The sequence below is a fragment of the Pecten maximus genome, chromosome 4 (assembly GCF_902652985.1).
Source record: "Pecten maximus chromosome 4, xPecMax1.1, whole genome shotgun sequence".
NCBI classification, from domain to species: domain Eukaryota; kingdom Metazoa; phylum Mollusca; class Bivalvia; order Pectinida; family Pectinidae; genus Pecten; species Pecten maximus.
The window spans coordinates 42,666,562-42,791,384 of NC_047018.1; the positions used below are offsets into that span (position 1 = coordinate 42,666,562).

The 124,823-nt window shown below is 36.2% G+C and overlaps 6 protein-coding genes and 2 long non-coding RNA genes across 9 annotated transcripts; 3 read left to right on the forward strand and 5 right to left on the reverse strand.

Annotated features, from left to right (window-relative positions):
* Nucleotides 1-1,832: 1,832 nt before the first annotated feature.
* On the reverse strand, nt 1,833-26,309 carry LOC117326142 (peptidylprolyl isomerase domain and WD repeat-containing protein 1-like). Its single transcript, XM_033882776.1, has 17 exons — nt 26,178-26,309; nt 24,826-24,928; nt 24,280-24,383; nt 23,773-23,868; nt 23,227-23,314; nt 22,446-22,551; nt 21,840-21,983; nt 21,101-21,175; nt 19,087-19,167; nt 17,224-17,317; nt 11,001-11,054; nt 7,469-7,712; nt 6,471-6,537; nt 6,226-6,308; nt 5,618-5,730; nt 4,369-4,520; nt 1,833-3,126 (listed from the first exon to the last, which is right to left on the reverse strand). The coding sequence occupies exons 1-17, from the start codon at nt 26,278-26,280 to the stop codon at nt 2,983-2,985; spliced, it is 1,851 nt and encodes a 616-aa protein (XP_033738667.1). The 5' UTR covers nt 26,281-26,309; the 3' UTR covers nt 1,833-2,982.
* Nucleotides 26,310-27,866: 1,557 nt separating this feature from the next.
* On the forward strand, nt 27,867-63,213 carry LOC117326559. The gene is made up of 26 exons (XM_033883316.1): nt 27,867-28,926; nt 29,462-29,545; nt 30,053-30,265; nt 30,625-30,811; nt 31,410-31,486; nt 32,224-32,505; nt 33,136-33,212; nt 33,621-33,740; nt 34,335-34,525; nt 38,986-39,014; nt 47,229-47,322; nt 47,802-47,875; nt 48,135-48,212; nt 48,778-48,874; nt 49,482-49,557; nt 52,966-53,016; nt 53,579-53,638; nt 54,405-54,529; nt 55,487-55,585; nt 56,370-56,462; nt 57,361-57,429; nt 58,776-58,841; nt 60,521-60,590; nt 61,293-61,388; nt 61,925-62,013; nt 62,661-63,213. Exons 1-26 carry the CDS (start codon nt 28,071-28,073, stop codon nt 62,845-62,847), a joined length of 3,540 nt encoding a protein of 1,179 aa, XP_033739207.1. The 5' UTR covers nt 27,867-28,070; the 3' UTR covers nt 62,848-63,213.
* LOC117326143 (39S ribosomal protein L15, mitochondrial-like) lies at nt 36,991-42,367 on the reverse strand. The gene is made up of 4 exons (XM_033882777.1): nt 42,236-42,367; nt 41,056-41,210; nt 38,405-38,570; nt 36,991-37,558 (listed from the first exon to the last, which is right to left on the reverse strand). The coding sequence occupies exons 1-4, from the start codon at nt 42,335-42,337 to the stop codon at nt 37,097-37,099; spliced, it is 885 nt and encodes a 294-aa protein (XP_033738668.1). The 5' UTR covers nt 42,338-42,367; the 3' UTR covers nt 36,991-37,096.
* A 7,875-nt stretch (nt 63,214-71,088) lies between the features above and the next one.
* Nucleotides 71,089-75,759, reverse strand: LOC117326144. The gene is made up of 2 exons (XR_004532429.1): nt 74,186-75,759; nt 71,089-74,141 (listed from the first exon to the last, which is right to left on the reverse strand). It is a non-coding gene; the product is annotated as an uncharacterized LOC117326144 (long non-coding RNA).
* Nucleotides 75,760-75,825: 66 nt separating this feature from the next.
* Nucleotides 75,826-86,459, reverse strand: LOC117326145 (kelch-like protein 21). Its single transcript, XM_033882778.1, has 2 exons — nt 86,339-86,459; nt 75,826-78,288 (listed from the first exon to the last, which is right to left on the reverse strand). The coding sequence occupies exon 2, from the start codon at nt 78,125-78,127 to the stop codon at nt 76,349-76,351; it is 1,779 nt and encodes a 592-aa protein (XP_033738669.1). The 5' UTR covers nt 78,128-78,288; nt 86,339-86,459; the 3' UTR covers nt 75,826-76,348.
* A 9,855-nt stretch (nt 86,460-96,314) lies between these two features.
* Nucleotides 96,315-102,783, reverse strand: LOC117326146 (geminin-like). The gene is made up of 6 exons (XM_033882779.1): nt 102,646-102,783; nt 100,630-100,725; nt 99,680-99,836; nt 99,076-99,158; nt 98,730-98,819; nt 96,315-97,983 (listed from the first exon to the last, which is right to left on the reverse strand). Exons 1-6 carry the CDS (start codon nt 102,736-102,738, stop codon nt 97,762-97,764), a joined length of 741 nt encoding a protein of 246 aa, XP_033738670.1. The 5' UTR covers nt 102,739-102,783; the 3' UTR covers nt 96,315-97,761.
* A 2,990-nt stretch (nt 102,784-105,773) lies between these two features.
* Nucleotides 105,774-110,909, forward strand: LOC117326147. Of its 2 annotated transcripts, XR_004532431.1 has the most exons (5): nt 105,774-105,953; nt 106,175-106,265; nt 106,492-106,576; nt 108,581-108,728; nt 109,730-110,909. It is a non-coding gene; the product is annotated as an uncharacterized LOC117326147 (long non-coding RNA). The 2 variants fall into 2 exon arrangements; XR_004532430.1 differs by having other exon boundaries at nt 106,175-106,576.
* A 6,169-nt stretch (nt 110,910-117,078) lies between these two features.
* On the forward strand, nt 117,079-118,764 carry LOC117326560. Its single transcript, XM_033883317.1, has one exon. It carries the CDS (start codon nt 117,079-117,081, stop codon nt 118,762-118,764), a length of 1,686 nt encoding a protein of 561 aa, XP_033739208.1.
* Nucleotides 118,765-124,823: the final 6,059 nt, after the last annotated feature.

The following is a 124,823-nucleotide window of genomic DNA, read 5'->3' on the forward strand; positions in this document are numbered from 1 at the left end:
CACTGCTGTAATGTAATAACGGCCATTTCCGACACGATCTGGAAGGCTGTGTCGTCAATTCAAAGTGATTAGAAACACCAATACATCTATTCGCATCTTCAAAATGTATACCACAACGAAGGTCTTTAATTTGTCGTCAAATCTTTCCTGGCGTTGATAGGAAGTGCACTACACTCCATCCATCACTAGCCAGACAGGTCGTTCCCGTCCATTCGATAGCATTGTGGGTATGATTACACAGGTCATATCCGGGTCAAGGTCGTCGTAAAATGAAAACCGCGGGAATATTTAAAAGCCATTTTCACTGCTAAAGCAAGATACCGTATTCGATCTTATAAGCGCACTGTAAGCTTACAAATACGCAAAGGGTTGCACTTAATAAAACCATGTATAGAGGAGAAAAAAATCTGTGGTTGCAAAAATTACCTCTCGTTTTCTTTTTCATACCTTTACCAGAAACATATATGTCTCTGCCTTTACATACCTTTATGCAGCGAAAACAATCTAGAAATCTTGGGTCTTTGAGCGTAAAAAAAGGTGAGTAAAACTGGTCTGATTTATTGGAGAGCATTGTTTACATGTTTCGGCTATAGGTAGCTTTCATCAGAACGCTCTACAATAAATCAGACAGCTACCCTATAGCCAAAACATGTAAACAACGCTCTCCAATTGCTCTACCTTCCGGGAGGTTGTTCCCACCTCCTGTATCCGATCAAGTCTTTGGTTTAACTTGAGACTTAATTCAGATTATATTGGCAGATCAGTGTGAAAGGGAACTTTTTATGTTTCAATTAGCACACCCATCCTCTTCTCCATCACCTGGCATCTATTATTAGCAGTTATAAAATAATTTTGTTTCTAGAAAACTTCATATCAACCAAAAATCACTGTTTAGTATTCTTAGTTTATTCCTGTTAGAATGTTGTTGTTGAAATTAACATTTTTGAGTCTGTATTGTGCACGAGGTTTCATATGGTATGTATTTCACTGCAACTTTCAACATCACGGATTGGTATTTTTTTTTTTTTTTCGACTGTGCAAAATTTCTTCCTTAGAAGAAAAGCTGCATTACATTTTCATTTGATGTGCAAGATTTGTGATCTCCAATGATCAGGATATTCATGAACTTAATTTTCATAGTCTTGACTCTGAATGCAATGTAAACATTAAAATCCAAACCAAACACATGAACAAGGCATGGCTAACATCATTTTTCTTTGAAGTAAAGTATAGTGAGTTACTGGAGAGTGTGCACATGTTTGCTGTTTGCATTATAAAATAAAATTTTATTTTTACCAAAGACCTTGCAAAATTATCAGTTTATTTGCATAGACTTGACAGTCCTCCGTATGAATAAGTTAAAGTCTAAATATCGCAAATACAAGCCTGATTGCTATAGAGACTGAATTTAAAGTGTTCAATTTTATTCCTTCAAACTTTATGTGTGTTATGGTCGTTTTAAGCCCTCAATCCCAGTCAAAGATTCAATATCTTGATTAGGAACTGTACAGGTTTAAACTTCAAAATATTTCAATGGTTAAATTTTGACCTTTGAAGTCAGTTTTGTTCTCCTCGACAACAGTGACTTAAGTACACACTAGCCAAATGTCGGACAAGGTGATTTATGTTGTCAAAATTAAATTGATAACTCTTTGGCCCACCAATACAGTGGCCAAATATCATTGTAGATGTCATTGTTCTGAAGAAGACAGATTAATTTGCATCCTTGTATATGTCATTGTTCTGAAGAAGACAGATTAATTTGCATCCTTCATTCTTTTGTTCATTTAGTACAGCAAACCTCTTCAGGTAGATACAAACACACACATATCTTTTTGATCCATACTCTGTGTTTTATTAAATACATTTGTACATTCTCATATTGTTACATATTCACATAATTTGTCTGTCGTACAACTTTCCTGACCAGGCCACACGGTACTCATATGGTATTAAAATATCATATATTTATTATTTCAAAATCTCCAATATATTCTGATATGATGCTCTAATTAAGAAAAAAATATTTGAGTTGCTCCCAAAATTTAATCAATATGAAAACAAGTAAAATTTACCTGCCACCTGAATTTCTCATGTACAGCTACCGGTAATTTTAACCCCCCCCCTCCCCGAAAAAAATGTTGTTTATTTTACAACAATCATGAAACAAGTTATACCAACTTATTTTAATCACTCTTCTTGGTCCAGATGGTCACTCTTCTTGGTCCAGATGGAAGCATGCAAGGTGTCTTAGTTTGGAAGGAAACTGAAGAACCTAGAGAAAACCCGCGTGGTCAGGCTGGCGGCCCCTTACCTTTTCATTGCTGGGAGTTGAACCCCGGCCGCCTAGGTGAAAGGCAAGTTTGTTAACCTGTGCCATCGGACCACCCAATGTCATTCATATATATGACAAACAATTCAAAATTGCTTGACATGGTTTATCAACTTTATAATATGACATGAAAATAGCCAACATAACCTCTGACCCAAAGTCAAGGGGTGGGCTTATTACAGGATAAATAATATTTTGTTGGTAAATCGACTGAATATCAAAAGAATGGGTGGGCTTATTATCAGTCATGAGTCTTCTATGAAAAGGTATGGGTACTCCGATTTCCTCCCACCCTAAGACCCCTGGGCTCTTCCAGCCAGGCCAAAAAGTGTGGTTAATATAAGTTTACATAACTTCTTTCACAATTGTTGTAAAATAAAAAAAAGTTTTATTTTTTTTTTATGTAATGCAACATGCCTGATGGGTATTGATACATCAATATGTAGAGAAGGCAAATTTGTAAAGTTATGTCTCTTATTCATATGAGTATGAGAAATAGAATCCTGTACTCTTGTACTAATAAAGTACACATAATTTGTCCATAATTTCTCATATAGCACTTGAAGGCTTTTCATACATTCTCTTGACAGAACATAATGCAAAATACAAGATTCTGGAACATTCAGCTTTTAAAAAAAATCTCCTTTATACTATTTAACAGCAAAACTGACGATTCGGATGTCGTCATGTGGTTTGTCAGTTTTTGGGTTCGTTTTCACATTGCCGATGTTCTGTACAACCTCCATGCCCTTCACAACTCGCCCAAATACTGTGTGTTTATTGTCCAGCCATGGCTACAAAAATATAAACAAATATATAATAAAAGTGAGAGTTACAAAGCACTCATGAATCATTTATGTTGATTATGGAAACAAATATGACGTACATAATCCCTTTGCAAATACAAGTCAACAAGTTCTGGCGAGTGTACTACATTATTTGTACATTATTAATTATGCTTCTCCTATTGAAATGATCATCAATGTTTGACTACACTGCATCTATTGTAAATTTGACTTTGACCTTCGACCTTTGACCTTTGCGTTGTAATCCTTAACGGTGAACTCATTCAAATAATTCTCATATATGACCTTACTGTGTTTTGCTCCTAAAGTGATAACACTAATTTTTCGTGGGATGCAACAGGACGGACAGACTTTATGCCGGGGCAAAGATGAGAAATAAGATGAGAGAAGGATTGGAATGAGAGAAGGGAAGGGAAAAAGAAAGTGGAAGGCTTGGAAAAGACGGGTCGGAAGGAAGGGGAGATAATGGTGAAAGGAGACATAGATGGAGGTGAGAAGGTGGAAGGAGGGTGGAAGGATGGAGAAACCTGATAAGATAGAGGAGATAACTGTTGTGATGGAAAGAACAGGACAAGAGAAAGTAGGAGGAGTGGAAGGAGGAAAGAGCGTGTGGAATTAATTGGAGTGGGAAGTAGGGAGGAGGTTGGAGTTTGAGAAGAAAGGAAGGAGTGAGAGGATAAGGAGGAGTTGGAGGAAAAGGAAGGAATGAGAGAATGGAAGGGCAGTGGAGGAAAAAAGGAGTGAAAGAATAGGGAGGAGTTGGAAGAAGGAGGGAATGAAAGAGAGTGCACTGGAGGGAAAATGAGAAGGTGAGCAAATAAGGAGGGGTTCAATGGAATAGAAGAGAGTGAGATATAGGTACATGATTGGAAGGAAAAGACTGAAGTGAGAGAAAAGTGAGGGAATGGAAGAAAAAGGAGAGGATGAAAGAATAGGGAGGCACTGGAGGGAAAAGGAGGGAGTAAGAGAATAGGGAGGGGCTAAAGGAAAAAGAAGAAAGAGATAGAGAGAATAGGTCCCTTATGGAGGAGAAAGAAAGGAGTGAGAGAATAAAGAGAGGATTGGGGAAGAAATGGAGATCATGAAAGGTTTGGAGGGTAAGGAGAGATAGAAGGATGGCAAGAGAGGGCAGTTCAGAGGACTACTTTGAAGAACACACTGATTTAAGTGTGATTTTTACCATGATTTTCCATGAATGTTTTATACCTACAACTGTTTTAGAATACTTACAGTAGGACAAACTGTGATGAAGAATTGTGAACCATTAGTGTTAGGTCCAGCATTGGCCATGCTCACTGTATAGGGTCTGTCATGTCGTAAGGAAGGGTGAAATTCATCCTCAAACTCACCACCCCATATCGACTCACCCCCGGTACCATTTCCTACAACAGAACAAAGCAAGCAAGTTGATGATCACAAATCTAAGGGAGAGGAAAGTAAGTGTTCAATTTTTTTCCACACTATTCAACACAAACCTTTTACGACAATATTTTCTATAATAAGGGGAAAGGCACAGGTAAAAAAATTAATTTAAATACACTGTAACAAGTTAAACTTTAGAAACATTCTTTCTCACAGATATACTTCATACTTTGACCATTTTTCATCTTCACATGTGACATGAAAGTCTCTTTCTACCACAATACCCTGTGTTATTCAACTCTCAGACCATCAGTTAATCATTACAGCTGTTGATTAACAATCTGTTTATACCACACGTGGTATAAACTCTGTACGCATTTTGATTGGCTAACACGGTGAACTTTGACCCAAGCTGCAATTGTTATTGACGTCATCAATAATCTAATGACGTCACATCACCGGGTCCCGGACGTCACTGGTACACTTTATTTGCATACGCGAAATTATACTTGGCCATGTTTCCCTTTGATTCAAGCCGATATTATTGTGGTAGAAACAGGTCACACGACTCGAAATTGTTGGATATGGAATTTATTTCACACTCGTAAGTTATTTTTTAAAAGTTGCAAAAGACACTCGCTAAAGCTCGTGTCTTTTGTAACTTTTAAAAAATAACTTACTCGTGTGAAATAAATTCCATATCCAACAACCACTCGTTGTGTAACCTCTATTTAAACCACCTTTAGGATGAAATATCCATTGTTTCATCAGATAATGATCCATAAAAGATTTCCTCAATTATTGTCTTTCTGATACAACACTACTTTGTTGGTAGAAGTTATCTATCATAATCTTGTAAATGTTTGTATCCAATACAATCAAGATCTTAAAAATGTTTGTATCAAATGCAATCATAACTTTACTAATAATAACTTAACTCATCATGTTCATATCAGGAATGATCAGTCTCATACCAGAGCTTGTAATAAACACAATCTATAGAACCATTTCATAATGAGAAAAAAGCAAGATAACATGTACTTTTTTCTTTATTTCTGAAACAAAACTTTTGAATTCAATTCAACTTTAATATAATTTAACATTAGTCATTACTTACCCTCTGGGTCACCTGTCTGTAACATGAAGCCTTTGATCACTCTGTGAAATATGTGACCATTGTAGTAACCATTTTTTCCATGAACACAAAAATTCTCCACTGTTTTTGGACACCTATGATAAAACAAAAGATATGTCAAATAATCATGTCCCACAACCAGGTAGAATATGTAGGCAAACTTCTTATTTCAAAGAGACATATTTTATTGATGAAACATCATTATATTTGTATACAAAATCTGGAAACTGTTATGGAGATATTTATACACCAAATCCGAACTTGCAGTGTCAGAGTATATATGTATATAAGACATGTTTCATCCAAAGTGACACATTGAAAAAAGGGCCATAACTCTGCTTATTGTGAATCATTACGCAACATTCTACCTACCAAAATGTACGAACATGCAGATTCATGCTGGGAAGTATCATATGTCCTGAACAATGAAGCACATGATGAAGAAAGGGTCAAAACATTCTTGACAGCCTAATTACTAATTAATTAATTAATTGAGAGCTCAATTACTCTTTCATGCTTTCTTTTTTGAGTTTTTTTTTCATGAATGCTCATCATTTTTTTTGGTAAGTTTCACTGAATCCTGTACTCACTCTTTTGCGAAAAGTTTGATGCTAATGTCGCCCATGGTAGTGTGGATGATACAATTCTCCGATACCCGTGTGTATGTCATGTCCTGTTGGAAGACAAACATGTAACAATCAGCGAGGTCTACAATCATGGTTGTGTCAAATAAATGAACAGATCTGCCGCTAGATGTTCAGAAATTCACGAGGGTTAGGTGGTCAATCACAGAACAACATCCGACAATCAGAAATTACAAGAGTTAACGCAATACCTGTGTCGCCGATACCATATCTTCCTTCGAAGGTTTCTCATTGAAAACATCTCTCTCTGTTTCTGAGCTGAAATAAAGAATTTAATTATCTTGATTCCAATCATTTTAAGTCATATTCCTCAATTGTTAGTGTCAAGAATAGATTCACAAAGAAATTCTGCATTTCATTGATCCTTCTTATAACACAATTTAAAAATAGTCTTGATTATATCATACAGAGCTATAATATGTACATATATGCTCTCACAGCTAGGACAGTATCAGTATTCTGTTGGTGGTCATGTCAACTTAAATATCACAGACAAATCGATCAAACATGCTTAGAAATTCAGTGTTTTTGAAACCCCTGGGGTGTTGTAAAGTAATTGCCTGAATCGAGTTCAGAAATGTTTGTTTTCAAATGATCAGAATTTTTTGAAAACTTTGTATCATTTAAACCATCTGAACAAAAGTTGATTGCAGTAATCTCTAGTTTGTATTTATGGTGTCTATTCAAATGTTGTACATTTAATTACCAGTAAATTCTTAGACTACAATACAGGTCAGGAAGGGTGATACAGGCCATAGGCTTTTTCAGGAAACCTGCCGAAAATTTTAACAAATTGTGGATGGACAGAGAGACATAGTTGGTATTCAGTAATGCATTCATCAATTATAGACACAGCTTCAGAGTTTAAGCAATCATAACTTTGTGCAGAACTTAGACCAGAAACTTTATCATCATTAAAATACACATACGGTATATATTAGACTAAGTACTGTATAGTCAGTAATATTTGTGAGGGATTTAATTTCGCTATATTCATGGTCTTTAAATATAGCACGAAAATAAACACACAGCGAATATTTATATATACTAACAAATGCATTTAAGTGTTCAATGCCAAATGCGCACAAGACATGACTATGCAAAATCTAATGCCCACGAAATAGGTCAGACAGGGAAGTATAAGCCCTGTGAAATATACAGTCGTACCACTATATATAGAAAACTTTACCTTTTAATATCATCTGGCTCTCTACGAGAAAAAAGGTAAAACCGGTTCTTTTTGAAGGCAGTACAGAACAGTATAGGGTCGAGGTTGACGGTCTGTAGAATTGGGTTTTCAGAAGCCGCCATTTCCACGTCCACTGCTGCCTTCCGCTTTTTTCCCGTACCTTGGAACATGCTGAGTGCCAGTAAGCGTGCATTCTCTTTCTTTCCCAACATCCGGACACATCTGTTTGTGTGCAGGTTTATCACTGAAATGTAACACCAGAAATGACATACTCCACTCAGATTTATAAGAAAACCCATTCTTTATAAATACACTGAATCCTATATGGTTCTAATGAGGGGCTGCAGTGACCGAGTGGTTAAGGTGTCTCGTCACTTTATCACTAGCCCTCCACCTCTGGGTTGCGAGTTTGAAACCTACGTGGGGCAGTTGCCAGGTACTGACCGTAGGCCGGTGATTTTTCCCCGGGTACTCTGACTTTCCTCCACTTCCAAAACCTGACATGTCCTTAAATGACCCTGGCTATTAATAGGGCATTAAACAAAAGAAACCAAATCTTATCTTCCTTCACTGTAACTCACAGACTTTAACATGTTACAAGCTATAAAACCGACATTCATGTAGAAGTTTTTATTACATTTTCTTGGAGATCATATTACAATGTTTTATCAAAGATGTGGTATTTATGGATCATCATATTTATAGAAATAAAGTGCTATGATTGTATACTACAGCACAGCTTTGTATTGTTAGTTTTGATAAACTACCAGGAATATTTGTGTTGCAAAATCTGTCGTCAAACTCTCTATTTTGAACCAAAAACATACCATATTTTCTACATAATACAACATGTTTGTGATATTTACAATTACTTGCATGAATCCAGTTCATGTTCAATAGCTCCAGAGCATCTGTCTCCATACATAACTAGAACTGTCGCCAGGATGGCTGACTGATACCCCCGCAATCTGCACGAGTCAATGGTGAATTGGAACTGTCAATTAGAGGCTAACTAAGATAACCCAGTAATATAGTGACCAGTTGCCATAGCAACCATAATTTTGAAAAAAAAAAGAAATTGGCATGCACATCTACACACGGTCCTCTATATTTGTGTGAAGTTTCATTGAAATCGGCCCTTCCGTTTAGGAGGAGTTGTCCGGACAAACTTAAAGTTATGGTTCTTATCAGAAAACTTGTTTATAGTGACCAGTTGCCATAGCAACCATAATTTTGAGAAAAAGAAAGTGGCATGCACATCTACACATGGTCCTCTATATTTGTGTGAAGTTTCATTGAAATCGGCCCTTCGGTTTAGGAGGAGTTGTCAGGACAAACTTAAAGTTATGGTTCTTATCGGAAAACCTGTTTATAGTGACCAGTTGCCATAGCAACCATAATTTTGAGAAAAATAAAGTGGCATGCATATCTACACATGGTCCTCTATATTTGTGTGAAGTTTCATTGAAATCGGCCCTTCGGTTTAGGAGGAGTTGTCAGGACAAACTTAAAGTTATGGTTCTTATCGGAAAACCTGTTTATAGTGACCAGTTGCCATAGCAACCATAATTTTGAGAAAAATAAAGTGGCATGCATATCTACACAGGGTCCTCTATATTTGTGTGAAGTTTCATTGAAATCGGCCCTTCGGTTTAGGAGGAGTTGTCCGGACAAACTTTAAAGTTATGGTTCTTATCAGAAAACCTGTTTATAGTGACTAGTTGCCATAGCAACCATAATTTTGAAAGAAAAGAAAATGGCATGCACATCTACACATGGTCCTCTATACTTGTGTTAAGTTTCATTGAAATTGGCCATTTAGTTTAGGAGGAATTGTCCGGACAAACTTAATGTTATGGTTCTTATCAGAAAACCTGTTTATAGTGACCAGTTGCCATAGAAACCATAATTTTGAGAAAAATAAAGTGGCATGCACATCTACATATGATCATTAAAATTTGTGTGAAGTTTCATCGGAATTGGCCCATCGGTTTAGGAGGAGTTGTCCGGACAAAATGCGTCTACAGACAGACGGACGGACGGACGGACGGACAGACAACCTGATTCCAGTATACCCCCCCTAACTTCGTTGCGGGGGTATAAATATTCACAACATCCGGTCCATCTACACACCCTCCTAGAACATCTACGATATTCTTATTGACAAGGTCAAAAAAATAGAATAGGTGTTGAGCGTAATTTACACTGGATCAAGTTATTGACTGATGTGTCATCACACTTTTTCTTGTGACATTACCAGTTTTACTTGAAGTCTACAACATAAGTACCATGGTACACGTACCACGTCTAGACGGCTTGCTAGGTAGGGCTATCTGTTTACAACATACTTACACTGTCTTACAGTGTGTTAAAGGTATACATTTATCTATCTATTTTTTATAGAAGGATCCATCCCAATTTTATACTTTATGTACATGTCTTTTACAGAAATGTGATTGTGATATTACATGTCACTCAAATAAAAATATTTGTATGTAATGTAAGACCTAGGCTTACATAGATATTATACAACGTAGGTGTCTCTGTCTGAAGTCTTAATATCATAATTTACCGGTAAAATACACTGAAATATATGACTTTTACCTGAGTTATAATTAAACAAAATCATAAATATAAAGCTAATTACCAGACATAGACCTATTACCAGACATGGGCTTATTAATAGACATTGGTTATTACCAGACATGGGCTTATTACCAGACATTGGTTATTACCAGACATGGGCTCATTACCAGACATGGACATATTACCAGACATGGGCTTATTACCAGACATGGACATATTACCAGACATGAACTTATTACCAGACAACGACTTATTATACCAGACACGGACTTATTACCAGACATTGGTTATTACCAGACATGGGCTCATTACCAGACATGGACTTATTACCAGACATGGACTTATTACCAGACATGGACTTATTACCAGGCATGGACTTATTACCAGACATGGACTTATTACCAGGCATGGGCTTATTACCAGGCATGGGCGTATTACCAGGCATGGGCTTATTACCAGATATGGGCTCATTACCAGACATGGACTTATTACCAGACATGAGCTTATTACCAGGCATGGACTTATTACCAGACATGGACTTATTACCAGACATGAGCTTATTACCAGACATGGGCTGGCTTATTACCAGACATGGGCTCATTACCAGACATGGACTTATTACCAGACAGGGACTTATTACCAGACATGGACTTATTACCAGACATGGACTTATTACCAGGCATGGGCGTATTACCAGGCATGGACTTATTACCAGGCATGGGCTTATTACCAGACATGGACTGGCTTATTACTAGACATAGGTTTATCACTAGACATAGGCTTATTACCAGATAAATGTATTTTTTCTATACAGAATTTACACAAGGTCCTCTTTTGAGTGTAGTGAAGGTAGTCTAATCCTTGTGGTCTAACAGGTACTTTTCCGAACTGCTGCCCTCATAGGGTACTATTGTAAAGGTTCGGCTTCACTCAACTGTATACATACCTTTGATTCCTAGCATGGTAGCATAAAGAACAAAATGTCCGCTCTCATCAAAAACTGAAATAGAAACAAGCAAAATTTCATATTTATCAAGAAAAAATATTGTGCCATCTAAAATATAAGTTATGATAGATATAAGAATGCTTAAAGATATAATTTTGTGTTAATTTTCTCAAATTCAATAATGAATGTTAAAAGCTAGATACCGCTCAGATCTACTCAGGACTCTTTAATCAAATAATGATACCAGGCATCTACATTATGACATTGAGGGGTACAGTGGTAACTCTCCTTTCACCTAGGCGGCTAGGGTTTGATTCCCCGATCGGACATGATGTTTTTTGTTTTGTTTTTTAGGGGTGTAACGTCCTCACAACAGACAGTGTTATACGAGGACGGGTGTCCAGGAGACACCAACAGCTAGGGTCATATGAGGATGGCATGTCCAGGATACACCAACAGCTAGGGTCATATGAGGATGGGTGTCCAGGAGACACTAACAGCTAGGGTCATATGAGGACGGGTGTCCAGGAGACACCAACAGCCAGGGTCATATGAGGACGGGTGTCGGGAAGACACCAACAGTTAGGGTCATATGAGGACGGGTGTCGGGGAGACACCAACAGTTAGGGTTATATGAGGACGGGTGTCCAGGAGACACCAACAGCCAGGGTCATATGAGGATGGGTGTGCAGGAGACACCAACAGCCAGGGTCATATGAGGATGGGTGTCCAGGAGACACCAACAGCCAGGGTCATATGAGGATGGGTGTGCAGGAGACACCAACAGCCAGGGTCATATGAGGACGGGTGTCGGGGAGACACCAACAGTTAGGGTTATATGAGGACGGGTGTCCAGGAGACACCAACAGCCAGGGTCATATGAGGATGGGTGTGCAGGAGACACCAACAGCCAGGGTCATATGAGGATGGGTGTCCAGGAGACACCAACAGCCAGGGTCATATGAGGATGGGTGTGCAGGAGACACCAACAGCCAGGGTCATATGAGGACGGGTGTCCAGGAGACACCAACAGCTAGGGTCATATGAGGGTGGTTGTCCAGGAGACACCAACAGCTAGGGTCATATGAGGACGGGTGTCCAGGAGACACCAACAGCCAGGGTCATATGAGGATGGGTGTGCAGGAGACACCAACAGCCAGGGTCATATGAGGATGGGTGTCCAGGAGACACCAATAGCCAGGGTCATATGAGGATGGGTGTGCAGGAGACACCAACAGCCAGGGTCATATGAGGACGGGTGTCCAGGAGACACCAACAGCTAGGGTCATATGAGGGTGGTTGTCCAGGAGACACCAACAGCTAGGGTCATATGAGGACGGGTGTCCAGGAGACACCAACAGCCAGGGTCATATGAGGATGGGTGTCCAGGAGACACCAACAGCTAGGGTCATATGAGGACGGGTGTCCAGGAGACACCAACAGCTAGGGTCATATGAGGATGGGTGTCCAGGAGACACCAACAGCTAGGGTCATATGAGGATGGGTGTCCAGGATACACCAACAGCTAGGGTCATATGAGGATGGGTGTCCAGGAGACACCAACAGCCAGGGTCATACGAGATGGGTGTCCAGGAGACACCAACAGCTAGGGTCATATTAGGATGGGTGTCCAGGAGACACCAACAGCCAGGGTCATATGAGGACGGGTGTCCAGGAGACACCAACAGCCAGGGTCATATGAGGACGGGTGTCCAGGAGACACCAACAGCCAGGGTCATATGAGGATGGGTGTCAAGGAGACACCAACAGCCAGGGTCATATGAGGATGGCATGTCCAGGATACACCAACAGCTAGGGTCATATGAGGATGGGTGTCCAGGAGACACCAACAGCCAGGGTCATATGAGGATGGGTGTCCAGGATACACCAACAGCTAGGGTCATATGAGGATGGATGTCCAGGATACACCAACAGCTAGGGTCATATGAGGATGGATGTCCAGGATACACCAACAGCCAGGGTCATACGAGATGGGTGTCCAGGAGACACCAACAGCTAGGGTCATATTAGGATGGGTGTCCAGGAGACACCATCAGCCAGGGTCATATGAGGACGGGTGTCCAGGAGACACCAACAGCTAGGGTCATATGAGGATGGGTGTCCAGGAGACACCAACAGCTAGGGTCATATGAGGATGGCATGTCCAGGATACACCAACAGCTAGGGTCATATGAGGATGGGTGTCCAGGAGACACCAACAGCTAGGGTCATATGAGGATGGCATGTCCAGGAGACACCAACAGCTAGGGTCATATGAGGATGGGTGTCCAGGAGACAACAACAGCCAGGGTCATATGAGGACGGGTGTCCAAAAGACACCAACAGCCAGGGTCATATGAGGACGGGTGTCCAGGAGACACCAACAGCCAGGGTCGTATGAGGACGGGTGTCCAGGAGACACCAACAGCTAGGGTCGTATGAGGATGGCATGTCCAGGAGACACCAACAGCTAGGGTCATATGAGGATGGTTGTCCAGGAGACACCAACAGCTAGGGTCATATGAGGACGGGTGTCCAGGAGACACCAACAGCTAGGGTCATATGAGGACAGGTGTCCAGGAGACACCAACAGCTAGGGTCATATGAGGACAGGTGTCCAGGAGACACCAACAGCTAGGGTCATATGAGGACGGGTGTCTAGGAGACACCAACAGCCAGGGTCATATGAGGACGGGTGTCCAGGAGACACAAACAGCCAGGGTCATATGAGGATGGGTGTCCAGGAGACACCAACAGCCAGGGTCATATGAGGATGGTTGTCCAGGAGACACAAACAGCTAGGGTCATATGAGGATGGGTGTCCAGGAGACACCAACAGCTAGGGTCATATGAGGATGGGTGTCCAGGAGACACCAACAGCTAGGGTCATATGAGGATGGCATGTCCAGGATACACCAACAGCTAGGGTCATATGAGGATGGGTGTCCAGGAGACACCAACAGCTAGGGTCATATGAGGATGGGTGTCCAGGAGACACCAACAGCTAGGGTCATATGAGGATGGCATGTCCAGGAGACACCAACAGCTAGGGTCATATGAGGATGGGTGTCCAGGAGACACCAACAGCTAGGGTCATATGAGGATGGGTGTCCAGGAGACACCATCAGCCAGGGTCATATGAGGACGGGTGTCCAGGAGACACCAACAGCCAGGGTCATATGAGGACGGGTGTCCAGGAGACACCAACAGCCAGGGTCATATGAGGACGGGTGTCCAGGAGACACCAACAGCTAGGGTCGTATGAGGACGGGTGTCCAGGAGACACCAACAGCTAGGGTCGTATGAGGACGGGTGTCCAGGAGACACCAACAGCTAGGGTCGTATGAGGACGGGTGTCCAGGAGACACCAACAGCTAGGGTCATATGAGGATGGTTGTCCAGGAGACACCAACAGCTAGGGTCATATGAGGACGGGTGTCCAGGAGACACCAACAGCTAGGGTCATATGAGGATGGGTGTCAAGGAGACATCAACAGCTAGGGTCATATGAGGATGGGTGTCCAGGATACACCAACAGCTAGGGTCATATGAGGATGGGTGTCCAGGAGACACCAACAGCCAGGGTCATATGAGGATGGCATGTCCAGGATACACCAACAGCCAGCGTCATATGAGGACGGGTGTCCAGGAGACACCAACAGCCAGGGTCATATGAGGATGGGTGTCCAGGAGACAACAACAGCCAGGATCATATGAGGACGGGTGTCCAGGATACACCAACAGCCAGGGTCATATGAGGATGGGTGTCAAGGAGACACCAACAGCCAGGGTCATATGAGGATGACATGTCCAGGATACACCAACAGCCAGGGTCATACGAGATGGGTGTCCAGGAGACACCAACAGCCAGGGTCATATGAGGACGGGTGTCCAGGAGACACCATCAGTTAGGGTCATATGAGGATGGGTGTCCAGGAGACACCAACAGCTAGGGTCATATGAGGATGGGTGTCCAGGATACACCAACAGCTAGGGTCATATGAGGATGGGTGTCAAGGAGACATCAACAGCTAGGGTCATATGAGGATGGGTGTCCAGGATACACCAACAGCTAGGGTCATATGAGGATGGGTGTCCAGGAGACACCAACAGCCAGGGTCATATGAGGATGGCATGTCCAGGATACACCAACAGCCAGCGTCATATGAGGACGGGTGTCCAGGAGACACCAACAGCCAGGGTCATATGAGGATGGGTGTCCAGGAGACAACAACAGCCAGGATCATATGAGGACGGGTGTCCAGGATACACCAACAGCCAGGGTCATATGAGGATGGGTGTCAAGGAGACACCAACAGCCAGGGTCATATGAGGATGACATGTCCAGGATACACCAACAGCCAGGGTCATACGAGATGGGTGTCCAGGAGACACCAACAGCCAGGGTCATATGAGGACAGGTGTCCAGGAGACACCATCAGTTAGGGTCATATGAGGATGGGTGTCCAGGAGACACCAACAGCTAGGGTCATATGAGGATGGGTGTCCAGGATACACCAACAGCTAGGGTCATATGAGGATGGGTGTCCAGGAGACACCAACAGCCAGGGTCATATGAGGATGGCATGTCCAGGATACACCAACAGCCAGCGTCATATGAGGACGGGTGTCCAGGAGACACCAACAGCCAGGGTCATATGAGGATGGGTGTCCAGGAGACAACAACAGCCAGGATCATATGAGGACGGGTGTCCAGGATACACCAACAGCCAGGGTCATATGAGGATGGGTGTCAAGGAGACACCAACAGCCAGGGTCATATGAGGATGACATGTCCAGGATACACCAACAGCCAGGGTCATACGAGATGGGTGTCCAGGAGACACCAACAGCCAGGGTCATATGAGGACGGGTGTCCAGGAGACACCATCAGTTAGGGTCATATGAGGATGGGTGTCCAGGAGACACCAACAGCTAGGGTCATATGAGGATGGGTGTCCAGGATACACCAACAGCTAGGGTCATATGAAGATGGGTGTCCAGGAGACACCAACAGCTAGGGTCATATGAGGATGGGTGTCCAGGATACACCAACAGCTAGGGTCATATGAGGATGGGTGTCCAGAAGACACCAACAGCCAGGGTCATACGAGATGGGTGTCCAGGAGACACCAACAGCTAGGGTCATATTAGGATGGGTGTCCAGGAGACACCATCAGCCAGGGTCATATGAGGACGGATGTCCAGGAGACACCAACAGTCGGGTCATATGAGGACAGGTGTCCAGGAGACACCAACAGCTAGGGTCATATTAGGATGGGTGTCCAGGAGACACCAACAGTCGGGTCATATGAGGACAGGTGTCCAGGAGACACCAACAGCTAGGGTCATATGAGGACGGGTATCAAGGTGACACCTAGAGTCAGGGTCATATGAGGACAGGTGTCCATGAGACACCAACAGCTAGGGTCGTATGAGGACGGGTATCAAGGTGACACCTAGAGTCAGGGTCATATGAGGACGGGTGTCCAGGAGACACCAACAGCCAGGGTCATATGAGGACGAGTGTCAAGGAGACACCAACAGCCAGGGTCATATAAGGATGGGTATCAAGGTGACACCTAGAGTCAGGGTCATATGAGGACGGGTGTCCAGGAGACACCTAGAGTAAGAAAACAAAGCCCAGAAAGACAGAGAAGTGTGGAAAGAAATAAAAGATTTAAGATTCCAAGTGTTGCAATGGCGGCAGATTTATTTTGGTCTCTTCAATGTCCCCTCTAAATAGAAGACATACAATCCCCAATTCTTCTGGGGGACAACTTTTAGTTGCATCTTAAGACATGCAGCGAGTTACGGCACAAACATCATTTCCCCACTCCTGTACGTACAGGCTTACCTACCCGACCACATGGGTTTTCTCTGGGTACTTCAGTTTCCCCTCACACTAAGACCCCTCACGAACTTCCACCCAGGCCAACAAACGCGATTAAAATAGGTTGATATGACTTATATCGCAATTGTTGTAAAATAAATATAGTTTATATTTGCATGTATGACCAACAAATGTGAAAATGGTTTAATTTTTTTGTCAGTTTAAAACATCTCCACAACAATTTGAACACTGGTAGAGTTAGTTTTTAAAGGTCAGCTGGGTAAATAATTTGGCAGGATGTAAAAATAAAGTTATGACGGAATGTCAATCAAGAGAAAATGAGGTCATGACCCTCATTTTCAATCATAGCTACGAAGACATAACACTCACTTATGCTACACTTATGGAAAGATTCTGTTTTCTCCAAGTCTCGCTCTACAGCTAAACGACGTCCAAATTCCATGTTAGGTAACTGTTGTTTCATCTGGAAATAGGGTAATAAAAAGTATGATAAAGTTCTGATTCATCCAACAAACAAACAACACAGCACAGATTCAATCACCAGAATTTTTATCATAGTCATGGGATCTGTGATATTTACATGAAAAAATATGTCAGGTTTTCAGTTAAATAGGTCTGGGGTTGAATAATACCTTACATTCGTTTGTTTTAAATGTCATAATCATAATTAGGGAGATATTGACAATGTCATAATCATAATTAAGGAGATATTGACAATGTCATAATTATAATTAAGGAGATATTGACTATGTCATAATCATGATTAAGGAGATATTGACTATGTCATAATTATGATTAAGGAGATATTGACGATGTCATAATCATAATTAAAGAGATATTGACGATGTCATAATCATAATTAAGGAGATATTGACGATGTCATAATCATTATTAAGGAGATATTGACGATGTCATAATCATTATTAAGGAGATATTGACGATGTCATAATCATAATTAAGGAGATGTTGACTATGTCATAATCATAATTAAGGAGATGTTGACTATGTCATAATCATAATTAAGGAGATGTTGACGATGTCATAATCATAATTAAGGAGATATTGACGATGTCATAATCATAATTAAGGAGATATTGACGATGTCATAATCACAATTAAGGAGATATTGACGATGTCATACTCATAATTAAGGAGATATTGACATTGTCATAATCATAATTAAGGCGATATTGACGATGTCATAATCATAATCAAGGAGATATTGACGATGTCATAATCATAATTAAGGAGATGTTGACTATGTCATACTCATAATTAAAGAGATATTGGCGATGTCATAATCATAATTAAGGAGATATTGACGATGTCATAATCATAATTAAGGATATATTGACGATGTCATAATCATAATTAAGGAGATATTGGCGATGTCATAATCATTATTAAGGATATATTGACGATGTCATAATCATTATTAAGGAGATATTGACGATGTCATTATCATAATTAAGGAGATATTGACGATGTCATAATCATAATTAAGGAGATATTGACGATGTCATAATCATAATTAAGGATATAACGATTGTTTTCTACAAACTCATTATCAATTTCTAATTGCAACAAAGGCCCCCTTTTCCCCAATTTCTCCAGTTAGGTTTTTGGGTTTATTTTGTTGAACATCCTGCCAACAACAATGGTCATTGATGGACGACATTAATCCTTGTATACATGTATGCCAAGTGAAAGTAAGTGTTCAATTTGTGTGTTTTGGGAGGCTGTGGTATGTTCGTGTTTGCCTCCCTGAGATAGCAAGAACTGATGCCGACTTTATAGTGCTACCTCACTGAAGCATTCAGCTGAAGACATCCAACAGGAAACCTCACCCGGTCACATTATACTGACAACAAGTGAGCCAGCTGTTATTTTCCCAAAATACTGAATGTAGAAACTACCTTGTTCAGATAAACTATCAGTTTGAAATTTGTGTCTGATAAAAGTATATGTTAAGTTGATCAGATTTTTAAAAGAAGTATTTAAATGTTACACTCTATTTCATAATCTAATATAGTTGGTCAATATAACTCATTTCGAGATTGTTGTAAAATAAATAAAGTTTACAATTAACAACCAAAAGTTTGATTTTCAACTTTTTACGAACATATTTTTGTTACCAAGCGAATCATATTGTTCCAGTGAATCTGGTTTAACTGTCCTAGGAATTTCGGAGTACAATGAGTGTATACAATTTGTAACCGACGAGACACTGACCTGCTGTAGTTCTGTAAACTGTTTCAGGGATTCGTCCAAAACTTTGGATAATTTTCCTGTTAAAAACTTGAAGATTCTAACCTGTGAAAAAGTAAAGAATATAAATTTCACACCTTCCTTCCATCTCTTCCTGTTCTGGAAGAAAACATCCTATATATCATAAAAAAAATTCTGATCATTCATTATTTTAAAATTCCAATGAAATCCCACAGAAAGAGCTGTTCAAGATACAGTATGTAGTGTTAAGCTTCCAAGTGTTCAATTCTTGGGGAACTTCACCCCACAAAAACTAGAACTGTCGCCAGGATGGCTGACTAATACCCCCGCAATCTGCACAAGTCAATGGTGAATTGGAGCTCTTAATTAGAGGCTAACTAAGATAACCCAGTAATATAGTGACTAGTTGCCATAGCAACCATAATTTTGAGAAAAAGAAAGTGGCATGTACATCAACACATGGTCCTCTATATTTGTGTGAAGTTTCATTGAAATCGGCCCTTCGGTTTAGGAGGAGTTGTCTGGACAACCTTAAAGTTATGGTTCTTATTGGAAAACCTGTATTTAGTGACCAGTTGCCATAGCAACCATAATTTTGAGAAAAAGAAAGTGGCATGCACATCTACACATGATCATTAATTGAAATCTGCCCTCCGGTTTAGGAGGAGTTGTATGGACAAACTTGAAGTTATGGTTCTTATCGGAAAACCTGTTTATAGTGACCAGTTGCCATAGCAACCATAATTTTGAGAAAAAGAAAGCTGCATGCACATCTACACATGGGCCTCTATATTTGTTTGAAGTTTCATTGAAATCGGCCCTTCGGTTTAGGAGGAGTTGTCTGGACAAACTTAAAGTTATGGTTCTTATCGGAAAACCTGTTTATAGTGACCAGTTGTCATAGCAACCATAATTTTGAGAAAAAGAAAGTGAGATGCACATCTACACATGTACATGGTCCTCTATATTTGTGTGAAGTTTCATTGAAATCGGCCCATCGGTTTAGGAGGAGTTGTCCGGACAAACTTTAAGTTATGGTTCTTATCAGAAAACCTGTTTATAGTGACCAGTTGCCATAGCAACCATAATTTTGAGAAAAAGAAAGTGGCATGCACATCTACACATGATCATTAATATGTGTGTGAAGTTTCATTGGAATCGGCCCATCGGTTTAGGAGGAGTTGTCCGGACAAAATGTGTCTACAGACAGACGGACGGACAGACGGCCAGACAACCTGATTCCAGTATACCCCCCTAACTTTGGTAGCACACCACAGTAAGACAGCCTGGCCATGGGCAATTTTTTTGTTAAGCAAATAACTCCTGTATTATGATATGCATAAAAAATGAAAAAATAAATGTACACTATAATTGGTATATTCAGTATGAAGTAGTACATACAGGCTTCACATTTATTAAAACAAAAATCAATAAATTGGTTGCGGATTTTAAATATCCGGATTTTCCGAACGTGTGTTTACACAGGAAATTTAGTTTCGCCTACAGCGCAAAATGGAAGCCCACAGAAAAGGTAAGATAGCGGAAAAACTTAATTTACAACATATGTCCAAACAAGATTAATTCTGTCTTTGGGATAGAGATATTTGATTTTAAACAGGTTTCAGAAAAAAAATTGTGTAGAGAATTGTGCCATTTTGGGTCAAATATCATAATATTTTGCAATTTTTGAGAATTTTTTAAGCTGTTACCATGGTATTCACAGCTCTAAAAATCACAGAAAATATCAGTTTACTTATCCTTCAGAGCTCTATCAAAATTGCAAATGTTGTACAGATTTCAAATATATATACTTTATTAGAGGTTATTTGTAAGGTTAACTGGCAATGTTTACATATCGAAAACATGTGCCATATTTTTCAGAATTTGGCATTTTTACTGTACACTGCTACCTTTGTTGCGGGGGTATAAAAACCCAACTAAATCTTGATGTTTTATAGCCTTAAACTCTCCTGAAACCACTATGAGCAAAATCAATAAAACATATAAACAGTCTCACCTTCCTGTCCTTTGCTATAGAAGCCATCAGTTTGCCATCTGGAGAAAAATTCACATCACTAGGAACGGTCTTGTTCTGAAACCAAGACAAATCATATGTAACTAGATGTATGAAAACTGAATTTTTTATTTGATTAAGGAAAGACAAACCTTTCCTTGGTTGCCTAATGACAACATTTAATAAGTTACCAGCACCACCAAAATCACTGCTGTACTGTTTCAAGGTTTGATTTAAATTTATTAGAATTTTTTAGTAAGAATTAATAAATTTTACATAATTCTCTCAATAATAAGATACGATTAAATAAAAAGAATTATGTGTTTTGCTTTAAACTTTTTGGACTTAAAAAGTCTCAAATGTAACTATGCCAGCTTACACATTATACTTATGAATAATGCTAAAACAGTTTGATGTGTAAAGATCTGTGTCAGGTTTTCTTGAGTTAAAATGTTAAATCTATTCATTATTTACCTGAGTCAAGATGTTAAAATCTCTTACAATAGTATTTACCCAAGTCAAGATCACTATTAGTATTTACCTAAGTCAAGATGTTAAAATCTGTTACCGTAGTATTTACCTAAGTCAAGATCACTATTAGTATTTACCCAAGTCAAGATGTTAAAATCTCTTACAATAGTATTTACCTAAGTCAAGATCACTGTTAGTATTTACCTGAGTCAAGATGTTAAAACCATTTATGATATTATTCACTTAAGTCAAGATCACTGTTAGTATTTACCTGAGCGAATGCATACAGGTCTGTATCTGTTTTGTACTCCCATTGTACATTTTTAGGGAACTTGTAGTCGTACTTAGGACCGGTCCAGTACTCCAGCATACCGTCCTTGTCAGCTGACACTGCTATTTCATACACAGGGTTATACTGCAGCAAAAATTGTAACAATCTTACAATATTCTTACAACTACCGTAAACGTGCTACTTATTTGACACAGTCAAAATTTAGTGCAAACCCGAAATAAAACAGGTTATCCCCAGGATGAATTGGTGCTATCACTATAATTGCCATAGAAAACAATATACAGAAACTAAAATTTAGTGGGACGGAAAAATCACTAAAATAAGATAACTATTGAAATATGAACATTATAATGCAGTATATTAACTTTTTGACAACAAATGAACACTAACTTTTATTTACTTAAGCAAGAGACTATCCATGTATCAAGGGGTTTTATTCAAGAATTTGGAGTACATGTACATTGCTCCTAAAAAGTAATTAGCTGATTTTCAAGATATTTACAGATTATCTCCCTTGTTTTGAGTTATAAAACTGTGAAATTTCATGTACGGATCCAAAAGTATTATTTTACCCTCAGTTCTTACCTTGATCAGCTTAACTGGTGAAGAATGCATGTTCGTGAGCGTGTGCAGTGACGTGCTTGTTCCTCGACCGTCATATATGTGTATGTTACCCGTGTCCTTCTCTGACCTGTAATTGAGGAGTCGCTTTTATCTCCCACACAAACAATGATGATGACAACAGTAATGTAGATGTCAAAGTACACTGACAATGATGACAAATACACATATAGTGATTACAAATACACAGATAGTGATTACAAATACACAGATAGCGATTACAAATACACAGATAGTGATTACAAATACACAATCTGTGGATTAATACACTGACAGTGAGTACTCTGTCAATAATGCTGACAAATTCTAATCAATCAATTGCATGATTGAGCATTTAATGAAAAGTACCCACAGATGACAAGTTCACATGTTTAACTCAAGCTAGGTCAGGGAGCTGATTTATAACAGGATAATGAAATATGTTTACTATTTGTTCCTAATTTTACTGAACAGCAATATATATATATGAGTGGGCTTATTACCAGGTACAGGCTTATTGATCATTGACATATAAGGCGCCTGCATGGCCACTAAAAATTGTGTAAACTTGCAATTTGGTTAATCTTCCAAAAGTTACTGATCTAAAGATTTTTTTTTTTTAATTCAAAGACTACAAGGCCAGGCGACTAACTTTTCCAATTAGCGCCTAGATTTAATGACTTGGTAGTCAAATAGGCCACCTGATAAAAATATCCACTTTGAGCCCTGTAAAGATAAAAACTGTATTTTATTTTATATAACTTACACAGCCAGGGCACAGACAGGATCCCCCGAGGCGTAGATCCAGCCACAAGTATGTGGGCTGTATTCTAGCTTCATCATGTTGATCATATCTATCAAACACAAATCAACACCATGTCTAGTTCACTTACACATAAATACCAGAGGACTTGAAAAGAAAACATTGCTACTTTTTTTTAAAATAAGCCAAGAGATCAAATGATATATTGTCACCAAATACATAGAAATATATCTATAGCAATCGAAGAATTTGAAAATCTGAAACTGTGAAATAAAACTGGTATCTGATGTTCAGTATCAATGGTTATCATTATCAAAATAGTAAAAATGTAATATATCTATAATATTAAATCTGCATATATCTATATTGAGTTCTAATTTTTTATTGAACTTCTGATTAATTATCATTTATTCAATAGATATTCAAATAAAAAAGTTAAACAAGTCTGAAATTCTTTGGAATATAAATTCTAAATAAATACATCTATATTGAGTTATAGATTATTAAAAATAATAGACCTCATGCCCTTGAAAATTCAATATGTCTTACCAAAATTAACAACATCAAATACTTTGGCTGATTTATCATCTGATATAGTACAGCAGAGATCCCCAGGACTGCTCACAGACATGTCCTCAATGGTTCCTAAAATACAAGATACAGACTATCATTTCATACAGAAAGTTATTCTGGAAGACCCAGGACACAGTGTCATGTTTTCATCGAAATACTGAAGATAGTACATACTCTTAATCTATACTCTAAATTTGACTTTAGATAAATTATCAATAAAACTTTTTCATTTTTTTTTTCATTATTTGAATATATCTGAAATTTAACTACAAGTATTTTTTTTAAAGGATGACTATAAATGAACTTTTCTGGGGACTTTAATTTGAACGGCATCTTTTTAAATGGTTTATATTATAATTACTTACAAATTGTAAATGAGGTTTAAGACATAAGTTCATCATCAGAGGCGTATTAATGTTATCTATTTGCACAATTTCCCTAGGAAAATTCTAAAGTGGCAAGTTTGTTAATCAATATTTTTACCTAAATGGCTCCTGAAATGTTTGACAAACTCAATGCCTGCATCTTCATTCTTAGTCCAGAATTTTACATGTCCATCACAGCTAGCGGTGATGATGAATCCGGTCCTGTAAACAGTTATAATAATAATTAGTTAGTTTTTTTTTTTAATACAGTGCAGCCTTCGTTCTGTAGTTTGTAGGTGGGAAAAAAGTTTTCCAAAACCTGATTCCATGTATTTATTATAGAAAATTTGATTTTTGTTCTCTCTGTTAATTGTTTCAATGTTTCAATAAGTACATTCTCTTCTGTTCTGGAGAGAAATTTAAATTCTAAGTCGTCCCTAGTGCCTATAGATGCCTTATAAAGGACATTAGTTAGGAAGGACTGAAGTCATTTCAGAAAATTCATTCAAACTTTACATAGGGACCAGGCATTTAATCTAGAAAGACTCCATTCATAAATTAACCATTGTAAACTCTGTAGGATCTGGAACAATAATCATAATAGATGAAGGAACAAAGCCTATGCTAAGATGTCATTGTGTTTGTATATTGGTGACACATATACCTTGCTACTGCCACATGTGTAACTACATCTCTGTGCATAAAACTCTTCTCATAAGATTCAGCATTTGGCATGTTGTCCAGGTAAACATGTTCAAACTCCAGCACTAAAAAGAAAAAATAATAAGCCATTTAATACATACATATGAACTGTTCATAAGAATTGAAAATTTATTTCATCAATACTCCAGGTATATCAAGCTACATTGACTAAAATGTTAATTCAGTATCTACAATGCAAGGAATGGGGATCTGCCAGTGTCGCTGCATAGGCTTTAGCACTACTCATATTTTGTCGCTGCATAGGCTTTAGCACTACTCATATTTATAGAAAGCGCAGCTCGAACAAGCAAAGCCCGTTCGCATAGCGAACTTAATGGTAGAGATGTCTCGGAAACCCCCCCTTTTCCCCCAATATACTTAGAGTTCAAAAACTTTCTCAGTAACCGGAAACAGGAAGTCACGACAAGATCCAGTGTTGCGCAAGACTGTATTCAAAGTCACATTCTCGGGAGATTACAAAATATCAAGATTTTAAAAATATGCAAATGTTTGACTTCACACTAGTTAGAATTTGTTAATAAAATTTATCACGAACAAGTTCTTAATTTTTTATATTCAAAACGTAACAGTATAATTTTCAACGAAAATATTTCCGGTGTTTTACGAGTGCAGCTCCGGTCCGTTCGAGTTGCATACAAGTTTACCAAATATAGCACATAAAATAAAGAGGACTTCCGAATTTTTTTGTTGTCGTCTGCTGCTCATCTGCGAGATCTGCTGTCCCGTCACCTTGTCATCGCTTAATCAGTCTATTTTAAGACTTATTCTACGATTAGTTTTTGTAGTAAGTTATCTAAATCATAATTCTTGTTGATATATACTTTATTACCAACCAGTGTATAGATCTGTTGGCAATATATTCATTTTGTAACGTGGGATTTACTATTCTAGTACACTAGATTATGTGTGCTTGTTTCTCGAATTCCATGGGCACCGGGATTGCTGCGCTCTCACATAGGCCATGCCTAAAATTATAACAATATAAAGTTAATTTGGGCAATATCTTGCCTTCAAAAATTCAGATATTTGAATCTTCAGCACTGCAATTTCAGACATGACAGTTAAAATTGTCCTTTCATGTGATATGGTAATTAACACCCAGAGTTAAAAGTCAACATCCATCACATGTAGTTTACATACCGTATATGTAGGCCTATAGCTAATGGTCACAGTTTAAATTTGGTCTCTGTGGTTTAAGAATCTCGATAAAATTTCGGCCCAAACCAGGCCATGACTATAAGGTTTTCGTAGGCTGGATCAGAAAAACTGTGTGATTTGAACATCAGGATTTACCCTTTCTCTTCTTTGTCTTGACAGCCTCTTCAGGCATTGGACCAACCCATTCATCGTCATCTTCTTCCACTTCGTCGATATCACGCTTGCCGCTTTCGGCCATTGTTGATTTTATAACGTCTGTAAAACGTTTGTAAGCAGGTGAAATTAAAATGACGCTGATTCACCTTTTTTTTTTACAATATTAGTGACGGAAGCCGCTTGGAAATATCCGGATCATTGACCACCACCCGGGGATATATATATATATAAATAACGTTTTTAAACATATTTTAGCATCTGTTTTTTTTTTTATTTTGAAATCAAGCTTCCAGAAACAACACACTGTCACCAAGCATACGGACTTGCTTCTACTAAACCACGATCAGTTGATCTTTACTTCCCTTTTTTTCATTTGTATAGATATTTTTGTATTCATTGTTCCATCCAACATTCGAGTTATCTACCATTCGACAATCTAAGCATGGACGATCGTCAGATAGTATCTATTGTCCGACAATATGAAAGTTATCTAGTTGACAGATAAAGAGAATGATCAGTAGTTATATTTGCATATACAATGGTATATCATAAATAATTATAACTTAGAGGCACATAGGGCCTGTGTCACTCACCTGGATATTTCAGTGATTATGACGAAACACGCTATATACAAACACGTTTTTCATTTTGGGATCTATACCTCCGTACCATGCATGTAACGCAGTCAACATTTTTCTCATTTAGCTTTATATGGTTCCAGAGAAGATTAAAGGAATAAACATTCAACACCAACAACAAATTCATCACCTTTATTGGGCCCTAGCTGTCTCTCTTCCTCTGGAGGAAAGGACAATCATGTATACGTACACCTGTATCATATTCAGTCTAAGTTGCGTTGCCCAATGATACTACTTAGCTGTTAATAAAGTTTGTTAAAGATAGTTCTTGCAGAAGAAAAAATATTTCAAAAGAAATTCCTCTTCTCTTATTTGGTCATGTCCTTGTACCCATTTAAAGGCTATGGACCCTCCGTTATTGTGCGAGTGTGTGCGCGACATATTTTCATGCATTTGACTTTGGTTAAACTGCACACCACGAAATTTCAATAATATCCTTTCAATTTGATAATCTAACAAGTTTGTGCGTTTCAATATAATCGTTTTCAAACACTTGTAAGATTTCAACTTTTATTGCATTTTTGTTGAAAATGCAGCAATAAAATATGATAAGATATAAGCATTTAAATAGGTTCTTTCCCTTGCATTTTGTCTATCAATAAATCATCGTGAATACATTGGTATGTTTTATTTTTCATATACGTGGTGTATATTGAAGCAGAGAACTATATACTATAATAGGTCTCTAATCAGTGAAGTACTTAAAAGAAAAAGACAGACAGACGAAGAAAGGAAATGTTTAATTTGATGATTGACACTCATTCCTCGGATGAATGCTCCTTGTAGACACGATTCTTAAAGTATCGATATATGGATAAGAGCGATTACGAAATGACTTTTTGGTGAATACACGATCTCCTAAAGTAGTAGGGGAGATAATCAATCAGACGTCTACGAACGCACCGATCCCGTTTTTTTTTTACTTTCAATAGAATGCACCTTTGCATTACATTTTATTAAGTATTTCTTCATGAATCCGTTTAGTAACCATTATATATCTTACATTGACATATTATGTGTTTTATTACAGTATTGAAAATTTCAAATATCAATTTTTAAAATCAAAATCAACACTTTTGCATTTGGTCATGTGATACTCTTTATTCCAAAATGGCGGGTGGTTTATTATGACATCCGAGTCTGTCGCCCGGGGGTTGACATGTATGAGATACGGTATTGTAGAGATGTGTAGTTGTTTCGACATTTTGGAATCGTCGCTGGAGTAACCGTGAATATGGAAAGAAAGAGATCAGACGATATTGTGTCTCTTGATTCATGGAATGATGCCATTTCGACACCTGAGAGTGAATCACCGAAGTCCCTAGCGGATGCACTCATGGAGGACGCGAATATTGGTAAAACGTACGGTAAAAAACGATCTGCGCGAAGAAATCACCGCAGTAGATCTCACAGTGATCGTGATAGGGATCAAATGAAACAGGCCGATGCCGTGATACTCAGTCCATCCAAGTTTCTTGATCAACAGAATGGAGAAAGTGAGGCAACGTCGACAGGTGTTTTTGAATCACGTGAACCGGACATATTTTCAGACAGATTGATAGAACGAGAGACTCTAACGGGTACCCATGCAAAATCTAAACGAGAAAATGAATTTGGGAAGAAATCTCCAATACAAACTCGTTCAGGAAGCTCAAATGAAGATCAGAGACACGCCAAGATTGTTCAAGGGTGGGTTGGAGAATTGGATGAAGATCAAACTAAAAATACTTGTCAACGACATAGATCAAAGAAACCTAGCAGTCATCAGCAAAACCAGAAGTATAACCCTCATTCACAACAGTGTGACCGCTGTCAACAGCACCAGTCTGGTAAATCCAAAGTGATGTCGCAGTCGTGGCAGACACAGCCTCATCAATACCAACCCCAGCACCATCCGCGAGCACGTCACCTTCAGCAAAAGCACTGGATGGGTCATGAAAGACTCACCAATGTTTTGCAGTATCCGCCAACAGCCACATATCCTCCATCTTCCAGAAATACACACCATTCCTCTCAAAATGAAGAAGACATTGACCAAAGTGAAAAAATGAAAAACAAACTATTGTCTGTTTGGAACAATGTTCGATATGGTATGAAATTAATATCAATTCAGATCAGGAGTAATTAATTTAAGGAATTTTATCACGATTAAGATATTCAGCAATCTATTATATTATTAGAATAGAGGATTTGTGGTGATTGCTATAAGATTATATAGTATAATAAAAGCAGATTTACTCATTTAAATTCAAATTTTCTAAAGTATTCATATGCATACTTATATATATATTTATTATGCATATTTATTCATTTTATTCAATACTACTTTAAAAGACAATGTTTTAATGCAGAATTGTAAAAGAAGTCTTTAATAATCATTATGAATATGACAGGTCTTTTATATATAAAAATATCAATATTCTATATTTTATTATGGTTAATTATAAGATGACTGATCCCAAATGTTAAACTATGTTTTATACTTTGTAACTATATACTTACACTTGTAGTATGTGATTGTGATACAATAATTATGACCCTTACATAAATAAGTTGATTGATTGATTGATTGATCTATATTTAAATAATGAAATGGACTTGTATTTATTTTTATCTATCTTGTAGGCTGGACACTGAAGACTAAAACAAATTTTAAATGTGACAGTCCCATATTTCTACTCGGACAGTGTTACCATATTAGACCAAGTGGTAAGCGAAAATAAAAAGAAACTGAACTTGTGTATGAGTGTATTTCAAATATTTGATGCCATATAATATTATACTGTGGCATCCTCCGTCCATCCATCAACAATTTAACAATAATAACTTCTTTATTATATATATATATAATTACATGATTGGGATTTAATCTTATTTTGACTGTAAGTATTTATTAATGGTGGGTATTCATAAAGCTACAAATGGTGGAGGGCTCCAAATTATGTTGAGGGGTAGGGACAAAAAAGGAGCAATTTGACTATATTAAAGGTGAAATTTTGTTCAGAATTGTGGGGGGAAAGGCTGAGAAATCTGAATATTGTCCAAGTGCTAACTGAATATCTGAATATTATTTTTAAATATATATATATATACCACATTTATATTCAGAAATACAACTTGTATATCCATAACTAGTGTAATTAGTAAGAATAAATAACTTACTTCCCCTGTAGTATAAAACCACTGATAATATAATTATGGTGATTTCTGTTTCAGATGATGCCCCACTTCCTGGGGAGAAAATATGCATGGTCCCTACAGTGGAGAAGTTCAAACAGGATTTCTCCAGCCAGTTGTGGTTCACCTACCGCCAAGACTTTCCGGCCATCACCGGCACTAAACTCACGTCAGACTGTGGGTGGGGTTGTATGCTCCGGAGTGGTCAGATGATGGTGGCAAGAGCTTTTGTCAACCACTTTCTTGGCAGAGGTAGGCTACATGCACGAGAAGATGCAAACAATTCTGGGATTGAGATGGGCTTGGGTACACTGAGAATTTCGGGGCTTCATTTTGGCAGCATAAAGTACTTCAAGTGTTTAACAGCACTTTTTCAGTCAGCTCTGAAAAACTGTCAAATATTTATTTATGATTAAATCATGAAAAAATATCCCATGCCTCTAATCAAATCAGTAATACACTCATAAGTTTGAATACAATCAGAGACCATTTAAATCTAGTACATTGCTACATCAGCTTTGAAAACAAATATTTCTTTGGTGTCCAAATTAACCAATTCTTTCAGAATTTTTTTAAAACTTTGATATTGATATTTCACCGTTTACTTACAGATTGGAATGTGTTCAGAGATCAGTCGTTGGGAGAAGAAACTTACAGAAAACAAATTATTCGATGGTTTGGAGATTTTCCAAGTGAACAATCTCCATTTTCTATCCACCACCTAGCGGAAATAGGGAAGAAGCTGGGGAAAGACCCTGGGGACTGGTACGGGCCTTCTTCTGTCGCACACATTCTGAGGTGATTTTCTTTTCCATTTTTACAAAATATTTTCCATCAACTGTTGTAATGAAACATATATTTTGGGAAAACTTTGACTTGTCATGAAAAAATGTAAGATATCACTTGATATTTTATTAAATGTTTATTTTACAATAATTGCGAAAAAAGTTATATCAACTTATATTAATCACATTTGTTGGTCCAGATATAAGCAGTGTTTTATTAATTGGTTATATTTGGTTTGAACACATCATAGCATAGTCATTAAGGTCATAAATGAGATCCATTTACACAGATTTTGAAACAAGATTTAGTATGGGAAAGGCTTTTTGAATTTCAAATTTTGACAGTTTGAATGCAATACAATGATCTTTTCATATTGTTTGTCTTGGTTCTGATGTCACATCAGATACTAAAATTTGATGCTATACTTAAATAAATTTGACCCTACAATAGTGTCAACGTCACTCGTATGATGTTGTGGTCATTCTAAGCAATGTCAAAAAAGGATATATTGATGGTCATTGTATTAACTTTGTTTTCCTTATTCGATAGATTATGAAATACATGTATATCAAGAAACAAGATGGTATTTTTGTGTATTTCTGGGTTTCAGAGATGCCATGCTCAGAGGTTACTCAGCCCAGCCAGTCCTAGCCGATACCTGTATCTATGTAGCACAAGACAGTACAGGTAGGTAATTAGAAATCATTTTAAATTCTCGGCCTCACTCTGAGTCTCTTGTAATAATTTCATAATGACAGAAAGGGTTTTTATCAGTAAAAGAATATTTTGAGAGAAAAAAACTGGATGTTTGTGACACTTCTGTAATAGTTTCTTATAATCTGTCTTTTTGTAATCCCTTAAGATATAGAACCAGGTTGATTTACCTTGGATTCAAATCAGGGCTTTTTCTCACTGGTTTGGGATGGACCATTTTTGTCTCATTTTATGAAGGAAATTGGTGAATTGGGAAAAAAATTTAAGGAGTGACCTGTAAGTTTTGGGAATTTGGCTAGAATATGAAATAATTTCAATTGGGGTGGGGCATATTAATGGGCCCCAAAAATACCTTAGAAAAAGCCCAGCAAATATACCAGGGTAGATAGTTTTGAGTCTGACTGCAAGTGAGGTAAATTTCTGAAGGATATCTCGTTTCAATTCTGACAATGAGATTACCAGATAAACTCACCTAGGAATCACAGAATTAGAATTGCCATACAAACCAAGGGTTTGTGTTTAAAAGTATATCTTACCAAGGCATTTAATATTTCAATATTGAACAGAAAACAGAAATTACCTTCCTATTAAAGCAAAAATCTCTATATCATATTCTGAAGTCAGAAGAAAGTCAAATTCCTCTTTGATTTTAATTGTAATCTTAATTAAATTAAGAATTAATATTGAAATTTCTCCTTTGCTCTCCTCAGTGTACAAAAAGGATATTTACGAGATGTGCAGTAAAAGGGCAAGATCAGTTACAAGGCTTACAAGTTCGACAGAATCGGAGACAGACGGGGCCAAAACTAAATCTGTAGAGGAGGAGTATGAATGGAGACGAGCTGTGATCATATTAGTACCGATACGTCTCGGGAGTGAGGAAATGAACCCTGTATATGGACCATGTATCAAAAGTCTGCTAGCTCAGGATAACTGTATCGGAATCATAGGAGGAAAACCTAAACACTCTCTATACTTCATAGGGTTTCAGGGTAAGTTTTATTTTACATTCCTCGCATGTCATTTAATTTTTCAGTAAACTGTTGTATCATTCTTTTTTTATTCCTCTGTAGCTTTCATATAAATAAATTTGATGCCTGTTCAGTTTTTTTAATTTAAACAAGCAGTTGATATATACAGAATATGCAAGATATATAGTTCCCTTTGTCCCTTTGACCCTGGCTGTTAATAGGACGTTAAACAAAAGCAAGCAAAAAACCTTTGTACAGAATATGCAAGTTACTTCCCTTTATACTGCAAATAGAGTTATCGCCCTTGTTTTGATTAGCTTGAAGGTTTGCCTTAATTTTCAGAGCAGCTGGTATCTGGCCACCAGCCCTGAAGTTTTTTGTTAGAATTGCTCCAATAAATTCTAATACTAGATTATCTCCCCTTGAAAACAAGAATCAGACATATTCGAGACCAAAATCATAAAGCTCAATTTAATTAATAATTTTAATATTTTAGAGAGAGGTAGCAAGTCTAGTATCTGGTATTATATATGTATATATATTAAAGCATTAGTTAAATCTGATGCCTTTTGTTTATATTAGAAGATAATCGCTTCTTTTGTTTGATAAATCTCTTATTTCCTGTATTGATTTTACTCCTGTCTGTTATAGATGACAAACTGATCTACCTGGACCCCCATTACTGTCAGGATGTTGTCGACACAAGGGAGAGAAACTTCCCTGTACAGGTACAAACCCCGATAACACTGGATACTGGAGTTAATTTCGGAGTCAAATTCAGTGTTTGATAATTATAAGTCACTTAGTTTTAAAAAAATCTTATTCTGAAAATATCTATATTTTTAATAAAATTTTCAATTTTTTTAACAAATGAGTTTTTAGTAAAAATTGTAAAAATGGCAAAAGAGATTTTTTTTCCACTAAAAACGTTACCTCCCTTTGCATCCTATAAGGTTCATATTTGTTCTGGTTAAAATACCAAGTTTGCCACATAGAATTTCTGTAACAAAAAGCACAGATGATGATTCAATTACAAATTAATACAGATAAGTAAAATATTCAATGCAACAAATTACATGTGCACACTATAAAATTTTCAGATTCAGTGTAAGATGTAATGTCTATTTTGTTTGTAGTCCTACCATTGTCTGTCACCAAGGAAAGTTTCTTTGTCCAAGATGGACCCTAGCTGTACTGTAGGTTTCTACTGTAAAACCAAGAAGGAGTTTGAAACTTTTGTTTCACAGTCAGAAGCGGTAAGTATTGTTACAAGTGATATATGGGTTCTCCAGGTTTTAATTACTATATGGACACAGGAACTTGGCACAAAATCCAACCCTCTATCGTTATACTGTATAGTTGGTGGTGTTGGAAATTTACCAAGTCCCTGTGGAAGAGCAAAGTTTTACTACTAATGTTTAGGGATATTTACCTGAAGTTTCTAATTTTAGAAACCTTGGGTCGATATTGCATATACAACTTCATGACCATGGTGACGTCACAATGCCCTAATGTAAACTTATCAAGATGAATACATATAATGCAATTCCATCATTTTACAAACAAGGTTTTAATCTTATATAAAAAAAAGATCTTTGATTCAGTCATTATGGTATACTGACTGGGTAGATTCTAAAATATTGACCTCAGGCTTTGCGCTTGGTTAATATTTGATTCTACTAGGTCGTTCAAACACCATATTGACCTCAATAAAGGTCCATAATTGATTAATATCAATTTGTCAAAAAACTGACAAGACTCATAAAAGTTTTTGCTTATATAAGATACTGTTATAAACAGCTAATACTATACTGTACATTACATACATACCTCTTTCTTCTGATCTACAGATGGTGTCACCACCAAAACAGAAACTCTCCTACCCCATGTTTGTGTTCAGTGAAGGACGTGGCTCTGAGCTTAACCTAGACAGCCTGAGCCTAGAGGAAGACAAACTGCTTCGTATCCGACACGTCAAGACCGACCAGTATGGTCGAATACGTTCATCAACAGTCGATTCCGAGGAGTTTGTAGTGTTGTAGTCATAAGGAACCATTGTAAAATTAAAAAAATTATTAATCTCTCAAAACCATTTCCTTTGAAAAACATTCAACTAAAGAAGGTGATATGTAAAATCTTTTTGGTTTCCCAAAAAACTGTTATTTAACAAAATGGGTGGATGAAGGAAACTACCATCTAATGTGACATAATCTTAGCATGACATCTTTCAGATTGTGGACTTAACAAAAGGCCTTTTTCATGGATGATGTGTCTAAACAGTTCTTCTTAAAATTAATGCCTCTCTTCAGGAAGTACTTGATAAAAAAGGGTGTGTCCTTTTATGGGCAAAGTTGTGAAAAGTTTCTTACTATGCAGATATGAAAAACAATATGACTACTAAACAACTTTCTTGATTTTCAGGGTCAAATATTGTTGTCACTTTCTCAGAATTTATTGCATAAATTGTTTTAAATTTTTGCTCATATTTCTCTTGGACCTAGTTGTGCAACATGAATGGGGTTTTTTTTTTTATTTCAGATTTGATTTTATCAAGTTTTGTTTCAGAAAGTGATGGACAGGTCTTTCTCTGATTTTGAACACATTCATTATAGCTTGTTTTCAGAAAATTGTCACCAGTTAACTGCACTAGATTTCTTGTCCAAAGTTTGTTTTGTCATGACCTTAAGGTTAAAGTTCAATCTAATTTTGTTATTTTATTGGTGTAATGATATTTTTGTGACATGAAGCAAGCTAGATAAAAATCAAATAAGTTCAAGGTCCATTTTCTTCCTCATTCAAATATGATAAATGATATTTTTTCCAGAGAAAGCTGTCAGCTGTCTTCTGATTGGTCAAAATCAAGAATTGTTTTTTTTCTTGGGGGGGGGGGGGGGGGGGGGGACAAAAAGTGTACCAATAATCCCACTGCCTCTGTTTGTGAGTGGGCTACCGACAATGTGATTAAACCATACTTTATACATGTCACTTTTGACTTCGTCTAATTTTAGAAATTGACAAGGATTGAATTTTTATTAATATTAACAAATTTGGTTGAGATATTTATGGGAATGATATTTTGACATGTATTTGAGGTGTATATTGTAAATAGTATGATTGTAATGATTTTGTTTGCAATATCACTGTGAGAACAGTTAGGGAGATTTTGAACATGTTTGTTGAAGGAGAGCAATTCAAGAAATAATTTTCATGCTTGTATCTACTTATGGACCTAGTGCCATGAGATTAAAGGGAGTTAGGGGGAAGCAGCCATTCAAATATTTTCCCTTTTTTATGAACCCATTCTCTGCTTCAATCTGTGGGAGGTGTTTTCATTGAGGAAAGGAAGGACAAAAACACCAAGTTTGACGGGGCAATGAAAACTCCATATTTAGAAACCCACGAAACTCGGCTCTTGTTTAAAATTAATGAGTATTGCAAGTATCTCAACATCATTGATTTTGGATTTTTTTTTTTTTTACATTAAACAATGATCATTATTCTTACACACGGGTCATTCAATTCAATATTCAACTTCATTATTTACCGAGATCAGAAAAAGAGTTCATTGTAGCTTCAGGTAACAGACTTTGGTTTTCATGTATTGGTATGATTCTGTGATTTTGGTAGATTTTTATTTTGTTAATTTAAAGCTTTTGTTTAAAAAATATATCATTGCAACACATACAAGTATAAGGTATCCCAGAGATACAGGTTATAATTAGCTACAGGTTTTATGTAGCGGTTATATAGTGTTATATATATATATACAATGTAAATGTATTGTTTTTGTGATTGTATGTTATTTATGACAATTTTCGCTACTGTTGATTAAGAATTCAACTTGTTATGAAACCAATAAAAAGAAATGTTGGACATTATTACTTTGCCTTCATGATTTTGTTTTATAATTATGAAAATTCCATTGTTATGGATGTGTATATGTACAATCTACATTTTATGTAAGTAGAAAATTACCTTGAATGACCTGGACCTTTGAAAAAATGACACCACATAATATGAGTGTGCAAAAAGTTGACTGTGTAACAGAAAGGAATACACGAGGCAGAACAACAACAACACAGTTCTAAACATGACAAAAACCTGACATAACATTATCGTTTAAGGTAATATTTTACCGTTTTTTGACATTATAACCATCTAAATTACACTATTTGTTGATAAATGTCTAAAACTTAAAGAAATACGTGATGACTTTCGTGAAAATTGGAGTATTTCTATTTTTTTGGTCAGATTGTCGTAGTCGAATAACCGAAAAATACGACTTTTCCAACCCAATTAAACGATTTTTTTAACATGATTCAAGAGAAAATGGTTGGTGGAAGGTACTGTACTACATTTACAATCCTGCTGTGTGCCCAATCAGGAATCGAACCCACGTCTTTGGTGTGATAACCCCCAGCTCTACCTCTCGAGTCAAAGAAGCATGCTCCGCCAGCCGAATGACAGTGACCATGTTTAACACTATGTACAAGCCACACTGACCCATTCCTTTTACAAGTTTTATTCATTATTCAATTTGAATATGCATCTATTATTGAGAATTCATACAGCACTTTCTCACATAAAAAACCTGAACACAACAAATTCCTCCTCATGATTCATAATACTCAACATGTTCCTTGCCCTTTGGTTTTAACACTGTCTCATCATGAAGATTCACTATCCATCCTGGTGCAAGTCCATAAAATATCTGACGTGGATCTTTCCTTTCAGATAACATTGGAAATTTTTCATCATTTGTGATGTCTGGCAAATCGTATCCATACTTTTGAGCAAGTTCTATGCGGGCATCCTTGATCTTTTCTGGGTCAGCTAAATACCCTCGGTTTTTTGCATCAGTGTAATATTTGAAAACGTCAGAAGGTGGAACCTTACATTTGGGGATGGGCATTCCTTTCATAAAGAAGTTCTTTGGGGACACAACAGCCATCAGGGATGGTGTATCGAAATAGCGTGTTGTGATTGTTCCTCCATTTTTCTCAATGGCTGCTATTGTGAGTTCATCAGCCCACTGCACTTCAATGTTGATCTGAGCAGCGAACATGTCAGCTCCCTGTCATTATAAAAAGTGTAATTTTAGACAACAGAACAATTTCAAATCTGTATCTGACAACAAAGACGTGTACTAGTGTAGTATAGTCATACTCGGTAATAGCTGAAGTGGGGAAAATTGTTCAATATCAATTTCTTATTTCAGCAGTGTTTTGTTGGATCTGTTCCTAGGAACTTGAGACTAATTTCAATGGACAGAAATATAAATTTAATTATCTTATTTTGAATCTCAAAAAAATCTATATTAATGTATATCTTGTTATGGCAGCCATGTTGGATTTCAAAATCACCAAAATACTAATTATAGTGTCGGTTCGGAAAATCGCAGAATTACTGCCAAAAGTTTACAGCTAAATCTCAAATGTTAGACTTTTTCAAAACTCTTGACTTGAGTCTCTGAACTTCCCACCAAGGATCACTGTCAGAATATCAATGAAAGGTTTATTTTTTTGAGATAGCCATAGTTTTCAAACCAGTCCAAAAAATAATAGTCAGGGTTTCTCTGGGTTATTCCTAAGAAGTCCAAACATTTACATGATAGCCATCCCACGACAAAAGACAAACCTAAAAACTTATGTAACACTGTTGCAAGCAATGAAGAAAATTATCAAGGGTTATAATTTCTTCTGTTCTTGCTTTTATTGATTACTATTTAATTAGATTCTGTAATTGTTTTGTAGAATATAAGTATGGTTGTTTAGAATAGTTAATGTCAATTTAATGTCCTAGGTTTAAAGTGGAGGGAGTGGGGAGGGAGGGGGGGACATTTCAAACTCAACATGTGAAGAAAGTAAAGACATAAGACACATTACATCACGTAACCATTACAACCTGTCTAGCTTCTTACCTCCTCTGTAAGGTGGACACCATATTGTTTCTGTATAGGGTTGACCTTCAACAGGCCAGTGTTACATATTGATGTCAGGTCTATAGGCTCACTTCTGTCCACACGGTTCAGGTCAATCATCCGCTGTAGCTTCAACAATGACAGTGGTACATACTCTCTGCGTAAACTGTAACAAAGATCATGTTTAAGCAAATATAATTCATATATGCTACATTAGGATTTTTTTTTCTGCTAAATTTCGGACCACATTTGGGCTCCGATCCCCAATGGCAAAGCCCTTAAATTTTTCCACTCAAAGCATTTAAATCCCAAAAATATTGGTAGTTTAATAATTTGTCAAGACATCTGGATTGTTCCTTCCCATGTAAAATTCAGTAGAAGTCAGAATGGATTTAGATTGTTGTGCATTTCATTTGCTTCAGGAGACTATATTATAAACTATATTGGAGAGAAATAACCCTAATTATTATGATCCAATTTTAACACCTTTTTCGCAACATCTCAAATAGGGAAAAATCACATATTGTGTTTTGTGATATTACTCTTTTTGAGATTTTGTAATACTGACTTTTTTTCTGCAGTAACACATTTGACCCCTGTGACCTAGAAAGTACACCAATGTTATCCATTTGCACAAATATGATAGCCCTTCATCACAGCAAATCACATGTCCAGTATAAGGCCTCTGGACCTCGTGGTTATCAAGTAAAAGTTGTTTTAAGATTAACACATCAAACCTCTGTGACCTTTAAAGTAGGTCATTCATTTCAACAGAGACATATATACAGAGAGCTTGGTAACTCTCTATTTGCCCTTGTGTTAACATAGTAGCCCCTGACCTTCCCACAATCCTTTGCGGTCACTCGGTTCAGTCTTCACTTGATGCCATATTAGAGAAATCGTGAAAACCACACACATAATTATCGATAATTTCTATTTGAAATCATCACCAAGATCCAATTTTGTGCTTTAATTTTATTAATATCAAAGTGCAGAAGTGTCATCAATATGAAATATATCACAATTTGCTGTCCAAGTGTTTGTATTTTGAGTATGAAAGTCAAGCACAACGCAGGAAAGATCGGCGGGAATCTCCAATTTTCGAAAAGTCCCTATGGGGTTTTCGAGAATACGGATAAATGACAACAATGTGCATGATAACCAAGACCATATGATAGTTTTTGGTTAATGTGGTAACTTTTGTAGTGGGCTAAATAAAACGAGGTGCTTTTTGTGTGCGTTTAAAATTGACGATGTTTTGGTCTGACGTAATGGCTGCTTAATTACAAAACTTGGACATGTCGAATAGGACCCAATGGATTTTCGAAAATACGGATAAATGACAACAATGTGCACAGACTATAAGACTATATCCCATAAGTATGATAGTTTTTGGTTAATGTGGTAACTTTTGTAGCGGCCTAAATAAAACGATGTGCTTTTTGTGTGTATTTAAAATTGACGATGTTTTGGTCTGACGTAATAACCAGAACATGTCGAATAAGTTCCAGTACATCGATACACACATGCGCAAAGCCCGATTTACCTGTGCTCGCGTGTGTTTGATAGAGGGCAAGGCGCTCTCGATAACTTAAGGGATATGCTTGAGTGGTCACGAATAAAGGGAGCCACCACTTGTACAGGGAAATAGCGATGTTACTTATCTCTGTATATATGTCTCTGATTTCAACAAGCTTACTTGATAGCAGCCCATCATATCAGAATGGCCTTATATTGCATAATGTGCCTCTTGGTTCTTGAAATGAGGTTGTTTGAAGATTTTGGCACATTTGACTCTCATGATCTTGAAAGTAGTTCAAGGTCATTCATTTGAATAAACTTGGAAGCCCTTCCCCCAGCATACTACAGGCTCAATATGAGATCTGCGGGCCTCTTGGTTATTGAGAAGAAATTGTCAGAATAAAAAAAGTTGACAACAGATGCCCCATAGCATAAGCTCACTTGCCCTTCAGTGCAGGTGAGCTTTTAATACTAACAAGTCTTGCCAAAAAAAAAAACCAGGATGACCTGATTAGCCTTATTGAGGGCATTTTTATTTAGATGGACAAACCGGTCCATCAACTTTTTAAATGTAACATTTGTTGTCAAGACTGGTCTGAAAGTGATGCAAGAAGACTAGTTACCTCCAAACATCTTGTAAATCAGTTGCAATATAGAATGTAGTCTAGTAAAACTGGCCATAATTGCAGGTTGCAAATATTCCGAGTCCATTGCATAAACAGAGTCTGATTTAGAGTCTGATATTATGGTCAATTTTAGCAGCCTACATAGAATAGTAAATAATAATAATTCAGTAGATATATAGTATATATTAGATCTACTGTATGTATTATGGTATATACAAGCCCCAGTTTCCTCTAGCCAACACCAAACTTAAAAACATTTTGACGGACAGATGTCTCATGAGGGATCTGTCTGTCTATATCTAATGTCGGAGCAAGAGAAAACTTGGCCTATATTTAAACATAACTGGATGTTCATAACCTATAATTCAAATCACAAATTTCTTCCTACAAATGACCAAGTGATTCTCGTTTGTTGTCGGTATGGTCATTATGGTCAACAATAGCCATTTTGGACTGACATAGTGATACCAGCCTCTGTGTTATAGTCTATAGGTTTATACTTACTGATGGTTTTCGTAATATGGTTCCTTTGGGATCAGTAGATAGAAGGGTGTGTTGTTTCCCTCAAACCCTATCCTGGGTAGAGTGTCCCTAGCTCCTTGACCTTTCTGACCACGCCCATGAGTATTACCTCTTTTAGCATCTCGTCTACGATTTACCTGAGAGAGAAAAAAAACTTGAATCAGTTCTTGTGAAACATGGCCTGCCTTGCACCTAAATAACATTACTGGATAACAAAGTAACAACGTAAAATGAAGGGCCATACGGACGGAATATAACACTGATAAGATTAAATTGGTGTTTTAGGGTATATAAATATCTCATTTATCCATATATGTAAGGTAATTGTTATATCACGCCCGATTTTGCACCAATATCTCAGTGACACCAAACAGTATCGGAGAATTCCATGTTTCATATAGCAGTGCACTCTGGCCCTACACCAGGCATTGTTTCAGGGCCAGAGGAAACTCAGTCTAAGTAACAGCATAATACTGTTGTGAATGTATGTGACAAGATGACTTCCCTTGGTAAGATACTCGAGATATCGAAAGACAACTCATCCCAGAGGTGATGTGCTGTACACTTGGGGCCTGTTCTTTTATGCGGACTAACCGGTCCGTCAGTTTTTAAATGTTATATTTCAAACTTATATCTTGACGAACCTGCAAATGTTAATACATGTACAGGCCTTAGAAATCTTTGTCAAGGCTCGTCTGACAACAATATAAAACCACCGGGTCCGTCTTTATTTCATAAACGAACAACACCGGTTCAAGTGGTCTAGCCATTTGGACCGAAAAAATGAAAATGGCCACGCTCGTATCAGAACATATAATATTATACGTACCCGTACTAGCGTAATCGTAGACTACACTTTCCAATACTATAATATAGACTCAAATTATTATCGATTTTGAAGAAACATGTACAATATGAATCCTGGAATGATCTTGTAGATTATATGTACAAAATCTACATATATCTTGTGTAAAATAACAGTGCTGGAACGTGCATGAATTCACGACTACTGTTCCGTCACGAGTACTGTATGGGTCCTAGTATGGCTACAGATCTGAAAAGACAATCACATGCACAGCGCCGACCAACAGATCGTTTTATTTATGATATTCTGTTACACAATGGCATCGTTATGTATACATTTCTATGATGTTAAACGTACCTTATGTGGTTTGGACCCAGGCATATCTTTCAGATTCCCCAGAGAAACCCTGGGAAATGTTCGTAAAAGTTTCATAGCCTTATCGGCGACCTTGCCAGCCATGTTGAAAAGTGAACCAGCTCAGACAAACGCTTAAATTTGGGCCTAATTAAAACGGTGGTAGAGAATTTGTGTATCCCGAGCCGAGCCCGAGCCGAAGACCCGAGCCCGAGCTTTGGATATTTTCGTTTTTCTCCTTCATTACTGAATGGATTAAAGTGATTTTTTCTACAAAGATTTGATTTCAGGTTTTAAATCAATCCGTGTAAGTGGATTTTCTTAAAATGTATTTTAACGTCCTAAATCGACGATTTTCATTTTCTAGGGGAGAATTTGTGTAGCCCGCAATCAAGCGTGACTATTCATGTTTTTTGCTGATTATTTCCGATACATGCTATTATTGAGAAATATTACTAGATACAAACAACAAGTAAATATAGCTGATTCTTAAAATATAAATTTCAACATATATCTAATGTGACTTGGTGTCAAATTTTGACATTTTGTAACCGCGCCGACGATCAATGAACTCGCCGTGTTTACCGAGCTTTCACCGAGCCCGTGCTAAGGGCAGATAACTCTACCGATCCCGAGCTTTGTAGAACTTTTAGCCATTCTGGTATAAGAATGTTTCCGGGCTCTGCGACGAGGACGCAGTTCTACAAAGAGCCCATATCATTTTAATGATTTTAAATATATTTACCCATCTTTTCATTATTGTTTATCACATTAAATTATTTTTATCAACATATGTACTTTCAGAGACATATATACATATATGTATATATGTCTCTGGTACTTTTTTATTTTTTTACGTAGAAAATAAAGTTTTCATTTGTGGTATAAACCAATTCACTGGTTTACTTTTTATCTGTTACTAAAGCTATTTCTTTTAGTAAAAAAAATATTTTCATCAATGCATGATTTTAATACAACTACACAGAGACATATATACAGAGAGATTAGTAACATCGCTATTTCCCCGTACACATAGTGGCTCCCTTTATTCGTGACCACTCAAGCATATCCCTTATCGAGAGCGTCCTGTCTCCTATCAAACACACGCGAGCGCAGGTAAATCGGGCTATGCGCATGTGTGTATCGTAGTATTGGAACTTATTCGACATGTTCTGGTTAATCCGCCATTACGTCAGACCAAAACATCGTCATTTTAAATACACACAGAAAGCACATCGTTTTATTTTGGCCACTACAAAAGTTACCACATTAACCAAAAACTATCAAACTTATGGGATATAGTCTTATTGATCACGCATATTGTTGTCATTTATCCGTATTTTCTAAAATCCATTGGGTCCTATTCGACATGTCCATGTTTGTAATTAAGCCGCCATTACGTCAGACCAAAACATCGTCAATTTTAAACGCACACAAAAAGCACATCGTTTTATTTAGGCCACTACAAAAGTTACCACATTAACCAAAAACTATCATACTTATGGGATATAGTCTTATTGATCATGCACATTGTTGCCATTTATCCGTATTTTCTAAAATCCATTGGGTCCTATTCGACATGTCCAAGTTTCGTAATTAAGCAGCCATTACGTCCGACCAAGACATCGTCAATTTTAAACGCACACAAAAAACACATTGTTTTATCTAGGCCACTACAAAAGTTACCACATTAACCAAAAACTATCATACTTATGGAATGTGGTCTTGATTATCATGCACATTGTTGTCATTTATCCGTATTCTCGAAAACCCCATAGGGACTTTTCGAAAATTGGAGATTTCCGCCGATCTTTCCTGCGTTGTGCTTGACTTTCATACTCAAAATACAAACACTTGGACAGCAAATTGTGATATATTTCATATTGATGACACTTCTGCACTTTGATATTAATAAAATTAAAGCACATAATTGGATCTTGGTGATGATTTCAAATAGAAATTATCGATAATTATGTGTCTGGTTTTCAAGTTTTCTCCAATATGGCGTCTAGTGATAAGGGATATGCTTGAGTGGTCACGAATAAAGGGAGCCACTATGTGTACGGGGAAATAGCGATGTTACTAATCTCTCTGTATATATGTCTCTGATTCACATATATCACTAAAGGCTTTACTAATGTACAGTCACAAAGCTCGAGATCGGTAGAGTTATCTGCCCTTAGCACGGGCTCGGTGAAAGCTCGGTAAACACGGCGAGTTCATTGATCGTCGGCGCGGTTACAAAAATGTCAAAATTTGACACCAAGTCACATTAGATATATGTTGAAATTTATATTTTTAGAATCAGCTATATTTACTTGTTGTTTGTATCTAGTAATATTTCTCAATAATAGCATGTATCGGAAATAATTAGCAAAAAACATGAATAGTCACGCTTGATTGCGGGCTACACAAATTCTCCCCCTAGAAAATGAAAATCGTCGATTTAGGACGTTAAAATACATTTTAAGAAAATCCACTTACATGGATTGATTTAAAACCTGAAATCAAATCTTTGTAGAAAAAATCACTTTAATCCATTCAGTAATGAAGGAGAAAAACGAAAATATCCAAAGCTCGGGCTCGGGTCTTCGGCTCGGGCTCGGCTCGGGATACACAAATTCTCTACCACCAATTAAAACGCACCGCTGACTCGGCAGATCAGCAACGCGTTTTGGAACTCTCTAATGTTTACATGTGATACCATGCCTGAGCACGAACAGATCAAATAGCTAAAAAACAACAAATTGCTAGGAAATAGAAATCCAATAATTTGTAAAGATGGTCTTTAGTAAGTATTGAACATTTGACGTGATATTTATCTGTAACACATATCACATGCCTTACATTTATGTAAAATTAAGTATTTTCTAGAAATTTCTATTCATCATGCATAGAGCAAGGGTACGTAATTTCGCACAGTACGTAAATTCGCACACCTGACGATTTTTTGCGTTTTCCTCCAAGTGGTCGAGGGCTGTGTTTTTTTTTGTTTACATGTTGACTTATGCCAACCTTTAGTGGAACATTTGCCGTTTTAAGTACATCTTTTCAGATTTAGTTCGTTTTGAAAACAAATTTTAACTGATACGAATCTCGTCCGATAAAATGGATACCGGATGATTAAATATTTTATTTAAAATAATCCCAATTGTTGATTGGCATGTGAATTTGCAAATATTTAAGGAAAATATCATTTGATCAGATTATAAACAAAACTTATTACAGATCCACCAAGTATAACTAATAACAGCGCTGACCTGCAGACACCCCGTCATTTTCACCGCCTTGTTTACATTACCTCCGTAGGGAGCGGTCATTATTTAAAGCAAAAATGGCGGTAAATTGACATTTACATTATTTTGTTTTTAAAGATTTTTTTAATCATGGCATTGGGCTTAATCTTAGTTTAGGATGTTGTTTGTCTACAAAATGGCTGAAAACTATTTTTACCAACAAAATTAAAGAAGTTAGATAGGTGTGCGAAATTACGTTCCCGATCGTCTTCAAACCCAGCAATAAACACAAGTTAACAACAGCTCCCTTGTGCAGTGATACGTGTGCGCATATCAGGTTGCACACTTGTATGTTACGAAGCATTTGTACATCTAACAATGTGAGGTATTCTTTCTAGATTTGAAATTGATTTGATGGAAATGTATTTAAAAACATACCGAAAGTGTGCGAAATTACGTACCCCCACTCTATATATATTGATGCTTTTGTCTTGTCAAATAATACATATATATACAATCAATGTAAGTATTTGATTCCTTTTACAGAAGTTTTTAATCAATTTATATATAAATTGGAGATCCTCTCATTTTTGACAAAGTTTCATCTATTAGTAATCAAAATCAATTTCCTGATTTTTACTAATATTACTGGCACTCCATTATCATGACTGTGCATATGCTAAAGAGAAATATCAGTTAGTTTTAGCTAGTAAGGTAACCTGAATTAATTGAATTTTGTTTATTTCAAACAATTATGGATCTGAAACAGGAGAGGAGAAAATGTAGCGGCCAGACCGGGGTTTGAACCCGGGACCTCCGAACACTAGCCGGATGCTCTACCAATTGAGCTACCTGGTCACTGATGATCGACCTAGTCAAGTCCCACTACACATCAAAATATATCAACATATATTAATCACTCTTGTTGGCCCAGATGAAAGCACACAAGTTATTACCATGGGTACTAGCCTGTTCAGTCAGTACACCTAATATATATATTGGATGTATGCACAGATGAGGGTAGCACCTATGATCTTTCTGTGGGAGGAAACCAGATTACCCTGAGAAAACCCATGTGGTGGGGCAGGTGACTCCCACACCTAATCTTGTCGAATCTGGATTGAATCTCGGCTGCTTAGGTGAAAGACAAGTGTGTTACAGCACCAAAATAGTATGATGGAGCAACGAAAAAAATCCTATTCTCACTGGGGCTTGAATTATAGCCTGAATTTTCTCTGGCTCCGACTCCATGCAGACTTAGGCATTCTGACAGATAGATGTCCGGAGCTAAAGGTCAGAATGTTCATGTTTGTGTCGGGACAAGAGGAAACTTGGGATACTCAAATTAGAGACCTGTTACTTTCTAACTGAACACCCTACCACTTGGCTAAAAGGACCTTCCCATTAGCTTGAATTGGTGAAGTGACAATATAGCTACATATACATGTGTATATAATTATATACATGTACTCTTTACTTTTACAGATCTACAATGCTTTGTACATACCCACCAATCCAACTTGTGGTGACCTGATTCTGAAATGTGTAGCTTAATTGAGAGAGCCTCAGTTGAATTGCCCCATTTGCTATAAAATTGAACTGTTATTAACAAATAAGAACACATTTTCACTTTTGTATACAGTGAATACTGAAATCAAAGTTTGTATCATTGTTTTCTCATTCATGAACGAAAGAAATTTCCTTTACCAAGAGAAAAATCGAAAACATATTTGTAATCATGATTTGTTCTGTATTTTCAGTAACTGAAACCCTCATTAGGAAGCGAGCAGAGCATAACAATTTAGAGATCTCAACACTTGAAGAGGTGACCTTGCATCAACAGGATATTGAAAAGTAACTATTTCAACATTAGATGTATCACAAGTTTTCCTTCATTCAACAAAATATTTATTCTCTACCGTATATCCTGAAAACTAGTTTCATCTAGGTTGATTCTTATACAAAAATGTATTACTGAAATAGTTGCACATTGACATATATTATGATTTTAATAAGTTTCAAAAAATATGTGTCTTATTATAATGTTGTTTTTTTTTGTAGAATTATGGTATCCGTATATTTTTTTAAGTTATCAGCATATTTTCTCTGAAACATTTTGAGATTTGCATTCTTTAATAACAATTTTTTGTATACCGTTACATAAATCATATTTTGAAAATTTCAAACCAAAGAAAAGTATTGCCAGAGAGACATATTCTGAAATTAAATCTTTCATTTCTAGGACTGTTTTTATGGTTAACATAAATTTATTTATACATATGATAACATAATGTATGTAAATAGCTTTGTTTGTAAATGTGTTTTACTTACAGGATTGAGTATATTGATAAATGGTGTCGGGAACTGAAGATTCTATACTTACAGAGCAACCTTATCCCCAAAATCGGTGAGTTTTGGATTTATGTTTTAATTATCTTTAAGAAATGGTAAATTTACATTTTCTTAAGGTTTTGAATACTACACAATAACACACTTAAACAGTATGTATTTCTATTAATATATCTTCATGGATCATTTTATTATCTAGAATCTTCATAAATAAAATATTGTTGAATGGTGTATTTCACATTTTACTGTTGATTGTAATACATATATACAAACTGTACTTTCACATTGTAAAATTTAGGATTTTTTTCCTTTTTCAGAAAATGTTTCAAAATTGAAAAAGTTGGAGTACCTCAATCTTGCTTTGAACAATGTAGAGAGAGTAGAGAATTTAGAAGGTAAGTTGTTAATAACATGTCTGTTTAAGGTACAGAACCACAGTATTGTTATATACATACGGTAGTTTCAACATGAACTGCAGAAAATGTTATTATTCATTTCACTAACTTTATAATTGATAAAATCATGGCATGACCTGCCAATGGAATTTTTACCGTTGGTTTTTAGAAATTTAAGGGAATTATCATTTAATTTGTAAAAATAAAGGAATTAAGCTGCTGTTGGCTAACAAGAAATTTTATAATTACCTGGTAACAATGGCTTAAATATTTTAGAAATGTATTAAAATTTTAAAGATATATGTATATCAAAGAGTTTTTATAAACATTATTTAAAATGAATTTTGAAGTGTATGTTTGTAAATAGACCTAAAAATTGCCTAAAAGCATAGCTATGATACTGTATGGATTCATTATACATGGATATACCTAGTACCAATGTCATATAAAATTTTCATATGACTCTAGTATTTTGTTTTCCTATCTGAGAGTGTCCACCAGGATAAAATCAACTAAGTTGTAAACAAAAACTGCCTGTATATCATTATACTCATGTTTGTTTCAGGTTGTGAATCACTTCAGAAATTGGATTTAACTGTAAACTTCGTTGGAGAAGTAACCAGCATTGAATGTCTTAAAGATTTGGTTCATTTTAAAGAATTGTAAGTATTGTTCCTATTTTTTCTGCTAAAACTACAATTTAATTTCATATAACTGCCCTAATTTTTTAAGTAAAATTGTTATAATGCCAGTATTATGCAGCGTGTACAGTACTGCCACCATTTGTACAGTAAAACTTTTTTTATACTGTCACTATTGTACAGTAACACCTTGTTATACTGCCACCATTTGTACAATAAAACCTTGTTATACTGTCACCATTTGTACAGTAAAACCTTGTTATACTGTCACCATTTATACAATAAAACCCTGTTATACTGTCACCATTTATACAGTAAAACCTTGTTATACTGCCAACATTGTACAGTAAAACCATGTTATAATGTCAATGTATAAAATTATACACTACTTGTACAAGTCTGAGTATTTCAATGTATAACGCCATACAGTGTATTTTTGGTTGTTATGGTAACGTAAGATATAGACAAAAACTTGTAAATTAATATTCCAATGTTAGCCAGTTGACCTTTAACTCATAAAAAAAAAAAAAAATTCTCCCAACCCAAAATCTTCTTTCTTTTGTGTGCATCTTAGAACTTGTAAACTTATGAGAATTTACATCTCTATCTTTCCTGTCTGTCTGTTCAGGTACCTGACAGGGAACCCATGTGCCCAGTTTGAGGGCTATCGAGAGTATGTCATTGCAACTCTTCCCAGATTAAAGGTAACAAAGATGTCTGATTGTTTAAAATATACTATACATTTGTATCGTACTATCTTTTGGTTGGTCAATGTATAATGTATTGTACTATTTTCTGTATTTTAATGATGACCAAATACATGCCTCATGGGCCTCTTGTTTTCATAACCAGGCAGTGTTGTAAACTGTTGGTTTACCCAGAATGTCTTACTCAGTCATAGAGAAAAATGTTATAGAAATTCTCCAGAGTAAATGTATATATTATATAGGTGAATTCTCCAGAGTACATGTATATATTATGTAGATAAATTCTCCACAGTACATGTATATATTATATAGGTAAATTCTCTAAAGTACATGTATATATGATATAGGTAAATTCTCCAGACTACATGTATATAATATATAGGTAAATTCTCCAGACTACATGTATATATTATATAGGTGAATTCTCCAGAGTACATGTATATATTATATAGGTAAATTCTCCACAGTACATGTATATATTATATAGGTAAATTCTCTAGAGTACATGTATATATGATATAGGTAAATTCTCCAGACTACATGTATATAATATATAGGTAAATTCTCCAGACTACATGTATATATTATATAGGTGAATTCTCCAGAGTACATGTATATATTATATAGGTAAATTCTCCACAGTACATGTATATATTATATAGGTAAATTCTCTAGAGTACATGTATATATTATATAGGTAAATTCTCCAGAGTACATGTATATATTATATAGGTAAATTCTCCACAGTACATGTATATATTATATAGGTAAATTCTCTAGAGTACATGTATATATTATATAGGTAAATTTTCCACAGTACATGTATATATTATATAGATAAATTCTCCAGACTACATGTATATATTATATAGGTAAATTCTCCAGAGTACATGTATATATTATATAGGTAAATTCTCCAGAGTACATGTATATATATTATATAGGTGAATTCTCCAGAGTACATGTATATATTATATAGGTAAATTCTCCAGAGTACATGTATATATTATATAGGTAATTCATACATGCCATATTTTTGGGAGACCAATAAGGGAGATTGATGATTATTTTAAGGGAATTTTGCCTAAAATAAGGGAGATTTATGCGCGACATAAATATCGACATTTTTACTCAATTTTTTAGCAATTAACTAATTTTGAAAGTGATAAAGAATATTTGTATTTATTTTAGATATTAATCATATTGTATATGCAAACAACAAAAAGTTGTATGAGGTAAAAAATACAATAAGTATACATTCAAATTCTGATGATATGAATTTTTTTCTCAATTTTTTTTATGCAACACAAAAAGTTTCATAGCTTTATGCATATTGCATAACAGCATTTGAAAAGGGTATATTATAATTACATGTAGCTAAAGATTAAGACAAGCAAGTTATTCATTTATCAGTTTGGATGTTCTTAAAATAAGAAAGCTTGATCCACTCCGAGTGAACACATCAGTTGTAAAAATCACCATGAAATGTCCTGTGGGATACCTTATGTTGGACCATTTAGATATAAAAATATTCCAAGTGTGCAAGTGTATACATGAAATTATGAGAACGGAAGATGTTAATGTTAGGAGACTGCAGTAAATCTTATCACGATCATTCTAGATTTTGTATATTAATTGTCTCTGTCATGGACTGTACAGTCATTGTAAACACCATGATTGACCACTTTGTAACGACCAACAGATGTGCTAATTTTGATAGTTTTCTAAAAGAAATTATCGGATTTCATCTTGCTATCACTGATCAACGATACACATGGTAAATGAAAAACACGTGTGATTTTGCGTCTGACCAGACTCTGTATCAATTACCATTATCAAAGTATGGTCCTAAAAGAAAACAAACCATAATTCAAGTCTGTTAGCTAAGGGGGTTTAAATTGTTTGTAAGCGACTTGCCTTTATTTCATGGTGATAGACATTCTAGCGCAAACATTACACTAACCAGAGCTTCGTGTGAAAGCCGTGTCCAACAAGCGCCATTTTGATTGAGTGATCACGTGAACAGATGGATCACGTGGTCGCTAAACTTAGCCAAATCTCGCGAGAAAAACACTGAATCGTAAACAAAAATGGCGTCGGCAAAAATACCGGAGGGAATTACAAAATACGGGAATTTTGGCTCTCCTGCCGGGAGGAAATAAATGAATTGAAAATAAGGGAGATTTTGTCTCACGCCGGGAGGTATGGCATGTATGGTAATTTCTCCAGAGTACATGTATATATTATATAGGTAAATTCTCCAGAGTACATGTTTATATATTATATAGGTGAATTCTCCAGAGTACATGTATATATTATATAGGTAAATTCTCCAGAGTACATGTATATATTATATAGGTAAATTCTCCAGAGTACATGTATATATTATATAGGTAAATTCTCCAGACTACATGTATATATTATATAGGTAAATTATCCAGACTACATGTATATATTATATAGGTAAATTCTCCAGAGTACATGTATGTATTGTATAGGTAAATTCTCCAGAGTACATGCATATATTATATAGGTAAATTCTCCAGACTACATGTATATATTATATAGGTAAATTCTCCAGAGTACATGTATATATTATATAGGTGAATTCTCCAGAGTACATGTATATATTATATAGGTAAATTCTCCAGAGTACATGTATATATTATATAGGTAAATTCTCCAGAGTACATGAATATATATTATATATATAAATTCTCGAGAGTACATGTATATATTATATAGGTAAATTCTCCAGACTACATGTATATATTATATAGGTAAATTCTCCAGAGTACATGTATATATTATATAAGTAAATTCTCCAGAGTACATTTATATATTATATAGGTAAATTCTCTAGAGTACATGTATATATATTATACAGGTGATCATGCATGAACACAAAATTGGACACATGATCCTCATGGGTTGTGGATGTTTGTTTTTGTGTTCAAATATTTTCCACATCACTGACACAAATTAGTGGTGTTTTTCTTTTGATTTCCAAGTCTAAAAACTGTAATATATACCTGGGTATATATATGCATATGTAAATATACATCTGTATTTGAAAGCTATGAAAGTGACCACGCTTTACTTGAAGATTTCATAAAAAACATCTCTTAAAAATTTATTTTACTGAGTTTATATAACAATTATATATTAAAGAACAATTTATCAAAACTTGTTTATATAAATCTGCATCAACAGAGAATAACTTACACAACAGTTAATACTTAAATGAATATCAAACAGTGATATACCAGGTATTTCCAATAATGGAACTGAATAGGTGAGGCTTGGTAGTTGGTTAAGTGGAGTTATTCCCCTGGCTACGTTTGAAAATCACATCATTATCAAATTTAGCAAACTTTTTACAATGTCTTGATTCTTTTTCTTCAGAGATTAGATGGAATAGACATTGAAAAATCTGAGAGAATCCTAGCCTGTCAGGTGAGAACATGTTTATTTCTAACAGAATTGTTCCCCAAAATATCATATGCTTCTTTGAAAAACATGTACCAAATTCACCCTCAATATACTCATCTTCTCTGCACCCTTCGAATGTGTCCATTATGGCAAAAAGGATGGCTCATACTGAGCTAATCAGTATATTTCAGGCATACAACTGATTAAGTGTTTACTCAAATCACAGCCAGTCAATTTAACTGTTTTGTCAATTTAACTGTTTTGTCAATTTTACTGTTTTGTCAATTTTACCGTTTTGTCATTTTTTTAAAAAATTTTTACTGTTTTATTTTGTCAATTTTACTGTTTTGTCAATTTCACTATTTTGTCAATTTTACCCTTTTGCTAACCCTTAATTCCATTTGCCTTATTCAAACAGTTTCCAGACTGGTCAAATATGCATCAAGTTCTGCAAGATGAAGAACGATCCAAAGATTTTATAGATAAGGACCTGTTATACATGTATTTCTCAATTTAGGGTATGTTCTTCTGAAGAAGATAATCTAATGAAATACTGTAAGTAAGAAATGATCATTTTTATTTTCAGGATTATGGCACAGTTAGGGCAGAAATCATTCGTCAACAGATACATCACAGGAAGAAGCGGGTGAGTTTTGATACATTTTAGGAAGACTTTGTCAAAAGTTTGGATGCTACTTTGACAATAAAATCTCTGTGATTGTAGAAGTTATATTTACATTAAGATTGATTTTTAGAATTTTCCTGTCAATGATAAACTTAATGCTACAACATAATGGAGAGATCACCATATTTCATAGAAAGTACATCTATTCATTTTTTAGGGTTCAAAGGTCAAGGTCACATTTAATATTTATAGAAAAACAGCAACATCATGCACTTTAAAAATTTCATGGCAAAATTTGATCTTAAATATATATGAGAATAATATAAATGAATTCACCTTTAAAGGTTCAAAGGTCAAGGTCACATTTACAATGGATTGACACAGTGTATTTGTCAATCATTGGAATTAATTTGCATAGGAGGTTGGTCATGTAGACATTAGTATTTTTGTAAATGCAAATCCTCTGCAGAAATGAGCTTGACGAACAGTCATTGAAATGTGATTCAATCTTTACTTACTACGATTTTTGCCTGCCAATAATTCTATGTCTGGTAATAAGCCCATTCATGCCAACTGCAGTTCAATAGAAATATTTGAAAATGCCATTTCACTGTCCTTCAATGAGCACATGGAACCATACTTAATTTGAGTCAAAGTTCCGTCCACAGAGTTTAATACAAGATAAATATGGTCACTGCGTACTTTTTATCCTCTGTTTTACAGCTGTTCAGTGTTAGCCAAAAGTGACTTAAATTATAAAATTAACAAAATTGAATATGTATGATAGGAAAAAGAGAAGAGAGAAGCCAAATTGCAGGAAGAGCGAGAGAAAAAGGAAAAAGATCCTGAAGAGGGAACAAAGGAGGAGAAACCTGGATTTGATGGGCGTTGGTACACAGACATAAACGACAGGTACACCTAAATCTTTAACATTTTCAGGTCACCCCAGTTGACCTATTGCGATCGCCTTTTGTCATCCGTCGTCGGTTGTGCGTCATCCATTGTGCATCGTGCGTCATAAACAATTTACATTTTCAACTTCTTCTCAATTACCAACGAGCCAAGAGGCCTGATATTGGGTGTGTAGCATGCTAGGATGAAGTGCTACCAAGTTTGTTCAAATGGATGACCTTGACCTTCATTCAAGGTCACAGGGGCCAAATATGCTAAAATATATCTAAACTCAGGTGACCGTTAAGGCCCATAGGCCTCTTGTTAATTAAAAGGCAGATTAGTCCTACTGGTGATTGTCCAAGTTTTCCATCAATAGTTAGACTGATAATTTTGATAATAATTTAAAGTTCTTCATCAATTATTTTGAATCTTTATGACCCAGCACAACTTACTTGTCCTCAGGGGCATACTGTTTACTTCATTCCATCCATCTGTCCATCTGCTGCCACAATATAGGTTTAAGTTTTTTAAGGCCATATTTAGAGGTCAAAATAAATCAGGAGGAAATGGGGGTGTTCTTATTACACCAACATTTTTTCGAGTTTTCTATATATTGATAAAGCCAGAAAAACTGATTTGTAGAATTTTAAGACTGGTAGAGTCAACAAGTTTGTTTATTTACAAACTAATAAAGTATTTGATGAAAGTGCAATAAAGCAAATATAATTAACAAATGAAAATTGTGCAACATCCATTGAAATGTTGAATTTTTTTTTTGATATATGACAAAGTACATAATTGATAACTAGTAACCGCTGTCCAATTGACGTTAATTAAAGGTTTGATTTTCCAACCATTTCCTGATATCGTTTAGAGCAAGTCAGAACTGAATATGGCTTCTGCTGGCTGATATTCACATCAATGTCTCATTCTTTCACAAATATTATTGTGTATTGATGTGTTTTATGTTTTCAGTGATAAAAAGAAAAGTGAGGAAGAAAAAAAGCTAGCAGAAGAAAAAAAGAAAAAAGAATTTCTTGACAAGGAGAAAGAGGAAGATGACAAGGAAAAGGAGTAAGGCTGAATTTTATTTCATTCTTATAGATAAAGCAGTGGAAAATCTATTGGACTAATTTATTAAAATGAGGAATTAAATTGACATGAATTAATTTTTTTTGCGATCCAGAAAGATAATTGTATCTTATGATTTTTATTTTTTATTGTTTTTTATGTAACTTGCATCACAACAAAGATATAGGTACAGAATTTCCCCATTTGTTTCTTAACAATCATGCTTCCCAATATACCAGAAATTTAAGAGATATAATTCAATATGAACATGCTTTTGCTTGATGCTGATATTGTCATTTTATCATGGATAACATTTACGCTTGTCATATTATTACAAAGATAAAATTTTCGCGATGAAATCTATGACCCACGAATTAGCGAAAATTTCATCCCCGTGGAAATAACCAGCTATACAGTATTTCCTGTGTAAAAATGTACACTTAAAATTACACTTGAAACATGTTTAATATTTCACTAGTAACATTAAGTCTTTGATCTATAGGTACTAGGAGAAGAGTGTTAATATATTTCACTATTGACTTTAAATCTTTGATCTATAGGTACTGGGAGAAACGTGTTTAATATTTCACTAGTAACATTAAATCTTTGATCTATAGGTACTGGGAGAAGCGTGTTTAATATTTCACTATTGACTTCAAATCTTTGATCTATAGGTACTGGGAGAAGAGTGTTAATATTTCACTATTGACTTTAAATCTTTGATCTATAGGTACGGGGAGAAGCGTGTTTAATATTTCACTATTGACTTTAAATCTTCGATCTGTAGGTACTGGGAGAAGCCGTGTGCGTTTACCCCGGAGTCTAGGATAGAAGTCCACAATCATATGAAGGAGCAAAGAGAACGCAATGAGGAACCAAAGTAAGTCAAACCTACGATTTTATCTGTTAGTGCCTGTTGAAGGCTTTCCTGTCAGTGTTGAAAACTAAGCTCTAAAATCCAAGAGGATCCACGTCCATATCAATAAATGTACAAGTTGTGTGTCTTAGTTATATCAGGGTGTAGCCTATATATAGAGAATACATGGTCAGTGTCTTAAAATATAAGCTGTATTTTGGCGAGGGTAAAGAAAGACAAAAGTGGCAAGCCTTGGCGAGCCACTTTTGTCTTTCTGTCCCGAGCCAAAAATACAGCTTATATTTTAAGACACTGACCATATATTCTATTTATCCTAAAACAGTCATAAAAATAATCATCAAAAATAATCATTTTGAAGTGAAACGGTGTCAAAAATGACAGAAATATGTTCGCCTTTTAAACGTAGTTTCACTTTGAAGTAGGTCAGTCGAACTGACGCACGTGCTAAGATTCCAAAATACAGCTGTTTTCCGTCACTGCCGTATACAGCAAAAATATATACGGTGGGTGTATTCCGACAATGCGGTGGCAGTTGCAGGATAAAGTTATCTATTACTAAAAACAGGCAGCATTTGACTAGATATGTTCTCTAAACTGTACACCATACTGATGCTATCAAGTGTCCATTTCTCATTATACTTTGCAAGCAAGTGTAGTTTATGTCTTATAAAAGTGTCTGCCATGCCAAAATTATCATTTTTTAAACTTTTGGAAGAAACCTTCATTCCAATTTTCCGAAACTGTTAAGCGATGTGGCAATAGTTAAGTGCTTTCCTGTTAGTTGACATTAAATCTATACTATATTAGAACAAAACTTGTAGGAAATTATCCATGATATATTTTGGAAAAATATAACATCCATGAACAAGATTTTCAGTGACAATTCTGAATCTTTTTTCAGAGAAAAGCCCAAACCCCCGCGGCGGATGTTTATGGATGATGGACGACCATTGAATATAAACGAAGCAAAGTAAGTTTGGTTTTTAGCTCACCAGGTCCAACTTCTTCTCTGAAACCAAGCAAAGGATATTGCTCCTATTTGCCTGGTAGCGTCACTATGGGGTGGGGATTCAAAATTGTACAAATGGTGGGGCTGACCCCATGGGGGCCTGAGGGGCGGGGCCAAAATGGGTCAATATAGCTATATTGATATTAACGACTTCTTCTCTGAAACCAAGCAATGGATATCCCTCATTTGCCTGGTAGCATCACTATGGGGTGCGGATTCAAAATTGTACAAATGACGGGGCTGACCCCCCCAGGGGCCTGAGGGGCGGGGCCAAATGTGGTTAATTGGGCTATATTGATATAAGTGACTTCTTTTCTGAAACTAAGCAATAGATATCACTCACATTTGTATGGTAGCATGGTCATGGGGTGGGGATTCAAAATTGTACAAATTTTGGGGTTGACCCCCCAGGGGGCTGAGGGGTGGGGCCAAAAGAGGTCAATTTGTCTAAATTGATATGAGCAATTTCTTCTCTGAAACAGCTCATATTTGACTGGTAGCATCCTTTTCGGTAGGGATTCAAAATTTTATAAAGGAAGGAACTGACCCCCTGAGGTGCAGAGGGCAGGGTCAAAAGGGGTCAATTGGTTTAAACAACTTCCTTTCTGAAACTAAGCAATGGATATCGCTCACATTTGTGTGGTAGAATCCCTATGGGGTTGCACCAAGTCAATTTCATTTAATGCATTAATGCATATAAAATGCCTATGATATATTGACATAGCAATACCAGTGACAAATATACATAATCATCATTCTTGTTTCATATCTCATGAAATCCAGGTGAGCGATACAGGCCCTCTGGGCCTCTTGTTTAATAACAGTAGTACATATGAAATAATAATGTGATATGAATCTCCTTTTCCAAAAGAGTTCCACTGTAGGAAGTATGTCGTATAAAAGGTAATATAGATCGGATTATAATTTTAGTACATGTATATAATTTAAATGTGAAGATATTGGAAGTACACACAAAAATGTAATTAATGAATGTATGGATTATTATGAGGAATATTTGCATTGTTTTATGCTGGTAAAATATTGATGATAGGAATGAATCTGATATCATTAACAGGTACATTGTATATCATGTGTTGCTATTTCAACAGTTACAGTGTAGGAGTTTTGTTCCATCAATTTTTTTTTTTTTTTTTTTTTGAAAGAATTATCAAATCACCAAGGAATGAAATCAATACTTGTGTTTGGTAGTTCATTCTACATCATGTTAATATCATTTCTTAGAAAATAATGAAAGAAAGTCTTCCTTATCATGAATATGCTACAACCGTATATTGATTTCTTTGCAGGGTCGATTTCAGTCTTGTAGAAGACGAGGAAAATAACTGCTATGTTCTGGATATAGCTATATTCAAGTAAGTTGATTTTTTATTGCAGAGTAAATCATAATAATGACGCACATATTTACTCAAATTCATAATCCAAGGGTCACATGATCAATTCTTCTAAAGGAATAATCTATGGAGACAACCCCTGGAATGTCGAGAATCATATTTACTGAATATTCAAATTTAGTTGTTACCTATAATGAAAGCCATCAGGAAAAATGTGTTTTAATCACAGGAACTTGACTCAATTTCCAACACCTATGGTCAGTGAATTATAATAATATAATATGGACTGTTTATCGGGGATTCATGCCAAGTCCCTGTGGTTAAAACATAGTAATAGAAAAATATTTTTTTAATTTATCAGTTTCCAGTATAGATAGAGTCTTGATAAGACAGGGGCTGGTTTAGGCAGGTTGGAAAAGATGAGGATTACAGACATTCCACATAATGTGTTACCATGATTCAGTAGATGAATTTATTTGTGATGAAACTTTATTCGAGTTCGTACTTACTGGCCACAAGGCATGTTCACATTGTGACCTTGACCAAGCCAGCAATGGTCATTTTTCCTGACATGCAGATAAACTGTCTGTTTACTTGTGTATTGGCAGATTTCCATAAATATAGGATTTCTGCCTGGAGTAGCAGACGACAGGATCTTATACCCTTAATCTTATGCATCATTTACAATTCATAACTGTAAAAAAAAACCTGCTTAACCACTAGCAGTCAATTTCTTGACATAAGATAAAATCTTTGCATGCTCTGATATACATACCTGTCAGAATGTACATGAATATGTATATTTGGAGATTTTAACAAATACATGGAGTAGTAGTAGCTTGATTCACACCTACATACATTCCACTGATCGTGGATTTGGTTTGTATAGAAAAGTGAAAAAAATATGTATTAACGGTTTCTAATGTCTGCGTGTTATTTCCTGTGAAATATTTCTATATTGACAGCTTTCTGTTTTCATCAACAAAATAATTTCACTTTTTTTGGGGGTTTTTTTTGGATTTTTTTTTCATAATTAGTATTTATGTTATATAAAATGTTTCTGTATGGACACATTGTATGGTGATCTTTGGACCATTGTATGCATATATTTTCAGACAAATATTTATTATTAAAAAATCAAGACGCCATTGGAGTATTCCTTTTGCAAATCTTTTCCATTTTCAATAGATCTTTAACCAGTGGATATACAGATAGATTGTTGACATTTTATTAAGACTTCAGATGTAATGTGGATTTGGAGAAATGTTTGACCACTCTATAATATTATTGTGAGATTTGGTTGGTGATAGTTTTTACAGTTTCAGTTACCGTATTTGCCGCATTTAGTGTCCCTTCCCTATAATTATAAGCTCCCATGCCCTTTCTAATCGTGAAACAATTTCAAAATAAGTCTTATTACTAACATTTTATATGTAGATACTTAAAAACGTTTTTTATTACTGACTTTTTAGACTTTTTGTTCATAACATAGATTTAGTCACCTTAATAAGCGCCCCCTCTGTGACCATTTTTTAAGCACTCTGGGCACTAATTACGGTGAATATATATACAGGCACCTTGTCTGTTTTCTATATTTTCTGTGAAATATGGTTGTGCCAGTTTCTATATACAGTAGTGGATTGGTATGTGCTAGCTTTATTTCGGCACCCCTGCAGGTTTCCATATTTCTGTATTTTCAGACATATGGACACATCCTTGATTGATGCCGATGTCCAGACCAACTACGTTCGCATTACACTGAAGGGCAAGGTGAGTTGTAAAACCTGGCTAATCTGACACCTGAGAATAATGTTCGTTTCCATGGTCACACTGATACTCATGCAGTATGGTAACAGATTAATACACATTCTCCAATTTGACTACTATCTTAATTGCCTATTTTTCACGGGTGCTGGTGTTCATTTTCCATTGTTGATAATGTCCATTTTCCATTTTGCTTATTCTCATTGTTTGCAAGGGGTCACGATACGTGAGTCGGTTAGAGCGTCGGCCATGTTACCTCAGATAAATATCCGAGGTGCGTGGTTTGACGCTCCCTTCCCATGTCAGTTTGTTTTCCTCGTGAAGTTGAGAAATGGGCCAGTTATTGCTGTCATGATTGTGTCTTTGGGCAAGACACTTTACCTTAATTGCTCTGGATGGAATGTGATGGGCCTCCTGTATGTTGTTCAGTGAGGTGGTCACTTACTACTACAAGCTTCAAAATTACCATGGGTGTTCACTGGGCAATAAACCCAGCAAACTCTTTGGTTGCCATAGCAACTACTGTAATTCCTTATTTCCTTGGTAACAGTATTTCCGAGTTTCTATGGTAACTAGATGATGTCCATCTTCAATAGGGACTGCAATGCCATGTTTTCTATAGTAAACTTGTGTTATGTTCTAATTTCGCTATCCGGCCAAATTATACTAATTATGATTCACATACATGATGTTTGCTTTCTGTTACAGATTCTTCAACTATGTCTGGACCAAGATGTGAATGCTGACTCAAGTACAGCGAAGCGGTCACAGATCACTGGTCACCTATTGGTTACTATGCCAAAGGTCAGAGTTACTTCCCTTCGTTTCCCTTGTTCAGCTTGACATCCAATGGGGGCTGAGAATAGATTATACATTGTATATCCAAATCATTAACTTTGTGCTGTGAAACATACAGCCAAGAAAAACTTCCATGGAAAATTATTTTTGAGAGCTGTTCACAGGATTAAAATGTTGCTTTTTTTACCTGGGTAATATTGATTGTATTTGATTATGTAGCCAATGAATCTTCTAAATCAGATATTTGTGATGTGTTGATAAAGAAATCAACATTCTGTTTTAAATGGGAAAAAAACCTTCTGGAGGTTTTCCTGTTTCATTTCCTTACTAAAATGTTAATTATTGTGTGATTAATTAAAATCTTAGTACAGTGTATATTAGAATTATAATGATATAGAAAAATAATATTCAAATATACATCTATCTGCAATTTTGAATGCAGTGAATAGGGAACTCTATTATGATTGGTCAATATTAAATTATGATATTCTTAACTGAGAAGAAAATATTTAACTAAAAACCATGTCACTTTCATTGTGTAGGCAAAGCCGATGTTGACAGCACCCAAACCAAAACTTAAAGTTCAAGAGAAGAATAAAGAAAACAAAGAAAACAAGACAACAGAAAAACAGTAAGTTTGTTTACTGAGAAGAAATCTTACAAATACATGTAAACGTCTGCTTAGAAGTGCAAAGTTATACAGATTATCTTTCAATCATATTTATTCTGTAATAAGCTTAGGTGCTTCTAGACAAACTTTGACTCTATGTAGGGGGTAGGCTTATTGCTGTACAGTGAAATAGCATTTTTACTGAAGATCAATGTATGTGGGTGGGCTTATTGCCAGGCATGGGCTTATTCAAAAGTAAATATGGTAACTTTTAGGCTGATATGAGGACTACCTACTGTGTAAGATCAACTTAAACTGTAAGTGGAATCAGCCAATCAGGATAAAAAAAAGATGTTCTTGACCTTGAACTTGACAGAGAATGAACGACCACAGTTGCATGTCCACATTTGGAAGTCATTTTATCTACCTTATGCAAATAGCACTTGACTGACAGATAATCTGTCCAGAAAAGAGAAAGATGACGGACAGACAGATGTTATCATGAAAAAGCTATGCATGCCCTTTATACCTCTTCCTTGTAATGTCCTGTCAAGGATCTTTTCCATTGTATTATATTGCATATTATTATATTACATTATATTACATATTACATTATATTATATAACATATTACATTTATATCATATTATATATTATATTATATTATAGGAACAAGACTAAGGAGGAGAAACTTGAGGTTGATGCGTCTGTACATAAAACTGTAGACATTGCTGGTATCATGGAAAACAGTAAAAAAACTGTCCCACCTCTTGGTGCAAATGTCCGCCGTTCAGTGGCTGAACGTCCAAACAGCGAAGACTTCGTTGACGATCCAGATGTTCCGCCTTTAATGTGATATCTTTACTACAGAATCCACAAGGATCTCAAATATGTAATTTATTACTTCGAAAAATTCCATGGAGAGGATTAGAGAACGAACTAAATCAAGTTAGAGTGCTGCCGACTCTCTCCCTTCATCATCATACCATAGTTCATATATTTTGAGATTTATGAATCAGAAGTTTAGAATTCTTCAGTAACGTTTGCTAAGCAATTTATTTTTTATCTTTATTATTTTCATCTTACATCAAATACAGAAATCTATTGTTTCTAATACATTTCAAGGACTCACACAACTAAATGATTTATTACATGTATATGTTATCACTAGTGACCCCATCCCTTCATTCGCTCGTTTGAAGTTCAAATGATGTGAAATTTATATCAAATTAAAGTTTGAGATTTTTTCTATCGGATAAATGTTATTATTGTATAGGTTTATTAGCATATAAGAGCACACGGGTACTCGAAAGACAGTAACCCCGACATTTACAGTACACTGGGGAACCCCCACCTGGGGAATTCCCGCCTTTTTACACCTCAAATCCTACGTCATTCAATTTTCAGTAGGAGTGTATATTTTTGATTTTCCAAATCTCAAACCCAACTCTTTATTCTCGTACATGTATATAGAAAGTACCCATTTCATATGTTTTTTACTCAGGAAAACAGCTTTAAACCTAAGAAACACATTTTCCTCAGGGACTTGGTTCAGGTGAAACACCAGCTGATTGGCTGATTTAGTTGTGCGAGTCCTTCTAGAAATATGTATTCTTTTCAATTTTTCGATTTTTACTTTGTTTGATTATGAAATTGTGAAAAATAAATACCACATAATTATCTCGGGCATGGAGGGAGAAAAATATTAAAAAATTCCAAATTGAAAATTTTATTTATTTTTGATAACCTAATATTAATGTAATACTTGTACATGTTTGCAGATACGTTCTGGGGTATTTGTTAGTTGAGGGTGGATGTGTGTGCAGCTGTGTGCGAGTTTGTGGTACTAGAAGATGTGGGCTGTATGTATCATCATTGTTACATTTAGATACGTGTATATAGAAGAATCTGATATCTATGTGTCCAGCATAATTGTAAAGATCAGATCTGACTTTTCCGTTCATTGATATTTGGATTGAATCCATGTAAATCATCTACATGAAATTAATAATTCATAAAAGAATACATATGTACTTCCATTTCTCCCAATGGCCATTCAAAATCTTACCTGTAGCCGTCCAATAAGTTACCCGTATACATATAGCCATCCAATAAGTTACCTGTAGCCGTCCAATAAGTTACCTGTAGCCGTCCAATAAGTTACCCATATACATATAGCCATCCAATAAGTTACCTGTAGCCGTCCAATAAGTTACCTGTAGCCGTCCAATAAGTTACCTGTAGCCGTCCAATAAGTTACCTGTAGCCGTCCAATAAGTTACCTGTAATAGTCCAATAAGTTACCTGTAGCCGTCCAATAAGTTACCTGTAATAGTCCAATAAGTTACCTGTAGCCGTCCAATAAGTTACCTGTAATAGTCCAATAAGTTACCTGTAGCCGTCCATTAAGTTACCTGTAGCCGTCCGATAAGTTACCTGTAGCCGTCCATTAAGTTACCTGTAGCCGTCCAATAAGTTACCTGTAGCCGTCCAATAAGTTACCTGTAATAGTCCAATAAGTTACCTGTAGCCGTCCATTAAGTTACCTGTAGCCGTCCGATAAGTTACCTGTAGCCGTCCATTAAGTTACCTGTAGCCGTCCGATAAGTTACCTGTAGCCGTCCATTAAGTTACCTGTAATAGTCCAATAAATTACCTGTAATAGTCCAATAAATTACCTGTAATAGTCCAATAAGTTACCGGTAGCTGTCCTGTGGATGTCGATACAGCTGGGTTTTTTTTAAACATCGGATACATTTGTGTTCAAATGTTGCATGATGCTGACTAAATGGAACAAGTTTAAGAAAAAATTATCAGTATATCATACCTAGAATTTCAGCCCACAAAATGGAATGCCTTCTCATATAAAATAATTTCATGAAAACAAATTTTCCTTCATTAAAAAAGTTTTCATGCTATCATATCAAATTATTGTGATACATATTCTCAATTATTCATTTGAATGTTAAAAAATATGACAGTACATTGTACATGTATTTCAATTGCTGCACAATTCCATTTTCCATGATTTGTTTTCATGTAAATTTGTGCTGTCTAAAAAAGATAGCAGATAGTGCTAGGTATGTCAGATACTTGTTCTAATTACATAAACGTACTTAGTTTTCATGTTAATTGTCACCTTTTATTTTCATTAATATCAGGTTTTGGGTAACATGATGTATGTTTCAAAATACATATTTCAAGCTATGTGAGTGTATATTATATTATATATTTAAATATTGTAAGTGTTTGTATTCGATTATTGTAAGAAAGTTTTGTGTGCACAAGATTGAAAATTGGATATGAAGTCAATGCCAGTTATTCTGAATTAAAGTCAAATAAATCTCCAGGTTTAAATCCAACTTTCTTTGTATTGGTTTCTTTATTGTATTTTTTAAATCCAGAGATTCTTTTAGATAAGGTAGAGTATTTGTATCCCTAGACCTTCATCTTGGGTTGTCAGTAAAATACATGTATAACGTGGTACAACATCCTTCATCGAGGGATATATGACAACTTCAGATAAATAAAACTTCGCATCACCCTGAAACCAGGACCATAAATGTATCAAATAATTGTACAGGTTATTTGATACTAAAAAATAAACCATCAGAGTATAGACAATACAGAAAGTCACATGGCAAAAGACAATGTAGGAAAGTCACATGACAGACAATAAGGAAAGTCACATGAAAAGAGAGAATGCAGGGAAATCACATGACAAGAGACAATGCAGGAAAATCACATGACAATAGACAATGCAGAAAGTCACATGACAATAGACAATAAGGAGAGTCACATGACAGGAGACAATAAGGAAAGTCATGTGACAATAGACAATATGGAAAATCACATGACAATAGACAATGCATGAAAGTTATATGACAATAGACAATGCAGGAAAGTCACATTTCAGGTAACAATAGACAATGCAGGGGAAGTCACATGACATGTGACATTAAACAAGACGGGAAGTCACATGACATGTAACAATAAACAAGACGGGAAGTCAAATGACAAGAGACAATAGACAATGCAGGAAAGTCACATGACAAGAGACAATATGACAATGCAGGGGAAGTCACATGGCATGTGACAATAGACAATGCAGGGGAAGTCACATGACATGTGACAATAGAAAATGCAAGGGAAGTCACATGACATGTGACAATAGACAATGCAGGAAAAGTCACATGATGGGGAAAAGACAATGCAGGGGAAGTCACATGACAGGTGACAATAGACAATGCAGGGGAAGTCACATGACAGGTAACAATAGACAATGCAGGAGAAAAAGTCATATGACAAGAGACAATAGACAATGCAGGAAAGTCATATGACAATAGACAATATGACAATGCAGGGGAAGTCACATGGCATGTGACAATAAACAAGACAGGGGAGGTCACATGACAGGTGACAATAGACAATGCAGGCAAAGTCACATGACAGGGGACAATAGACAATACAGGGAAAGTCACATGACAGGTAACAATAGACAATACAGGGAAAGTCACATGACAGGTAACAATAGACAATGCAGGGGAAGTCACATGACAGGTAACAATAGACAATGCAGGGGAAGTCACATGACAGGTAGCAATAAACAATGCTGGGGAAGTCACTTGACATGTGACAATAGACAATGCAGGGAAAGTCACATGACAGGGGAAAAAGACAATGCAAGGAAAGTCACATGACAGGTAACAATAGACAATGCTGGGGAAGTCACTTGACATGTGACAATAGACAATGCAGGGGAAGTCACATGACATGTGACAATAGACAATGCAGGGGAAGTCACATGACAGGTAACAATAGACAATGCAGGGGAAGTCACATGACAGGTAACAATAAACAATGCTGGGGAAGTCACATGACAGGTAACAATAGACAATGCAGGAGAAAAAGTCATATGACAAGAGACAATAGACAATGCAGGAAAGTCATATGACAATAGACAATATGACAATGCAGGGGAAGTCACATGGCATGTGACAATAAACAAGACAGGGGAGGTCACATGACAGGTGACAATAGACAATGCAGGCAAAGTCACATGACAGGGGACAATAGACAATACAGGGAAAGTCACATGACAGGTAACAATAGACAATACAGGGGAAGTCACATGACAGGTAACAATAGACAATGCAGGGGAAGTCACATGACAGGTAACAATAGACAATGCAGGGGAAGTCACATGACAGGTAACAATAGACAATGCAGGGGAAGTCACATGACATGTGACAATAGACAATGCAGGGAAAGTCACATGACAGGGGAAAGAGACAATGCAAGGGAAGTCACATGACAGGTAACAATAGACAATGCAGGGGAAGTCACATGACATGTGACAATAGACAATGCAGGGGAAGTCACATGACATGTGACAATAGACAATGCAGGGGAAGTCACATGACAGGTAACAATAGACAATGCAGGGGAAGTCACATGACAGGTAACAATAAACAATGCTGGGGAAGTCACATGACAGGTAACAATAAACAATGCTGGGGAAGTCACTTGACATGTGACAATAGACAATGCAGGGAAAGTCACATGACAGGGGAAAAAGACAATGCAAGGGAAGTCACATGACAGGTAACAATAGACAATGCTGGGGAAGTCACTTGACATGTGACAATAGACAATGCAGGGGAAGTCACATGACATGTGACAATAGACAATGCAGGGGAAGTCACATGACAGGTAACAATAGACAATGCAGGAGAAAAAGTCATATGACAAGAGACAATAGACAATGCAGGAAAGTCATATGACAATAGACAATATGACAATGCAGGGGAAGTCACATGGCATGTGACAATAAACAAGACAGGGGAGGTCACATGACAGGTGACAATAGACAATGCAGGCAAAGTCACATGACAGGGGACAATAGACAATACAGGGAAAGTCACATGACAGGTAACAATAGACAATACAGGGAAAGTCACATGACAGGTAACAATAGACAATGCAGGGGAAGTCACATGACAGGTAACAATAGACAATGCAGGGGAAGTCACATGACAGGTAACAATAAACAATGCAGGGGAAGTCACATGACATGTGACAATAGACAATGCAGGGAAAGTCACATGACAGGGGAAAAAGACAATGCAAGGGAAGTCACATGACAGGTAACAATAGACAATGCTGGGGAAGTCACTTGACATGTGACAATAGACAATGCAGGGGAAGTCACATGACATGTGACAATAGACAATGCAGGGGAAGTCACATGACAGGTAATGATAGACAATGCAGGGGAAGTCACATGACAGGTAACAATAAACAATGCTGGGGAAGTCACATGACAGGTAACAATAAACAATGCTGGGGAAGTCACTTGACATGTGACAATAGACAATGCAGGGAAAGTCACATGACAGGGGAAAAAGACAATGCAAGGGAAGTCACATGACAGGTAACAATAGACAATGCTGGGGAAGTCACTTGACATGTGACAATAGACAATGCAGGGGAAGTCACATGACATGTGACAATAGACAATGCAGGGGAAGTCACATGACAGGTAACGATAGACAATGCAGGGGAAGTCATATGACAGGAGACGATAGAAAATGCTGGAAAGTCACATAAGAAGAGACAATAGACAATGCAGGGGAAGTCACATGACATGTGACAATAGGCAATACAGGAAAGTCACATGACAGATGACAATACCATTCTTTTGTTACTGGTTGATATTGGATGCCTATAATGTATATGTATAGATGTGTGTCTATACATCATTATGCCTACGACTACAGTCCAGTCAGAGAGGTAAAACCTATCAATTGGTTTTTGCCCGGTCAAATCACATATATACACCACAGTCCTCCTTGGTCCTGTTGTAAACCTTGAATGTTCCATACAGTCCCCACCCCTCAGGCCTGAGGAGCGGAGCCAAAAGTGGTTAAATTGACAGGAATTTTTAATATCTTCTTGAAGACCGAGGTATTGTAGAACCAAATACTCTTCGTGAGTTGAAGGATCTTTGAGGTGCCTCAACAAAATAATCAATCGAAGCTAGTCAAATCATCCAATGATTTATCTGACCGATGAAACGCCTTCAACATCTATTACGAGCTATTATGAGCAAACGATTTCTGCTTGAAATTGGCAAAACTCAGCTGTTTGACAAGGTAACATTTTCAGAAGAATTTATAATCAGATAGATTAAATTTGGTACATGGGCTATCTTAAGTAATTATAAATTGTATGAGGAATATAAATTTTTTGCCATATTAACGAACCCTCTCAAATGAGTATTCATTTAGATAAATGTTCATTCTAGGCCATGCTCAAAGTAGGTATCACCATCAAAGCAAATGATTGGTATCGCTTTGATCATCATGTAGCAAATAGAGTCTCTGATTATCAGAAGAATTTGTCCAGTAATGATAAGTTCTCGCGTAAGATTAAATGTTTGTTGATTGTGGTCTGCAATTAGTAGATATAGTAAAGTGCACATAAAGTCAATTAAAATATGAGAAATTAATTCTTTTTTCAACATTTATGGATTTTGGGGTGATAAGACTATATCAATATTGTCCATGTTTAATGACAAACATCAGCTATTTTTTCTCCAAATAATTGAAGATATTAATTACAAATTGACGGAACCTGTAAAATAGGATGCGCTTGAATTCTTCTCTTTTTTTTTTTTTAATTTGAAAAATGCATCAAAATGATTGTTTTTCTTCTTCTTGGCCGTTTGGTAAACATCCCGGTTTTTTAACACTAGCACTTGGAGCGAATTCATATACTTATCATAGTATTTATATACATATACATGTACTTATCATAGTATTTATATATATATACACGAGTCCGTGGGTTGGAATCGTGCCAAGTCAATATGGTTTGGAGAAAATATGTCCATTTTTCTCATTGAGAAATTGAAATTTTATTTTCGATTAACGTCTATAAACCTCTTGTATACATTTTCATTGTCCCTGCGGTTTCATTATAGAAAACATCAAGATTGTATTGAAGTGTATCGTAGAGTATTGTAGAGGAGTGGAAATAACAAGTCTGATTTTAATTACCAGTAGATTGATGCACTAGAAATGTTGATTTCATGTTTTGTGAAAATTGTAATGCGACTAATATTGCTGTGAATTCTTGACGTCATTTGTGTTTTGAATTACCAGTTCATTGTCATTACTACAGTTAATTAGCAGTTTGTTACCAACTCATATCGTTAGTAGTACGCAAATAGTGTTACCAGAGATCTGCCTTTGTAGGCTGTGTGCTATCAGTGATAATGATGTCATTATACAACCCATCAATACATATCTCTGACAGTTCAAATACAATGAGGGGTATTCAAGCGTTATCACAAGGTTTATAAAAGTCGCTAATTATGCCGAAATTCACAGGTAAAAGGACCAAGTTTGACGTCACATCTTTGCCTACTGATAATGTAACGAGATAATTTATTGAGGTTTTGCAATATACAGCGATACATCACTTTCTAAACACCCAGCCATGCATTTCATTAAAGTTGTGGAAATATTTCAATATTCTTAACAAGGTTTATAAAAAGCCGCTAATTATGCCGAAATTCACAGGTAAAAGGACCAAGTTTGACGTCACATCTTTGCCTACTGATAATGTAACGAGATAATTTATTGAGGTTTTGCAATATACAGCAATACATCACTTTCTAATCACCCAGCCATGCATTTCATTAAAGTTGTGGAAATATTTCAATATTCTTTTAACAATATGAAGCGTTACGTCATACTTTTTTGTGAAATTTTAACTTCCCATCATTGGTAAAGGACATTTTGAAGACAAAAGTTTTGTATTTAACATTGCACTGTGCTGGCAGGTCATAATTTTATTGAAATAAGATTTTGGCCACAAATTTGGTCCCACTTTGACAGACATAAGGACCTAAACAAAATTTAAAAAATAACCAAAATTCACAAGTTGAAGTCATATGATAATTTGATGACTGATAATTTGCATGAACATCCCAGCGAGATAAATCACCACTTTGTGTAGGCGAATTGGACCCCCACTACATCCCCTCCAATAGCTTTGTGGACTATATGAGTTATATTTAAAACAAAAATCGTTTTCATGTAATACATATTTTATTACTTATAATTCTTAACACATTTAAGCCAATGAAATTAATTACATATACAATATTCCACACACACTAGAATGATCCGATTCTTCTCAGATCGAACTGTAAAATGCTGTTGATCATAAGAGTAACATAACACATGTAAAATCAAAAATGATATGTACATTCCCCATACATTTCTTTACATATTAATGAGCATCTATATATATAATATTTCTATATAAAGTCTATCTTTTGTCATTTTGTGATCCACTTGAATATTGGTTATATAATTTAGGAAGCAACTGAGATATTCAATGATTTAAACAAAATCAACCCAGTAAAACCAAATTACATTGGAATACAACCTTTTTTTTTTAATCCAAAAAAAAAAATGTTAAATGAAAACAAGAAAAACACCAAACTTTCTTCATATACAAAGATAATGTATTACTGCTTGCTAAAATTCTGGGTGTTGTTTTGCTCAATCTCAAATATGAGGAAAATCTCATATACAAATGTACTTGGTAAGAAATGGCATTCCTAATGCATGTGTTCTGAAGAAATCTCAAATTGAAGAAAACTATAAGATGCTTAATCTAAGCAAGACTCACTGTCTAAAAAAAATCACAATATTTGAGCAAAATGAAAATTTTGACAATTTCTTGTAATCCTGTGACATCCATGTATACATGTATGTGGGTCCTGGTCCGCAATACGAAATGTATCTAAAAACAATTCTAACTTCAATCAAAGGTGATTAACATGCTCATAAATTAAACACCAAATATGACTTGCAATATGCATGTATCATTATCAATTTTTGATTAATGAGCATGTCGGACATCTTTGCTTCACCATATCACTCTAATAGTTCAGTCGAACTAGAAAACAAAGAATTAATGCATAAATGACTTCTATGTTATAGTTTTGGTAATGGAAAATCATTCTATAGAGTTATTAGAAATTTGACTGAAAATTAAGTATATACCTGTATTTTGAGTTCTACATTGATTAACTATTACCATAGATCACAGGGATTTGATACCAATTCCTCACCAATTGTCCATAAATAATATATTTGTAATGCATACCATATATGGAACATGGTTTGGGAATTTGTTTCAAGTCCCTGTGCCTTAATCGAGCCATTATAATTAATGCTACAACATCCAGACATGAACTTTGTACATTGCACAATAAAGAGTGATTTTGAGGATTTTGGTAGGCCAGACAATTTTGGTTTGTTTTTTATTAAAAAACTTCTAATTTTTGCTAAAATATAACACTCAACAATATCAAAGATTTTTATGGTAAGAAAATTAATTTATTCTTTAACTTACATCAATTAAAAAAAAAAAAAAAGTTTATCAATATTGATAAATATTCAAGCAGTAATGTCATATCTAAGCCTGTGCTTAGTCTACTGGTAAAATGATATTTCCAAGCTGTGGTGAATGTGAATAGCTATTTAAAATTTAATGAAAGGCTGTCCTGTGTATTCAGTCGATAACTTATCAGACAAAACTGAACAAAAAGAACTATACATAATAAAATCAGCTCAATGCCATATTTACCCTACTCTTTCTAGGTGCATGCTTCCATTTTTCATTGAACATAACAGTTATATAAATATACAATGTACATTGTATATATAATCATATACGTATATAATCACCCAATAACCATGAATCTAAATTAAACAAAAAATGCAAAAAGAATTACCTTAAAAGAGAATTCAATCTGATGGGACCATGTCAGCAATATATGTAAAGGTAATTTTTTAATCAATTTCTCAAGACTCGTTATTTTTTAATTGTAACAACCAATCAATCTGTTTACTAACTCCAAGTTCCAAATCACAAAAATTCAACTTTCAAGAGCCAAGGAAATTTCATATGGCAAATACGGTAAAAAGATAATGTTTGGTGTTAACAATGAGAAGTTAAAAGATAGGCTACCTCTATACCCTGTAGATTTCCAGAGCAAATATATAAATATATATCAGACATACAATATACTATGGTATCTCATAGCTTAACGTAAATTTCAATGTTCGGTACATATACTTGTGCCAAGGGGAAAAAATCCCAAACACCTTACGATTGTCACACAAATTCATTGTATCAATAAAATTCAGTAAAGACTTACTCATACATACCAACAACAATTAAACCATATGCTACCTAACATGGATTACTTCCAGAATTGAGGTCAATTTCAGGAGTTGAGGTTAATTTTAGACTGGCAGAGGGACACTCTAGAACTCCCCTAACCCATTGGATCTGTACCAATACAAAAATCCCTTATCCCTTTTGGCAGGGTGGAGGGTGGGGGTTGGAGGTTAACCCTTGAGCTTAGGTCGTGGGTTGGATTATCCTGACTTGGTAGTTAGGATTGAGGAATGATGAAGGAATGAAATAATTCAAGAAACCAAAGTACAACTTCTCGGTAAATTTTTTTTTCATCAAGGATAGACATTCAGACTTTTGAACCAAATGGCATTCTCAAGGATTTGGGATCAAGGTTAAATCAGCATGGTTATGTGAAATCTTTGGGGTGAACAATCTATCCCGAGCTTCTTTGTATTATTCTCCCTTGCTTCAGTTTGGGTACATGGATTTTAGTTATTTTTACATGGAAGATATATTATGAAGGGGCAGAAAATAGCTTTTTTCACTAGAGATATGTCGTAAATGCAACACAACTTTAAAATTATATCCATTTTCACCCATTCTTATTTCAGCTATCAACCGATTAAAACCATTTCTCATAAAAATCCATGTGAATTATCTTGATCAGGTAAATATTACGGTGTATGAAAGCTAGGCCACACATGCATTACATAACACAGCTTAACCTTTAGAAATAACCTACTTCTGCGTAATAAACATACCCTATCGTAATTAGAAATAACCTACCTGGTATGTCAGCGTAATTAATGTCCCTTAACGTAATTAGAAATAACGTACTTTAGCGTAATTAACGTACCCTAACGAAATTAGAAATAACCTACCTGGTATGTCAGCATAATTAATGTCCCTTAATGTACTTAGAACCTACTTCAGCGTAATTAACATACCCTAACGAAATTAGAAATAACCTACTTCAGCGTAATTAACATACCCTAACGTAATTAGAACCTACTTCAGCGTAATTAACGTACCCCAACGTAATAAGAAATAACCTAATTCAGTGTAATTAACATACCCTAATGTACTTTGAAATAACCTACTTTAGCATAATTGAAGTCCCTTAAAGCCACATACTCCCAAATAACCTAAAAATCTAGTTGCACACATGTATTAATGGCAATCCAAGATGCTCATTCACGCTCTCCTAACATCAAAATGACCACTGGCCTGGATGCTTGACCAGGTGAGTCCTTGAGACATCAGTGTATGAAAATAACTAGCCACATTCATTTTTATCGCAAGATTTGTCACAGAGCCGAGAACGAGGCTATAACAATTAATGTGCACTGCAAATAAACTACACATGGCCGTTGTTTACATATCGAGTATATGTGAACTTTGCCTAATAATGCTTTCATTTAAACATATTAACAGAATATTCGCGTAATAACTGAACAAAATAAACAAACATACATCTAAATACTTAATCTTAAATTGTAGTAATATGCATACAACAAAACACCGATACAATTTTAAATCTGTGAAGTTGACAATGTTCAAAAGCTAGCCAGCAATCCAATAGACATCCGGCAAAATCAGAATTCTGAGTCTATTCCCCTTTCTTCTCTCGCTAACTTCCAACCAATCATTTCATTTCCTAAGAAAATACTCTGGTTTTGCCAATTCCAGTCACTTTTACGCTTCTTTTTGGCAGAATCTGTCTGTGTTTTGGCTGTTGCATTATGGGACTATTTCGCATAGAATTTCCCTCATACATTTTTGTTTTTTCATATATATACACATTTTCCTCCAGTTTTTGATTCGCGATAATTTGTTAGGTATATATTAAATCTGAAAACTGTAAAGAGCTCGAAATGTTAACATTTCTTTGGGAGTATGTGGCTTTAACATGTATACTTTAATGTACTTTTACTTCTGTAGCTTGCTATAGTATAAACTTCCAAATTTAAAAAAACAACCTTAGAGAGCCACGAATGGCTGTTAACTATATTTGTTGACCATTCAATAACCTACTTCCATTCAATCTAATTAAAATATAGATGGTCATTCTCACTACGTTACATGAACATCTAACAACATTCCATAAGGGGTCACGTTCTGATGACCTTTGAGATATGTATTTCACTTTTAGGGCGAATTGTCGATGTCATCGAAGCAAACCATTTCGTCACAACATGCATCTAGAGCAAACCATTTCGGCACAGCATGTAGATATATGCTTTCTGGGACGAAATGACTTGAAACAAACTAACAGATAATGCAAGCTATGTACTGTTGTAATGCTAGTTCGGACATATAAAATTCACTTCCAAGATTCTGGAAGTAGCCATTTGATTGGCTAATCCAAAAGGTCACCCCGACGTGACCCCTTATGGGATGTTGTTAGATGTTCATGTAACGTAGTGAGAATGACCATCTATATTTTAATTAAATTGACTTCCATTCCACAGTTAATGTATCGTCTAAACTTCGAGAGTTACACCTTTTTGATATAGTAAGAGTATAGATATTTCAACCTCTGGGTCACAAAATGTGGTAAAACCCTCGGCAGAGCCTCGGGTTTTACCACATTTTGTGACCCCTCGGGTGGAATATCCCTATCCTACATAACCACATATGATAGAGTCTTATAATATACACTGACATATGAATCAGTAACACATAATCTGATGTCGAAATCTCATTTAATATCCAAAGTCAAAAAAGATTAGACCCTTTTTTCAGTGTTTTCCTTAAAAAACTTTTCTTTACAACAGATCCATTGATTTTGTTTTCCATAATGACAGATCTATGATCGTTATAGGGGCTAATATTTTTTCTATAAATACTAATTACCAGAAGCAAATGCCTGTGCTCAGTATAACTTTACATCATATATTTTTTTTACAATAGCCAATACAATACCATTCATCAAAGCCATACTTCATCTATTTCACAGAATGTTTGATAAAACTAAATCGTCCCATACAATCCACAATGGCTAAACTGTCAGTAGTGTGTTTTGGCAATAAAATCTAGCATCTAGCAAGACGGTCAACTTTAGTTGTAATACTTCAATATAGCTATACATTATAAATACATAACACTTGTGTGCTGTTCAGAGAGAACTTCTATAATTGAATTGTCACACAACCATGGAATGCACGAGTCTCTGTCATTGACTTGCCCACAGTCCACGTATCGGTTGTGGTGTCGTAACACTCAACTATGCTGCTGGGGCGCGAGTCGACGATGCCCCCTGTGATATAAATCTTATCACCAAGGACTGTGGCCCCACTGTGCTTGTGAGCATAGTGAGTGTCTGCAAGACTCTGGAATGTGCGTCTGCTAGGATCTAGTGCTATCATTTTCTTCAAGTCCTCCCATATAATATAGAATATTCCATTTATGACAAGAATTTTGGCAAATTGAATTGGTTCTGGCAGGATAAACTGTTCTCCAGGTGAGCGAAGTTCACCATTCTCTGAGCACTTGTAGCTGTCCATGGTGTCGACCTTTGCCCCGCCCTCTTGACCTCCACCTTGTAAACCACCAACCTCCACCAATATGTCCCCAAACAACACCACCTGTGACTGTTTTCGTGGAAATGAGGAGCGTCCCACAACACTCCAAGTATTGAGGATGGAATCGTAACACTCTATATGGTCAAGGTCAACCTGTGAGTTAAAGGCATCATAGGTCACGCCACCAAAAACGTACAGACGATCGTCAAGTGCCTCGGAAGCGTGTCGGGCACGAGGCTTCGTCATGGGTTCTATCTCCGTCCAAGTCCGTTTGACACTGTCAAACTTCCAGCAGTTTTTTATGATTCTGGCATCAAGGATACCGCCAGTCACAACAATGCAGTTTGACACTGCACATACACTAAACCATGACACAGCTTTTGGGAAATCAGGTAAGTCAGACCACCTGTCTTTCTGAGGGTCATACATCTCCACCTTACGTGTTACGTAGCTATTCCACCCACTGACTACTACCATCTTCTCCTTAGCAACGGTGGACGGTCGAGGATGAACCTGGCTGTTCTGCATGCTGCGTCGTCGTCGGCCATGTTGGTCGTGAATAGACTCATGCTGCTCTTGTGCCTCCTTCACCAGTAACATACATTTCTCACAACTTTGAATCAGAGGGTCCTGTTCTATCAGTTTCAGTCGGCTCATATCGACAATAGGTAGACGCACAAATTCCAGTATCTGAAACATCAAGTACTTCCTGTCATCAAGGTCATAATGAAGCCATCGCATTATTGCCTCGTATACGGTTTCCTCTGTCCTAACATCTATCCAGTCACTAGATACATACACTTTCAGTCTCTCTACACTTAATTCCAGAAATTCCTCAAACTCCACAACTGCACTGAAGTTTTCCAATGCAAACTTGTGAGAATCTTCTTGAAGCCTTTTACAAGAATGTAGCATTGCAAAATTCTCAATACCCAGGCAATTCGATTCGAAAAGTTGACATTTCAGGAACTCACAGCACGCTTCAATGATAGCAGGGTAGTTGAAAAGACTGCCAGCAGCCAGTAGCTCTTGGGCATTATCGGTTGTAATTTCCACACGTCCCGTGTACACATAATCAAGGATTCTCTTAAGGATCCAAGGGGAAACTTCATTAATGGACACTACAGTCTCAAGACCCTCGCGAAGGTCACTGGTGAACATGGCCTTGAAGTAGGGGCTACTGGCAGCCAGTACATTTCTATGGCAGGGAAACTCCTCTTGTCCAACACAGATGGACGCATCAGTGAACACACGTTCACTGCGCAGTGTATTTATGCGACGGAGGATGTCCAAACCATAGTCTGGGTCTTGTAGAACCAGAGTGTTTTGATCGGTAGAGTTGGACATCCATGTCAATGTGCCACTTTGTAGCTCTGACACATCCATAGTCGCCAAGCTCCTGAGAGAAATTGTCACAAATCTGCCTGTCTCTCACTATTAATGGAATCTGCATAATCTTGGCCACAGGTTTTGCCAGACCACTAATTACAGTGTCAAGCTGGCGACCAATGCAACCCCTTCTCAGTAACCTGCTGGGCTAACTCAATCTGCAAAGAAAAAACGAGCAATATAATCTATAATCCTGTCCTAAACGCAGGGCTGTATATTAACGGCCAAAGATAAAAAATATGTATAGATCTATCAGAGAATTAATCCTTGTATTCAGTCAGCCATACAGTCTTCCATATTAGCTTTGATGTTATTATACAGTTGGAGCAGCAAGTGTCGATATATATATAGGAACAAAAATCTGGTCTGTCAGGATATTACCCAGTATCAGTGTCAACCCCTACATATTCTATAGGTAATTAAATATCAAGCTGTCAAGGCAGAATCATAAATCAATAAATCTGTTAAATTATCATCACCACCAATAAAATTTATCTGAATACAGGAACAAGTCTGCCTTCAGTAATATCGGAACAAGCTTGCGATCAGTAATATCACTATATAGCATTTATCTGAATACAGGAACAAGTCTGCCTTCAGTTATATCACTATAAAACATTTATCTGAATATAGGAACAAGCTTGCCTTCAGTAATATCACATTTTACATTTATCTGAACACAGGAACAACCTTGCCTTCAGTAATATCGAAACAAGTTTGCGATCAGTAATATCACTATATAACATTTATTTGAATACAGGAACAAGCTTGCGATCAGTAATATCACTAAATAACATTTATCTGAATACAGTAACAAGCTGCCTTCAGTAATATCACATTTTACATTTATCTGAACACAGGAACAAGCTTGCCTTCAGTAATATCACTATATAACATTTATTTGAATACAGGAACAAGCTTGCGATCAGTAATATCACTAAATAACATTTATCTGAATACAGGAACAAGGCTGCCTTCAGTAATATCACTATATAACATTTATTTGAATACAGGAACAAGCTTGTCTTCAGTAATATCACATCTTACATTTATCTGAACACAGGAACAAGCTTGCCTTCAGCTATATCGGAACAAGCTTATAATCAGTAATATCACTATATAACATTTATTTGAATACAGGAACAAGTCTGCCTTCAGTAATATCACTATAACATTTATTTGAATACAGGAACAAGTCTGCCTTCAGTAATATCACATTATAATATTTATCTGAATACAGCAATGTCTCAAAATTTCAATCATAATTACATAACATCAAACACTGAATAATATTTTTCTACATATAAATATTCATCTGAATATTGCAATAGTCTTCCTATATAAAATTCTAAACCTCAAAACATTGCTCAGTAAATGTAAATTTATTTAAATTAATCTTTAAACCTCATTTACATTAATATATAACATTCAGTAAACCAGAACCAAGGTAATACATCCTTTCAAACATATAGATGATACACAAGTCATTACAGACCAAAAATATTTACTGCAGAAAATCAAACTCACCAGGCTTCTATAATATAAATCTACTTAAGCCGAGTCTCAATTCACCAGTTTTTACTTAGAATCCGATTTATCTAGATGGCGTCAGTTTTGACAGCCAAACACTCATATCAGTAAAAATCAGCAGTAGAAGATATATTTCTCAGACGGTATTTTGCTTTAAACCAGGGCAATACCATTTAAAACAAAATCAATTAAATTGTGTAAGTATGTGTTTTGGCACAGTGACTTTAATAAGTGTTTCAACTTTTTAAAAGCGTAGAAGATCAGGTAAAATAAATCTATAATAAAATATATATACACACAGCTCAGACCTGCAGATTAAAAGCTTTACAGTTCTAATACCTACCTAATATGTATTTGTTTGTATACATGTGTAGCACTTACACTATTAACTTTTTAAGGGCACACTAAAAATTACAAGTGTTTCCTGTCACAGGTATGTGTGACAAACCATAGCTTGAATTATAACAAGGCAAAGCCTTGTAAGATACTTGTTTTTTTGTTTTGTTTTTTATTTTTACTCTTTTATGAATGAAGAGATCAAAGATTGGCGTCCACCGATGAATTATCATTATAGGTCCTATGAAAAAGTCTTCAATCTTTTCTATATTTTTTCCATCTTTTTCCTCTTCCTCATTTGATAACATGGAAAACCTACATATGTAACATGGAAAACCTACATATGTGACATGGAAAACCTACATATGAAGTCTAAGAAAGATCTAAGAACTTTCTGACATACCAGGTATATCAAAAAGACAGTTGGGTCCCCCACCACCAGTTGTGAAACTAATCACTCCAAAAACTCATATGATGAATTGTAATAAATAAGGTGTATCCAAACTCCAAGTATGAAGTTCCAGTGACAGGAAACTCTAAGTATGAGGTTCCAGTGACAAGTAGAGTAGGAGATAGAGTAAGTATAAACTTTTTCTTTGGTGTTGGCCAAAGGTCAAAATATAGGTCAGGGTTATACTTTTTGGGTTCATTTGGTTTATTTTTGTTTAACGTCCTATTAACAGCCAGGGCCATTTAAGGATGTGCCTGGTTTTGGAGGTGGAGGACAGCCGGAGTACCCACGGGGGTTCAGAATTCGTTAGCCCGAGGTGGAGGGTCAGTGTCAGGACACCTTATCCACTCGGCCACAGCTCCCCTTTCAAAATCACAAAACAAGAAATGGTACTAAGGTTAATTTGACAATGATAGTCTATTACCTTGATATCCGGGGCCCTTCAAAATATGATTTATATTAATCAATGCTTTAACTATTTAATTATCAAGTCTCTTGATGGTACAGCTTGATTTTGGTGCCCACCATTGAATTATCTTAATTAGGTCTATGTAAGATGACACTGATGCTTTCACTAGCTACTTTTATCTTTCTTGTTTTCCCCTAGTCTTAATCGTTTGAAAGCATGTGGAACCTTCGAAAAATCATTCAAGAACTCTCAGAGAAATAACAACATCAATCAATTTAAGATGGCCAACTATCAAACATTTTGTTTTCCTGATCAGAGCTGTATATTACAACCCAAGATAGAAAATCTGTATGGCTCTATCAGAGTATTAATCAAAATCCAAGATGGCCACCTGTTGGCCATCTTGATTTCTCAATGAGACTCAAAATTATATGGACACAACTAGGGACCAAGGGAACCTATATATCTGAAGAAATAGAAATATCCCTTCCCATCTATTCAAGAAATAGCAATAACAATCTTCAACTTTCAAAATCCATATGGCCTGGAAGGGTCTGTATGACACTGTTATAATGTTCTCACCAGTACTGGGTCAGTTTAACATCATCCGAGTAACTTATGACCAGTACTGGGTCTGTATGACACTGTCAGAGTATTCTGACCAGTACTGGGCCTGTATGACACTGTCCGAGTATTCTGACCAGCACTGGGTCTGTATGACACTGTCCGAGTATTCTGACCAGTACTGGGTCTGCATAACACTGTGAGTGCATTTCTGACATTAGTACTGAAGTCTGTATGACACTGTTATAATGTTCTCACCAGTACTGGGTCAGTTTAACATCATCCGAGTAACTTCTGACCAGTACTGGTCTGTATGACACTGTCAGAGTATTCTGACCAGTACTGGGCCTGTATGACACTGTCCGAGTATTCTGACCAGCACTGGGTCTGTATGACACTGTCCGAGTATTCTGACCAGTACTGGGTCTGCATAACACTGTGAGTGCATTTCTGACATTAGTACTGATTCTGTATTTAACACAGTTCAAATGTTCTGACCAGTACTGGGTCATTGTAAGTGTTGGAACATTATGACCAGTACTGGGTCTGTATGACACTGTCAGAGTATTCTGACCAGTACTGGGTCTGTATGACACTGTCAGAGTATTCTGACCAGTACTGGGTCTGTATGACACTGTCAGAGTATTCTGACCAGTACTGGGTCTGTATGACACTGTCAGAGTATTCTGACCAGTACTGGGTCTGTATGACACTGTGGGAGTATTCTGACCAGTACTGGGTCTGTATGACACTGTCCGATTATTCTGACCAGTACTGGGTCTGTATGACACTGTCAGAGTATTCTGACCAGTACTGGGTCTGTATGACACTGTCAGAGTATTCTGACCAGTACTGGGTCTGTATGACACTGTCAGAGTATTCTGACCAGTACTGGGTCTGTATGACACTGTCAGAGTATTCTGACCAGTACTGGGTCATTATAAGTGTTGGAACATTCTGACCAGTACTGGGTCTGTATGACACTGTCCGAGTATTCTGACCAGTACTGGGTCATTGTAAGTGTTGGAACATTATGACCAGTACTGGGTCTGTATGACACTGCGAGTGTCCAGCTGACCAGTACTGGGTCATTGTAAGTGTTGGAACATTCTGACCAGTACTGGGTCTGTATGACACTGCCAGTGTTCAGCTGACCAGTACTAGGTCATTGTAAGTGTTGGAACATTCTGACCAGTACTGGGTCTGTATGACACTGCCAGTGTTCAGCTGACCAGTACTGGGTCTGTATGACACTGTCAGAGTATTCTGACCAGTACTGGGTCTGTATGACACTGCGAGTGTTCAGCTGACCAGTGCTGGGTCATTATAAGTGTTGGAACATTCTGACCAGTACTGGGTCTGTATGACACTGTCCGAGTATTCTGACCAGTACTGAGTCTGTATGACACTGCGAGTGTTCTGACCAGTACTGGATCTGTATGACACTGTCAGAGTATTCTGACCAGTACTGGGTCTGTATGACACTGCAAGTATTCTGACCAGTACTGGGTCTGTATGACACTGTCAGAGTATTCTGACCAGTACTGGGACTGTATGACACTGCAAGTATTCTGACCAGTACTGGGTCTGTATGACACTGTCGGAGTATTCTGACTAGTACTGGGTCTGTATGACACTGTCGGAGTATTCTGACCAGTACTGGGTCTGTATGACACTGTCAGAATATTCTGACCAGTACTGGGTCTGTATGACACTGTCAAGAGTATTCTGACCAGTGCTGGGTCTGTATGACACTGTCCGAGTATTCTGACCAGTGCTGGGTCTGTATGACACTGCCAGATTATTCTGACCAGTACTGGGTCTGTATAAATCTGTTTAAGTATTCTGACCAGTACTGGGTCTGTATGACATTGTGCGAGTATTCTGACCAGTGCTGGGTCATTGTAAGTGTTGGAACATTCTGACCAGTGCTGGGTCTGTATGACACTGTCAGAGTATTCTGACCAGTACTGGGTCTGTATGACACTGCGAGTGTTCAGCTGACCAGTACTGGGTCATTATAAGTGTTGGAACATTCTGACCAGTACTGGGTCTGTATGACACTGTCCGAGTATTCTGACCAGCACTGGGTCTGCATAACACTGTGAGTGCACTTCTGACAATCAGTACTGATTCTGTATTTAACACAGTTCAAATGTTCTGACCAGTACTGGGTCATTGTAAGTGTTGGAACATTATGACCAGTACTGGGTCTGTATGACACTGCGAGTGTTCAGCTGACCAGTACTGGGTCATTGTAAGTGTTGGAACATTCTGACCAGTACTGGGTCTGTATGACACTGCCAGTGTTCAGCTGACCAGTACTGGGTCATTGTAAGTGTTGGAACATTCTGACCAGTACTGGGTCTGTATGACACTGCGAGTGTTCAGCTGACCAGTACTGGGTCATTGTAAGTGTTGGAACATTCTGACCAGTACTGGGTCTGTATGACACTGCGAGTGTTCAGCTGACCAGTACTAGGTCATTGTAAGTGTTGGAACATTCTGACCAGTACTGGGTCTGTATGACACTGCGAGTGTTCAGCTGACCAGTACTGGGTCTGTATGACACTGTCAGAGTATTCTGACCAGTACTGGGTCTGTATGACACTGCGAGTGTTCAGCTGACCAGTACTGGGTCATTATAAGTGTTGGAACATTCTGACCAGTACTGGGTCTGTATGACACTGTCCGAGTATTCTGACCAGTACTGAGTCTGTATGACACTGCGAGTGTTCTGACCAGTACTGGATCTGTATGACACTGTCAGAGTATTCTGACCAGTACTGGGTCTGTATGACACTGTCGGAGTATTCTGACCAGTACTGGGTCTGTATGACACTGTCAGAATATTCTGACCAGTACTGGGTCTGTATGACACTGTCAAGAGTATTCTGACCAGTGCTGGGTCTGTATGACACTGTCCGAGTATTCTGACCAGTGCTGGGTCTGTATGACACTGCCAGATTATTCTGACCAGTACTGGGTCTGTATAAATCTGTTTAAGTATTCTGACCAGTACTGTGTCTGTATGACACTGTGCGAGTATTCTGACCAGTGCTGGGTCTGTATGACACTGTCTGAGTATTCTGACCAGTACTGGGTCTGTATGACACTGTCGGAGTATTCTGACCAGTACTGGGTCTGTATGACACTACAAGTGTTCTCCGACGAGTACTGGGAAGTTCTGTACCTCATAAACAATGCAATTGACTATATGCACGTACAGTATGTATGTGGTGTGGTGCTATCTGCTTCCCACCAAAAAAAATGTCAACTAATCACTGTCACTGTTCGGAGGTCAAGACCGGTGCTTGTTATTGATAAATGCTAACCAGTATTATAAGTGTGCCAACATTATATTTCTGAGGACCTCTGACTAGTAAATGAAAACGCTATCTGTGCAACTTTTCCATGAAACGTTTTGTAAGGAATCTCCACTTCATGTCATCAACAGTTTTTGTGTTTATCTATGATGCAATAAAGCCGTCAATATCAAAATCATTGAATCATTGTCTGACAAGTCATTACATGGATCATGAATATTTATACATAGTGGGGACAACGTAATAGTTTCCAATACCATGACAGATCTAGATTCAGTACATAGCAGTTGTCAAAAGTTCGACAAGACTATGACATATCGAAGGGATTCCTGGTGACATCAGCAAAATATCACATGACACAAAGCATACATAGATTTTAGGAAAAAGTAGTTTGGGCAATAGTTCAAAATCTCCAATTAAACGCCCGAAAAGTCATATACAACTAGTTGTATATCAATCTATTTATGCAACTGTCAGCACATTTACACAATGGTCCAAGAGCGGAATATTACAGTGTATTGTGGCAGAAATATTCTGTTCAATATAGGTTTTGTAGCATGTTGAATAAAAAATGCCCATGACTAGCATTATCACAAGACATATTTCATGATGTCAACAAAAAAGCCTTTTGAACTTTGATATGACCCTGAATACCACTTCATGCCCGAGGGACCAGGAAAATTAATTGGCCTCCTGCATTTCACTGCAAATTATCGTCAGATGTGACAAGTATCAACCCACTGCCAGACCGCAGACCTATTTTCTATCACTGCGATATAAAAGAAACTACTTGACTCACCATTTTCACTTTTCTCTCTCGTCAGCTCTTAGTGTTTGTGTCTCCTATATAGAACCTATCTTATATGACCTTTGCTACGATGTTGTGCATTTAATCATAATTCATTCTTCACTTCATTCAGGGATCGAACCAGTGACCTTCATCTATCTAGTCTACCACTCTGTATAGTATCTATCGATTGCAAGCAGCTAAAGGGAAATTCTGGGGATAAAGGGAAAATATTCTTAAGCTAGAAAGTGACCCTATTTCTATGAAACCTGCCACATACAAAATATAAGAACGCAAATCAAGTGACTGGCTTAGAGTGTCAACCATTTGATCATTCAATGATTATGAGTCATATCCATCTGTTCACAAATTCCGAGATCTGAGAGTTTATTCTATATATTATGAACTCTATATTGGACTTCACAATATAAATTACTATATAACCGACGTTATCGCTAGTAGGCTAATACAGTAATACTACAGGTATGTGTGCAAGCAAACTGTATGTGTGCTAGTTTCGGTATTACGTGTGTTCTCATGTACAACGTTTGATGACACGCCTTTTTCTACGGAATTGGACAGCCATTGAACAATGCCCTATCACACACAGACAAATGCACCAATTTGCACCAGTAATTCTCTCTCAGAGTTCCCAAAATATCGACTGACCAATGTTGCAACATATGACCAAAAGGCGAAGAGGCTGTCACAAAAAATAGGCTCAGTAAAACACCATATTGGTGCCATTTTTGTAACAAAACAGACGATTAATCAGACATTTTCCACACACAACATATATATTTACCTGCTTGTCGATATACTACTTGCGCACTAGTTCCATTTCCAACAAGCTTGCAGTTAGCTTGATTCGGATACGAGTGAATTTTACAAGGCATGCTCACCATGTACACACATTGTGCTGAGCTACTGACGTCATTGTGACGTGTAAGGATTTCCCCTAGTCTGAGGTCACGCGTACGGGGTCAAATTTTTATGGCTATTTTCAGAGTGGAGAGTGAAATAGAAAAAGCGCGTGATTTCCTAGAAAACCACGTGAAATTAAGCTTAGCAGTTCACAAAAAAAGTAGATTCGTATATCTAGATAAAATTTAAGAGAATGAGTGTCTAAATAGATAGTCGATCAGATCTGATGGATACGTCTCTGATAGATAGGCCTAACAGTGTTAGAAAATACGTGCAGTTGCTGGCACATGGAGATTTTCGTGTAAAAAAGAGTAACGTTAATACAATTTAAAACACAAGAAGTTAAAATTATCATAATTTGATTTGAAATGTTCTTTAACATAACAGACCTATCAAAATTAGCAAACGTTTTTATTCTAATTAGGCTAATATAGCGAGAACTCGAATTTAAAAACATCTGTATTGTAATTTACGTGTGAGATTAATTTTTGTTATCTTTGATGTGATTCTAATGTTTCTGCGTTACGTATCTTGACGAACAATTAATCAGTTAAAACAAACTACATTTCTTAAAAACGAGGAATGAGGCCTTTGTACGTTAGTAACTTGCCAACACATATATATATAGTCTATAGACCAACAAGGTTTTACTATTTATTCCCGTTTGGTTAAACGACTACATGTACTGTAAGTAATTAATATCTTTAAACGGGAATAGATATATGTAGAACGGCGCTCCATACATAGATATGTATGTGTAAATTAAAAAAAATATCTTCAGTTCGCATGTTTGTTGTATTAACATGTCCTAACTTAATTATATATATTATAATTTAAAATGTTATTCATTACTGCACGATGTCACAGATAGTGTAGTTCAGTCATTCAATCCGCCTGGCTCCGGATTTATCAACGTTAGAACTCAAATTTTCCATAGAAAATCATTGATTTTATTCGATTTTCCCCTTCATATCTCCCCTGACCGGTTTTCTCTGGAGTTTTAGTTTCCTTTAGTTAATTAAGGAATGCTGATGAAACTGGTGCTAGATCAAGATACAAAATGTAGTTTTAACCAAGAAAGGTACGATATCAGCGATGTATGTATAGACAGAGACCTATATACTAATGTATAAATTTGTTTTGTATTTTTTTTTATGTTAGGTCGATATCTTTGATTATATTGACGTAACAATTTTAATGGTCATTCAAGTGGTATTTAAAGTGTGATAAATGCCACTTCTATCTGGTAGCTTTTTATATCATAGAACTGCCGTGCAATTCAGGGTTAGAAAATATCAGACAGGCAACCGAGTGTGAATTAATATTCGAATGACTAGATCATGAAGCGTATATATATCGTCAGTCTTTAATTACAAGCTGGATATCAGACACATACAGAAGCCTTCTACGTGTCATCTGTTATCCTACCTTATTATTACAAGATCTCGTTATAAAAAGTAAAGACAACACGTGTAGGTTTCCGTTGACCGTAGAATTCGGGGTTCGCTGTACAATGCCTAACGCATACTGTCTGATATTCATTAATAGTAAGGTGTCCGTATCGACAGGTTTTTTCTGTTCGGACAATCAGACATTATTAGGATTACGTCATTATCAAATATCAATGAAATCCAGAGCATATATTTAAAATGGCAATTTCTTACAATCCTGACGGAAGGAGCGCCACAAGAACCGTGGCGGCTAAATTATGTAGGCTAGTGTGAAATTACGAGCAGCTCTATCCAACAGGGGCTTGACCCGTTGCTAGGACCCAGAATGAAAAATCAACCCCAGGGTCCGACCTCTAACTGGCATTGAAAGCTCCTATGCCCAACCCCCTCCCGAACACACACCTGCAAATCTTCGATCGGTATAATGCGCACATTCTTTGGCATATCAATATTGCGACGCCAATGAATTATAAAAACAGTTCGTCAAGTACGTCTACATATGGAAATAGTATAACATTAGTCATAGCCCGATTTTCCTCTGGCCTTGACGTCATACATGCACATTCTGTCAGATAGATGTCTGGCTTTCTGACGAAGACATCTATCTGTAAGAACGTCCTAATCTGGTGCTAGGGTCAGAGGAAACTTGAACTATGTAGTCATACGAAGCAATGATAGGAAAATACCACCCTAGACAGTAGACACAAAGATAATTAAAATCAGATTTTGTTAATATTATATTAAAGGTGAATGTGTTAATTAAAGCTACTATATTAATCAACATTAATCTAGAAAGCTTTTTACGAAAACAGACTCAGAATAAAAGCATAAACATCGATACACAGATTGCCAGTACAGACTACCAAAAAAGTACTAGTATTGACGATCGGGTTTTAATTCCCGTTTAAACAAGATTTACTTTTGGTATATTTTCTTATTAGCGAACAAAATAAGTTGATTTAATTGTCCGTCCTCAGAGGAATCACAGAAATTTAGAACCTCACGGGGAGGTATTTATCAGACCCACAGTTAATGATTTACGGCCTCTGGGAGAAATGAATGTACAATGTAGACTGTAACCAGATTTCAGATTTCAGATTCAGATTTCAGATTTATTTATTTACACTCAGACACATGACAATGTGTTACATGAGGTACATTTATAATGAAATTCTTTGACATGACAGGATGGACAGATATAATATATAAATTATTACACTTTTATAGTTACAAATAGCAGTGAAATGCTGCAGAAACTTATATTGCAATACACATGAGGTACATTTATAACGAAATTCTTTGACATGACAGGATGGACAGATATAATATATAAATTATTACGCTTTTATAGTTACAAATAGCAGTGAAATGCTGCAGAAACTTATATTGCAATACACATGATGTATATGTTTCCTTAATTACCAGTAACAACTTATTAATATGATAGAGAGGACACATATAATATACATGTTGTATAAATCTTTCATAGTCCAAGTCAACACTTTACGATAGTTACATATATCACAGCAAAATAATACAATCATTTATACACATACGGTTTGTTAAAGCTTCATAATAAAAGAGATATTTTTTTAAGAAAAATGGACAATCCGTTTAGAGCTCGTTTGTTACATACTGACAATAGGCCTTTCATTTTCATCTCATTTGGATTTGTACGAAAATAATTTGGAATATATTTATTTTGCAAATTTTTAACTAGCTCATTTTTACAAGAAAACAGATAGTGATATTCATCTCCAATACTTTCTAAACATAGGTTACATATTCTTTCTTCTTTCGGGATTCTTTGCCATCTACCCGTTTCAATAGGGAATTTAAAATTGCATGTACGTATTTTAGTTATATATAGTCTATTATTTTCTGACAATGCTGTCAAATATTTTTCAAGACCAAATTGAGATTTACATATTGAGTAAAAATCGCCTCTTGAAGAGTTATCTATTTCTGAGAACCACTTTTGGATAAATTGATCTTGGAGTCTCTGTTTCAGTTGATTTTTAAAGAACAATTTATTCATGCTATATCTATTTTCAAAAATAAATGAAAAACCAGATTCATCATATATGTTTTTAACTTTGTTGATCCATTTAAAAGAAAGAGTTTCGGCGTCATGCAGTTTAATTGCTAATTTAAGTAGAATACTACTAAGTTTATTTTCATTACAAAGAAGACTGTTCCAAAAACGAGCCATTCTAAGTTTAATATTCAGTTCTAGTGGGAAACGACCCAGTTCACCATATACCATAAATGATGGAGTACTTGATCTCACTTTTAGCACTCTTTTGCAAAATTTGAGATGGATTTGTTCCAATGCACGCAAGTTTTCAAATCCCCATACTTCGGATCCGTATAACAAGATTGGTTCAATTACAGTGTCAAAAATATGGAGTTGTATATCAATAGGAATAGCATGATTACGAATTTTTTTATACAATGCATACAATGACTTTTGTGCTTGTTCAAGTAATTTATCCCTTGCTTTTGCAAAATTTCCATTATAATTAACTACTACACCAAGATATGAAAAACTATCTACAATTTCAAGTGTTGCATCCTTCAGACGAAATTCAAGGTTTTGGTTACATTTGCGTTTACTGAAAATCATGACTTTTGTTTTGTCAACATTTGCTTTCAGTTTCCAAATTTCACAATATCTCTGGAAAATATCCAGTGCTTTTTGTAGCCCTTCTGGAGTTTCTGCAAAGATTATGGTATCATCAGCGTATAGGAGTACAAAAATTTCAACAAAAAGATGTAATTCATTTGAAATTTCATCTGCGATTTTGTGTAACGGATCACTTTTCATAGATTTAAAAAACATTTCTAAATCATTTATAAACATAGAAAATAATATGGGGGAAAGATTTTCCCCTTGTCGTACCCCAATTAAACAAGGGAAATATTCTGATATTTTTCCATTGTATTTAACACAAGACTTGATATTTTGATACATATTTTTTATAACTTTAAGGCATTTACCTTTAATATGACATTTTTGCAATTTCGTCCATAGCCCAGCTCTCCAAATTGTGTCAAACGCTTTTCTGAGATCAATAAAAGCACAGTAGAGTTTCTTACCACTATTCAGGTATAATGTAATCAACATATGTAAAATAAAAATATTGTCAATTGTTGAATGATTTTTCCGGAATCCAGCTTGGCTAATTGAGAGTACATGATTATGTTTAACAAAATTATTTAACCGATTATTTATAATAGATGTAAATAGTTTCCCTAAAGAACTTATAAGGGTAATTGCTCTATAGTTATCGGGATCTTTTGGATTCCCCTTTTTTTTGTAAATTGGTTTGATTATACCAATTGTCCAGTTTTCTGGGATAATTCCCGTATCCATGACAATATTAAAAAGTTTACAATATATAGAAATCAACTCTGGGGATGAGTGTTTCAAGTATTCATTTAATATATTATCTATTCCTGGCGCTTTACCATTTTTCAGTTGTTTAATTGTTTTTCTAACTTCATCTTCTGTAATTACGCTATTTAATAAATCATCATCATCATCATCATCATCATCATCATCGTTTAAATCATCATCATCATCATCATCATCATCATTCAGAGCCTTGAAATACTGGTACAGTGAATCTAATGGTATATCAACCGTCTTATTCTTCACTGATGAGAATTTGTTAATAGTTTTCCAAAATTCTTTCGAGTTGTTTTTTGACAAAGAACGAAGTTTCTTACAACACTTTTCTTGGAATTTCCTATAGCTTATTCGAAGCTGTTTTCTGTACTCGCTACCTTTTTTATTCATATCAGTTTTATTAATGGCTGACTTGTTAGTCTTATATTTATTCCTACTTTTGTTAAAAGCAGTTCGTGTCAATCCACATTCTTTATCAAACCAGGGTTTACTCCTGTTTGTTTTTTGTTTATGTCTTATCGTCTGAGACAGAAATACTTTGTTGGCCGCCCCTGTCAGAACTTGACAAATACCGGTGACCACATCATTGATTTGGTCAATATCAACCTCATCATTGATAACCAACTGGTCTATAGAATTTTGAACTGCACGCAAATTTACATTTTCATTCAAATTTAAGGCTTCTACAAATTCGTCTTTTTTAGATAAATCAAATTTAACATTTTTAACTGTGTAATACATATCAGTATCATTTACTATCGCATTGGCTAAGCACGACATATTCAGAATACAATGGATTTGGTTATGTACATCTGAAAATAAAGGATTAAAGTCACATATTTCAAATTCAGAGACTAGTCTGAAGGCCTGACTACTTAATAGGAGATAATCAACTACACTTATGTCCTTACATGTCACTCGGCCTACGTGTTTATCTTTACCTATTCGACCATTGGCAATATAAAGAGACGATCTTTTACAGAGTTCAATTAAGAGATTACCATATCTATTTGGTCTGGCCTTGTCTTCACTATATCTTTGTAAGGAAATATTTTGTTCAATCAATTCGTGTGCAGAGTACAAATTATCTACATCATCGGTTCTCTCCATTACATTTAAAATATCAAATAATCCTTCATCAGGTAATATATAATCAGGTATTGTAGAAGTTCTACCATTAAAATCTCCAAACAACATCACATTGTTTTTACCATTCCCATAATTAAGAAGCTCTTCTTCAATTTCTGTAAAGGCAGTTTCTGATGAATAAACAGTATTTTCCGGTGGAATATACGTACAACCGATTAAAATATTTGAGCTAGCATTTGCTATCTGTTGAGTTATTTCACACCATTGAACAAATTCAGAATCAGATTGATAAAATTGTAAAATATTTGACAAGCTGGATTTATATATTATAACAATACCACCGGACTTTTTCTTACATTTCTGTCTGTGTTTAGCACGGAACATATAACCATCTGGTAAGTTAATATCATCAAATACATCAGTTTTGGATTCAACACATAATATTAAATCATATTCAGAAATTAAGTTGTGAAAATCTGGATTAAGTAATTTAGATTTTAAACCACACACATTTAAGAAGCATAAACTTAATTGTTTATCATTAATTGGTTCCTTAAGAACAGTGCCTGAGTGACTGTCCTATTCACGATTTACTGGCGGTCGAGGGTCGTGGTATGGTCGAGGCGCGTAGTGGGGGACATTGTTTATATATAGCGTATCGTAGATCAGTTTTGCTTTTTCACCCCTACGTTTAGCTTCCCTTAGCTGTGGAGTCAACGCAGATCTTCTCTCGACGATCTCAGGAGGAAATTGTTGAAACACCATGAAATGTCGTTTATCGCGGAGTTTCTCGGGTACGGCCCTCAGCACGCGCTCGCGATCTGAGTACTTGGAAAACCTGGCGATTATCCCCGGGGGTTTACCGTCGTTTCTCCTCCTCAACCTATGGACATTTTGAAGTGGAATGGTCCCCGCGTCATCTATCCCCAGTTCCTGATTTATAAAAGTTTTTAAGACCTGCTCGGTGTCTTCAGGTTCATTGCACACGATCCCATTAAAAATCAAATTATACTTCATCGAGTGCGTTTTTAATTTAAGGAAATCTTCCTTCAAATGGTCGTTCTCTTCCATTAGTTCCCTGTTTCTATGTTCAAGGGCAGTGACTCTATTTTCGATGTCATAATGGTGGCTTTCCTCCTTTTCCAGTACACAATCATGTTTTTTGACAGTTTCTTTTAACGAGTCAACTTGCGACATAATGGTTTCAATTTTCCTTTCCAAATTCACAAATTTGCCATTTATAGACTCCAAAAGATCAAGTTTGGGTAATTTTTCCCCTATAAATGAGTCCATTTTACAAATTTTGTCACTCAGAATGTTAATATGTGTAGTCATCATCTGGAAAGCTAGGTTTGGAATTTGAACAGATAGCCTTGCTATCTATTTACCTTAGATAGCAAGGCTAGGTGTCGGATGATTATACTGTATGAAAGCAATGACGTTTATTGCTCAAATTTACATTGATTTGGTATTTAAATGGGGGTGTAATTATCTGTACTTGTTTTGTAAAACCTTGCCATGAATTGAACTTTTCGGAAAGAAAATGATTTCATCAGAGATTATAATGCAAATATTTATCCAACATATACATGTACTTCACAAGCATACGATATTGGTTTATACTTTCATAAAACAAATCACTGTGAAATGTATTTAAATGGAGATTGATCAAAGAGACTTTGAGTAAATTTTATCTCGCGAGATCAGGCGAGATCCCAAGTAAGTACAATACTCCATAGGGTTTCCTTCAATAAGTTATAATACACCGTGCTAATAATGAGGTTCCCGATCTCGAGAAGTTTGTCTTCAGGCCCACTTTTGGACTAATTGGCTCCAATCTGTAGAGAGACAAAACTATCTTTTTTCATATTTAAATCACCTGACAAAGAGATCTGTCACGTTTATCATTACCACCAATATCTGAAGTGCATTAATATATTGTGTTACCAAAGCACAGTGTATTTTAAACTTTGGCAAAGCATTTTTTTTTTCTTTTTGTACAAATCTTTTTGGCAAAACGAGGCAAACGTTTTGTTTTGAATGTCAAGTTATTCAGTATATGTTTCTTAAATAAATCTAATTTAATTTAAATGTGAAAAGTGAAAAAGGTTTTGTTCACAAAACATATCGATCTCATTTGCTATTTGTTTCACAATATAAGAAGTTACATAAGATAGAACCCCTCAGTGATAATAAAATCTTATTTCTATTTATCACGACAAAACTTATCAGAGACTGAAATTTGGCCTTGATCTCTGAAATTGTATCATACACTTACTGGTTTAATTTCTATCATACTTGTTCAAATGCCATGATATCTAGTCCAGGTACATCTCTGGTCTCATTTGAATTTTGTCGATTTCACTTGTTTGAAAATATTTACCAAATATTTTTTTTTTAGAAAATATGACCTTGGCAATGAACCCCATGCCCTTGACATTTCACCAGGTACTTCCTTATTTGATTCTGATCAATTTTGCTTCATGTCATTCAAGATTTGATCTTGGGTGCTTACTTGGCGAAATTGACATGTAGCTGGCAGCCTCTCTCTGGGTTCTTTGGTGATAGGTTTGTTCCAAGTTTCATCAAGATATCTTTATCAGCCATAACTTATTACCCAGACAAGATAGCATATCCAATACCAGTCAATACAAAAGGTATATTGACACTCACAGTAAATGACCAGGCTAGCATCTTAAGTTTAAATCAGGACTAATTTAATGTCTTCATTTCTTTGATGATGAAGGTATGTATAAGTTCCATCAAGATATCTTAAACAGTCCCAAAGTTATTGTCCAGAATGGTGTATTAGAAGTGGAAGAACATGCATATGGAACACATTAACTTTCTTCATTCAAAAAAGGGAGACAAATCAGTAACCAGATTATCGAGATACCGTCCTAAAAGAACTGATTTTATATATCAGACATTTACACACATGACAATGACACATGTTCTTGAGCACAACCCTAGTTGCATCACTCCTGATATTAGTTTCAATATAGTACTTTAGTTTCACAGATATGGACCCCAGATACTGAACTAAATCACTGAAGCGTGAGCTATGTCAGTTAAGTTCGGCATCAGCACCATGCATTTTGTAGACTCCTAGTTATATCAACTATTCTAGGATTATCCATCCAGAACTGTTTCCCCGATATTGATTGCAAAAATTATTACAACCTTGCACAGAACAGAGTTATATTATATCAGCATAAGAATTACTAGCATACTGGGTGTTGCTAACCAAATCTGTACATGTCCCCTAAAATCCCTGCAACTCGGAACTTGTCCGAGATATCATGGTCCTTTGTATTTGTGTGAAGTTTAATCAAAATCCTTCAAGGAATGAAGCCGCTAGAGAACTGACAAGGATTTTCTAAAGATAGTAAGTGACCTAGATCTTGACCTGAAAATACTGAAACTCAAACTGGTCCAAGATATAAAGGTCCTTTGTATAAAGATTGACCAAATCCCTCAAGGAATGAAGCTGCTTGTGCGCCGACAAGGACTTTCTAAAAATAGTAAGTGACCTTGACACTGAAAAAAGTGGCATTACGTATGTACGTACAATACAGACCGAGAGAAAAACTATAGGCCCCCCATAAGTTTCACATAAGCCGCTAGTGTGTTGACAAGACAGACCGAGAGTAGGGGACTTATAACTGTATTATCATGATTGGCACAATCAAATGTTAAGCTCATGATTGAATTTAAACCGTTTAGTGCAATGACAAATTAGCACACTTGAAATGCTTACTGTAGTAAATATCAATTGTGTTTAGTGAAATTATAACTTGGAATGCTTTCTGCATGAAAAGTGCTAAAATAAGATTACTGCGTAAACATGTATGCTTACAACATTAAATTGGTAATGCAGGAATAAATAAGAAAGAAACATTCAATGAAAAAATTAACAAAATTTATTTATTTTCTTAAAAAAGTATCAACATTATTTAGATTGTTTACAAAACTATCAAAGACTGACAAAGGATTAAAATGGGATAAAAAAAGTTATAAGACTGACACTCTGACTAACTTACAACATCTCATGAAATAGTTTATTATACATAACGGTTCATACTAAAATACTCTTACCTTACTCCAATTTGATAGATTAGTAAATGTTACAATTATCATATGTTTTTATTTGAAAGTTTTATTGCTATGTAGTATATTTTTTGATAATATGCATACATATAAAGAGCTGTATTAATTTTCAGCCTTGTTCAAATATACAAAAAATTTATTCTTGCTGCTGATTTACAAAAATATTAATAGTAATAGTAATGAATATTTGTTTCCAAGTCTCTCATTCTTGGGAAAAATATATCTCTTCAAACAAATTTATTTGTAATTCCATTTGCTCCCAAACTATCCATCAATACATTCTTTTCGAATTCACTCTTTCAACACTTAAATACATGTATGCTCATCCTATTTCATATAAAGCAGATCACATCAAAAAATCAAAGACACTAAGTATACCATGATAAAAAAAATCATATAAACATAGCTTCCTTGGAACTAAAATATCACAATATGAACTTTTCAGAAACCCAAATTCATTTACTATACACTGCAGTAATTTTTTTGGTAAACTACTATGAACTATAGGTTTCATTACTCTCAGAAAAAGGCTTATTTCACATGTTTGACATGTCATTAGTCTTTCAACATCATGGGAGAAACGTAACCAGCTAGGACAATCACTCATTCAAGTTATCCAAAATTTGTGATCTCTTTAATTGCATTATATTGCTGACAATACAAATTTGAAATATTCGGCTTACTTTTCCATAGACAAAGCTTTAAACAGACCCTAATCATTATGCAAATAAACTTGAAATTCAACTTGGATTATAGAAAGAATATTCTATAAAGTCTTCGTCAAAGTCTATGGAGAACTTTCACAAACAAAATGTATGCTTTAAAGATATTGCAATTTTGCAAAGAGAGCAGTGATCAAGTTCAATCATTTTTTCAAATGCAAAATCTACTAAACATACTTTTACTTAAAATACTACTAAACAAATTTAGCACCTATATTTTATAATGCTCGTCTTATGACTAAAAAATTAAAAACAAAAGTACATCAAATTATATACAAATCTTTTCACAACAAAATTATTTAAAGTTTAATATCTTAATTGCCGCCATGTATCGCACATCAGTACTTTATAAAACCATCCAGCATTGGCCATATCAATGCATTGTTAATGTAAATTTAAACAAGATTTTTCTGTCTTGTGTAAAATTTTATTGATATCAGTCTCCAAATTAAACACAATACCGGTCTAGATTTCTCCAACAGCAGGGACTACACATATATTGTATCAAGTAAAAGTAAAATCAGGAAGTTTCTACTTTTGTGACCGACTGGCATTCATCTTTGAGACCTGTTGTTTCGTGGTTGACCTTGTTAAACGTTTCCTCTGATTTTGTGGGACTGTCACTATTTTCACTGTCCTGATCATCACACACTTTATCACAGGTATCTCGTTCCTCCTCTTGGTCTTCAGATTTATCCTCGCTGTCTTCTGCCTCCGTTTCTTCACCAACACCAACCAACTCCTGTGATAAACAAAATTTAGTTATTTTCATCAATTTGCCAACTTATAGACACTACATTGTTAAAATTAAGCTAAAGCATTGTTGACTACTAACACAGGGAGAGGGGCCATGATAGATCAATTAGTTTGAGCGCCGGCCATGTAATTAACCTCACGTGAAAGTCCCTCCCCAAGGCAGTTTGTATTTCTCGGGAAGCTGAGAAATGGACCAGTCTGTGCTGTTGTGGTTGTGTCCTTGTGCAAGACACTTTAACCTAGTTGCTCTGGGTTGTATGCGACAGCCTCTTACATGTTGTTACCAATTACAAGGAGACCCTGCCTCAAAATGACCTTGGCTGTTCACAGGACAATAAGTCCCCAAAAAATAAGGTTGACATTTAGCAGCCTTCTTAGTTATATCAATAATCTTTCTCTATTAAGTTCAAAATTCAGTAGATTGACATAGGTTTGTCAACAACAAAAGAATTTTTGTTGGCAGCAATTCTGATTGGCTGAGGTATATGGATTTGATACAGCTTTGATGACTGCTCAATATAAGCAGTGGACAACATTCAGTTGAGTTAAATAATATAAAATGAGTAAAAAAAAAAGAATGTTTCAGGACAGAACAAAGAGCAATTTGATCATCCCACAATCTAATGATAGTTGGCTTAAAATCTACCCTACTTTACTCAATATTTTTATCAGAAATTATTTCTTTTTTTTTCTGAAGCAAAAAACCTGGATCTGAAATTGTCAATCACTTACCTGGATTACACCAGCAAAATATTCTGCTTGGCTTGCCATTTTTTCAAGTTTTTGATTTTCATTTCGTAGCTCATCAATCTCACCATGAAGCTAATATAGAAAAAAGTAGCAATGTTAAGGACACACTTATAAGATTATAAGACAATACACTTCTAAATTATAATTGTTGATCAGGTAAACAGAACATGTCTCCTAATTGTGACTGTCAGATTCTCTACAAATTAAACAGCTAAATGACTGTTTGAAAACTCTTGCACAATCTAATGATTATTTATTCAAAACTGAAGGAAGAAAATGAAACAGACCAAGTGAATGTTTTGAGCTTAAAATCATGGAAAGCACAAACCTGTTCATTCTCATTCAATGATTCGTCCAGTGCTTCTCTTCTGCGTTCAGCCAGATCTCTCCAGTAGTTTTCTGGAATTTCCTCTGAAAGAAAACATTGATTCTGTCATTTGTATTTGAATGGATTTTGTGATGTAATGAATGTATAGTATATATATAATCTGTGTATTTTTGAGAATTATCAATTAAGACAAGAGAACTTAAAATGTATTATCTAGATATCCTCCATTGGTCAATAATGATGTCCAGATTTCTAAAGTTTGTTAAGGTCACGCCGGGTAAGTTACAATCAGAAAGAATTCAGATCAATTTCATAACGCAGTGTATAATAAATGAATCATCATTATATACAAGTTATAAAGATGTGACGGTTGCCAGTAAGGTAACATTTTCAGATGACCTTTCAACCAACCTATCAATATTTGACAAAATTTTGCCAGCCTGTTTCCCCTCAACATTCAACAAGGCAGCAATTAAATCATATTCATTATAATATATACAAATGCCAACCAAACTTCAGTCCAGTGAAGAAGTTCAAGTTCTGGTATGTACCATGAAAATAAAATAATCTATTTTCTACATTAAGTGGTCATGTGATGTCTTACCATTGACCATTAAATCGTAAGCCTCCTGGTCAATGTCATCCTCCGATATTGACTTTTTATCTGTCTGAACTCCCTTGTCATCGAACGTCTTGCTCTTAACATCAGGGGTTTCTGGATCAACATAGATCTGAATGCTGTCTTTTCCACACTTCTCTTTCTGAAAAGCAAAATACCTTGTCTTAAGGTACTGTAAGATAGGGACAGGACTTTTCTTGATGAACAATCTATTATCATATATATATATATATTATCTAAATAATCCCAAATCATTATCCAGTAACAACATGTTATTGTGCATGTGTTTAGGTTAAGTAAAATGGTGTTGCTCTTAAAATCCAAAATGATACTAATAGAATCATACAAGGATCTGTTTTGCTGAAAGGTATATCTGGATCTCAACTGGAGTCTAAGGTTTTGGCTGGTCAGCATAAGGCTAGCCAAACTCTTACATAAGTATTGTGATTATCTCTGTCCACAGAAGACACATACTTAAAAAAAAAAAAAAAAATTTAAGCTGTTGTGAAACCTATTCATTTGCCCCATCATCAATGTTCCACGAAATGTGCGTCAATTGACGTTTTCATTTTGCAATTAATATGATTTTAAATTCTCCCCTTTTTTGAGTAGCTTTGTAGCATGTGTCAGCTATCTTCCCCTACCCTATGTGAGATCGATTTATTCCATCTATAGCAACCACAGGATCACAATGTGAAGTAAGTGACAAAATGTGAAATCAAAATGAATTTTTCTACAAAGTATAATCGACATTACATTTCATGTGCAGAAGTCTAGTGCTACCATCAAAGATACAGTGATCATGAAGAGACTCGAGCCTCTTTTTCGGGAAAATAGACATATTACAATCGTCTCTGCATGTCCCTTTATCTGGACAGAGGACCAAGTCCTCTCCAGGCTGGGACAGATGAATGTTAGTTGAATAATTAGCAAACCTGTGCATTCAGGAGAGCATCTTTTCCCAGATTTTTCCTATCCTTTACAGCAGAGTACTGAAGGGTCTGCAAAGTTTTTCTGCCATCTGATGGTGCCTGCAAAAAGGAATTTTAGTTATTAAGCTATTAAGTGGCATATAATTTGCACAGGTACACACAGACTACAGGATGAAATACATATAGGATGCATGCTAGCAAATATTGTATATATTCATTTGAGTGACCAGTCACTCAGCTAATCTAGATTTCTTTCTAATTTTTTTGTTCGAACGCAATGCAAACTGTACATGTGTAATCCTCCTGGCTGAACACCAAGTACTATTTAAAGACCCCTGGCCTATTATTTATTATGATGCCAACCCAGTTACAAGTTTTTCGCTATGTGTGTACAGTAGCCATATTTAACATTATTGGAGTGGCTATGAAACATTTTAATTAGTTATAACTGTGATGTAATTTTAAGTAAAGTTATACAGTGATAAATATATCTTATTGTATAACGACTCTAATTCGGCTGAACTTGAAAATGGACTCATTTTTTTTTTACCGAATTGTTTTCAATTATACATCCAAAAGATCAAAATTTACAAACAAATTAACCCCTTGCCACATGTAAGCGCCTCTGGACGCCTTTACCCCTTGCCACATGTAAGCGCCTCTGGACGCCTTTACCCCTTGCCACATGTAAGCGCTTCCCGACGCCTCTGCATTATCTCCATGTAAGCGCTTCTGGACGCCTCTACGTTATCTCAATGTAAGCGCCTCTCAACACCATGCCGGTTCGGTAAACTTAGACATGGAAAATCCCGTGATTGAGAGCGACACTATCTGGAAATCCCCGATACTATTTTAAGTAGATATCAATGCATCGACCAATCAGATTTGTACACGTCATTCATACGAAAGTTTTTGAATAAATTAACCTAGAAAGTGTGAGTCATGAGTGTAGAAAAGTGTCACAACAACGAGGGGTGATGGCGTCTGTGGCTACGATTTTGCGCGACATTTTTGACGACGATGATGATTTAGAGTTCGATGGCTTCGGACCTGAAGACATTGAGTCAGATATTGACCTTAACGATGTTCTAAATGACCTGTCAACAGATAACGAGGACGAACAGCGACCAGGTGTACTGCCGACATTAGGTAATGTTGACGATTCTGAATGGTCTCAAGATTTTTCGCCGGCCACAGTAAATGATTTTGTTAGGGAAACGGGGCCAGTACTTCCAGAAAATTTTGATGTTGATACTGCAAGTCCCATTGATTATTTCTACCTTTTCTTCAATGAGAATCAGTTTTCCGCCATAGCTCGACACACTTATTTAATAATTACGCTCGCTGGCGTTTGGAAAACGAAACAAAGTAGATTTGACCCAAAATGGTCGGATACACATTCCTTCGTCGTGACATCGGATATAGGCTTAAGCCTGAACTGTTGAAATATTCTTGTGAAAACTTTGAAAATTCAGTTTGTTTCATTTGGGAGTTAATGTTGAATCATTTCATGTACAGGAATTCAATGAATTATAAATTATACATTGTCAAAATATTTTGAAATTTGTCTGTTCTGTTCATATACAGCTGATTTCATGGTTATGTGTTGTTGGTTTTATAAAGAAAATAGCACAGAATTAAAATTTAAGAAATTCTGAACATAATTGTAACTTACTAAAAATGTCTAAAACTAGATCTATTTCCCCTTTCAAAATTAGGTTTACAAAAATTAATCAAAACAAAGCTTAATTTCTCAAAAACATTCTCTAGACTATATACCGGGCTTCGGAGCAGAACAATCTGAAAACAGTGGCATTTCTAGCCTTATATTTATAAATAGGTATATCTGGCTACGCTTTCCTTTAAATGTAAGGCTATAGTACACATGCCTCTGTAATCTGAATCATAGTGAATGTGAAGTCTGCATTGTTGTTGTTCCGAGTTTCCACTAATTAACTCGACTGGTGATTACCATTTACTGAAGAAAGCATTGTGTAATAAAAAAAAAAAAGGTATTACAAGTCTGTTTAGTCCATCTTGAGGCGTTTTTTTCCCTTTAGTTGCAGCCATTTGGATATTTTCTTGGTGTTTTTGTCCAACAGTGGTTGCCATTTTCGTCTTGAAGTTCCCGCAATCTTCTGGTCACGTGATTAGCTAGGACTATTTAAAACGGAAAACGAAAGACGCGATTCATTATCCGGAAATAAATAAATTTGGATTTTAAAAGATAATATACTGTGCTAGGGCTAATGTTATGGAATGTAAACATCTCTCTGCAAAGACATTTTTTTTCTAAACTCTAAATTGTGATGAAAACAAATAGGGATATGTGCACAATCTTATAATTATTATTATTCTACTGCTGGCTGAAAGAATCGGTCCAGCCAAAATTTTCGTTACCCATATTACATTTGGTCATTTCATTAGATTATCATTAGGTGATCTCAGAAACATGTATTAGGTGTTATTGTGTTGTATATTTTTATGATGATCTATATAAAAATATTTTAGTTTTAATCTGTTAATTGGTACAGAAAAAAAATCGTCTTTCATGAATCAGTAATTCAAGACCCTATATCATATAGCTATGTTGAGAGAGAGAGAGAGGCGAGATAATTGCAGATGATAATTACAATATGGATATTAAGCATTAAGTTTATTTAGACTAAAAATGACCGTCTAATGTTGTGTATGTCTATATGTTTTGTCTGCATGTGCTGCATTTGCATTGTGGCCAATACCAGCTGTTTGTCAGTGATTTGAATTGTGTGAGTGAAGTTGTCGTTCTGAAGAGTGGTCTGGTACACGGGACAGTCCAGATTTTAGGTGCTTCTGACCGAAAAGAGTGCTTGCCATGTTTTGTTGTCCTAACATGTGGTATAACTGCAGTGTTGTGATATCTGAATGTGTATGGGTTTTTTTCTGTGATATTAAGTCATGTAAGTATGTTGGTGTTTTTTTGTTTGTGAATTTAAAGACTTCTATTGCGAAATTTTTGAGTCTCTTTATTCTGAGTGATGGTAATTTTGAACGGGCTAGTACTAGTATATTAAAACACAGCGATATCATATATCGGTATTTTAAATACAGATATCTCTATTTCTGGCATATATGCAAATATATTTATTTGAAATAGATATATCTTTAATTAAAAAATACACATCTCTCTCAATAAAATATACGAATATTTTGTATATCTGTATCTCAAATGTAGATATTTGAATCAAATGCATGTAATCGTAAACACTGGAGTATATATTGAGGACAGAGAAAAAACGAAAGGGGATCAGTCGTCCCGCCCCCCAAAAAGACTGAGCGTTAAGTAAGCAGGTGATTAATTGTCTCTGCAAGGGGACACGGAACCCAAAGCCTTCCTCGCTGGGGCGAACGCCCAACTATAAATTTATAGGTCAAAAGCGCGATAATGTCAAGGGTGACACCAGGAAGTTAATCAGAAAGAAAAGAAATTATAAGATCCCAAATTTAGTCGCCTCTTACGATCATGCAATGGGGGCAGCAGGTACAATGCTAACGCCCTACCTACAGGGCAAGGTTTCCAAAGTGGACTTAAACAAAACAAAAAATTAAAATGAGTTCCTCGATTGGTTTCCTTAATTATGTAATTGGTTAATTAGGCAAATGGTATGACAGAAGTATAAACGCGATTTAAACATTTTTGTATTTGCCCCTCAAAAGAATAAAGGATTGGGCACGATTTATTATACGACATTATTAAAAGAGAAAAAAATGTATAATATTACCGAAACCTTTTAATTTTGCACACCTCTAAAAAAAATGTGCAGATTCCTACGGGAAATTAGCATAGTTGGGAACGAACAGTTCCTTTAAAGAACAACGCTTCCCGTATTTTTTTTTAGATATTGACTTTAACGAGAATTTGAATTTAAAATGTAAAATTTATTTACATAACAACAATTGCGAACCTGTGCGCACTGAAAGGTATAAGTATCACTTTTCCGAAATGTTCATGTTAAAAACTGAATTTGAAAATTTAAAAATTGATACAAATATTGAACACATTGTAAAATTAATTAGCATACTGATATTGTGTTCCACTTGCTATAACTTGTTTTATTCTCATAATGACGGAAATCGGTAAGGATGTGATAATCTTACCTACTGTGTCCATAACATAATTCGTAATGTGCGATTTACTCTAATTTTCCCTCCAAAGTATTTTTTCTGTCTCCTTTGATCATGATTTGCCTGGACTTCATGATCACGCGATCACCTATGTAAGGAGGTCACAAATTATATCCCGACCAAGACATTAAAATGGTACCTGAAGCTACCAACTTGGAGCTCTGTAATTTGGAGCGATATCTTCCCCAAACTAGAGGACGTGATAATGAAATCTCCAATCCTCGGGGTAATATTCTTGATTTCTAACCCTCGGCTTTTATGATTACGCAGGATCCAGCTGTTCTAATATTGAAAAGAAATATTGCATTGCAACGCAATGTTGACATGATGTAATTGAATTGTCGCCGTGACGTCACTGTATTGTTGCAAGAACGTGTGATCTGTCACACCCTGGGGATGACAGAGAAATCTCGAACAAGACAAATTTGGAGACAATTATGGTGGCTGATTTCTGCCATTTCGTTGTTTCGTTCTGGCGCCCCGACAGAACGATAATCTTCGTCTTTTCGCCCCCGATAATTAGCGTTATGGCGCCGCGCCATAACGAAAAGACGCCACAACTCAACGCGAAATAACGAAAACGTGAAGCCGCTAATCAGCGGGGCGAGTTAATTCACCCCGCTAATCATCGTCTTTTCGCCCCGCCATAACGCTGTTTATCGTTTTGGCGCCCCGATAAACAGCGTCTTTTCGCCCCGACAAGACGATAATTATCGTCTTTTCGCCCCGCTGTTTATCGTTATGGCGCCCCGCTAAACATCGTCTTTTCGCCCCGCCATAACGCTGTTTATCGTTATGGCGCCCCGCTAAACATCGTCTTTTCGCCCCGCCATAACGCTGTTTATCGTTATGGCGCCCCGCTAAACATCGTCTTTTCGCCCCGCCATAACGCTGTTTATCGTTATGGCGCCCCGCTAATCATCGTCTTTTCGCCCCGCCATAACGCTGTTTATCGTTATGGCGCCCCGCTAAACATCGTCTTTTCGCCCCGCCATAACGCTGTTTATCGTTATGGCGCCCCGCTAAACATCGTCTTTTCGCCTCGCCATAACGCTGTTTATCGTTATGGCGCCTTCCGGCTAGTCATGCGCTGAGCAATCTTTCATAGAAGATGGCGGAGCAAAGCAGTTACACCAGCCTTTTGAACGGAGACAATACCACTAGTATCCTTTTTATTTAGCTTTAATAACCTTTTAGGTGAGTTTTAAAATGGTTTGGTACACATTGTACCGCTTATGTTCACTTGTGCTGTTATCTATATGTTCGAATATACGGTTAAGTTGCTTTTTCAATTTTACATTTTGAAATCATAATTTATATTCAGTAAAAATGTGTAACATGTTGTTAAATTCAATTTCTGATAATTTTCCTTAAACATTGTCAGAACAGGATCTAATTAGAGAATATCATTTTGCTGGCTACACGTACTCCGATATTATTCTTATTCTCTTCTACCAACATCACGTATCTATAAGGTTTGTGTGTTTGTTTTTCAGACTATTTGGACAACGCTTTAAATATTTGTTTTTTTACCACATCATTGATTCCCTCTTTATGAGGATGTTATATCTTTGATGTATTTTGAATGAATGTTGAGAAGACATGTTTGCGAGAAAAAGCATTGCATGTTATATACTGTATAGTGAGTTTACAAAGCCACGTTTATATTTATGTAATATTAATTATAAGCTGTTATTTCAGCTGTAGACAACTACATCGGATACTCAGATCACTAGGTCTTCGTCGTCAGCATGCGGTAACGGATGAAGTAGTTCAAGCTATACAGGTAAGTGTATCCTCCTTATTTGGTAAAATACATACATGGTGAAAAGTGTCATTTTATTCAGCTCATATACTCACTTCGGATAAGTTATTCCAGTATGATTTATAATGAAGCCCTGATAGGAATGTATAAAACGCAGATGCATTTATAATTGTTATCGCATTTGTCGCATATTCGTTAATAAAAAAAACAATAATTGCGGCCATTTGTGATGAGCAACCAATTTTCCGCCATTCGCATATGTCGTATGTATTGTTGATCGAGTTTCTATTTTAAAAAAATAAGCAAACAAGGCTTCACAGTATGGATATTTGCATCACTTAAAACTATGTACACACACATATATCCACGAAAAGGGTCAGCAATGATATAGAGGATATCTAACAGTGTCTTCAGTAATACCAAATATATTTCACGAGTGGGGCTAATATTTTGATATTTTTCACGAGTGCGCAGCACGGGTGAAAAATATCAAAATATTAGCCACACGAGTGAAATATATTTGGTATTACTGAAGACACTGTTAGATGTTCTGTTTATAACATGTTTTATCAACGAAAACGAAAAACCTACCCCGTATGCTAACTAGGCCTACAGCGAAAGTTTGCATACAAAATAAGTAGTTCTCCCTGTTCAGGTGCTGACATATATGTCGGGCTTTCTGATTGGTCAATTATTTTGGTATTTTCTAATCATTAATTTGATTGGTCAAATCAGCAAAAGTGATATTTTTCACTAAATATGATATTTTTCACTAGTGAAAATATCACTTTTATAGAATGAATAATTTTTGATATTTCACTAGTAAAAATGTAATAAATATATGTAGGTGACATGTGTACCTGGTATACGTGTAGGTGACATGTGTACCCAGTATACGTGTAGGTGACATGTGTACCCGGTATACATGTATGTATGTGACATGTGTATCCGTTATACATATATGTAGGTGACATGTGTACCCGGTATACGTGTAGGTGACATGTGTACCCAGTATACGTGTAGGTGACATGTGTACCCGGTATACATGTATGTATGTGACATGTGTATCCGTTATACATATATGTAGGTGACATGTGTACCCGCACTACCCGGTATACGTGTAGGTGACATGTGTACCCGGTATACGTGTAGGTGACATGTGTACCCGTTATACATATATGTAGGTGACATGTGTACCCGGTATATATGTATGTAGGTGACATGTGTACCCGGTATACGTGTATGTGTGTGACATGTTTACCCGGTATACGTATATGTAGGTGACATGTGTATCCGGTATACATATACGTAGGTGACATGTGTATCCGGTATACGTGTATGTAGGTGACATGTGTATCCGGTATACGTGTATGTAGGTGACATGTGTATCCGGTATACGTGTACTCGTCATTTAGAAATTTATAGTTAATACTCATACGCGATATCCCTGTTTCATTTCGATTGACGTCGTCTATAGATTGTAATAAAGTGACTAAAACTTTATTTACCAGTATCGATCCCAATATGAAGTGTTTGTGCCTTTTGGTTATAGGGAAAGTTATATAAATGCTTCAGCATATTCGAAGCATGTGCACTTGAATTAAGACCAAGGTCAATGCACAGATATACATTTGGTAGTTATTATACAATAACGCAATTGATGTTAAATATCAAGTATGTTTGTGAAATATTAAAGAAGCTGAAACATCCCTAACTTTGGCGTGAAAATTTACATTTTTAACACTACACAGTGACCTTGAAATATATGAAAAACATAAAGGCACTGAAACGGATCAAATGGATCAAAATGCCATTATCCAAGTGCTATATCGTCGCCATCTTGACCTTGAAATTCTGCATTATACCTTAGTTGAATCATGCTGAGAGAGAGATTGCAAATGAAATAACATGTTAAATATATCAGACATTTCATGTGCAATAGAGATGTTTAATTCGATGAAATACGTGATTAACATTGAACGCTACTTGACTAAATGTTGAGTTGGCTTGCTTTTTTCACTTCAGGAGCAATGTGTTGACTCTTCAGCGCGAACTGGACCCGGACGGTGTTCGTAGCAGACAGATGCACCGAAGGGCCGAATTACCTTATACATGTCGATGGCTATGACAAACTGAAACGATTTGGTTTTGCCATTCACCGTGCAATATGCGGGTATTTTTTTCACATCAAAGCTTATTTTTCATTTCTATCTGAAGTACAGTATGTAAATAGGTATGGAATATGTGCGATATTATTTTGAGGTCGAGGTCAATATACATTGTACGTAGCGGTAGATTAAGTTTCTTGATTAAAACAATATTGGGAAAAAGTCTAGTTTTCTTTCATATCAGCTTCACATATGTAAGTATTAATGAAATTATAGGTACAAACTTCCAATTTCGTTTCTTTTTTCGAAATAGTCGTGTCTGTTTACAACGACATTCGAGCGACATCACACGTGTTTTGACGGTATGCACAAAGTGATTTTAATGTCACCATGCTATTTAACAATTAAATGATTGGTAGATTGTATTTATAGTCAAGGTGAATGCAATCCGGGTGACAAGGAAATATAATGTTACATTAACACACGTAAAGTTTTCCTTTTTCTAAATCCGTAGTTAATGCTCAGCCATTCCCCTAGTCTATGTTCATTAAAAAACGGCAAACTTAAAATCCATTAACCTCCTGTGATTGATTTGCATTCAAACTGACACAGCCATATTTCAAAGAATCGCCGTGGTGATGGTAGACAAAGCGCCAAAATGAAAATTACGCGATGGTTCTAATGACAAATCCTTGCTACGTTTGATTTACCCCCAACGCATCGCAAAGAATTCTGTGACGTAAATAATACAGTGTACCTTGTACATATTTGCTTTATGATATCAATTATAATATAATGACATGACAGAACAGGTCATTTATGAGATAAAATAATGTTTTGTGAGACTCATGAAGGACACCAAAGACCAAAAGAATCTTCATGGTTGAGAATTGAGAATTGAATACAGTCAAGCCATATGGTAAAATAAACTGCAACACACAACTTGTTTCTTATTGCAAACATATAGGAGGCGCCAGACGAAACCAATTTTTAAAAATCAAATAAGTCATGAACATGTATAACTTAATGAACTGTACATATTTATTTGTCGCTTTGATTGTTGTAGGCACAGTTGATTACAAGATACTGGTGGGTAATGAAGACATCGAAGGAGTGAAAGAACTCTGTACTTCTGTTCAAGTTAATTCTGAAGTAGTCACTGTATTATAACAGGATATGGGTGAGAAGAGGCTTAGAAAGCCACCCACATATAGTGAAGCTCTGGAACTGCGGAGAACTAGTTCACTACTGGTACTCAGACAATCTACAGATAGCCTACACAATGGCATAGTAGAGCAAAATTTGAGTGTGCTTTTTTCTGTCTCACTATCAGCCCTTCGTACAGACAGCGTATAAAGGATAATATTTACAGTAATCAAAATATTTGAAGAGAAATACTAATAGGTTTTGAAGGCAAAAGTGAATTTCAGTTCGAAATTCTTATAGTTAGCCTGAACTCATATGTATACCAACATTTCTTGTATTTTACATGCAACTACACTTCTTTAAGAAAAATATCGTAATGTATACATTTGTATATCCAATGTAACTTTGGTAATTAAAGCAACATGCATTACCTTGCTGGGAAAAATCTAGTTCCACTTGATGTATTTTGTTTACGAAATATATTCCCGCATTAACAGATGTATTGATAATTATTGATTTTGATTTTTGGAAATATCTGTAAAACACTGATATCCCATCCGTATTTCACATGCAAAAAAAAAGTAATAAAAATTTTGCAAAGTAATTATAACCTACCTGGCATCATGCAAATGATTGAAAAAATGTCATTATTACCACAAACATAAATGCTCAGAAACCATAAAATATCAACTTTGAAAATATTTGGGTGATAAAATTCTTCGGGCAATTTTAAGGAAAGTCCGAGTTATTATTGCGATAAAAACCAGTTAAGCCTGGTGTCATCATATCTAACAACTAGTAGGATTGTTAAAGCATTATTCGTTTGTGGTATGTCCATTTATATATTGAACATTTCGTTCGCACTATTTGTGCGAAAGGTGAGTTTATTCTGTAATGAGGTACCATATTCAAAGTAAAATGGAGTGAGCTGTTAGAATTTGATGAATTAAATTCGGTTCTTCGCAGTTTTACATTGATGCGAAAAACATGAACCATGGTTGGGTACGACAAACATTCAGCTTCAACAGCCGTTCTTATTTCTTCACAATTGGTTTAGTCAATAAAAGGACATGTTGCTCATAGTAGCCTTCACTCATAGTCTGCCCTTAATTCATTGTCATTGTTATTTCTCGTCACGTACTTTAGGGTATGGAGTACGGCGTTTACATTTAAAAGTGTACAAAGAAAAAATAGTTTCAGTCTGTTACGAAATGATAGCTGAATTTATACTATATTGATTGATCGAAAGCTATTATAGTTTGCACATATGTTGGAAAATAGGGAGGTCGAAAGGAAGATTCCTTATAATATTATCAGATAACCTTTTTTGTACAATTGTACAGTTTCAATTATTCACTTTAGCTATGTTAAGTTTCAAAAAAATGTAATCGAGTACAGTACTACATGAATAACATTATCGTCAAAAAAGGGTGTTAACGACTGAACGTAATGTAAATTGTCAAATTTAAAGTATGTTTTTCCGATAATCGTAACCATTGACAAGCTCAAAAGAATTTGTTAATAATTTCTGAACCATTTTTATTATCTTTTTTTCTGTGATTGTTCTATCTTGTAACAAATGTTCTTATATACATTATGTATATGAATTATATTGGTGATTATTGCACATGAAATACGTACCATTTTCCAGTGACATTTAAGAAATGAATACTCACTCGTTGGGTTGTTACTATCATAAATCATTACTTATCATTAATGCAATGAAAACAAGTACTGCAACATTTAAAGCAATGAACATTTGGAGTTTAAAGCAATAGAGATTGGTCAAAGATTGTATAGGGGAGGGACCATACAACAAAATTTGACTAATATATAATAATCTGAAATCTGATAACAAAGGGAAAATATGATAATTTTAAAAGAATTTAAAAGGATATTACAATTTAGGATTGAAATAGCTTGCAAACAATTCACTTTTCAAACATGTCTCATATGTATTGCAAAATTGTCAAATGGCTGACAATTCATTTGCAATTTAAGATAACGCATGCTACATCCGTGTTATTATCTATAGGACTAAGGAACACTATAAATGGGACGGACAGGTGAATGGAGAAGTCCTAGTCTTCCCTCATATTTCACAATTTGGTAAATCATAAAACTATAAAGTATAAGCGATTTTTAAGCCGTAAAATCAAACAGGTACTGGCATATCATTTTAAATGACAATCATGTATTTGCTCTTTCTTATAATGCCGATGGAACACAAACATTTTAAACACAAGAACATAATCATGCAAATCATATTCCGTGCGGAGGTTGCAAGGTTGACAATTATTGATAACAAGAATTGTTTACGGAAGGACGGACGAGCCACGGGTCACGGACGAATGGCGAGTTGAATAGCCAACCAAACCGAACCATCACATTTTAAAATCAAAATTACTATTTGTTTTGTAAGCTTAATAATATCATGATTTTTTCAGAAAAGTCACTGCACAAACATCATCTTTTGATCTCAAAGTCTACGCAAGATGGAAACCGCAACACCACTGAATAGCTTTCACCATGTCATTGCAAAAGAAATCTGGATTCGAGTACCCCCACCAAATGCACAACACTAGACCCCATGTGTATGCGGTGGGGAACTGTTGAGTACTTCCGAAGCTTATTTCTAGCTTGTTAGGGAATCATAAGGCGGTACAGTGGAAAGCACCAGTCCAAAAGGCCAGTACGTCCTCCAACCTAACGCCAGTGGTCCCTCCTATATAATAAACACAATGAATACATTCAACTGCTGGTGACTATGCATACGAAATAATGCAAGTTAACACTTCTTTGAAAGCTCACTATTGACAAAATATTTTATAATGCAGTATGATATTGTATTAATCCCGACAGTAATTTTTCAGATATGATATAGTTATGAAGACACGCATTTTTCAATAGTACATAATGCCAAGTAAGCAACCCGACAACTAGACAATATGAGGATTTTACCCCGACAATATAATACTCTATGCCCGCTATTAAGCGTGTTCATAATGTCGTGTTGTCTAGTTGTCCGGTTTCTATAAGTTTGTAAAGTTATTGATGGAGTATATTATTTATGGATTTCTAAACCCTGTAGCACGTTCTTAAATATAATACCTTCACAGTCAGCCAGGAATGCTTCAAGACAGTACATTGCCTGGTTATCAAGGCTCCGTTTGTTTGAGCCCTCAAAACTAAACTGAACCTTGTACATTTTGCTTGAGGTTTCTAAATGATAGTGGTTTGTTCCCAAGTTTACAGAAAAGAGTCTTGAAATCATCCGGTGCGAGCATGACTGCATCAAGCAACCTCCCGACTCTGATGAGTCCCTTTCGGAATTGGTCAATCTCTGTATACGTACATTATTATTTATTTATAACTGAAACAAGAATTTGAATCGGCTTAAAATCTATGCTGTCATGCCATATACATGGTATAAAAATGACGACGACGTTTGTGCGTTGATTTTGATTGACTAATACAGAAAACAAAAAGTGTTTTCGTTATGATGGGTATATCTTATTTTTATGATACATTTTTGATAAATGTTACCTTTGACGAAAGTTTCCAAGAGTGATATTTGCAGTGGCTTAAAGTACATGAAATTTGAAAAGAAATGTTCTAATATGTGGACTTTCAGTCAAATGAGTGGGTGAAACATATTATTAGATAATATCAGATGACTCAACTAACTTGCTTAGTTAAAAATGTAATCCTGTATAACAAAAAATGTACGCTGTGTAAAAAAATGTTCGTTGTAGTCGTGGTTGCTGTGGAACAATGGATATAAGAATAAATACATTTGGTGTAACCAATATTAATAGTTTCAATGTTAACCATGCATTTCTGTACTATTTTCAAAATAAGCTCCAAACCATGGAAGAAAGTACCAAAGAAGAGTTCATGTTACACGATACTAATTTTTGGTATCTACAATAATGATTATATCTTAATATTGTTTCATTCTTCAATAAAGCTTGTATAAGCCTTTCCCTGTCCGCTATATTTCTGTATGGCAAGGTTGAAAGCCCGCGGTCACAGCACCAGTCCGAGATATCACTAAGAGCTTGTCGGTAGTGTTCTTCTGTCCCTGCTTGTTCTATCTAGGACGGGGAAATAGGCAAATGACACAATCTTATTTGCATTTTATTCATTTTGCATTAAATTACGGGTCATCATTTATGGAAAATATTTTCTCCTATCCGAGCATTGCTTCAAATCCATTCGATACTTTATGACTAGCAACGATTTAAAGGAATGGTATTTCATGACTAGTAGCAATAAATAATAATAAAAAAACAAAACAATCTGTAAAGTTAAATGATCCTGCTCATGGACAGGACACGCGACATGCACATACAGTGTATTTTTTGTAGACTAGCTTGGGTGAAACAACCCAATGGTTTCACTTGGTTTGGTTTTATTTTGCTTTACGTCCTGTTAACAGCCAGGGTTATTTAATTATGTTTCCTGATTTTGAAGTGTAGGAAAGTCGGAGTACCCGCCAAAAATCTCCAGCCTGCGACATGTACCTTATAACAGTCCCACATGGTTCTCGAATTAATGACCAAGAGTTGGAGTGATAGTTGGTCGAGACACCTTAACTACTTGGCCACCATGGCTCCTAAATAAATGGTTCTATTCTCCTGATATTTTTTTTCATGGGTCTCCTTGCAAATCTATATTTAAATTGTTAATATATTGTCCTTGTTTCATCGATTTTAAGTTTGGATTATGTTTTCCTTGTGCTGTCGGTATTACTTATTTGAAATTGAATGGGGGCGTTTCTGATAAACATTGGGTTATGCGTTCCTCTTTGATATGCATAGATATCAATTTGAATAAAGAATAGAAGACAAATTAATTACTGAGTACCTGTGTTTTCTTGTTGAGATTTGATGTGACTCATTTCTATTTATCACCCATTTGTATTTTATCTACACCATTTATAAACTAATAAGTCTACACAAAACATACACAATGAAATGTATGCCATAACAACAAACAATTTAATGCATGATGTATGCTATAAAAACACAAAACTCTGATACGTACCTTTCCCTTCATATCTCGTAACATGTTTAATACACCACAGAAAGCATGGGCATATCATGCATACCGGAAGGCGAAAAGACGATGTTTAGCGGGGCGCCATAACGATAAACAGCGTTATGGCGGGGCGAAAAGACGATGTTTAGCGGGGCGCCATAACGATAAACAGCGTTATGGCGGGGCGAAAAGACGATGATTAGCGGGGAGCCATAACGATAAACAGCGTTATGGCGGGGCGAAAAGACGATGTTTAGCGGGGCGCCATAACGATAAACAGCGTTATGGCGGGGCGAAAAGACGATGTTTAGCGGGGCGCCATAACGATAAACAGCGTTATGGCGGGGCGAAAAGACGATGATTAGCGGGGCGCCATAACGATAAACAGCGGGGCGAAAAGACGATAATTATCGTCTTGTCGGGGCGAAAAGACGCTGTTTATCGGGGCGCCATAACGATAAACAGCGTTATGGCGGGGCGAAAAGACGCTGATTAGCGGGGCGAATTAACTCGCCCCGCTGATTAGCGGCTTCACGTTTTCGTTATTTCGCGTTGAGTTGTGGCGTCTTTTCGTTATGGCGCGGCGCCATAACGCTAATTATCGGGGGCGAAAAGACGAAGATTATCGTTCTGTCGGGGCGCCAGAACGAAACAACGAAATGGCAGAAATCAGCCACCATAGACAATGGCAATATTTTATTCTCATAAACATATAAAGTGTAGAGAATTATATACATACAAAATTTTGTACAGGACATATGATATAATACATCGAGACAAAACTGAACGACCACAGGAACTTGGCAGGGATTTCCAACCCGTCGTCTAAATATTTTATTTATGAACAGTGGATTGGAAATTCGTGCAATTGTTTTTTTTTTTTTTTTTTTTGCTGCAAAATGACATTTATCACCATTTAGTCTATTATCTCACTCATAACTTATATGCTTGATCACCGGGTCAGAAAACATGAAAAACTATATTTATACCTGCGGAACTAGATAATTATTTACTTATTAATTCTATTTTTCTTTCTATCGGACTTAAACCGTCCCAGCCTAAGTTCCCTGAAAGTGGAATTAATCAGTAATTTCATTTTTGGTAATTGCAACTATCCAACACATTTGACGAGATATATATGTGATGCAAAGTTTGGTTTGGTTTATTTTGTTTAGCGTCCTATTATTAGCCCGGGTCATTTAAGGACGTGTCTGGTTTTGGAGGTGGAGGAAAGCTGGTGTATCTGGAGAAAAATCACCGGCCTACGGTCAGTACCAGGCAACTACCCCACGTGGGTTTCTAACCCGGCGGCAACCCAGAGGTAGACTAGTGATAAAGTGTTGGGACACCTAACCACTCGGTCACCGCAAAGTAATATCAACGCCCACAAAGCACGTATGGCGCTGACAAAATAAACTAAAAGCAATAAAATAGCTGTCAAAAAAAGAATTGTGCCACATATGACAAAATTCGACTGCTTTTGTGGTTGTTGACAACGCAAGGGAAAATGTATTGCTTGAAATGTGTACATCCGGAACCTCTACTGTAATAGGAGGAGGACGAGGCCTTTTCCGATAACGAAAGGTCACAGCTAAATATAGAAGCAGCGTCATTCAGCAACAAGATGGGACCAGCCAGGTCAACATATAAATAACTACATTGAGACAGACCGGGAGAACACACAGAAGGTACACACCATTTTATAGAGTTATTTATACAATCTTACAATCACTAGTTTACAGTTGATATACACTGTGAGAACGTTACTAGATAGCCCTATATGATTATATAGAATGATTGACTAAGCATTGTACATACACGTATAAATGGAGTGCAATTTATTATATTTCAGCTATTGCTATGGCGTCTGTGGGGGACACAGGAGAAAATGAGAGAATGTCTGTGCTTTTGTCCAGGCTGCTGGACAGGAAAGTTATCGGGACACCGGAAATGGTTTCCATCAAAAGAAGGATTTGGCCCATACAGGAGCGCATACAGAATTCTAGTAACGACTTTGAAGACTTAACCTATTGCGGAAGTCAGCCCGAAGGAATCGTCATGCAAGGCTCGGATCTTGATGTTTTGCGAACAGATAAGAACGTAATTGTGGTATTGTACCAAGGACAAAGTATTCCAAAGGACTGTGCTCACAAAACAGTTCTGTTTATCAGAGAAACCGGATGCAGATCGGGCTATGCAACTTTACAATTAGGTCATTTCGGCGAAATGGTAACCGAAACATTATCCGAGTCACTCGTTCCTGTTGGCGCAGACGACACCCTGTATGTTTCCAGTGATATCTATAGGGAGAAATGTGTGAAGAGAATCGCTGAAACAACAAGAATGAAGGCAGAATCGCATGGCCCAAGTAGTATACTGACCGAAGTACAACATCAATCTGATCACGTATATAGTTTTGTATGTAACAGTTTTCCTAGAGAGGCTGATGAATGGATTACTCGTACACGGGTGTATGGCTGGCCTTCGCAAGAGCTAATCGACAAAATCGTCCAGAGTGGCTGCCATCTTGTCCCTATTGGGGACAAGTGCTCCGGGGACACTTTGTTACAATGGAGAATATCACTTGTAAAAGCAGAGAAACGGCTTGTTCACTCTCTGAACCACGTGCAATTTCAAGTTTACTGTTTGCTGAAATATTTCCTGAAACAGATTCAAGATATATTTGAGAAAACGATTGGGGATCGAGACATACTGTGTTCTTATTTCATGAAAACATTGATAATTTTCGCTGTTGAAAATACTCATCAGCTGTTCTGGCAAGAGAAAAACTTGTTTTACTGTTTCTGGTTTTGTTTCAATATCTTGGCATCGTGGGTCAAGTCCGGGTGTTGTCCGAACTACTTCTTTGCAAAAAACAACATGTTCGAGAAAAAAGTTCACGGAGAGAACCAACGAAAATTACTTCATATTCTAGAACAATGCCATCGATTGAAATGGATGAGTTTATCTGTTGGAACTTATTTTGATCCGTCGATAATGGAATATCTTAGATATGCTAAAGTTCAAGATGAGCTTAAAAGACCCAGAACTCGAGAAAAAATAGAGCATGAAAATGACATGGAGGCGCTAGATGGGTTGAAATGGTGTCGAAGATTGTTCTTGTACAGAGATTCAGTCTCAAGTCCGATGACTCTATTATCGAAATCTGAATCAGAACTTGACGAGTTGATCACCTACTTTAGTTCAGTGTGCACGCTCACTACATTAGCAGCAGACGCGTATCCGGACAACATGTTGCCTGCTGACAACAAGACGAGATACAAGAGTCTAAAGAAATGCAAACGATGGTTGATACCCGGGTCCTCATTCGGCACAGAGTTGTTGTACTTGGCAACTTTTCATTTCCAGACTGGAAACTACGAAAAAGCGTTAGAACTCTGCAAAAGGATAATGTCTCTGAAAACATTTGATATTGACGATGAAACACGTGTGGCACCCGAGCACCAAGAAAGTCACGTGCATCCGTTCTGTGGACAAGGATACTCCTTGATAGACAGGATTAAGAGGATATTTACCTACCTCCTCTTCTTTAAGGATGGCCCCTTTTGTCTTCCTCAGTTCCAGCCAGAGTTATCACAAACTGATCGCGGTGTGTATATTCCTTCTCTGCCGTACGCGGTGTTCTTGTATTTCCTTTGCTGCCACGAGTTGGGGGACAAAAGTGGACGAGATGCAGCTCTACGTCACATGATTGTGTTGAAGTACGATAACCAACAAGGGGGACACAAACATTGGATAGTACACACACTCCTCGGGATTTGTTACCAAACCCTTGGGGATACTCAGAGAGCTATCAGAGCTTATTTGGAATCTCATAAAACAAAAACGATATTTCATGAGTTGAATCCTGCCTTGGAGCGGATTCAAGCTTTGCTATCAATGGGGGAGTAGAGGTTGCATTTACTCAGAACTGGTTCAGATGGACAGTGGAAAGATTGCGGAACGAGTAGACAATACGTTTTGAGGCTTTGGCAAAATGGCAGATAATGTGGCATCTGCATTTTCATTCACCTCGATAGGGCAATATGGCAATCGCAACATCCCTGGGGGCATTTCCGGCAATCCTCGAGTTTAGTTTCCTAAAAACATTGATCCCCAAACTATAACATGTATGAATAGTGACACGGTTCAGAATATGTACATGTACATAATGTTCTTTTGAAATCTTATATTGAAAATTATTAAATTTATTGAAATTATGGGTCTTTTATACCTCTAGACTTAGTCATTTCATTCTACAGTTTTCATTTGATATAATCTAATTTTACCCATGAATTTTGTTCTGATCTGTAACCGTGCACAATATTGTTTATTAGATAAACGAATAATTGTTACAATGTAAAATTAATTTCTTTGCTATTATTGTTTATTTTCGATCATGTTATCCAGCACTTGTTCGACATACAGCCGATGATACTCGGGTATTTTGTCTCCCTATACAATCTGACACGGATAAGTCGAACCATCGGATAAGTCCAATATTTTGCTTCGTCCCGTCGACTTCGACTTATCCGAGTTTTACTGTACCTATTTTGAGTGTTTTGGTCGTATGACCGCCTTAGACCTTAACATCCCTAACGAGACCTAAAGGACGAAACGGCTGTATGGCTCTACTGGATCTCGCTCCCAATTTGTTTTGAAAGTATTGACATCTTATATGTCTTTTGCACAACGCTTTCGAATATGGAACCAGGGTCATTTTTTACGATTTAAAAAATATTAAAATTCTGGGATAAAATTTAAGCGCCGAATACGGAATAAGGGCCAATTTAGATAATTTGTCTGGAAAAAGCATAACATTCGAGGGTTGATTTTCAGCGTTGCGGATGGAACCGATACTTCTTAATGATATAATATTCTGTGGTCAATTTTCTATGTTTAACGTTAAATAGAATGGTGCCGTAATAAAAAAAAATGTAGATATTTGGGGGCTGGGAGATGTCATATTGTTATATGGAGTCAATCGTAATAGCTTGAATTGAAGCTATAGATGTTTCTCCATTCTCTGAAACTATTTTATTTTGAATGAAGTTAGAAGAGTTGGGATCTAAGATGTTCCATGTTATAAGTCGCAGGTATAGGTACAAGGACCAGGGAGTTTCGATTCCGTGTCATTTTTGTTATCAAAGTTAATTTCTGGTGCAGGACTTGGAATAGGTCCTTTATATTATAATCATTAACATAAATAAGATAAATCAAAGAAAAATGCTGTCCGGTACACGTGGACAAACTATTTTATTTCTGATCTGTAATTATAGAAGAGTTGTCGGTTTTCCGATATTAATCAAGTTCATTTTTGAAAGCATTGAAATTGGCTGCAGCTACAACATGCTCAGGCGAAGTTGTTTTGGACGGACCTTCGAGTGTCCTCTATCGATATCGTTGAGATATTTCTTCCCATAATGATATGTCACTGCCACATTCCTTATCGCAACTTCCATTTAATCTTTTGTAAGGTTGCATCATATCTCCCCGTATTCTTCTATATGTTAAAGTTATGGTAATCATCTTCTACACAGCCAATGTTTTCACATGAATTTCACACGTGAATTTCACGTGAAATTTTTCACGTTAAATTCACGTGAAATTCACATTTCTTCACCGTGAAATTCACTTTTTTACGGCTTTTCACGTGAAATTCACGTGAAATTTTTCACGTGAAGACATATTGCCTGTGTATTCTCAGCAAATTGATATGAGTTCTAGGGTGAATCGGGATCTCAACAGCTTTTCCGTAATGACCTACGAGTTAACACCCCAGAGGTCAGGGTGAAGTGGACCCCGTGTTTATTCTATATGCTGTGATCGCACCTCTATTATCGGTACATCTCAACATCTTCCTTGTTATAACCCACGGGTAGTTTCCCAGGAGTCGGGGAAGACACCGGGTAAATTCGCGTGTATTCACCTCTGTATGAACAGCTTTGCGATTGACATCCCCGCGTTATTTCTACCGCACCTACGGACATGTATGGCAAGCCAACTTAACATTTATTCAAGGAGCAATGTCGATTCTGTATTTTATCGAATTATATGAGATATCTTATATAATTATATAAGATATCTTATATAGCATACGAGATATCTTATTTATATAAGATATCTCATATAGTATATGATATATCTTATATATTATATAAGATATCTCATATAGCATGAGATATCTTATATTTATATAATATATAAGATATCTCATATAGCATATAAGATATCTTATATCGCATATAAGATATCTCATTTAATTTTCTATATAAGATATCTTATACATTATATAATATATCTCATATGTTATATAAGATATCTTATATAATTGAAATCTCGTTGCTATATAAGATATCTTATATAGGAACGAGATTTCTAGGCAATAAACCAAGAAACTAATTTCTCCCTTGAACAGCTGCCCTGCAGGTAGGGCGTAAGAATTGTACCTGCTGCCCCCATTGCATGATCGTAGGAGGCGACTAAATTTGGTATCTTATCTTTTCTCTTCTTTCTTAACAACTTTCTTCTTCCTAATGTCTCCCTTGACAATGCCTCACTTTTGGCCTTTAGTTGAGCGTTCGCCGCTGTGAGGAAGGCTTTGGGTTCTGTCCCCTGGCCGAGACATACCAGCTAGAGTCAGTATAATGTGATCGGATGGGGTGTGCTGTTGGGTGTCTTCGGCAGTATGCTTCAGTGAGGTAGCACTATAAATCGGCAAAAGTTCCGGCCTATCACAAGGAGACTTAACACGAACATACCGTAGCCTCCCAAAACACACATACGCACTCACCACACGCATGCATGTCGCACGCACGGGAGGCCGTCCTTAAATGACCTTAGCTGTTAATAGGACGTTAAACAAATAAACCAAACCAAACTAATCCCTGAAACAGAGCACGTGGTCCAATGGCAATATGGCGGAGAAGGATAGATTATTCGATGGCATTGAACAATGTGTTGAAAAGGCCGAACATTTTCTTTTACATGGCAACGGTTTATCAGAACATATACTAGGCTATATAGATGATTCTAAAGCAGCACTAAATGTATTAAAAGATCAGCATGGTTTGTCCAGCCTCGTGTCCGACCAACTTCCGGACGGGGAGACTTCATTTCGTCGTTTTGTTAAAATCTCGTTGTTATATAAGATATCTTATATAGGAACGAGATCTTTGATTATATCAGATATCTTATATAGCTATATGAGATATCTTATATATTATATAAGATATCTTATATAGTAAATTAAATGAGATATCTCATATACTATATGAGATATCTTATATAGAATCTGATTTAATTTCTATATAAGATATCTCATATCGTATATGAGATATCTTATATAATATATAAGATATCTTATATAGCATATGAGATATCATATAGTATATAAGATATCTCATATGCTATATAAGATATCTGATATATTTTTTCTTAAATACAAGATCGACATATTGCTCCTTGAATAAATGTTAAGTTGGCTTGCCATAGACATGTGTTACATTCTTTCAGAGTCCGTTTTCAACGTGTGATGAAATAAAAATCCAGTAAGGTTCATTTTTTCAGCAACTTCTATTGACGCCTGACGAGGATGGTATAATCATGTCGACTCCAGTCTATAGTTTAATTGTTGGCAAGATACCCGAAGAAACATCAGTGATATGGGAGTATGCCACAATCAAAATGGGTGGGAATGCCGAGACGTGTAAATGTACGCAAGTCACAGGGTCAAATTGGTCTACATTCTTATCGACTGTGATGATTTCACTGGAACCTAACAGTACACAATCCAACCCATCCGTCAGTAGGGAATTACTTACGGGTGGGGTTCTTTAGAGAAGAACTAAATTTATCTACATTTGTCGATTAGTCTGAACCAGACTCCCCCAGCGTCTGCGATGCTTTCCCGACTGTTCCAGGAACATGATATATCTAATGGGATTCATTGTGATCTGATCAGACAGTTCAAATCATTCATATACATGTCATTACATCAGTCTGCAATGGAATTCTCTTAATGCATGTGTCGTACAAGGATCGCAACTGGCAAGGCACCACCACGAGTTGACCTTGTATCAAAGAACACCTTGGTGGGATAGTCATTCTCTTCAGAAATGGAGCAGGTTCCCTTCCTATGTTTATTCAGATGGGGAGCCGAACTCCCTATAGTGGTTTGGAGAGTGGAATCGCAGTGTTGTGGCTGCAATTACTGTATATTGCCTTTTGGTGATATCACTATAATTTGCCAATTGTATTCTGAAGCACTGACTGTGTGGCATAAGGATTAAAATACATTTCGATAGCTCATGTTTCAAAAAAGAAATTCCAAAGAAGGATAATCGAGTAATATACTACAGCAAGAACTTCTCCTTCAGTGTTTTCACATATAGACCGGCCTCGCCATGAACACGTCACAATTCACGATGTTCAAATATCCCATAGCTTATGAACCTCAGTATCCTTGCTCAATGTGGACAGGTTCTTAAGGTGATATTTTGATGTTACAAAGAATGTTTAAAGTGTTGGGATCTTGACAAAGTTTAGAACGGACACAAAGTCCTGTAGAATCCTTGCAGAAATGAGCTCAAGTCGGTGCTCAAATGACCCATATCGTAAGAGCTTGCCAAATGTGGAGTTCTGGTGACATTTACAACCCTGGAATTTGGATAGTAGTATTACGGAGCCAATCTTTAAGATTTCAGTAAATTAACTACATTGAAAGTCCATCAAGATCATTCATTTGAAGAAATTTATTGACCTTCATCCCAGCATGCTATTGTCTGTACTGGCCTCTCGATAGTCATTTAAAGATTTTACTACATTTGATCCCTGTGACATAGAAGGAATGTGAAGCTTGTTCATTTGAAGAAGAAACAAGAGATCCCAGAGGGATCTTGGCGCCCACCATTGAATGATCTTTATAGGTTCCATGTCAGATTGATCTTTTCTCTACTTTTCCCTTCTTCTAAGTCTTACTAATCTGTGTAAATTCAGAAACAGCCCTCTAGTACTTTTCAAACAAGGGGAACCTATATATAAGATTTAAGATTTAGCGATAAAGGCTGTCTGTTGTTTTCGGATTGGTCCCAAAATGCAACACCAGGGACCAAGGGGAACCTACATATGAAATTTGAAAAAGATCCCTTCAGTACCTTCTGTAAAATAGCGATAACAAACTTCAATTGTCAAAATACAAGATGGCTGCCTGTCGGGCAGGTTGTTTTCTGACTGGTCTCAAAATCCAATATGCATAACTAGGCACAGAGGGCAACCTACAAATGATAAATAGCGATAACAAACTTCAATTGTCAAAATCCAAGATGGCTGCCTGTCGGCCATGTTGTTTTCCTATTGGTCCCAAGATACAATATGCAGAACTACAGACCAAGGGGAACTTACAAAAATGTTTGAGAAAGATCCCTTCAGTACTTTCTCAAAAATAGCGATAACAAACTTCAATTGTCAAAATCCAAGATGGCTGCCTGTCGGCCATGTTTTTTTTACGTTTAGTCTCAAAATGCAATATGCATAAAAAGGCACTGAGGGGAACCTACATATCAAAATTTGAGAAAGATCCCTTCAGTACTTTCTGAGAAATAGCAATAACAAACTTTAATTGTCAAAATCTAAAATGGCTGCCTGTCGGCCATGTTGTTTTCCGATAGGTCTCAAAATTTAATATGCATAACTAGGCACCAAGGGGAACCTACATATGAAATTTGAGAAAGATCCTTTCAGTACTTTCTCAGAAATAGCGATAACAAACTTCAATTGTCAAAATCCAAGATGGCTGCCTGTCGGCCATGTTGTTTTCCGATTGGTCTCAAAATGCAATATGCATAACTAGGCACCAAGGGGAACCTACATATGAAATTTGAGAAAGATCCCTTCAGTACTTTCTCAGAAATAGCGATAACAAACTTCAATTATCAAAATCCAAGATGGCTGCCTGTCGGCCATGTTGTTTT

Coding starts and splice junctions, on each gene's coding strand:
- LOC117326146 (XM_033882779.1), bottom strand. CDS start 102,738: ATGGCAACCACTGTTGGACAAAAACACCAAGAAAATATCCAAATGGCT. Junction 100,726..102,645: donor AAGATGGACTAAACAGACTT/GTAATACCTTTT, acceptor TCCTTTTTGCAG/GCACCATCAGATGGCAGAAA. Junction 98,820..99,075: donor CATTGAATGAGAATGAACAG/GTTTGTGCTTTC, acceptor TTTCTATATTAG/CTTCATGGTGAGATTGATGA.
- LOC117326560 (XM_033883317.1), top strand. CDS start 117,079: ATGGTAACCGAAACATTATCCGAGTCACTCGTTCCTGTTGGCGCAGAC.
- LOC117326142 (XM_033882776.1), bottom strand. CDS start 26,280: ATGGCCGAAAGCGGCAAGCGTGATATCGACGAAGTGGAAGAAGATGAC. Junction 19,168..21,100: donor CTATAGCAAAGGACAGGAAG/GTGAGACTGTTT, acceptor ACTTTTTCACAG/GTTAGAATCTTCAAGTTTTT. Junction 7,713..11,000: donor TACCATGCTAGGAATCAAAG/GTATGTATACAG, acceptor GTTACATTTCAG/TGATAAACCTGCACACAAAC.
- LOC117326143 (XM_033882777.1), bottom strand. CDS start 42,337: ATGGCTGGCAAGGTCGCCGATAAGGCTATGAAACTTTTACGAACATTT. Junction 41,211..42,235: donor CTGGGTCCAAACCACATAAG/GTACGTTTAACA, acceptor TTTCTCTCTCAG/GTAAATCGTAGACGAGATGC. Junction 38,571..41,055: donor CCATATTACGAAAACCATCA/GTAAGTATAAAC, acceptor TCTTTGTTACAG/TTTACGCAGAGAGTATGTAC.
- LOC117326145 (XM_033882778.1), bottom strand. CDS start 78,127: ATGGATGTGTCAGAGCTACAAAGTGGCACATTGACATGGATGTCCAAC.
- LOC117326559 (XM_033883316.1), top strand. CDS start 28,071: ATGGAAAGAAAGAGATCAGACGATATTGTGTCTCTTGATTCATGGAAT. Junction 28,927..29,461: donor TTGGAACAATGTTCGATATG/GTATGAAATTAA, acceptor TCTATCTTGTAG/GCTGGACACTGAAGACTAAA. Junction 49,558..52,965: donor CAACTCTTCCCAGATTAAAG/GTAACAAAGATG, acceptor CTTTTTCTTCAG/AGATTAGATGGAATAGACAT.